This window comes from Pan paniscus, chromosome 19 (assembly GCF_029289425.2).
Source record: "Pan paniscus chromosome 19, NHGRI_mPanPan1-v2.0_pri, whole genome shotgun sequence".
Lineage (NCBI taxonomy): Eukaryota > Metazoa > Chordata > Mammalia > Primates > Hominidae > Pan > Pan paniscus.
The window spans coordinates 91,211,818-91,347,874 of NC_073268.2; the positions used below are offsets into that span (position 1 = coordinate 91,211,818).

Here is a 136,057-nt window from a genome sequence, read left to right on the forward strand (position 1 = left end):
CAAAATGAAGTAAAATGAATTGCAAATTCAACCTGAAGATTTTAAAATGCCTCAAGGTCACGGATCCAAACAAATAACTCCTTGTTTAATATTTGTAACTACTATAGCAGATAATCCCGTTTTAGTGGTGGGTAAGGAGGGCTTAAAGACAGGAAATACATTCTAATAACTGAGAGTATAGCACAATAGATACTTTTTACTATTTATTTTAAAACCAAACAAGCCTGTCATCTATCTACTAAAACAAAATTATCCAAATGTGAAGTTTTACAGTGAAACTGCAAATGCCTTTAAAAAATGAGGTTCCTGTACCAGCCTCATTTATCAATAGAATTTAGCTCCTCCTTGTGGCTACATACCATAATTGCGCCTTTTTTTTTTTTTTGACAGGGTTTCACTCTTTCACCCAAGCTAGAGTGAAGTGGCATGACCTCCGCGCTCACTGCAACCTCGACTGTCTGACACCTTTCCCCCGCCCAGATTCTCCTGGCTCAATCTCCCGAGTAGCTGGGATGGGATTACAGGTGAGCACCACCATGCCCGGCTAATTTTTGTATTTTTAGTAGAGACGGGGTAGTTTCGCCATGTTGGCCAGGCTGGTCTTGAACTGCTGACCTCAGGTGATCAACTTGCCTTGGCCTCCCAAAGTGCTAGGATTACAGTCGTGAGCTACTGTACCCAGACTTTTTTTTTTGAGACAGGGGCTGTTACCCAGGCTGGAGTGCAGTGGCACTATCTCTGCTGACTTTAATCTCCGCCTCTCGGGTTCAGGTGATTCTCCTGCCTCAGCCTCCTGAGTAGCTGGGACTACAGGCGTGCACCATCATGCCTGGCTAAATTTTTTTTTTTTTTTTTTGAGTTTCGCTCGTTACCCATGCTCGAGTGCAATGGTGTGATCTCCAGCTCACTGCAACCTCTGCCTCCCGGGTTCAAGCGATTCTCCTGCCTCAGCCTCCCGAGCAGCTGGGATTACAGGCCACCACACCCAGCTAATTTTGTATTTTTAGTAGAGACGGGGTTTCTCCATGTTGGTCGGAGTGGTCTCAAACTCCCAACCTCAGGTGATCCGCCCACCTCGGCCTCCCAAAGTGCTGGGATCACAGGCATGAGCCACTGCGCCTGGTGATGCCTGGCTAATTTTTGTATTTTTTGGCAGACACGGGGTTTCACCATATTGTCCAGGCTGGTCTCAAACTCCTGACCTCAAGCAATCTGCCTGCCTCAGCCTCCTGAAGTGCTAGGATGACAGGTGTGAGCAAGTGCACCTGGCCCGTAATTCCTTTTGAGAGACTGTCACCAGTTGAAATGTCTTCAAAATATTCTTCTTTTCAGTACAACTCAGGGGCTTTTCCAATTTTCAAAGATTATCAACAAAACTACAATCTGGATGTGCTGCTTCATGCCACATTTATCACTTTCTAGTTTTTACTGGGTGATAAAGTTGAAATTCAAAAGTACATGGGATCCAATTTAAATTTCTACTATCACAACATTGTAAAATATGTTTCAGACATTATAAGTCTTCTATTTTTGAGACAGAGTTTTGCTCTATCACCCAGGCTGGAGTGCAGTAGTATGATCATAACTCACTGCGGCCTGAAACTCCTGGACTCAAGCACCCCTCCCACTAAACCTCCCAAGAAGCTGGGACTACAGACACATGCTACCATGCTCAGCTCTTTTTCTTTCCTGTAGAGACCAGGTCTTGCTATATTGCCCAGACTGGTCTTAAACTCCTGGCCTCAAGCAACCCTCCTGCCAGTGTCAGTTTCCTAAAGTGATAGGACTACAGGTGTGAGCCACCAAGTCAGGACAAGACTGGAAGTCGTTTTTTTTTTGTTTTTTTTTTTTTTGAGAGAGGGCCTCACTTTGTCACCCAGGCTGGTGTGCAGTGGTACCATCTTGGTTGACGGCAGCCTCCACTTCCTGGGCTCAAGCAATCCTTCCACCTCACCCTAAGAAGTAGCTGGTACTACAGGCACATACCACTGCTCCCTGGCTAATTTTTGTATTTTTTTGTAAAGAGAGGGTTTTGCCATGTTGCCCAGGCTGGTCTTGAAATCCTGGACTCAAGTGCTCCGCCCACCTTGGTGTCACAGTGCTGGCATTACAAGCACTTTGTAATGCTGAAAATGGCTCTCATGAGCCACCCTGCTAGGCCAAAACTGGAAGTATTTAATGGAACTTTGAAAGGGTAAAAAGAAACAAAGAGCTTCTGCCACAGAAGACAATCCAGCTGATCCTACAGAAAGTGACAGAACAAAATGAAGTGGTACATAAAGAGTTAAAGGATCAGAGAGCATCACGTTTTGTACTAAGGGTTTGGAAAATCTCCTATTATCAGGGGCTCTCCCTGTCAAACAAAGCTATGGGACGTGGCAATTAGAGCTATTAGTTCCTTTTTGTTCATGAAGACACGTAAAAGAGAATTTCAATTCAGCATGTAGAACTAAAATGGTGAGGATTTGGCTGGGTGCGGTGGCTCACACCTGTCAATCCCAACACTTTGGGAGGCCAAGGCGGGCAGATTACTTGTGGTCAGCAGTTCAAGACCAGCCTGGCCAACATGGTGAAACCCCATCCCTACCAAAAATACAAAAATTAGCCAGGCATGGTGGTGCATGCCTGTAATCCCAGCTACTCTGGGAGGCTGAGGCAGGAGAATTGCTTAAGCATGGCAGGCGAGGGCTGCAGTGACCCAAGATCGTGCCACTGTACTCAAGCCTGGGCGATGGAGTGAGATTCCGTCACAAAAAACAAACACAAACCACTGGTGGGGTTGGGCACATTGATTCGTGCCTATAATCCCATCACTTTGGGAGGCCAAGGCTGCAGTGAGCTATAATGAGGCCACTACACTTCAACCCGGGCAACAGAGAGGCCCTGTCCCTAAAAAAATAATTAAAATGAAAATTAAAAATAAATGAATAAAAACCATTGGCATTTCCTGAGCCTATTCCTATTTTCCTTTCTGTTCCCCTCTGGTCATACTTCCCCAAAGCTCTGAACTCTACAAGAACTTATACTCCAGTGTCTAAACGTTCAAATTCATAAACACAGCTGTTCAAAAAAATTACAAATGGTAATTTTTCTAATTAGGAGAGATTTTTTTACCTGTGCAGGTGTGTCTGTTTCATTGATTGGTTGCCCGTCGAATCGGAATCTGATCTGCCTCATTGACAATCCCTGAACGAGAATTTAAAAGCAATAAACAGCATTAAGAGAAACAGAATTCTATTTACATAAAAGTACATGCATATTTAACCATGAATATATTAAAGAAATACCTAAATAAACAATTGCCAACATGTTAACATACCCTATAGGTAAAAAGATTTGGGGTGATTTTCATTTTTTTTTTGAGACAGTTTTGATCTGTTGTCAAGGCTGAAGTGCAGTGGCGTGATCTCAGCTCAAGGCAACCTACACCTCCTGGTTCAAGCGATTCTTCTGCCTTAGCCTCCCAAGAGTAGCTGGGACTACGGTCCCCCGCCACAACAACCAGCTAATTTTTGTAGTTTTAGTAGAGACTGGGTTTCATCATGTTGGCCAGGCTGGTCTCAAACTCCTAACCTCAGGTGCTCCGTCTGCCTCAGCCTCCCAAAGTGCTGGGATTACAGGAGTGAGCCATGGTGCCCAGCCTCTCATTTTCAGTGAACAGTAAGATGTAGTATTTTTTTTCCTTTTTTTTTTTTTTTTGAGACAGAGTCTTGCTCCGTCACTCAGGCTGGAGGGCAGTGTCGCGATCTCGGCTCACTGCAACCTCCACCTTTTGGGTTCAAGCAATTTTCCTGCCTCAGCCTCCTGGTTAGCTGGGACTAGGCAGGCGCCACCACGCCTAGCTAATTTTTGTATTTTTTAGTAGAAACAGGGTTTCGCCATGTTGGCCAGGCTGGTCTCGAACTCCTGACCTCAGATGATCTGACCACCTCAGCCTCCCAAAGTGCTGGGATTACAGGCATAAGACACTGTGCCCGGCCTGTTTGTTGTTGTTGTTTTTGTTTGTTTGTTAAGACAGAGTTTTGCTATGTCGCCCAGGCTGGAGTGCAGTGGTGCGATCTTGGCTCACTGCAACCTCCGCCTCCTGGGTTCGAGTGATTCTCCTGCCTCAGCCTCCCGAGTAGCTGGGATTACAGGCACTTGCCATCATGCCCAGCTAATTTTTGTGTTTTTAGTAGAGACAGGGTTTCACCATGTTGGCCAGACTGATCTCGAACTCCTGACCTCAAGTGATCCACTCACCTCAGCCTCCCAAAACGCTGGGATTACAGGTGTGAGCCACTGCGCCCAGCCAGTAAGTCATTCTTTTAGAAAGCTTTACTGCTTTTCAGACACAGCTACTATAATGTTAAATAGAACATACCTTGAGACAAATATGCATTTAAATGAGTTAGACAAGGAAATGAAATTTTTTTTTTTTTAATGGAGTCTCACTCTGTCGCCCAGGCTGGAGTGAGTGGCACAATCTCAGTTCAACGCAACCTCCGCCACCGGAGTTCAAGTGACTTTCCTGCCTCAGCCTCCTGAGTAGCTGGGACTACAGGCTCATGCCACCATGCTGGGCTAATTTTTTGTATTTTAGTAGAGATGGGGTTTCACTGTGTTAGCCAGGATGGTCTCAATTTCCTGACCTCGTGATCCGCCTGGCTGGCCACTAACAGGAAATTTAAAGGAAAAAAAATGCCCATTGAAAGACTCCAGTCTGAGCTCGGGGGCTCACGCTGTAATTCCAACACTTTAGGAGACCAAGGCAGATCATCTGAGGTCTGGAGTTCAAGACCAGCCTGGCCAATATGGTGAAACCCCGCCTCTACTGAAAATACAAAAATTAGCCGGGTGTGGTGGCATCTGCCTGTAATCCCAGCTATTCGGGAGGCTGAGGCAGGAGGATCGCTTGAACCTGGGAGGCGGAGTTTGCAGTGAGCCAAGATCATGCCCTAGCACTCCAGCCTGGGTGACAGACCAGATTCAATCTCAAAAACAACAACAACAAAACCGACCTAAAATGCCCCAACCTACACCCTTGAACTTCCTGGAATAGCTTTAAAAAAGCACCGCTTTTTAATTTCCTTTAATACTTACCCAAATCTGTAATTACTTACTGTCTTACTAAAAAACACACTTCAGGAGATATAGGAACCTAGACTGTTTTAGTTACACAGTCTATCCCTTGCACATAGTAGGTGCTGCTCAGTAAGTTATCAGTGGCATAAAAGGGATGAAAAACAGTATATAACCATCATCTACTTAAAAACGAAGGCCAAGTATTGTGGCTCACGCCTGTAATCCTAGCACCTTGGGAGACTGAGGTGGAAGATCACCTGAGGTCAGGAGTTCGAGACCAGCCTGTCCAACATGATGAAACCCCGTCTCTACTAAAAATACAAAAATTGGCTGAGCACAATGGCACACGCCTGTAGTCCCAGCTACTCCAGCCGGAGGTTGAGGGGGGAAAATTGCATGAACCCGGGAGGTGGAGGTTGCAATGAGCCGAGATCGTGCCATTGCAAGAGCGAGACTCTTGTCTCGGAAAAAAAAAAAAATAATTAAATAAATAAAAATACAAAAAATTAGCCAGGCTAGGTGGCAGGCGCTATAATCCCAGTTATTCAAGAGGCTGAGGCAGGAGAATTGCTTGAACCCGGGAGGTGGAGGTTGCAGTGAGCCGAGATTATGTCACTACACTCCAGTCTGACCGACAAAGCGAGACTCCGTCTCAAAAAAAAAAAAAAAAGAATCGCCCAGTGGCACAAGCCTATAGTCCCAACTACCTGGGAGCCTGAGGTGGGAGGATTGCTTGAGCCTGGGAGGCAGAGGATGCAGTGAGCCATGATCATAATCCTCCCACTGCACTTCAGCATGGGCAACAGGGCAAAAGCCTGTCTCAAAAAAAAAAAAAAAGGCAAAATTTTGCAATTGCAGAAAAGTTAAATAAGATATGCATAAGAATAGTGTTCAAGGCCAGGCACCGGTGGCTCACACCTGTAATCCCAGCACTTTGGGAGGCCGAAGCAGGCGGATCACGAGGTCAAGAGATCGAGATCATCCTGGCCAATATTGTGAAACCCCGTCTCTACAAAAAATACAAAAATTAGCTGGGCACAGTGGCACGCACCTGTAGTCCCAGCTACTTGGGAGGCTGAGACAGGAGAATCGCTTGAACCCAAGAGGCAGAGGTTGCAGTGAGCCGAGATGGTGCCACTGCACTCCAGCCTGGGCAACAGTGCGAGACTCTCCAAAAAAAAAAAAAAGAAAGAAAAGAATACTGTTCAAAACCACCAAACTGAAGCATGATTCTGTTTGTTTGTGGTTTTGAGACAGGGTCTCATTCTGTCACCCATACTGGAGTGCAGCGATGAGATCATGGCTCACTGCAGCCTAGACCTGCCAAGCTCAAGCAATCCTCCCACCTCTGTCACTGAAATAGCCTGGACTACAGGTATGTGCCACCACAACCACCTAATTTTTTTTTAAGAGATGAGGTCTGGGCCAGGCGCAGTGGCTCATGCCTGTAAACCCAGCACTTTGGGAGGCTGAGGCGGGTGGTTCACGAGGTCCTGTAATCCCAGTGACTTGGGAGGCTGAGGCAGGAGAATCGCTTAAAACTGGAAGGCGGAGGATGCAGTGAGCCGAGATTGCGCCACTGCACTCTAGCCTGGGCAATAAGAGCGAAACTCCACCTCAAAACAAAACAAAAAAACCAGATGAGGTCTTACTATGTTGTCCAGACTGGTCTTCCAGCCTTGGCCTCCCAAAGTGCTGGATTACCACGCCCAGCCTATGATTTTCTATTTTGTATGCAGTTTTGCTAAAGAAGTTCTCCAAAAGGATTACCTTTTAAAATTCCCCTGTATCCTGAAGGGGCACTAGTGTTCAAATATAGAAGATGCCAGTTTATAAATTATTTAACACAATTCATAAGTTCATGTAGGGTGATTTCAGCAAAATTCTTCAAATAAGAGTATATGGTATCTTGCTGGGCACAGTGGCTCACGCCTGCAATCCCAGCACTTTGGGAGGATGAGGCAGGTGGATCACCTGAGGTCAGGAGTTCAAGACCAGTCTGACCAATATGGTGAAACCCGATCTCGCTGACAATACAAAAATTAGCCGGGCGTGGTGGCGTGCGCCCGTAGTCCCATCTACTCGGGAGACTGAGACAGGAGAATCGCTTGGTCTCGGGAGGCAGAAGTTGCAGTGAGTCGAGATTGCACTACTGCACTCCATCCTGGACAACAGAGCGAGACTCTGTCTCAAAAAAAAAAAAAAGGTTATCTTTATAAGGAACTACATACAAGAAGGTTTACATATCAATTATGAGCACAGTATTTTCTTATTACATTGTAAATACACTAGGCATAAAAATACTTCAAACATTCTAAAGTTTTTTTTTTTTCCTTTGAAATGCTCTCGCTCTGTCACCCAGGCTAGAGTGCAGTGGTGTGATCTTGGCTCACTGCAGCCTCCACCTCCCAGGTTCAAGGGATTCTCAGCCTCAGCCTCCGGAGTAGGTGGGATTATGCGCGTGTAACACCACGCCCAGCTAATTTTTTTGGATTTTTAGTAGAAATGGGATTTTGCCATGGTGGCCAGGCTGATGTCAACTGCCACCTGCCTCAGTCTCCCAAAGTGCTGGGATTACAGATATGAGCCACTGCATCAGGCCTAAAGGAAGTTTTTATCTTCACTGATCTTTCAAGTATAAACTCAAACTCAATTTCCCAACTTACATAGGTTTAAGCCTTATTCTATTTTGAGCCTATTTAGAACAATCTGAAGGGGCCAGGCACAGTGGCCCATGCCTGTAATCCCAGCACTCTGAGAGGCCAAGGTGGGTGGATCACTTGAGGTCAGGAGTTGAGGTCAGGTCTACTAAATATACAAAATTAGCCGGGCGTGGTGGCGCACGCCTGAAATCCCAGGTACTCAGGAGGCTGAGGCATAAGAATAGCCTCAACTCAGGAGACAGAGGTTGCAGTGAGCCAAGATTGCACCACTGCACTCCAGCCTGGGCAAAAGAGCAAGACTCCATCAAAAACAAAAACAAAAACAAAAACAAAACACAATTTACAAGGTAGATAAGTTCTAGCTTAAAAGAAATAGAGTGAGACTCCCAGCTAAAAAAAAAAAAAAAAAAAATTCTTGGTTTGGCGCGGTGGCTCATGCTTGTAATCCCAGCACTTTGGAAGGCCGAGGCGGGCGGATCACCTGAGGTCAGGAGTTTGGAACCAGCCTAGCCAATATGGTGAAACCCCATCTCTACTAAAAATACAAAAAAAAATTGGCCAGGCCTGGTAGTGGGCACCTGTAATACCAGATACTCAGGAGACTGAGGCAGGAAAATCGCTTGAAGTGGAGGTTGCAGTGAGCTGAGCTCAGGCCACTGTACTTCAGCTTGGGCAACAAGAATGAAACTCCATCTCAAAAAAATAAAATAAAATAATAAAAGACTGATAAGTAATTTTACCAAGTTCACTCTTATTTTCTTATAAACATAAAATTACATTTCCTTGGTAAAAAAAAAAAAATTATTGTAAATATAATTTGATGGATTTCTGGCACAGGACTGGAACCACATATAATACTAACCAAATCATCCTAAGGGTTTTCACGAGCTATCAATATACCAAGTGCACGACAAAACTGACGTGCCAAGTGCATATTCATCCCATCAAAAAGTCACTGTAATATGCTAGTCTAGTTTTTGTTCCCATGAAAATAAGATTTTTAAAAATAGTTTTATTCAGTGGAAGTACACATATGAATTCCTCACCTGTCGTTCACAATAGGCTTTCATTAGTTTACTAAGTGGTGTATGCCTCTTAATCTTAAACTGCACCACAGAACCATCCTGCCCCGCCACCTTCAAATTAATATGATCGTTGTTCTCAGTCTTGACTCCTTCCTGTTAAAAGAAAAATAAAAGTATAATTTGGGAAATGTGATCAACGAACACGTTTTATAAAGCAGCAGCAGCCCTAGTTGCTTCAAAAATCAACAGGTTTCTCATACTGTATGCTAAAACGGCATACGGCTGTTTTCAGCTGCTGAAATCAATGTGAAAGAGGAGAAATCCTGCAGTAACAGTATTAGATAGCTGTCAGATACGGAAAAGCCTACATGCAATACTATCAGTAGCAACAATATGTTTAAAGTTGGGTCCTATTCAGTGTATTGCAACGTTCTCTTGAAGTTAAACTTTATAAAATGACATATATCACTCCCAAAATACTTTACCCCCAAAAAAAGTTAAAAATAGAGTCCCTTCTCTTTTCTAAGCACTTTAAGTACAACTGCAAGAAACAAAACAATAAATCTACAGCCTGCCATTCAAAACTCATTACCGTTGTCATTAAAAAGTTACCAAACTCAGTTTAATAACCTAAATCCAATCTCCATTAAAGGAAACACACAAACAAAAAAAAACAATCGAAGAATATCCCGATTCCCTCCGGAACAGCGGTAATACTCAGGACCACAGTTAACGTTCTCCTCTATTAGCAGCTTCATTTTTATTTTCGGTTAAGAGCACTTATTCTCCCCTCCCCCCCTTTGTTGTCATGGGTCAAATACACAGTTTTATCCTGATTTGTTTCTTGTAGATTTCGACCCAACCTAAAGTTGTCCAAAATCGAGTGCAGAAACAATTCTGTAGCCCTAAAACGCTCCTGAAAGTAAAGGCGCGGGAGGCGGGGGGTGCCACCAAACTAAAAGCAGCAAGTCCCGTGTGCCCCGATGATGGGTGTCCCCAAGTCCTCCCGGGAAGTCTCCGGGTGCCTCAAAAGCCGCGTTCAAAAGTTAAGCCGCACAAAGTCTCTCTGCTCGTACCTGTGCCTCCAACTTCATGAAACCACATGGTGTTCGCGGATTAGGGGTTCGTTGGCACCCAGGGAAAAGCCGCTGCCCCTCCCCCTTCGGGCCCCTGAGGCCATTAAAGTGGGAAATACTCCACGGGAATCCCCCTACCCCCAGGCCCAGGACGGCGGCCCGCGGGCATCCAGGTTCCTGCCCGTCAGCAGCCCATTGATTCGCCCCGAACCCTCGCCCCGCCGCCGCGGCCCCAGGCAGGGGTCCCCAGATGCCCGCGGTTCCTACCCAAGAGGTGAAGCCCGAGCCCAGAGGACTCCCCGCCGCCTCGGAGACTGCAACACCCGACGCGGGGTCGACAGAGGGTGGAGACCCCGCGCGCCCTAACGCCCCTCCTCACGCGCGCCGGCCGGCTGGGCCAAGAATCCCCGTTCGGGGCTGGTGGGTCCGCGGGCGTCCGCTTTCTGCCCGCCCAACTCGCGCCCGGCGCGCACTCGGAGGCCGCCGGGGGCGGGAGAGAGCGGCGGGGCCTCCTTCGGCGCGGGAGGGAGGAAGAGAGGGAGGGAGGAAAATGGCGCGGAGCGCCCGGGCCTGAGCCGCGGCCGGCCCCGTGGGGGGCCCGGGAAAGCGCTGGGAGCCAGCGGCGGGCTCTGGCCGGACCCCGGCCCGCGCCATGACCCCCACCGCGCGGCGAGGCGAAGGAGCCGGCGGCGAGCTCACCTTGGGCTTTTCGTCGGCCATGGCGAGCGCCGGAGTCTCCTCAGCTGCCGCTTCACAAAAGAGGTACCAGGTCCGCACCAAACGAGCACACAAGCAGCACCAGGAGCGGCAGAAGAAGGAGGCGGCAGCGGTGGACGAGGGGAGAGGGTGCGCGCACGTCGTGCGCTCCCTCCCCCCACCCTGCGTGCGCGAGCACGAGTAGCCGAAGTCTCCCATTGGCTGGCGCCTCGCGGGAGCGCGCAACGCTTACATAACCACCCCCACCCCCCGCCCCGCGCCACCGCGTCCTGGGCCAGGCGCCCGCCCGGCCGGCGGGAAGAGGCGCGGACACGCGCACCCGGCCCGCCGCGGGGGCGCGCCTGGCTCTGGGCGGGGCTGTATTGTCCTCCTTCGTGGTGGAGCATAATCAAAATGGCTTCCAGCTGGTCCTCGGTGGGAACGATGGGGCTCGAGGCTTTAGACGTAAGCCATAGGCCAGGGAAGGCAGACTGACTATAGGAGGAAGGGGATTCCTAAATCAAAGCCCCAGCATGAGGTTCTGGAAAAATCTCTCTCATTCAGTGGACCAGCAGCCCTCCCATGGTTACTTCCTCTCAGTCTCAACCTGCTTCCCACCGGACTCTTGCCTAAAATGCAGTGTCTTCTTCTTCTTCTTTTTTTTTTTGAGACGGAGTCTCGCTCAGTCGCCCAGGCTGGAGTGCAGTGGCACGATCTCGGCTCACAGCAACCTCTGCCTCCCGGGTTCAAGTGATTCTCCTGCCTCAGCCTCCCGAGTAGCTGGGACTACAGGTACCCGCCACAACGCCCGGCTAATTTTTCGTAGAGACGGGGTTTCACCGTGTTAGCCAGGATGGTCTCGATCTCCTGACCTCGTGATCCGCCCGCCTCGGCCTCCCAAAGTGCTGGGATTACAGGCGTGAGCCACCGCGCCCGGCCTACAGTGTCTTCTTCTGTCCTGCTGGTAACCCTAGACTTTGACTAGCTACGGGAAAATATTCATGTATTCATTCAACGAGATCCTTACTCATCGCCTGTCTTCCAAGAGGAAACAGTATCCATAAGCGAGAACTACCCAACAATCAAGCTTCCAGCCAATTTAATCCTTTCCTCGTTGCATCCAGTTAAAACATACACATGCGTCCCTCCTGTCTGAAGAACAATCCGATGTGTGTGCACTGGATTCCATCTCGCTTCTCCCCCTGGGCTTTATTATTTCCTTTTGTCCCTGAATTTTCTTCCTCTCCTCCGTTAGTATAGAATAAAAAAAAAAAAGCTCCCAATTCTACGAAGTTACCATCCTATCTCTCTCCATTCTTGGCCAAACAGCTTGAAAAAATGTCCCCGCCAGCTGTCTCCAACCCCTCCCCTCCCACTCACTCCTCAACCCACTGCAATCTGGTGCTGTCCCCAAAGTTCCACTAAAACTGCTCTCCACAAGGTCACCGCAGACTTCTTTGCTGAATCCAGTATGCTTCTCAGTTTGTCACTCCTCTTGAACTTTGCAGGAGGTAGGTTTTCCTCTCATCTCTAGCCTGTCCTTTGTTCTCTCTGCAATTTTTTTTCTTACTCACTCCTTCCCTTAACTGTTCCTTAGGGTTTTCTTCAAGATCCTTTTATCACTCCATTCCCTCTCCGAGGATGATTTCACCGATTTTCATTATCATCTCTTTGCTAATGATCCCCAAATCCATTATTTCTAGTCCACGTCTTTCTTCTGAGTTTCCAGTTGATTTCTGAACATCTCCACTTGGATATCCCAGAGGCACCTCAGACCCAGCAACTCTCAACTAAAACTCCTCACTTTACCTTCCACATGGGTCCTTCTTCCTGACCTGTCACTCTTAAACTGAGTGACACACCACTACAACAGCTGCCCCAAGCTGGAAAGGCCAACAACATTCCTGACTTCTTCTCCTTCACACACTCCTCATCCAATCAATCTTGGCCAGATCTTGTCTATTCCACCTTCTTACCAAATCTAATTTCTTTGGCCTCTGGATGGAGCTGCATTTGCTGGCCTTCTGTAGGTTCTCTTTGGGGAGGAAGAGGCTTAAGACCTTAGATGTGTGATAGGCCAAAGCAGGAAGACCATCTAGTTCAGATCAACACTCTCAAAAGAGGCCGGGCATGGTGGCTCATGCCTGTAATCCCAGCACTTTGGGAGGCCGAGGTGGGAGGATCACCTGAGGTCAGGAGTTCGAGATCAGCCTGACCAACATGGAGAAACCCTGTCTCTACTGAAAATACAAAATTAGCTGGGTGTGGTGGCGCATGCCTGTAATCCCAGCTACTCGGGAGGCTGAGGCGGAAGAATCGCTTGAACCCGGGAGGAGGAGGTTGTGGTGAGCTGAGATCTCACCATTACACTCCAGCCTGGGCAACAAGAGCGAAACTCCATTTAAAAAAGAAAAAAAAAAAAACACTCTCAAGAGATACTGCAATATCAGCCAGGCACGGTGGCTCATGCCTGTAATCCCAACACTTTGGGAGGCCGAGGCGGGCAAATCACCTGAGGTCAGGAGTTTGAGACCAGACTAGCCAACATGGTGAAACCCTCTGGTGGCTCACGCCTGTAATCCCAGCACTTTGGGAGGCCGAGGCGGATGGATTGCCTGAGGTCAGGAGTTTGAGACCAGCCTGGCTAACATGGTGAAACCCGGTGTCTCTACTAAAAATACAAAAATTAGCCAGGCATGGTGGCAGGCGCCTGTATTCCCAGCTACTCAGGGGGCTGACGCAGGAGAATCGCTTGAACCCAGTAAGTAGAAGTTGCAGTGAGCCAAGATCACACCACTCACTGCACTCTAGCCTGGGCAACAGAGCAAGACTTCGTCTCAAAAACAAAAAAACAAAAAAACAAAAAAACACAAAGATACTGCAATATGGAAATACCCTCCTAACTCATCTGTTTTTTTTTGTTGTTGTTGTTGTTTGTTTGTTTTGTTTTAGACGGAGTCTCGCTCTGTCGCCCAGGCTGGAGTGGCACGATCTCGGCTCACTGCAACTTCTGCCCCCCGGGTTCAAGCGATTCTTCTGCCTCAGCCTCCTGAGTAGCTGGAACTACGGGCACGTGCCACCACGCCCGGCTAATTTTTTGTATTTCTAGTAGAGATGGGGTTTCACCGTGTTAGCCAGGATGGTCTTGATCTCCTGACCTCGTGATGTGCCCGTCTTGGCCCCCCCAAAGTGCTGGGATTACAGGCGTGAGCCACCACGCCCGGCCGTTTATTTGTTTGTTTGTTTTTTTGAGACAGAATTTTGCTCTTGTGGCCCAGGCTGGAGTGCAATGGCAAGATCTCAGCTCACTGCAAACTCCGCCTGCCGGGTTCAAGCGATTCTCCTGCCTCAGCCTCCTGAGTAGCTGAGATTACAGGCATGCCGTGCACCACCATGCCTGGCTAATTTTGTATTTTTAATAGAGACGGGGTTTCTCCATGTTGGTCACACTGGTCTCGAACTCCCGACCTCAGGTGATCTGCCCACTTTGGCCTCCCAAAGTGCTGGGATTACAGATGTGAGCCACCGCGCCCAGCCTAACCCATCTGTTTTAAAGTACCTCCAGGCCAGGTGTGGTGGCTCACGCCTGTAATCCCAGCACTTTGGGAGGCCGAGGCGGGCAGATCACGAGGTCAGGAGATCGAGACCACCCTGGCTAACACAGTGAAACCCCATCTCTACTAAAAATACAAAAAATTAGCCGGACGTGGTGGCGGGTGCCTGTAGTCCCAGCTACTCAGGAGGTTGAGGCAGGAGAATGGCATGAACCTGGGAGGCGGAGCTTGCAGTGAGCCGAGATCACGCCACTGCACTCCAGTCTGGGCGACAGAGCGAGACTCCGTCTCAAAAAAAAATAAATAGTACCTCCATTATTCATGGATTTTTAAATGAGTCAGAATCATCTAAAGGGCTGGTTTAAATACAAATTTTTGGGCCCCTTGGAAGGTTGGCTCTGGAATTCACCTAATTTTTTTTTTCTTTTTTAAGAAAGGTCTGCTTTCCACCCAGGATAGAGTGCAGTACCGCAAATCATAGCTCACTGCAGCCTCGAACTCCTGGGCTTAAACCATCCTCTTGCCTCAGCCTCTTGAGTAGCTAGGACTACAGACAGGCACCACCACACCCACCTAATTTATTTTTATTTTTTATAGAAATAGCATCTCCTGGCCGGGCGTGGTGGCTTTTTATTTTTTATAGAAATAGCATCTCCTGGCCGGGCGTGGTGGCTCATGCCTGTAATCCCAGCAAGAATCACTTGAACCCGGGAGACAGAGGTTGCAGTGAGCCAAGATCGCGCCACTGCACTCCAGCCTGGGCAACAAGAATGAAACTCCATCTCAAAAAAAAAAAAAAGAAAGAAAGAAAGAAATGGCATCCTGGGCTCAAGTGATCCTACAGCCTTAGCCTCAGCCTCTCAAAACGCTGGGATTACAGGCATGAGCCACTGTGCCCTGCCAAATCTGCCTGTTTTGTTTTTTTTTTTGTGGAAGGTCTCACTCTGTTGCCCAGGCTAGAGTGCATTGGTGTGATCTCAACTCACTGCAACCTCTGCCTCTTGGGCTCAAGGGATCCTCCTGCCTCAGACTCCCAAGTAGCTTCAACTACAGGTGCATGCCACCACACCAGGCTAATTTTTTAAAAATTTTTTGTACAGATGGGGCTCTCACTATGTTCCTCAGACTGGTCTCAAACTCCTGAGCTCAAGAGATCCTCTCACCTCAGCTTCCCAAAGTGATAGGATTATAGGTGGGAGCCACTATGCCCAGCCCTGGTGATTCTTAAACACACTAAAGTTTGAGGCCGGGCACGGTAGCTCATGCCTGTAGTCCCAGCACTTTGGGAGGCCGAGGTGAGGGGATCACCTGAGCTCAGGAATTCAAGACCAGCCTGGGCAACATGGTGAAATCCCGTCTCTACTAAAAATACAAAAATTAGCCGGGCATGGTGGCGTACCCAGCTACTCCAGAGGCTGAGACAGGAGAATGGCTAGAAACCAGGAGGCAGAGGTTGCCATGAGCTGAGACTGCAGCATTGCATTCCAGCCTGGGTGACAGAGTGTGACCCTGCCTCAAAAAAAAAAAAAAAAAAAGTAATAAATAATAAAGTTTGAGAAACACAAGCCATTATAAAATAAATATAAATCAAAAGGGTCAGGCACTGTGGCTCACGCCTGGAATCCCAGCCTCTTTTGGGAGACCAAGGCAGGCAGATCACCTGAGGTCAGGAGTTCAAGACCAGCCTGGCCAACCTGGTGAAATCCCGTCTCTATTAAAAAGATAAAAATTAGCTGGGCATGGTAGCAGGCGCCTGTAATCCCAGCTACTCGGGAGGCTGAGGCAGGGGAATCACTTGAACCCGGGAGGCAGAGGTTGCAGTGAGCCGAAATGGTGCCACTGAACTCCAGCCTGGGTGACAACACAGCGAGACTCTGTCTCAGAATAAGTAAGTAAACAAATAAATAAAAATACAAAAATTAGCTGGGCATCGTGGCGGCTACCTGTAGTCCCAGCTACTCAGGAGGCTGAGGCAGGAAAATCGCTTGAACCCGGGAGGCAGAGGTTGCAGTGAGCCAAGATTGTGCCATTGCACTCCAGCCTGGGCGACAGTGCAACACTCTGTCTCAAAAAATATAAAATAAAATAAAAAATAAACCAAAAGAAGTTTCTGATACTCCCTGGTTCCTCACTAATCATCTGCTTCACAGGATATGACCTATGCGCCCTTTGAGAACTAATCCAAATTAACCACTCTATAGCCTTGTTTCTCATCCTGAAGCCTCTGCTTTGGTCATATTCAATCACTTGGGGTTCCTAAATGTTCTCTCTCAACTCCAAGCTTTTGTACGTTGTAGGCGTTCGAGGATTCACTGAATGAATGAATGAATGAATTGAAACTATCAGCTGGTTGCAGTGGCTCATGTCTGTAATTCCAGCACTTTGGGAGGACAAGGTGAGAGGATTACTTGAGCCCAGGAGATTATGGCTGCAATAAGCTATGATTGTGCCCCTGCACTCCAGCCTGGGTGACAGAGTGAGACCCTACCTCAAAAAACAACAAAAATAACCTATTACTGGGCCAGGTGCGATGGCTCACGCCTGTAATCCCAGCACTTTGGGATGGCGAGGAGGGTGGATCACCTGAGGCCAGGAGTTCCAAGATCAGCCTGGCCAACAGGCAAAACCCTGTCTCTACTAAAAATACAAAAATTAGCTGGGCATGGCGGTGCATGCCTGTAATTCCAGCTACTTGGGAGGCTGAGACAGGAGAATCGCTTGAACTCGGGAGGTGGAGGTTGCAGTGAGCCGAGATTGTGCCACTGCACTCCAGCCTAGGTGACAGAGCAAGACCCTGTCTCAAAAACAAAACAAAACAAAAAAACCCCATTACTATGTGTAAGATACTATGACACTGGAGATACCAAGAAGGGGAGACAAAATCTCTGACTCATATAACTTATGATTGGGGGAGGAGGAAATACACAAGAAGTGAAAGAGAAAGAGAACCAACAATTGTTGAATACCTGCCACCCATCAAGCACTAAGTGGGACATTACTAATGTTAGCTCATTTTCCTCTTACACAAATGATTGCAAGCAGGTGTAGTAGTTATTTGCTACTCTCAAAGGGGTTAAGTAAACGTGCTATCACATAGCTAGAAAGTAGTGTTAACTGAGCTCCTGCTGTGTGCTAGGGAAAAGACAAAGAGATACTGGCCGGGCACAGTGGCTCATACCTGTAATCCCAGCACTTTGGGAGGCTGAGACAGGCAGATCACCTGAGGTCAGGAGTTCAAGACCAGCCTGGCCAACATGGTGAAACCCGGTCTCTACTAAAAATACAAAAAACAGCTGGGCGTGGCAGCGGGCGCCTGTAATCCCAGCTACTCGGGAGGCTGAGGCAGGACAATCACTTGAACCTGGGAGGCAGAGGTTGCTGTGAGCCGAGATTGCACCACTGCACTCCAGCCTGGGCGAGAGGAGCAAGACTCTGTCTCAAAAGAAAAAAAAAAACACAAAAAAAACTACCTGACAACGTATTACACTAAATTACAAAATCACCTTCAGGCAAAGGAGGAATTTGTATAAGATGCTTGTTCGGCCGGGGGCGGTGGCTCACGCCTGTAATCCCAGCACTTTGGGAGGCCAAGGTGGGAGAATCACGAGGTCAGGAGTTCGAGACCAGTCTGGCCAACATGGTGAAACCCCATCTCTACCAAAAATACAAAAAATTAGGTGGGCGCGGTGGCAGGCGCCTGTAATCCCAGCTACTTGGGAGGCTGAGGCAGGAAAATCACTTGAACCCAGGAGGCGGAGGTTGTGGTGAGCTGTGATCCCGTACTGCACTCCAGCCTGGGCGACAGAGTGAGACTCCATCTCAAAATAATAATAATAATAATAATAATAATAATAATAATAATAATAATGCTGCATGTTCAAGGCCGGGCTCAGTGACTCACTTCTGTAATCCCAGCACTTTGGGAGGCTGAGGCAGGTGGATCACCTGAAGTCAGGAGTTCGAGACCAGCCTGGACAATATAGTGAAACCCCATCTCTACTAAAAATACAAAAATTATCCGGGCGTGGTGGCGCATGCCTATAATCCCAGCTGCTCAGGAGGCTGAGGCAGGAGAATTGCTTGAACCTGGGAGATGAAGGATGCAGTGAGCTGCGATCACACCACTGCACTCCTGCCTGGGCAACAAGAGCGAAACTTCATCTAAAAAAATAAGAAAAACAATAGCTGGGCACAGTGGCTCACGCCTGTAATCCCAGAACTTTGGGAGGCCGAGGCAGGTGGATCACCTGAGGTAAGGACTTCAAGACCAACCTTGTCAACATGGTGAAACCTCGTCTCTATTAAATACACAAAAACTAGCTGGGTGTGGTGGTGGGCGCCTGTGATCCCAGCTACTTGGGAGGCTGAGGCAGCAGAATCATTTGAACTTGGGAGGCAGAGGTTGCAGTGAGCTGAGATCACTCCACTGCCCTCCAGCCTGGGCAACAAGAGAAAAACTTCGTCTCAAAAAAAAAAAAAAATACATGTTCAAATGTCTGAGCAATATGTATTCCAAGGGCACATTGAAATTCTGGGAGCTGGGTCTAGGCAATGTACTGAAATTATATTCTGAAAATCCTTTTGCAATTTCCAGGAAAAAATTGTGAAGAGATAGAAATTTCCTATTAATATTCTCCCTCCATCTTTTTTTTTTTTTTTTTTTTTTTTGAGATGGAGTCTTGCTCTGTAGCCAGGCTGGAGTGCAGTGGCGTGATCTCGCCTCACTGCAACCTCCACCTCCCAGGTTCAAGCGATTCTCCTGCCTCAGCCTCCCGAGTAGCTGGGACCACAGGAGTGAGCCACCACGCTCAGCTAATTTTTTATTTTTAGTAGAGATGGGGTTTCACCATGTTGGCCAGTATGGTCTCGATCTCTTGACCCTGTGATCCACCCATCTCGGCCACCCAAAGTGCTGGGATTACAGGCGTGAGCCACTGCACCTCTCCTTCCATCATTTTTATAGGGGTGGGAGGTAACGGATAGCTGTGCACTGAAAAAGGGTGCTTTGGGAAAAGAAAGTGGGTCTGGGCACAGTGGCTCACCCTTGAATTCCCAGCACTTTGGCAGGCCTGGCAGGCTGAATTGGGTGGTTCGAGACCAGCCTAGGCAACAGGGGGAAACCTCGTCTCTATCAAAAATACCAAAAATCAGCCAGGCATAGTGGTGCTTGCCTGTGGTCGGAGCTACTCAAGAAGCTGAGATGGGAGGATCACTTGAGCCCAGGAAGCAAAGGCTGCAGTGAGCTGTGAGCTGTGATCACACTACTGCTCTCCAGCCTGGATGATGTAATGAGGCCCCATCTCAAAAAAAAAAAAAAAGGAAAAGAAAAAGAAAGTGGACTAGGAGACGGTGGCTCATATGCTCATATCAGTAATCCCAGCAACTTGGGAGGCCAAGGCACAAGGATCACTTGAGGCCAAGAGTTCAAGACCAGCCTGGGCAACATAGCAAGACCTTTGTCTCTAATAAATAAAAAATAAAATCAATAAAAATAAGAATAAAAAAGTTTTTTTTGACACGGAGTCTCGCTCTGTCACCCAGGCTGGAGTGCAATGGTGGGCTCTTGGCTCACTGCAACCTCCACTTCCTGGGTTCAGGTGATTCTCTCACCTCAGCCTCCTGAGTAGCTGGGATTACAGGCTATGCCACCATGACTGGTTAATTTTTGTATTATTATTATTTTTAGAGACAGCGTCTTGCACTGTTGCCCAGGCTGGACAATCTCAGCTCACTGCAATCTCTCAGGTTCAAGCAGTTCTCCTGCCTCAGCCTCCTGAGTAGCTGGGATTACAGGCGTGTGTCACCACATGCGAATAATTTTATTTATTTAATTATTTTTGAGACGGAGTCTCGCTCTGTCTCCCAGGCTGGAGTGCAGTGGTACAATCTTGGCTCACTGCAAGCTCCACCTCCCGGGTTCACAGCATTCTCCTGCCTCAGCCTCCCCAAGTAGCTGGGACTACAGGCATGCACCACCATGCCCAGCTAATTTTTTTTTTTTTTTTTGTATTTTTAGTAGAGATGGGGTTTCACCGTGTTAGCCAGGATGGTCTCCATCTCCTGACCTTGTGATCCACCCACCTCGGCCTCCCAAAGTGCTGGGGTTACAGATGTGAGCCACTGCGCCCGGCCCATGCCCGGATAATTTTTGTATTTTTAGTACAGATGGGGTTTTACCATGTTGGCCAGGCTGGTCTCGAACTCCTGACCTCGCAATCTCCCTGCCTCGGCCTCCCAAAGTGTTGGGATTACAGGCGTGAGTCACCTTGCCTGGCCTTTTTTTTTTTTCTTTTTAGATGGAGTCTCACTCTGTCGCCCAGGCTGGAGTGCAGTGGCGTGATCTCGGCTCAGTGCAAGCTCCGCCTCCCAGGTTCACGCCATTCTCCTGCCTCAGCCTCCCGAGTAGCTGGGGCTGCAGGTGCCCACCACCACGCCTGGCTAATTTTGTTTTTGTATTTTTAGTAGAGACGGGGTTTCACCACGTTAGCCAGGATGGTCTTAATCTCCTGACCTCATGATCCGCCCGCCTCGGCCTCCCAAAGTGCTGGGATTACAGGCGTGAGCCACCACGCCTGAACTTTTTTTTACAGAGTTTCACTCTTGTTGCCCAGGCTGGAGTGCAATGGTGCGATCTCAACTCACTGCAACGTCCACTTCCTGAGTTCAAGCAATTCCCCAGCCTCAGCCTCCGAGTAGCTGGGATTACAGGTGCACGCCACCACACCTGGCTAATTTTTTGTATTTTTAGTAGAGATGGGGTTTCACCATGTTGGCTGGGCTGGTCTCAAACTCCCAACCTCAGGTGATCCACCCACCTTGGCCTCCAAAAGTGCTGAGATTACAGATGTGTGCCACCGTGCCCAACTAATTTTCGTATTTTTAGTAGAGACGGGGCTTCACCATGTCAGCCAGGCTGGTCTTGAACTCCTCACCTTAAATGATCCGCCCACCTTGGCCTCCCAAAGTGCTGTGATTACAGGCGTGAGCAACTGTGCATGGCCAAAAAAAAAAAAAAAATTTTTTTTTTTAAGGAAAATAAAGTACAAGAAAGATAGCTTACACCTGTAATCCCAAAACTTTGAGAGGCTGAGGCAGGAGGATTACTTGAGGCCAGGAGTTCAACACCAGGTTGGGCAAGGAGAGGTATACATGGAAAAAAATAACAATGGCAGATATTACTTGAGTAATTTTATTTTTATTTTTTGAGACGGAGTTTCGCTCTTGTTGCCCAGGCTGGAGTGCAACAGTGTGATCTCGGCTCACCACAACCTCTGCCTCACCACAACTGTGCATGGCCAAAACTTTTTTTGTAAGAAAAAGAACAAGGAAGATAGCTTACACCTGTAATCCCAAAAGTTTGAGAGGCTGAGGCAGGAGGATTACTTGAGGCCAGGAGTTCAAGACCAGGTTGGGAAAGGAGAGGCATACATGGGGAAAAAAAAAAAAGCAGATATTAATTGAGTAATTTTATCTTATTTATTTATTTTTTTTTTTTTGAGACAGAGTTTCGCTCTTGTTGCCCAGGCTGGAGTGCAATAGCGCGATGTCGGCTCACCACAACCTCTGCCTCCCTGGTTCGAGCGATTCTCCTGCCTCAGCCTCCTGAGTAGCTAGGACTACAGACATGTGCCACCACACCTGGCTAATTTTGTGTTTTTAGTAGAGATGGGGTTTCTCCATGTTGGTCAGGCTGGGGTCTCGAACTCTCAACCTCAGATGATCCACCTGCCTTAGCCTCCCAAAGTGCTGGGATTACAGGCGTGAGCCACTGTGCGCAGCCCGAGTAATTTTATCTAATTTTTTGAGACAGAGTCTCCCTCTGTTGCCCAGGCTGGAGTGCAGTGGCGTGATCTCTGCTCACTGCAACCTTGCCTCCTGGGTTCAAGCGATTCTCCTGCCTCAGCCTCCTGAGTTGCTGGGATTACAGGCGAGCGCCACCATGTCTGGCTAATTTTTTTTTTTGTATTTTTAGTAGAGACGGGGTTTCACCGTGTTGGTCAGGCTGGAAATCCTGACCTTGTGCTTTGCCTGCCTCGGCTTCCCAAAGTGCTAGGATTACAGGCATGAGACACCGGGCCAGGCCAATTTTATTGTTGTTTTTTTTTTTTTTGAGATGGAGTCTCGGGGCCGGGCGTGTTGGCTCACTCCTGTAATCCCAGCACTTTGGGAGGCCGAGGTGGGCGGATCACGAGGTCAGGAGATCGAGACCATCCTGGCTAACAAGGTGAAACCCCGTCTCTACAAAAATACAAAAAAATTAGCCGGGCGTGGTGGCGGGCGCCTGTAGTCCCAGCTACTCAGGAGGCTGAGGCAGGAGAATGGCGTGAACCCGGGAGGTGGAGCTTGCAGTGAGCCGAGATCGCGCGTATGCACTCCAGCCTGGGCGACAGAGCGAGACTGCGTCTCAAAAAAAAAAAAAAAAAAAAAAAGAGATGGAGTCTCGCTCTGTCGCCCCGGCTGGAGTGCTGGAGTGCTGGAGTGCAGTGGCGCCGTCTCGGCTCACTGCAAACTCTGCCTCCCGGGTGCACGCCATTCTCCTGCCTCAGCCTCCCGAGTAGCTGGACTACAGGCGCCCACCACCATGCCCGGCTAATTTTTTTGTATTTTTAGTAGAGACGGGGTTTCACCGTGTTAGCCAGGATGGTCTCGATCTCCTGACCTCGTGATCTGCCCGCCTCAGCCTCCCAAAGTGCTGGGATTACAGGCGTGAGCCATCGCGCCCGGCCCAAAGCCTCTGTTATAATTATCCCCATTTTACAGATGAAAAAAGTGAGATAGAGAGAGGATGGTTAAATTAGTCACCTTGCTTGAAGTGGCAGAGCCAGTATGGAATTTAGATCTTCTGACTCAGAGCCCAGTGCTTAATTATTGTAGAACCGCTGCTGTGGAAAGCCACGGAGAGAAAACATACCGAAGGAAGGAAAAAAAATTCCTAGAATAGTACCAGGAGCACCAGTCAAGTTGTTGTGACCTAAATTTGTGTGTGTGTGTGTGTGTGTGTGTGTGTGTGTGTGTGTATTGTGTCTCCTCCAGTAGAACAGAAGTTGCACAGAAGCAGAGGTCTGTCTGTGTTACCACACTTTTATTTCCAGCAGCAAGCAGTTTCTGGGTCCTACTAGGTAAATAAATGAATTAATGGGGAGAGAGTTGTGCAGTGAGCAGTTTGTACCATTAACGGTTAACTAGAAACTCTGGTAAGAGGCCCAGTGCGGTGGCTCACGCGTGTAATCCCAGCACTTTGGGAGGCCAAGGTGGTCAGATCATCTGAGGTTGGGGGTTCGAGACCAGCCTGACCAACATGGAGAAACCCCCATCTCTACTAAATATACAAAATTAGCCAGGCATGGTGGCGCATGCCTGTAATCCCAGCTACTCGGGAGGCTGAGGCAGGAGAATCGCTTGAACCCAGGAGGTGGAGGTTGTGGTGAGCCGAGATCGTGCCATTGTACTCCAGCCTGGGCAACAAGAGCAAAACTCCGTCTCAGAAAACAAAAACAAAAACAAAAACAAAAACTACAGAGTAAGGGCCGGGCATGGAGGCTCACGCTTGTAATCCCAGCACTCTGCAAGGCTGAGGCAGGCAGATCACTTGAGGTCAGGAGTTCAAGACCAGCCTGGGCAACATGATGAAACCCTATCTCTACTAAAAATATAAAAATTAGCCTGGCATGTTGGCATATGCCTGTAATCCCAGTTACTTGGGAGGCTGAGGCAGGAAAATCACTTGAACCTGGGAGGCAGAGGATACAGTGAGCCGAGATGGCACCACTGCACTCCAGCCTGGGCAACAGAGTGACACTTTGTCTCAGAAAAAAAAAAAAGGAAAAAGAAATACAGAGTAAGAATAGAATGAACTGTCAGGGTGCAGTGGCTCATGCCCGTAATCCCAGGATTTTGAGAGACCAAGGCAGGAGAATCTCTTGAGCTAAGGAGTTCAAAACGAGCCTGGGCAACATAGCAAAACCCCATGTATGTTACAAAAAAAAAAAAAAAGAGCAGTGAGCCAAGATTGCACCACTTCACTCCAGCCTGGGTGACAGAGTGAAACCCCATCAAACACACACACACACACACACACACACACACACACACACAAAGGGGGGGTGAACGAGCCAGAATTCCGCAGGATCAGCTGCCAAAGAAAAATACATCATTCTTGGGGGGAGGGGGGAGGGATAGCATTAGGAGATATACCTAATGCTAAATGACAAGTTAATGGGTGCAGCACACCAACATGGCACATGTATACATATGTAACAAACCTGCACGTTGTGCACATGTACCCTAAAACTTAAAGTATAATAATAATAAAATTTTTAAAAAATACATCATTCCTAAAAGGGGTAAGAGGGCCGGGCATGGTGACACATGCCTGTAATCCCAGCACTTTGGGAGGCCAAAGCAGGAGAATCACAAGGTCAGGAGTTTGAGATCAGTCTCACCAACACGGTGAAATCCCGTCTCTGTTAAAAATACAAAAATTAGCCGAGTGTGGTGGCCCATGCCTGTAATCCCAGCCACTCAGGAGGCTGAGGCAGGAGACTCACTTGAACCTGGGAGGCGGAGGTTGCAGTGAGCCAAGATCGTGCCATTGCACTCCGGCCTGGGCGACAGAGCGAGACTCCATCTAAAAAAAAAAAAAAAAAAAAACCATTAGCCAGGCATGGTGGCACACACCTGTAGTCCCAGCTACTGGAAAGGCTGAGCCAAGAGAACTGCTTGAAGCCAGGAGGTGGAGGTTGCATTGAGCCGAGATCATGCCACTGTACTCCAGCCCGGGTGAGAGAGTGAGACTCTGTCTCAAAGAAAATAAAATAAAAATAAACAAAATAAAATCTAAAAGGGGTAGGAGAACAAGAATCACAGAGTTCGTTTAGAGCTTTAAGTCCCTGCCAGAACCCCTAAACACATACCAAATTTATAATACAGGTGACTAAACTTGTGTACTTTATACCGTCAAATTTCCTTCATTCTATAACATAGTTTAGTTGAGTACTTCAGCTGTTTGTGAACACTGTATGAATGTAAATACTGAATTCTGGCTGGGTGCGGTGGCTCACACCTGTAATCCCAGCACTTTGGGAGGCTGAGACAGGCAGATCACTTGAGGTCAAGAGTTCGAAACCATCCTAGCCAACATGACCAAATGCCATCTCTACTAAAAATACGAAAATTAGCTAGGTGATAGTGACATGTGCCTGTAATCTCAGTTACTCAGGAGGCTGAGGCAGGAGAATCATTTGAGCCTGGGAGGCAGCGGTTGTGGTGAGCTGAGATCCTGCCACTGCACTCCAGTTTGGGTGACAGAGAGAGACCCTGTCTCAAAAACAAAAAAAAATCATGAATTTCTCAATACTGCAGGAAGCCTGGAGGCAGAATGGTGATGATATTGTAGAAACCCTATCGGTTGGGCTTCAGGGCTCACGCCTGTAATCCCAGCACTTTGGGAGGCCGAGGTGGGCAGATCACTTGAAGTCAGGAGTTCGAGATTGGCCTGGCCAACATGGTGAAATCTCGTCTCTACTAAAAACACAAACATTAGCTGGACATGGTGATGTGTGCCTGTAGTCCCAGCTACTCAGGAGGCTGAGGCAGGAGAATCGCTTGAAAATGGGAAGAAGAGGCTGCAGTGAGCTGAGATCCTGCCATTGCACTCCAGCCTGGGCAACAATGAAAGATTCCATCTCAAAAAATAAATAAAGTAATTAAAAAAAAAAAAAGGAAAGAAACCCTTTCTACCCGTGTCATGGCAAAAATGATGGGACCCAAGGTTGTACTCATAGTGAATGCCAAGAACCTAGTACAGGCTGAGTATCTCTAATATGAAAATCTGAAATGGGAAATATTCCAAATTCCAAAACTTCTTGAGTACTAACATGATGCCACAAGTGGAAAATTCCACACTTGATACCTTGGCTTTCTTTCTTTCTTTCTTTTTTGAGACAGAGTTTTGCTCTTGTTGCCTAGGCTAGAGTACAATGCCGCAATCTCACCTCACTGCAACCTCTGCCTCCTGGGTTCAAGAGATTCTCCTGCCTCAGCCTCCTGAGTAGCTGGGATTATAGGCGCCTGCCACCACTCCCGGCTAATTTTTTGTATTTTTAGTAGAGACAGGGTTTCACCATGTTGGTCAGGCTGGTCTTGAACTCCTGACCTCAGATGATCCACCTGCCTTGGCCTCCCAAAGTGCTGGGATTACAGGTGTGAGCCACCGCGCCTGGCCTCTTTGTTTCTTTCTTTCTTTGAGATGGAGTCTCGCTCTGTCGCCTAGGCTGGGGTGCAGTGGCATGATCTCGGCTCACTGCAACCTCCGCCTCCTGGATTCAAATGATCCTCCTGCCTCAGCCTCCCGAGTAGCTGGGACTACAGGCACGTGCCACCACGCCCAGCTAATTTTCGTATTTTTAGTAGAGACGGTGTTTCACCATATTGGCCAGGTTGGACTTGAACTCTTGGCCTCCCAAGGTACTAGGATTATAGGTGTGAGCCACCATGTCTGGCCTTTTTTTTTTTTAATTAAATTTTATTTTATTTTGTATTGAGACAGAGTCTCGCTCTTTGGCCCAGGCTGGAATGTAGTGACACCAGCATGGCTCACTGCAGCCTCAACCTCCTGGGCTCAAGCGATTCTCCCACCTCAGCCTCCCAAGTAGCTGGGACCACAAGCATGTGCCACCATGCTCGGCTAATTTTTTAATTTTAAAAAATTTTTTTTACTTTAAAAAAAATTTTTTTTGAGACAGTCTCGCTCTATTGCCCAGGCTGGAGTGCAGTGGCGAGATCTCAGCTCACTGCACGCTCCGCCTCCCAGGTGCATGCCATTCTCCTGCCTCAGCCTCCTGAGTAGCTGGGACTACAGGCGCCTGCTACCACGCCCAGCTAATTATTATTATTATTTTTTGTATTTTTAGTAGAGACAGAGTTTCACTGTGTTAGCCAGGATGGTCTCGATCTCCTGACCTCGTGATCCACCCGCCTCGGCCTCCCAGAGTGCTGGGATTACAGGCGTGAGCCACCGTGCCCAGCTTTTTTTTTTTTTTTCTTAATTTTGTTATTTTTGGTAGAGACAGTCTCACTACGTTGCCTAGACTGGTCTCACGCTCCTGGGCTCAAGCGATCCTCCCACCTCAGTCTCCCAAAGTGCTGGGATTACAGGTATGAGCCACAGCACCCAGTCCACCTTTGCTTTCTTTCTCTTTCCTTCCCTCCCTCCCTCCTTCCTTTCTTGCTTTCTTTTCTGTCTCTCTCTCTTTTCTTTTTTTGTTCTTTGAAACAGGGTCTCACTTTGTCATCGGAGTGCCAGGATCTCGGCTGACTGCAACTTCTGCCTCTTGAGCTCAAGCGATCACCCCAACCTCAGCCTCCTGGGTAGCTGGAACTATAGCATGTGCTACCACACCTGGATAATTTTGCTGTTTTCTATAGTGATGAGGTCTCATTATATATATACAGTCCTTCTAATACGTCAGTTGGGATATTGAATGCAGGGAAATAGTGTCACATTTCACAATATTATACATTCACTGAATACTGACATACACAATACTTTATATTCACTGCCTATTGATATACATATTGTACAAACATAACTTAAGAGAACAGTCCTGTAAGCTTTTTGTGTGCAGGTATCATTGCCTTTCACCTTTGTAGTCTCAGCAAATAGCAAAGTCCTGAGAGCCAGTAATCAATAAGTGTTCATTGACTTATTGATGCAGCAATAACTTTGTGTAGTACTTTTCTTTTTTTTGAGACAAGAGTCTGGTGACTCTGTCACCCAGGCTAGAGTGCAGTGGCACCATCTTGTCTCACTGCAACCTCCGCCTCCCAGGTTCAAGTGATTCTCCTGCCTCAGCCTCTCTAGTAGCTGAGATTACAGGCACCTGCCACCACATCAAGCTAATTTTTTGTATTTTTAGTAGAGACAGGGTTTTACCATGTAGGCCAGCTGGTCTCAAACTCCTGACCTCGAGTGATCTGCCCGCCTTGGCCTCCCAAAGTTCTGGCATTACAGGTGTGAGCCACCGCACCCAGCCAGTACTTTTTATGAGAAGGCCAAAAATGCTTAAACAGGGTCTCCCAAATGCCTGTCAGTTACACAGCTTCAACACTGATATGACAATTTCAAATTCTAGGCCGATTAATGCTCAAATCCTACCTCTCTGTACATTAGTGGATTCACATAGGGCACTGAAATGAGGCCCAATGACTTGAAGCTGTTTGTTTCATAAAATGAACAGAAACAATATGAATAAAGCTATATTTTGCAGATTTGTGTGAATATAGATATTATCTGTACTCTTCTATCTTCTCTCAATAATTGATTACACACACTCTATCCAGGAGTATGAGGCTGCAGTGAACTATGATTGAGCCACTGAATTCCATCCTGGGCAGCAGAGCAAGTCTCTGTCTCTAAATAGGCCAGGCGAGGTGGTTCTTGACTGTAACCCTAGCACTTTGGGAGGCCAAGGTTGGAGGATCGATTGAGGGCAGGAGTTAGAGATCACCCTGGGCAACATAATGAGATCTTGTCTCTACAGCATTTTTTGTTGTTGTTGTTGTTTGTTTGTTTGTTTTTTGAGACAGAGTCTCCCTCTGTCGCCTAGGCTGGAGTGCAGTGGCATGACCTCGGCTTATTGCAACCTCCACCTCTCAGGTTCAAGTGATTCTCTTGCCTCAGCCTCCTGAGTAGCTGGGACTATAGGTGTGCGCCACCACGCCTGGCTAATTTTTGTAGTTTTCGTAGAGACTGGGTTTCTCCACGTTGGTCAGGCTGGTCTTGAACTCCCGATCTCAGGTGATCTGTCCGCCTCAGCCTCCCAAAGTGCTGGGATTACAGGTGTGAGCCACCGTGCCTGGCATTTTTTTTTTTTTTTTGAAACGGAGTCGTGCTCTGCCGCCCAGGCTGGAGTGCAGTGGCATGATCTCAGCTCACTGCAACCTTTGCCTCCCGGGTTCAAGCGATTCTCCTGCCTCAGCCTCCTGAGTAGCTGGGACTACAGGCATGGGTCATCATGCCTGGCTATTTTTTGTATTTTTAGTAGAGACAGGGTTTCACCATATTGGTCACGCTGGTCTTGAACTCCTTACCTCAGGTGATCTGCCAGCCTTGGCTTCCTAAAGTGCTGGGATTACAAGCATGAGCCACCGTGCCCAGCCCCAAATAACCTTTTAATAAGAATTCTGCATAAAAATTATTTGTGAGGCACTTCTTTTATTCATTTAAATCTCCTTTTTGGTGCTTATATAAAACACATCTCTCTTGATTATTTCTTGGAAGTGTAATTATGAGGACAAAAAGATGAACATTTTCAAACTTTTTGAAATAATTTTTCATGTCCTGTCAGTCTTCATAGTTATTTTAAACAGGTGAGTAAAGTAACATCTCACTGATATAATTTATTTAGCTACCTTCTACGGTTGAACATATATACCAGCAGCTCTTAACAGAGGTGATTTTGCCCCCTAGAGGACACTGGGAATATATGGAGATATTTTCAGTTTTCACAATTGTGGGATGTTATTGGCATCTAGTAGGTAAAGGTCAGAAGTTGGAGTTCTTGTTCTTGGTGGGGTGTTTTTTTGTTTTGTTTTGTTTTGTTTCGTTTTGTTTTGTTTGAGACGGAGTTTTGCTCTTGTTGCCCAGGCTGGAGTGCAATGACGTGATCTCATCTCACCACAACCTCTGCCTCCTGGGTTCAAGCGTTCAAGCGATTCTCTTGCCTCAGTCTCCCTAGTAGCTGGGATTACAGGCGGATGCCACGAAGCCCAGCTGATTTTTGTATTTTTAGTAGAGACTGTGTTTCACCATGTTGGTCCAGGCTGGTTTCGAACTCCTGACCTCAGGTGATCTGCCCACCTCAGCCTCCCAAACTGCTGGGATTACAGGTGTGAGCCACCGCACCCAGCCTGTTTTTTTGTTTTTGTTTTTGTTTTCTTTCTGAGACGGAGTCTCCCTCTGTCACCCAGGCTGGAATGCAATGGCATGGTTTTGGCTCACTGCAACCTCCGCCTCCCGGGTTCAAGTGATTCTCCTGCCCCAGCCTCCGGAGTAGCTGGGATTACAGGTGCCTGCCACCATGCCTAATTTTTGTAGTTTTAGTAGAGACGGGGTTTCACCATGTTGGCCAGGCTGGTCTCGAACTGCTGACCTCGTGATCCGCCCACCTCGGCCTCCCAAAGTGCTGGGATTTTTACAGGCGTGAGCCACTGCGCCTGGCCATATTGTTGCTTTTGAAACAGGGTCTTGCTGGAGTATAGTGCTATAACAATCGTAGTTCACTGCGGCCTTGACTTGAACTCCTGGGCTCAAGAAATCCCTGGCCTCAGTCTCCTTCCTCTTGCTGTAGCTAGGGCTACAGGTATGTGCCACTAGTTCCAGCTAGAGTTTTTTTTTTTTTTTTTTTTTTTTTTTTTTGAGAGGGAGTCTTACACTGTCGTCCGGGCTGGAGTGCAGTGGTATGATCTTGGCTCACTGCAACCTCCGCCTCCAGGGTTCAAACGATTCTGCTGCCTCAGCCTCAGTAGCTGGGACTACAGGCGCACAACCGCCATGCCCAGCTAATTTTTTGTATTTTAGTGGAGACGGGGTTTCATCTTGTTGCCCAGGCTGGTCTTGAACTCCTGAGTTCAGGTAATCCGCCCGCCTCGGCCTCCCGAAGTGTTGGGATTATAGGCGTGAGCCACCGCGCCCGGCCTTTTTTTATTTTTTATTTTTTGAGACAGCATCTTGCTCTTGCCCTGTTGCCCAGGCTGAGGCCAGAGATTTTGTTAAATAATGTACACTGCGCCCGGTTCAGGAGCATTAGTTTTATTACGCTGCATGAAATGTATCCACTTAAGACTTTACCAGGCTGGGTGCGGTGGCTCATGCCTGTAACCCTAGCACTTTGGGAGGCTGAGGCGGGTGGATCACCTGAGGTCAGGAGTTCGAGTCCAGCCTGACCAATATGGCGAAACCCCGTCTCTACTAAAAAATAAAAAATTAGCCCGGCGTAGTGGCGTGTGCCTGTAGTCCCAGCTGCTCGGGAGGCTTAGGCAGCAGAATCGCTTGAACCCGGGAGACGGAGGTTGCAGTAAGCCAAGATCGTGCCACCCACCCCAACTCCAGCCTGGCGACAGAGCAAGACTCTGTCTCAAAAAGACAAAAAAAAAAAAAAAAAAAAAAGAGAGCTTGTTAGATCTTAGTGCTATATTTCCTTGATTATTTTTATTTTAAGGCTGACAAAATGCCATTTAAGATAATAAAAGTAGTTAAATTGCCCGACCAAGAGCTAGATAACATTGAGGAAAAAGTATTGGCAATATTCTTTGGTCTAATACTGCTATATACCAACCATTTTACCCAATCATTCAAATAGGCTTAGTAATACAAGGGCGAAAAAGGAAAACTACAGCTAATAGAGCTATCCTTGTTCTTTTTTTTTCGAGACGGAGTCTCGCTCTGTCGCCCAGGCTGGAGTGCAGCGGTGCCATCTCGGCTCACTGCAAGCTCCGCCTCCCCGGTTCACGCCATTCTCCTGTCTCAGCCTCCCGAGGAGCTGGGACTACAGGCACCCGCCACCACGCCCGGCTAATTTTTTTTTTTTTTTTTGTATTTTTAGTAGAGATGGGGTTTCACCGTGTTAGCCAGGATGGTCTCTATCTCCTGACCTCGTGATCCACCCGCCTCGGCCTCCCAAAGCGCTGAGATTACAGGCGTGAGCCACCGCGCCCGGCCTATCCTTGTTCTATATACTGATTATGCATACTATATATGGACTTTTTCCTTCCCCAACCTTTCTATAGATTTCTAAGAATAAGGTTTTGATGAAGTAGTTTATGTATCCTTCTTTTTCAGTTAATCCTAATGGAAAACGGTTGGAAAAATGAAACAATTATCTTACAACTTATTTTTCTCTTTCCTCTCCTCTCTCTAAAAGAGTGTGGCTCCTTCCCCTCTCTTTTCCCCTTCCTCTCTCTAGAGTGGTTAACTCTCAAACTGTATTTAACTCTGGAAAAGTTTTCAATTACACAGGCGATAACTCCAACTTGAGGTATAACGGAAACTTATTAAGAGAAAAAGAGCAAAATAATTTTTTTTTTGAGACTCAGCAAAATAATTCTTTTTTTTTTTTTGAGACGGAGTCTCAGTCTGTCGCCCAGGATGGAGTGCAGTGGCGCGATCTTGGCTCACTGCAACCTCCGCCTCCCGGGTTGGAACAATTCTCCTGCCTCAGCCTTACGAGTAGCTGGGATTACAGGTGTCCGCCACCACTCCCGGCTAATTTTTGTATTTTCAGTAGAGACGGGGTTTCGCCAGGTTTCGCCATGTTGTCCAGGCTGGTCTTGAACTCCTGACCTCAGGTGATCCAACCACCTCGGCGTCCCGGAGTGCTGGGATTACAGGCGCGCGCTACCAAGCACAGCTAATTTTTTTTTTTTTTTTTTTTTTTTTTTTTTTGAGACGGAGTCTCGCTCTGTCTCCCAGGCTGGAGTGCAGTGGTGCGATCTTGGCTCAATGCAACCTCCACCTCCCGGGTTGGAACAATTCTCTTGCCTCAGCCTTCCGAGTAGCTGGAATTACAGGTGTCCGCCACCACGCCCGTCTAATTTTTTATATTTTTAGTAGAGACGAGGTTTCATCATATTGGCCAGACTGGTCTTGAACTCCTGAACTCCAGTGATCCACCCACCTTGGGCTACCAAAGTGTTGGGATTAGAGGCTTGAGCCACAGCGCCGGGCCTTCGGGGTATCGATTTTGTTCCCGTGCCTCTTGTGTGTGTTCTAGTGTGGAAGTGGAGGCGATTGCTTTCCAGCACAAGCCCGTTTGACTGTCGGGGTTTGGACAAGTGGCTGCGACGACACTAAGGTGGAGACCGGGATGGAGCAAGGACTCCCAGAGTTGGGAGACGTTGTACACTTACTGGGAACTAAATCCCGCACGAGTTCCCACCCAAGTGCCGCCGCCCCAGCCCACGCACGCGCATTCGCACCGTCTCCAGCCCCGGGGTCCTCCTGCCCCTCCCGCCGTCTCCGGGGGCCTTTTCTCCGCTCGGCACCAGGGTGTCCGCCGCGCCGCCTGATCCTGTTAGCGCGGTACTCTGAGTGCAGTCAGTCCTCGGCGCTGTTTTCTCTGATTTGCTGTCGACGCCAGGAAGGAAAGACGCGTGCAGAGGACCGCAGAGGGGTGGCCGTGGCTGAGAGGAGACAGCGCCGCAGCACTGAGGGTTTGGGCTTGCAGGCGCTGCAGGAGACCCCCAGGCGGAGTCTTGTCTCGCAGCCAGCGCTGAGCGGGAGGCCTGAGCGGGAAGCATTGGCGTCCGAGCGACTTCTAGGAGCCTGGGGTTCGGCGCTATGGAGGAGCTCGATGGCGAGCCAACAGTCACTGTAAGGGTACCCCGAACAGGCTTGCTCGTCCTTGCGGGTTGAGAACTGCGTCTGCTTCCCTAGTGGTCGCGAGGCGCTCGTCCCCTTCCCTCGACTCAGTTGCCACTTTCCGGAGGTCGCAGTGTTAACGAGGTGCCCGCCCTAGGGTCGCAGTGGTCGCGGGGTTTCTGCCACCAGTCACAAACCCCGGCCTCGAAGGTCCCACTCCGTCCCTTTCCTTCCTTTGTGTTCCTGGCCTTTTTACTTCCCTTGCTTTTCCTCTTGGGCATTAGAGTGGGTTCAGCCTAAGCAGAGGAATTTATATTTTTATTCCAGCCGTATTAAGCTCTGCATCGCGGCACATTGAGCTTCTGCCTGTGTGGCCTAAGGTTTATTCAACGTATTCTCTCAGGAGACTATTCCTGTTTTATCGCTGTGCATTCAATTCCATTTGAACTTTGAAGACAGTATGTCAACTGTGGATGATCTGTGATGTGTATTAAAAAAATTCACGCGCTTTATGTACGAGATACCTACCGTTTCTGCTAGTTGGATTGCTCTTGTTTTCCCTCTTGTTAACCAGAAGTGACTGAGGCAGGTCTCAACCGATAAAGGTTTAATTAGCTAAGGTTGAGGATCCAACCGGGAAAAAGCACAGGTCACAGGAGGATCTGAGACCTGTGCTTTTTCCAAAGATGGTTTTGGGAACATCACTAGTTAAAGAGGAAGGAGCTAGCAGGAGGGGCAAAAAAGGGAGGTTAGGCAGTGAGGAGGCAAATGATTACATTCTTGTGAGTCGGTGATTAGCCTCAGTAAATCTGCATTTTACCTGTGAAAAGAGGGAGCAGAGGAAAATTTTATGTATGCATTCATCTCAGGGTAGGTAGAGGGATTATGGTTATTATTACTGTTATTTTTTAGACGGAGTCTCGCTCTGTCGCCCAGGCTGGAGTGCAGTGGCGCGGTCTCGGCTCACTGTAACCTCCGCCTCCCGGGTTCACGCCATTCTCCTGCCTCAGCCTCCTGAGTAGCTGGGACTACAGGTGCCCGCCATCACGCCCGGCTAATTTTTTGTACTTTTTTGTATTTTTAGTAGAGACGGGGTTTCACCGTGTTGGCCAGGATGGTCTCAATCTCCTGACCTCGTGATCCGCCCGCCTAGGCCTCCCAAAGTGCTGGGATTACAGGCGTGAGCCACCGCACCCGGCCGATTTCTGGTCTTCTACTTGTGAAGATAAGCTGGTAGTTGACATTGTCAGAATCAACAGATCTTGATTTTAGGACTAGTTTATAGGGGCGATGTGTATCCTGAAAATTTTAGAGGCTCACAAGGAATTTCCTTGTGAGCAATTTGTGAGGGAAGCTCTCTGGGGAGATATGTGGCCTTCTTTTTTTTTTCTCTTGAGGCGGAGTTTCCCTCTTGTCGCCCAGGCTAGAGTGCAGTGGTGCGATCTCGGCTCTCTGCAACCTCCGCCTCCCAGGTTCAAGCAATTCTCCTGCCTCAGCCTCCTGAGTAGCTGGGATTACAGGCATGTGCCACCATGCCCGGCTAATTTTGTATTTTTTTAGTAGAGACGAGGTTTCTCCATGTTGGTCAGGCTGGTCTGGAACTCCTGACCTCAGGTGATCTGCCGGCCTCAGTCTCCCAAAGTGCTGGGATTACAAGTGTGAGCCACTGCGCCTGGCCTCATTCTTTTTTTGAGACGGATTCTCACTCTGTCACCCAGAGTGGAGTGCAGTGGCGTGATCTCAGCTCACTGCAACCTCTGGCTCCCGGGTTCAAGCGATTCTTCTGCCTCAGTCTCCTGAGTAGCTGAGATTACAGGTGCGTGCCATCACACCCAGCTAATTTTTGTATTTTTGGTAGAGATGGGGTTTCACCATCTTGGTCAGGCTGGTCTCCAAAGCCTGACCTCGTGATCAGCCTGCCTCGGCCTCCCAAAGTGCTGGGATTACAGGCATGAGCCACCGCGCTTGGCTAGGAGTTCGAGATCAACCTGGCCAACATGGTGAAACCCCATCTCTACTAAAAAAATACAAAAATTAACCTGGTTTGGTGGCGCGTGCCTGTAATCCCACCTACTCAAGAAGCTGAGGCAGGAGAATCACTTGAACCCAGCAGGCAGAGGTTGCAGTGAGCCGAGATTGCGTCACTGCAGTCCAGCCTGGGCAACAAGAGTTCGAACTCCTGACCTCAGATGATCTGCCCGCCTTAGCCTCCCAAAGTGCTGGCAGGAGCCACCCCGCTGCCGGCCCAAAATGAATTTTTCTTACCAGTGTTATAAGGAAATGTTATCGAAGGATACAGTGTTATTAGAGGACCAGCTGTGCTCTTCACTTAAAGTGTTTTTCAGCAGGGCGGGCACGGTGGCTCGCGCCTGTAGTCCTAGCACTTTGGGAGGCTGAGGCGGACGGATCACCTGAACTCAGGAGTTTGTGACCAGCCTGGGCAATATGGTGAAACTCCGTCTCTACTAAAAATGAAAAAAAAAAAAAAAATAGCCGGGTGTGGTTGCACACACCTGTAGTCCCAGCTACTCAGGAGGTTGAGGCAGGAGAAGCCTTTGAACCCAGGAGGCGGCGATTGGAGCGAGCTGAGATTACACCACTGTACACCAGCCTGTTAGAGTGAGTCTTTGTCTCAAAAAAAAAAAAAGAATGGAACAACTTCAGTAAGAAGAACATTTTTCATTTTAGATTTCTATGCCTTATTTTACTAGTTGATTCCAGGCGTGAATTCCAAGAAGAACCAAATGTGTTTTGACTGGGGTCCAGGGGAGATGCTGGTATGTGAAACCTCCTTCAACAAAAAAGGTAGGGTTTTTTTCTTCCAAATTATCCATCTTGGCACATTTGGTTGTTTTTCTGTTTATTACCTCAGAGTTTACTAGTTGTGGACTGAAACAGTTGAATTTATTTTGTACTATTTTAATTTTCTCTATTTTGTTTTCAAGATACAACAGGGTTTTGTTGTGTCACCTGGGCTGGAGTACAGTGTGATCATGGCTCACTGCAGCCTCTACCTCCTGGGCTCAAGTGATCCTCTGCCTCAATCTTCCTAGTAGCTGAGACTACAGGTCACCATGCCACCACGCCCAGCTAATTTTTTTTTCTTTGTAGAGATGGGAGTCTCATTTTGTTGCCTAGGCTGGTCTCACACTCCTGGCCTCAAGCGATCCTGTTGCATTTCGGCATTTTTATTTTTGAAATGTTAGCTATTTTAGATTTTCATTGATTTTTGAGATCTTGAAGATGTTGAATCCCGGAAAAAAATTAATAGTTTTCATGAAAAATTTTCTTCATATTTAAAATGTCAAGCTTTTTATCCCTTTTTCTTTGTCCAAAGTGACCAAATTCCTATCAGTAGCTCCCTTATTGTGAACCTTGCAGATGCTTGGCCGTCACTTTTGTGTCCACAGCATGGATTCAGCTGAATAATAGTTCTGTAGGCTGAGCTGAGCCGTAGCATCCAAGGCACAGATGGAGCTGGAGAGTGACATAGCTTGTCCTTGGCTTGATTTTCCTAAGTTCCATCAGCTATTGGATAGGATGTGAATCTTTTTCTTTTCCTGATACAGTGATACAGTCTCCTTCCAGTAGAAGGATAAAACTGGAATCTTGACATTTGATTTGCTTTCTTTTTTTTTTTTTTTTGAGACGGAGTCTCGCTCTGTCCAGGCTGGAATGCAGTGGTGCGATCTCGGCTCACTGCCACCTCCACCTCCCGGTTTGAAGCAATTCTCCTGCCTCAGTCTCCTGAGTAGCTGGGAATGAAGGCATGCGCCACCACGCCTAGCTAATTTTTGTATTTTTAGTAGAGACAGGGTTTTGCTATGTTGGCCAGCCTGGTCTCGAATTCCTGACCTCGTGATCTGCCTGCCTTGGCCTCCCAAAGTGCTGGGATTATAGGCAAGAGCCACCACGCCCGGCCACAGAAAATTTTTTTAGAGTAGATTCACTTTTGGAGATGATCATAATAGATGTTAAATTTTTTTTTTCTGTTTGGTTTCAGAAAAATCAGAGATGGTGCCAAGTTGCCCCTTTATCTATATCATCCGTAAGGATGTAGATGTTTACTCTCAAATCTTGAGAAAACTCTTCAATGAATCCCATGGAATCTTTCTGGGCCTCCAGAGAATTGACGAAGAGTTGACTGGAAAATCCAGAAAATCTCAGTAAGTTGGTTGCTGTTTGGTGTTGAACCCCACACTACACTGTGGAAAGCCAAATGAAGTACATTGTTGTCTTTTTGTGTGTTTTATGGGTTGCGTAAAGAAATAAGAGACTCCTGGTTCTAGTTGAGGCATGAGTACTGGACAGTGTACATTAGCAGTGATGGGAAGACTTAGCGGGAATATGCAAATGCTATTGATGGGCTGGCTTGACAAGCTTTATTTATATTCATATTTTACTTACCCTCTAAAGAAAATTTAGGCCACACAAGCATGTGAGAGTCATTGAATGAGGTCACATTGTTGGGAGATTTGAAAATTAATATAAACCTAACAGTTTTGTCTCTAAAAAATTACGGTTCAGACGTTATTTGACAACAGACCAGAAAACTCTCGTACTATTTATAGATTAGGATTTTCTTGAATTGTAGTTCATAACTTCATCATTATCAGAGTGGTACTTGTTAATTGTAGACTTTTGGGACCCACCTCAGATCCTCAAAATCAAAATCTCTGTGGTTGGATCTTAAAATCTCCAGCACACTGAAGTTTAAGAACTGTGTTAGGTTTTTGTCAGCGTCCCTTCACATGGATGGCTAGGGAATGGGCAGTGTTGGTATGTTACTTCTTTGATAAGCTTTTCACAAATGAATCATTCTGGACAAGACCCAGGTCAGCTTCTGTGTGAGTGTGTGCAAGAGTGATTATTGGTTGTTTTTCTGTTTTTTTTCGAGGCAGAGTTTCGCTCTGTCACCCAGGCTGGAGTGCAGTGGCGCGATCTCCGCTCACTGCAAGCTCCGCCTCCTGGATTCACGCCATTCTCCTGCCTCAGCCTCCCGAGTAGCTGGGACTACAGGCGCCCGCCACCACATCCGGCTAATTTTTTGTATTTTTAGTAGAGATGGGGTTTCACCGTGTTAGCCAGGATGATCTCGATCTCGTGACCTCGTGATCCACCTGCTTCGGCCTCCCAAAGTGCTGGGATTACAGACGTGAGCCACCGTGCCTGGCCCTGTTTTTTTTTTTTTTTTTTTTTTTGAGACAGAGTTTCACTCTGTCACCCAGGCTGGAGTGCAGTGGCGCAATCTTGGCCCACTGCAACCTCTGCCTCCTGGGTTGAAGCCATTCTCCTGCCTCAGCCTCCTGAGTAGCTGGGATTACAGGTGTGTGCCACCACGCCTGGCTAATTTTTGCATTTTTAGTAGAGATGGGGTTTCGTCATTTTGGCCGGGCTGGTCTCGAACTCCTGACCTCAAGTGATCTGCCCACCTCAGCGTCCCAAAGTGCTGGGATTATAGGAGTGAGCCACTGCACCTGGCCTGATTATTGGATTTAAGGGACTCTAGTGGAGAATACTGGTGAGTTTGAGAAATCTATTGTCACTTCTAGGAAAAAAACATGTCAAAAGTCCTGTAATTCCTTGCTGGCAGGGGACCCTGTCTTATTCTTTTTTTTTTTTTTTCAGATGGAGTCTCACTCTGTCGCCCAGGCTGGAGTGCAATGGCATGATCTTGGCTCACTGCAACCTCCGCCTGCCGGGTTCAAGAGATTCTCCTGCCTCAGCCTCCTGAGTAGCTGGGATTTTTGTATTTTTAGTAGAGACAGGGTTTCACCAGGTTGGCCAGGCTGGTCTCAAACACTTGACCTCAGGTGATCTGCCCACTTTCACCTCCCAAAGTGCTGGGATTACATGCCTGAGCCATCGGGCCCGGCCAGTAAATATATTTATGCATCTTTTTTATTTTTTTGAGACAAGGTCTGACCAGTAGATTTCATCTGCAACAATTAATGTCAGTATGGGTTTGTGGATATTAACTTTAGCCCATGGGTTGTTTTGTGGTGTTTTATTTTGTGGTCCAAGTTGTTCCAGCTTCAGAAGGTTAGGAGCTCCTTCACAACGGCTCTCCTCTTTCTTTCAGCAAATTTCTGCATTTATTTGAGTGTTTCCTTCCTTTGTAGCACTACAAGATGTTTCAGGCTCATCTTGTGTGTTATTTCATTTTTTTGTAGATTGGTTCGAGTGAGTAAAAACTACCGATCAGTCATCAGAGCATGTATGGAGGAAATGCACCAGGTTGCAAGTAAGGACTGTGTGCGCGTGTGCGTGTGTGTGTGTGTGTGTGTGTGTGTGTGTTGGTATTTTGAGTATTTATCTATGCATAAATACTGTGAGGTAAAGTTTGATTGATATTCCAGTCCAAAACTTATTTTTCCATCTTTCATAATCCTTACTTTTTTGGTAATCATTTAGAGTTTTTTTTTTTTTTTTTTTTGAGACCGAGTGTTGCTCTGTCGCCCAGGCTGAGGTGCTGTGGCGTGAACTCAGGTCACTGCAACCTCCACCTCCCAGGTTCAAACGATTCTCTAGCCTCAGCCTCCTGAGTAGCTGGGACTACAGTTGTACACCACCAAGCCCAGAGTTCTGGGATTACAGGAGTCAGCCACTGTGCCTGGACGTTTTTTTTTTTTTTTTTTTTGAGACAAGGTTGCCCAGGCTGGAGTGCAAAGAAACATTATGGCTCACTGCAGTCATGAGCTCACCGCCTGGGCTCAAGTGATCTTCCTACCTCATCCTTCCAAGTAGTTGGGACTGCAGGTGTGTACTACCATGCCCAGCTAATTTAAACAGTTTTTGTCCCCTCTTTTCCTCAGAGAACTTTGTTCTGATAATTTTTAAATTATTTGTAGAAACGGGGTCTCCCTAATTTTTCCAGGCTGTTCTTGAACTCCTGGGCTCAAGCAGTCCTTTGACATCAGCCTCCCAAGGTGTCGGGATTACAGGTGTGAGCCACTGTGCTTGGCATGTCAGAGACCTCTATGGTAGCTGTGTTGCAGTTGAGAGTGCCATTTTGTAACTTGAGGGCTTTTGGTTTGAGAATTGAAAGGATATGAAGCATTAACAGCAACAAAAAAATCCATAATTAAAAGAGATTATAATGTCTTTTAATTTTTGTCATTAAAATAAACAGAGGCTCAAGCCATAGACCCTGGAATATTCAGCTATGACAATAAGCCTAAGAGTTCCATTGCTCACTTAAAATGTTTTGTGTTTTGTTAGTTGCTGCTAAAGATCCAGCCAATGGCCGCCAGTTCAGCAGCCAGGTAAGGGGAGTCACCTTTATTGTTTTAGCACCACTGTGTCCTGTGTCCTGGGCACCCACCTGGGGTGGCTTTGCAGTTCCTGTTATGGCAGAAGTCTCTTCTTTTCAGGTAGATAGGCAGCTCCTTTGGGTGACAGTGATTGTCTCGCCCCCTTCAAGGTGTAGCTCACAAGGAAGTGCTTGTTAAATACTTGAGTGAATGTTCGGTTCCTTTTTTTTTTTTTTGAGATGGAGTCTTGCTCTGTCACCCAGGCTGGAGTGCCCTGGATTCAAGCATTTCTCCTGTCTCAGCCTCCCGAGTAGCTGGGATTATAGGTGCATGCCACACCAAGCCCAGCTACTTTTTGCATTTTTAGTAGAGATGGGGTTTCACCATGTTGGCCAGGCTGGTCTTGAACTTTTGACCTCAAGTGATCCACCCGCCTCGACCTCCCAAAGTGGTGGGATTACAGGTGTAAGCCACCGTGCTGGCCCTGAATGTTCCGTTCTTATGGAACATATATGTCCTGACCAAATTGTGTTGAGGGGCTGTCACCTGAAATGGAGAAGTAATCTTGTGAGATCACTGCTCGGTCTCATAAACACTACTCACTTCTTGAACTCAACATTTTTTTTTTTTTTTGAAAGACAGGGTCTCTCTGTGTTGTCAAAGCTGGTCTCGAACTCTTGGGCTCAAGTGATCCTCCTGCCTTGGCCTCCCAAAGTGCTGGGATTATAGGTGTGAGCTGCCACACCTGGTGAAACTCAAGTTTTTTTTTGTTTTTTTTTTTTTTTTTTTGAGACGGAGTCTCGCTCTGTCGCCCAGGCTGGAATGCAGTGGCACAATCTCGGCTGACTGCAAGCTCCACCTCCCAGGTTCATGCCATTCTCCTGCCTCAGCCTCCCGAGTAGCTGGGACTACAGGCACCCGCCACCACATCTGGCTAATTTTTTGTATTTTTAGTAGAGAGGGGGTTTCACCGTGTTAGCCAGGATGCTCTCGATCTCCTGACCTCATGATCTGCCTGCCTCAGCCTCCCAAAGTGCTGGGATTACAATTGTGAGCCACTGCGCCCGGCTAAACTCAACATTTTTACTGAGTTGCAAGTGGCTCTACTTTACTTGGAGCTGGAAGATGACTTACAGTATCTTTTTCCTCAGTAGATGCTTCATATTAGATACTTTTCAAAGTCAGTAGTGACTAGGTAGTAATTCACTGTCTCTGAAGTACCCTTATGAACAAGTCATCATGGTGTCTGTGGACTGAAGGATGGTGAGGAAGGGAAGCCTGCGTATTCCTAAGGGCAAGGTCCAGGTCTGATTTATTTCGGGGTCTTATATTGGGCTTTCCTGTTAATAGACTGTTCCCTAAACTTCAGTCCTTTGAATACCAGCTTCACAATTCTTGCTCTGTCTACGTGTTTCGTGTCATCTACTGAATATTCTTCTAAATATTGTCTCTTCTTTTTACTCAAATGAAGCACCTTGCTAAAGCATCAGTTCATCGAGATAGGCTGGGCGCAGTGGCTCACGCCTGTAATCCCAGCACTTTGAGAGGCCGAGGTGGGTGGATCTCTTGAGGTTAGGAGTTCGAAACTAGCCTGGCCAACACGGAAACTCCATCTCTACTAAAAATACAATATTTAGCTAGGCATGGTGGTGTGCGCCTGTAATCCCAGCCACTTGGGAGGCTGAGGCAGGAGAATTGCTTGAACCCTGGAGGCAGAGGTTGCAGTGAGCCGAGATCATGCCACTGCACTCCAGCCTGACTGACAGAGTGAGACTCTGTCTCAAAAAAAAACAAAAAAAACAAAAAAAAAACTGGGTGTTGGCAGGGCACGGTGGCTCAAGCCTGTAATCCCAGCACTTTGGGAGGCCGAGGCAGGTGGATCACGAGGTCAGGAGATCGAGACCATCCTGGCTAACAAGGTGAAACCTCGTCTCTACTAAAAATACAAAAAATTAGCTGGGCGTGGTGGCAGGCGCCTGTAATCCCAGCTACTGGGGAGGCTGAGGCAGGAGAATCACTTGAACCCGGGAGGCGGAAGTTGCAGTGAGCCAAGATTATGCCACTGCACTCTAGCTTGGGCAGCAAGAGCCAAACTCCATCTCAAAAGATAAATAAATAATAACTGGTGACATGCAAGTTATATTTTTTTCTTTTTTTAAATTTTGAGACAAGGTCTCGCTCTTGCCCAGGCTGGAATAGTGGCACGATTATGGCTCACTCAGACTCAACTTCCTGGGCTCAAGTGATGCTCCCACCTCAGCCTCCTGAGTAGCTGAGACTGCGGGGATATGTCACTACACTTGGCCAATTTTTGTATTTTTTGTTGAGACAGGATCTTGCCATGTTGCTCAAGCTGGTCTCAAACTCCTAGACTCAAGCATTCCACCTGCCTTGGCCTCCCAAAGTGCTGGGATTACAGGCGTGAGCCACTGCACCTGGCCAAGTTATTTTTGTAATGCACAGTAAAATAAAATCACAACCACTAAAACAAAATAGTGTTGGTCTCCATCCCACCACCTAACATCCTCACGCTGGCTCCCCTGTGGGAAATCCTCCAGTAGGATTGTGGTAACCTTTGGGTTAAGGAATGACTGTCATATGAGTCAAAGTCTGCTTTATCCCTTGGCTCTGAGGGCAAAGCTCAGGAATCATTTCAGGTGAAACCTGTCCCCATTTCTTCCTTAGGTCTCCATTTTGTCAGCAATGGAGCTCATCTGGAACCTGTGTGAGATTCTTTTTATTGAAGTGGCCCCAGGTAGGCATGGAATATCTCACCATAATCTCATAGGTGTCCCCTTCCATCTTCTGCTCTTTCCTCATCTTTCCTGTGCATGGTGATGAGTGTTTTATTCCTGAGAATGTTCTTTCCATCATTATAACCATGGGAAGTCGTTAGAAAACACCCAAAGAAACCTGACCATTTTGTCAGGTGCTGCAAAAAGAATCATGCAGAGTGCCTCCAAGAAACCTAAACCCTGACAAGTACTGAGAAATATTAAACTAGTGTGTGAAAGGGGGTGTCAGTGTTAACATCATGGACTGGCCAAGCTTAAGAAAGTTTTATGAATGTGGGGTAGGATTAGGTGGTGAGAGGCAAAGTCACATTGGGAATTCTGTCATGAATCATTGGGACAGGGCAACTCTGTGTGTTAACTCTGCCAATGGGTATGAACTCTGCCAATGGGAATTTTTCTGTTGATCTTTTTTTTTTTTTTGAGACAGAGTTTCGCTCTTGTTGCCCAGGCTGGAGTGCAATGGTGTGATCTCAGCTCACCGCAACCTCCACCTCCTGGGTTCAAGCGATTCTCCTGCCTCAGCCTTCTGAGTAGCTGGGATTACAGACATGCGCTGCCACGCCTGGCTAATTTTGTATTTTTAGTGGAGACGAGGTTTCTCCATGTTGGTCAGGCTGGTCTCGAACTCCCAACCTCAGGTGATCTGCCTGCCTCGGTCTCCCAAAGTGCAGGGATTCCAGGTGTGAGCCACCGTGCCCAGCCTTCTGTTGATCTTGAATTAAACTGTGGTCAGTATAGTGTCATGGCCTGTGTGAGCTCTCTGTGGATCTGCTGCAGCTTTTTTGCATTTCTTTTAAGGATTTATGTTTGTTATTTTCCATAAATGAGTAGTAACCTCTGTGTAGCCCTAGCATTTTATTCATACTTTCGCTAAAGAAGTGAGGAACTTGAAATTAGAGTTGGTTGTTCAGAGGCCTCCCTTCTCCCGTGGATTTTTGGGGAGGTTACAGTTGGCTCTTTGTATCTGCAGGTTCTACATCATGGATACAGAGTGCTGGCTGTACTCTGCCATTTTATTTCATTTTATTTTTATTGATTGATTGAGACAAGTTCTCACTCTGTCACTTAGGCTGGAGTGTGGTGGTACAATCACGGCTATTGCAGTCTGGACCTCCCAGGCTCAAGCGATCCTCCTGTCTCAGCCTCCTGAGTAGCTGGGACTACAGGCACGTGCCACCATGCTAGGCTAATTTTTTGTGTGTATATGCTGGGGGAGGGGAGACAGGGTCTTGCTCTGTCACCCATGCTGGAGTACAGTGGCGTGATCACAGCTCAGCAGCCTCGACTTCCTGGGCTCAAGCAATCCTCCTGCCCAGCCTCCCAAGTAGCTGGGACCACAGGCCTGCACCACCACGCCCGGCTAATTTTTGTATTTTTTGTGGAGAGGAAATTTCGCTATGTTGCCCAGGCTGTTCTTGAACTCTTGGGCTCAAGCAGTCTGCCCATCTTGGCCTCGCAAAATGCTGGGATTATAGGCGTGAGCCACCATTCCTGGCTCGGCTAATTTTTTATTTTTTTTTGTAGAGATGGGGTCTCCCTATGTTGCCCAGCCTAGTCTCAAACTCCTGGGCTCAAGCGATCTGCCTGCCTCAGCCTCCCAAAGTGCTGGGATTACAGACATGAACTACCATGGCCGGCCATATGTTTTGTTTTGTTTTGTTTTTTGAGACAGAGTCTCACTCCGTCACCCAGGCTGGAGTGCAGTTGTGCGATCTTGGCTCACTGCAACCTCTGCCTCCTGGGTTCAAGCAATTCTGCCTTAGCCACCTGAGTAGCTGGAATTACAGGCATGCGCCACCACGCCCGGCTAATTTTTGTATTTTTAGTAGAGACAGGGTTTCACCATGTTGTCCAGGCTGGTCTTGAACTCCTGAGCTTAGATGATCCGCCTGCCTTAGCCTCCAAAAGTGCTGGGATTCCAGGTGTGCACCACCAGCCACCTGGCCCTATGTTTTTATCATTGCATACCTGGCTGCTTGCTAGCTAGTCATTGTTGGTTCCTAAACGGCCATTACACTTATGTAGCTATTAAGTATTTGTGAAGAATCTGGAGTGTGGGGTAGTGAGGTCTGCATTCCATGTTCACCCCTTTCTGGGGTCAGTTAAAGATGGAGCTGCCTGGCACAGAAGTAATATTTGGTGAAAGTGCATTTGCTTTTTCCTAGCACAGTCCTTCATTCAGGACCATGTGTGTGACTGCTTAAAAGGGATAAACCTATGTAGTCAGCTTGTCTGCCTTAAAGTTCTCTGTTCCTTGGATAAAGGAACTTGCTGCAGATGAAGCTGAGGCTTTTGTGTGTGATGAGAGTCTCTCCTCCCAGCTGGCCCTCTCCTCCTCCATCTCCTTGACTGGGTCCGGCTCCATGTGTGCGAGGTGGACAGTTTGTCGGCAGATGTTCTGGGCAGTGAGAATCCAAGCAAACATGACAGCTTCTGGAACTTGGTAAGACAGGCCGGGCCCCCACCTCCCACCATGTGTCCTACTGTCCCTGGTGCTGCCGGGTGGGTCTGAGGACACCCACTGAGCCTCCAGCAGTAGGCTGGCTTTTGGAGTCTGTTACTATGGAGACTCTTTTGGATCTTTTCTTCCCTGCTCTATGGGAGAGTCTAAAACCGAGGTACCATGTAAGAAAAATAATGCTTTGAAGACTTTTCCAGGGTAAAAGGAAATTTGATTTCTTTGTGGATCTAAGGAAGAGAAGACACAAAAAGGAATACAAAACCGTTTGTTTGTTTTTTTTTTTTTTGAGACAGGGTCTCGGCTGGGTGCGGTGGCTCATGCCTGTAATTCCATCCAGCACTTTGGGAGGCCAAGTCAGGAATCTCTTGAGCCCAGGAGTTTGAGATTAGCCTGGGCAACAAAGTGAGACCCTCCATCTCAAAACAAATTAATAAATAAAAATATAAAAGAGAAAAGATAGTCCGACTCAGTTCCCCAGGCTGTTGTGCAGTGGCCTGATCTTGCTCACTGCAACCTCCGCCTCCTGTGCGGTCCTACCACCTCAGCCTCTCAAGTAGCTGGGACCACAAGTGCCAACCACCATGCCTGGCTAATGATATAAAACCAATTGACAGGGGCTGGGGTGCATACAGGGTTGGATGTAAATGAGCTTGCACGTTACTTTGGATCATCAGTTTCGAAGTCAGCATGTCGTATGTGTGTATATGGATGTATTTTCTATGTGTTAGGTATTTCCATTCACCTCTGCTGACTGACCCAATTGGGAGGTGGCAGGGAGGAGATGGCTAGTTGACTGGGCTAATGGAAAGTCAACTAAACTTATAAAGCCTGAAATTGGGAACAGATTGTGAGGACAAAAAAAAAGAAAAGAAAAGAAAACCTGGAATTCGGCCCGGCACGGTGGCTCACAGGAAGTAGTGGGCCAAATGTTTGAGTCTCTGATTGATTCGCTAAGGTTTGTTGTTGTCGTTTAGAGACAGGGTTTCGCTTTGCGGCCTGGGCTGGAGTGCAGTGACGCGATCATGGCACAATGCACCTTTGATTTCCTGGGCTCAAGCAATCCTCCCACCTCAGCCTCCTGAGTGGCTGGGACTACAGGCGCACACCACTACGCCTGGCTAGTTTTATTTTTTGTAGAGGTGAGGTTTCACTGTATTACCCAGGCTGGTCTTGAACTCCTGGGCTCAAGCAATCCTTCCACCTTGGCCTCCCAAAGTGTTGGAACTGCAAGTGTGAGCCACCATTCCTGGTCATTCACTGAGTATTTATTGAGTCCCTACTATTTGCAAGGCACCAAGGAGACACCATGACTAAAACAGGCAAAGATTCCTGCCTTTATGGAGTTTATATCCTGTGTGTGGAGAAAGAACAGCAACACATAGGCTAGTACCATGTATCCTGGCACATAGTGAAATGCTCTGCCAAGGTGCCAAGAAGGGAGGGAGGCTGCAAGTGCTGGAGGGGCATCAAAGAAGGCCTCCCTCATGAGAGATTGGAGGTGAGACCTGAAGGAGGTGAGGAGAGCTAGGCTGAAGAAAGCATTCCAGATAGCAGGGCCTGTAGATGCTGTGTTCTAGAGCCAGGGTGGGGCAGGAGGGGCTGTGCTGTGTAGGGGTAGGTGGGAGGGATGAGCTGGGGAGATAAAGACAGAGCGATACCAGGCCAGGTCTGAGACAGCCCCCTGGGCTGTCACTGAGACTTTAGCTTTTTGCAGCCTACATAGCAGGGTGACTAACAACATGGTCTGTGGTGCCACACTGCCTGGGTTAGCATTCCAGCTCTGCCTTTTACTAGCTGTGAGGTGGGTTTTTTTTCCTTTTTTGAGACAGAGTCTCTCTCTGTCACCTAGGCTGGAGTGCAGTGGCGCCATCTCAGCTCACTGCGACCTCTGCCTCCGGGGTTCAAGTGATTCTTCTGCCTCAGCCTCCTGAGTAGCTGGGACTACAGGCGCGCATCACCATGCCCAGCTAATTTTTGTATTTTTAGTAGGGATGGGGTTTTACCATGTTGGCCAGGCTGGTCTCAAACTCCTGACCTCGTGATTCACCCACCTTGGCCTCCCAAAGTGCTGGGATTACCAGCATGAGCCACCATGCCTGGCCTTTTTTTTTTTTTTTTTAAATACAGTTTCACTGTGTTCCCCAGGCTGCAGTGCACAATCACCACTCACTGTAGCCTTGGCCTCCAGGTCTCCAGTGGTCCTCCTACTTTAGCCTCCCAAGTAGCTGGGACCACAGACATGTGTTACCACCACCAGCTAAAGTTTTTATTTATTTATTTATTTATTTTTTGAGATGGCGTCTTTCTCTGTTGCCCAGGCTGGAGTGCAGTGGCGCTATCTCAGCTCACTGCAACCTCTGCCTCCCTGGTTCAAGCAGTTCTGTCTCAGTCTACCGAGTAGCTGGGATTATAGGTATATGCCATGATGCCCAGCTGGTTTTTATTTTGTTTTGTTTTTTGTATTTTTAGTAGAGATGGGGTTTCATCATGTTGGTCAGGCTGGTCTTGAATTCCTGACCTCAAGTGATTTGCCTGCCTCCCTCCATCCCACCATCCCAATTTTTTTTTTTTTTTTTTTTTTTTTTAGCTGGAGTCTCGCTCTATTGCCCAGGCTGGAGTGCAGTGGCACGATCTCGGCTCGCTGCAAGTTCCGCCTCCCGGGTTCATGCCATTCTCCTGCCTCAGCCTCCCGAGTAGCTGGGACCACGGGCGCCTGCCACCACGCCTGGCTAATTTTTTAATTTTGTTTAGTAGAGACGGGGTTTCACCATGTTAGCCAGGATGGTCTCGATCTGACCTCGTGATCTGCCTGCCTTGGCCTCCCAAAGTGGTGGGTTTACAGGCGTGAGCCGCCACGCCCGGCTAACCCAATTATTTTTTATTTGTATTTATTTATTTTTTGAGGCAGAGTCTCACTCTGTTGCCCAGGCCGGAGTGCAGTGGGGCGATCTCAGCTGGGATTATAGGCTCTCGCCATCTTGCCTGGCTCATTTTTTTATTTTTAGTAGAGATGGGGTTTTGCTGTTTTGGCCAGGCTGGTCTCGAACTCCTGACCTCAAGTGATCCACCTGCCTCAGCCTCCGAAAGTGCTGGGATTACAGGCTTGAGCCACCATGCCCAGCCAAATTTTTTTATTTTTTGAACTCCTGGCCTCAAGCAGTCCTGTTGCCTTGGCCTCCCAAAGTATTGGGATTACAGGTGTGAGCCACTGTGCCCGGTCACTAGGTGTGAGAGCTTGAGTGAGCTACTTAACGGCCTTAAGGGTCCTCATCTGTCCAGTGGAGATAATAATACCTGTCCCATGGAGCTGTTGTGATCATTAAATTAGTTAAAGGACATAAATGTGGGTGAAGTAGTTGACATGGTTGATGCACAGTAAAAGCTAGTCTTTTACTTCTAAGCCATATGGGGTGAGGGGGCATTGGAGAGCTGAGCAGAGGAAGCCCGAGATCTTACTTAGGTTCCCAAAGGCTGTCCTGGCTGCCATGTTGAGACTACAGCAAGGATGGAAACAGGCCAGTCTGGATTCTGCTGTACTAAGCCAGGTAAAAGATGGTGGTGGTGTAGGCTAGATATGTTTGAAGAGAGTTGATGGGGTTTGCTGATGGATTGATTTGATGTGGGCATGCAAGAAATAGAAGAATGTGGGAGGATAAGGTTGGTGAATTGGAGGCAAACTGGTATTTAATTTTAGACATGTTTCTCTCGTGTGTGTGTGTTTTGTTTTTTGTTTGTTTTGAGACAAAGTCTCTGTTGCCCATGTTGGAGTGCAGTGGTCAGATTACAGCTCACTGCAGCCTTGACCGCCTAAGCTCAGGTGATCCTCCCCTCCTCAGCCTCCCAAGTAGCCAGGACTACAAAGGCGTGCCACCATGTCCAGCTAATTTTTGTATTTGTAGTGGAGACGGGGTTTTGCCATGTTGTCCAGGCTGGTCTCAAACTCCTGGGCCCAAGCAATCCACCCTCCTTGGCTTCCCAAAGTGTTGGGATTACAGGCGTGAGGCACCATGCTTGTCCGACATGTTACGTTTTAAGATGCCTGTTCAAGATCTAAGTGGAGATGTTGACTAGGCACTTGGATATACAAAGCTGGAATTCAGACAAGGAAGTTTGGGCTAGAGAGGAAAAGTTGGGAGTTATCAGTATGTATATGTATATATATTTGTGATTTTTTTTTTTTTTTTTTTTTTTGAGATAGAGTTTTGCTCTTGTTGCCCAGGCTGGAGTGCAGTGCCTTGAGTACTGAATTAGTGAATATCAAACCATTGCTCCTAGGGGAAATACAGGGTTAGGTTCCTGCAAGCCTCTGGTCATATTTTGTTCAACCAATCATTATATAACCAATCACTTGTTTTATGTGTGTATCTGTTTAGAGACAACTTACTTGACATAATATTGTTGAATCATTAACAGTGAAGTCAGCCAGGCGCAGTGGCTCACGCCTGTAATCCCAGCACTTTGGGAGGCCGAGGCGGGCGGATCATGAAGTCAGGAGATCAAGACCATCCTGGCTAACACAGTGAAACCCCGTCTCTACTAAAAATACAAAAAATTAGCCAGGCATGGTGGCAGGCGCCTGTAGTCCCAGCTACTCGGGAGGCTGAGGCAGGAGAATGGCGTGAACCCAGGAGGCGGAGCTTGCAGTGAGCCGAGATTGCGCCACTGCACTCCAACCTGGGCGACAGCAATACTCTGTCTCAAAAAAAAAAAAAAAAAAGAACTCAGGGCCAACAGCACTATAATTCGTGTCTGAATGAAGCTTATCTAACACCTCCCATAGTTCTTGCACTTAGCAACACTAGAAAGCACTTCAGTACTACACGTGGGGACCCAAGAAAATGTACAAAAATGAAAAAAATGTGGCACTGACTGCATCACGATAAAGCCTTGTTTAGTGTGTGTCAAGCAACTCAATATTCTTGCCACTCTTAATTTTGATTTGAAAGTACCACAAATACTGATTTGGGGGTTACAGATAAATTTTAGTGAGTAGGCAGATTCACAGATAAAGACTGAACAGTGAAGACTATTTGCATTGAGTGTATATTTTATGTTATGTTATGTTATGTTATTTTTGAGATGGAGTCTCACTCTGTCACCCAGGCTGGGGTGCAGTGGCGTGATCTTGGCTCACTGCAACCTCTGCCTCCCGGGTTCAAATGATTCTTGTTCCTCAGTCTCCCGAGTAGCTGGGACTACAGGCATGCACCATCACGCCCGGCTAATTTTTGTATTTTTAGTAGAAACAGGGTTTCACCATGTTGACCAGGCTGGTCTCGAACTCCTGACCTCAGGTGATCCACCCGTCTCGGCCTCCCAAAGTGCTGGAATTACAGACGTGAGCCACCACGCCTGGCCTGAGTGTATTTATTTTACATATTTATATTTGAACTGAAACTTTTATGAACCATTTTATTTAATGCATTCTGATATTTTCTATTATTTCATTTTAATTTTTTTCCAAACAAAACTTCTCACATATTTATTATTGAACCAACCTACTATTGTAGAGCTTATAATCAGAGAAAAACCATTTTCTCAACAAAGTATGTCCATCTTTCCAGATAGTGGTGACAGTTTCAGCTTGATGTGATAAGATGATAGTCTTACGTGTAGACTCATCTCATGTGTAATTCCTGGCAGACCCAGCTTGGTTCTTCTCCAGTCCTTCCTCTTGGGGTTGTAGCTAACTGTATTAGCAGTTTTGTTTTATTTTGTTTTGTTTTGTTTTGTTTTTTTGAGATGGAGTCTCACTCTGTCACCCAGGCTGGAGTGCAGTGGCACAATCTCAGCTCACTGCAACCTCCGCCGCCCAGATTCAAGCGATTCTCCTGCCTTAGCCTCCTGAGTAGCTGGGACTACAGGCGCCTGCCACCACGCCTGGCTAATTTTTTGTATTTTTAGTAGAGATGGGGTTTCACCATGTTAACCAGGATGGTCTCGATCTTCTGACTTTGTGATCTGCCCGTCTTGGCCTCCCAAAGTGCTGGGATTACAGCTGTGAGCCACCATGCCCAGCCCTGTATTACCAGTTCTAATCTGAATCCACTGGTGAATGGGACGATTTTGCTTTTGTTTCTTGGCCAGGAATTGCATGATCCTGGACGTTTTGTGAGAAGATGGTGGGAGAAATAATCAACAGCACACACCATGATGGTGGAGAAGGGGTGGGGGGAAGCAGGTAGAGGAACATGTTTTTCTGTTTCTTTCATTTTTGAAAAGCTGGGGCTGAGCGTGGTGGCTCACGCCTGTAATCCCAACACTTTGGGAGGCCGAGGCGGGGAATCACTTGAGGTCAGGAGTTCGAGACCAGCCTGGCCAATATGGTGAAACCCCATCTTTACTAAAAACACAAAAATTAGCTGGGCGTGGTGGCATGCACCTGTAATCTCAGCTACTCAGGAGGTTGAGACAGGAGAATCGCTTGAACCCGGGAAGTGGAGGTTGCAGTGAGCCGAGATTATGCCATTGCACTCCAGCCTGGGCAACAAGAGGGGAACTCTGAAAAAAAAAAAAAAAAAAAGGTGGTCACAGGCTATAATGGACTACAGCTGGCTGTTTGAAAAACATAGTGGAGGTGACAAAGCCATGAGATTGGATGTGATAGATTACTTCTGGAGGGAAAGAGCCATCATTCTTCCCAGGGCAGACTCAGGGGCAGAAAGAAGCCTGTGTGTGAAGAGTTAAAAAGCCAAAGTGTGGGGTGAGGGGACTGGCCTCCTCACGCCTCGGCAGGGCCAGGCCTCCTGCCAATGCTTATGGGCCCGGATCTCCTCCCAGGTGACCATCTTGGTGCTGCAGGGCCGGCTGGATGAGGCCCGACAGATGCTCTCCAAGGAAGCCGATGCCAGCCCCGCCTCTGCAGGCATATGCCGAATCATGGGGGACCTGATGAGGACAATGCCCATTCTCAGTGTACGTGGGGGTAGCTTTGCTCTGCTGGGTCACAGGAGATGCGTGATTCACTAAATATAAAGGGTGTGGATGGGATGACGTCTCATGGCTGGTCTCTCCCTTAGCCCGGGAACACCCAGACACTGACAGAGCTGGAGCTGAAGTGGCAGCACTGGCATGAGGAATGTGAGCGGTACCTCCAGGACAGCACATTCGCCACCAGCCCTCACCTGGAGTCTCTCTTGAAGGTCTGGGAAGCAGTTCAGATTGCATCCATGTTGGCTTCCTATGGGGGCTGTGGCATCCAGTGCAGCAGTGGCAGGAGCTTGGTCCTCCTTGGATAGGGCTGTCTGTCGCTCTGCCGTGATGGCGAGAGCTTTCAGACTAGTTGAAATCCAGTGCCCTTAGCTGAGAGCAGGAGCATTATGGAGAAGGTACCCCTGAGAGGAGGACAGAGTTCAGCACAAATGTCTCTCCTCAGATTATGCTGGGAGACGAAGCTGCCTTGTTAGAGCAGAAGGAACTTCTGAGTAATTGGTATCATTTCCTAGTGACTCGGCTCTTGTACTCCAATCCCACAGTAAAACCCATTGATCTGCACTACTATGCCCAGGTGAGTGAGCTCGGGGTGGGCAAGGGTGGGGGTAGGAGTCCTGGGGGCGCCCTGATGGGTCATTCTCTTTGAATTCCTCCCTGAGGAACAGGAAGACCCTTTCCTTTGGCCCTTAGTGAAAGAACAAGGCACCTTCTCTGGGGTTCCTTATACAGCAGCCCTGCCTGCCCCCTGAGTCTCTGCTTCCGTCCTCGGGATTGAGTGTCTCATCACCTTTCCACAGTCCAGCCTGGACCTGTTTCTGGGAGGTGAGAGCAGCCCAGAACCCCTGGACAACATCTTGTTGGCAGCCTTTGAGTTTGACATCCATCAAGTAATCAAAGAGTGCAGGTAGGATCTCTCCCACCCCGCACTGTAACCATTTTTAGGTGTACAAATATCACCACCTTGCGTTTCTAGAGTGGCCTGTTCCTTCCTTACCCTTCTTCCCTCAGACCTGCTATCTTAGTCCATCTCACGCTGATATTACAGAATACCTGAGACCAGGTAATTTATAAAGAAAAAGATTATTTTCTCACCGTTCTGGAGGCTAGGAAGTCCAGGATCAGGGCACTGGCAATGTTGCTGGTGAGGGCTGCTCTCTGCTTCCAACATGGCACCTTGAACACTGTGTTCTCATGTGGTGGAAGGGCAAGAAGGACAAACTCCCTTCGTCAAGTCGCTTTATAAGGGCACCCAATCACATTCATGAGGGAGGATGTGGCCTAATCACCTCTTAGAGGCCCTACCTCTTAATACTATCACATTGGCAAAACTGGGGTTTTAGAGGGGATCCCTTCAAACCATAGCATCTGCTCCCCTGCTTGACTTGCCACAGGTAGATAATGGCTTTTCTCTGGGTGAGCTTAGGGACTTCCTGGAGACTTGAGCTACCATATACATAACCGTTTCCATTTCAGGGCTGTTTATTTAAAATAACATTGCGGGAAATTACTTTGACATTTAAAATCTAGAAAAAGCCAGCAAGCCTGTTTCTTGGCACCTAATGGACACGTAGTCACCTTATGGGATGGTGTGTTCCAAGAGTCTCACTCCAGTGACGTGAGCTACCGAACCACTGGGCTTCAGGCTGGGTATTATTCAGAATTTCCAGCCCTCTATCCAAAAGAGGGTGTTCTATGATTGCACTGAATCTTTAGCAAGGCAGGAAAGGGAGTGCCAAACATAATGAATCAAAGGTAAACCTTTCCAGAACTCTCCATATATGGTAAGTCAGAAAGAAGGTCCCCTTCCTTCTTCTGCACCCTGGATGGTGGGCATTGCACTGAAGACGTGCTGGGAAGGGAGGAAGTGGGTAATGGCAGAAGATGGCCTTGATCAGGTGTCAGATTCACTGACCTCAACTGGCTGTTTGTAGATCTGCGCATGGGAAGAGTTTCCTTCGCCCTACCTGCTTTTCTTGTTTTGGCCAAAAGAATGCCAGGGCTTCAAGAAAATGATACTAGATTTGGGGAATGAAAAACAAGTTTTTTGTGTGTTTGTTTCTGGGTTTTTTGTTTTTTCTTTGAGACAGAGTTTTGCTCTTGTCACCCAGACTGGAGTGCAGTGGCGTGATCTTGGCTCACTGCAACCTCCGCCTACTGGGTTCCAGCAATTCTACTGCCTCAGTCTCCCAAGTAGCTGGGATTACAGGTGTCCGTCACCACGCCCAGCAAATTTTTGTGTTTTTCAATAGAGACAGGGTTTCACCATGTTGCCTAGGCAGGCTGGTCTGGAACTCCTGACCTCAGGTGATCTGCCCATCTCGGCCTCCCAAAGTGCTGGGATTACAGGTGTGAGCCACTGCTCCCTGCCAAGTTTTTTTTTTTTTGAAACAGGGTCTCACTTTGTCACCCGGGCTGGAGTGCAGTGGAGTGATCTCAGCTCACTGCAGCCTTGACCTCCTAGGTTCAAGTGATCCTCTTGCCTCAGCCTTCCAGGTAGCTGGGACTACAGGTGTGCGCCACCATGCCTGGCTAATTATTATTTTTTTTTTGGAGAGATGAGGTTTCACTATGTTGCCCAAGCTGTTCTTGAACTTGTGAGCTCAAGCGATCTGCCTGTCTTGGCCTCCCACAGTGCTAGGATTACAGGCGTAAGCCACCATGCCCGGCCTGAAAGTCAAGTTTTGTGTCAATATTTTCACAGGCCTGTAAACATTGTGAGAAGTCCCTGCATGGAAGAATTAGTGAGAATAACTTAAAAACACACAAACACACCATCGTTTGGCTTTGTTGGTGTCTCTGCCCATAGTTGAGTATTCTAAATTTCCTGTGTTATAACAGTGAGTGAGTTTCACCAGGGCTTCCTAATTTATAAGCCCTGTATCTGGATTTTTAGGAATAAAACAGATTTGAGCAGAAGAAGTCTGTTGGATGCAGGGAGTATAAAAGGGGAAAGCATCCTGCTGTTTCCAGTGGCAGAAGAGAAAGAGAAGTACCAGTGAAGAGGGGTGAACAACATCACTCTCGTGCCGGACACAGACAAGGAAGGATTAGGCTTGCAGTCCCCCAGTCTCAGCCTCTCTCCACTCTCACAAGCAGGAAGGGATCTGAGCTCTGTTAGTGGGAAATCTTGGAGTTTGCATTTCTCTGATCACGAGGCTACCTCCTATCCTGTTTTGAAAGAGGAACAGAAAAGCAGAGCTTGTCCCAGGAATTGTGAAATGGGCTGCAATGTCTTCAGAGGCAGTAGCAGTTTTAGGAAGTGTGCCCTCCTGGCTCTGGGGAAAGGTTGAATTGGGGTCTTGTGGGCACTTGTTTTCTCATGGGATGTATCAGTCAGACCCATGCACAGTTCTGGGCGGCAGGGAAGTGTGTCTCTTTCTGGACTTGAGCCAGTGAGCTGTTGGCATGCCTTTTTAAAGGCATTAGAAAAAAGGTTTCTTTTTTTTCCTTTCCTGTTCACACCACCTTCATATGAACATGGAGAAGGGAGGTTTCTAAGTGGGCCCCTGATTTACTCCTATGTCACTAATCGTGCCAGACCCTAAGGGGCAGAAAAGGCAGCCAGGGGATCCTGACTCAGAGGCTGTAGTTCGTCAGCCCTGCTAAAGGGCCAGGGGTTTGTCTCTCAGTGCCTGGGTGGGCATGCTTGACTGCTAACCCCTTAGCTGAAAGGAGATGGCAGGAGTCCTCCACAGGGTCCCTTCTTCCCTCCTGGCTTACAGCTTCCTCTGAAGACGGGCCAGTTCCTTGCTGTCTGGCAAGAGGAAACAGCTGGGGTGCACTTCACTGGGAGTTGGGCAAGATGTCGGCAGTTTCCTGGTGCCCTTCAAGTCCTCCAAAAGTATCGAGCTAAAAGGTGACAAGTCTTCCTTCAATAACCAAGAAGAGTTCCAGCTTAATGTCTGCTGAATCTAGAATCTTCTGACTTGTATTTTGGCCCAGCCCACAATCTTGGATGCAGGGTGCAGCAGTGTTTACAAACCTCACACCCCATTTCCAGAATAGCAGGTAGAGGCACTGGAGCTTTGATTACTCCAGAGCCCCCAACAAGCAAGATGGGGCCTGGGTAAGGAGTTGACAGTGACCTTAGTACAGGACAAACAGCTCATTTGGGGCTACAGTTGCTTAGAGGGGTCACCTTCACCGTAGCTGGTCTTCCCAACTCCGCAGCGTTCTCTGGTTTTCAGCAGAGGGCTACTTTGGAGCTGATAATTAGGCCTTTCCCGCCTTGAATGTTAAGGATGCCCACCTGCTCTGTGTCTCGGCTGCTCACTCAGAATCCTTCAGAGTGAGAGAGAGACAGAGAGAGTGAGAGTGGGAGTGTGTGCGTGTGTGATCTAAGACCAAACTGTGTGGTTCAGGCCTGCTGGGCCCTGTAGGGAGACCGTGGTGGCTTTGTGCAGCACTATGTCTGGTCTCCATCACTTGAGTTGTGTTGTTAGTTCTCTGCTCTCAGTGCTTGCTGCCTTCCAGCCTTGGAGGCTGCTGGATCCTTTGGGAAGACACCGGGCACTGTCTCAGCCCTTCCTTCCAGTTGTTGGTGGCTTTCGTGCAGGCTAAGGCTTTGGCTCCCTTAGCCTGGGTCCCCTATAGCCTTTTCACTGGCTTATCCAATGGTTTCGACATAACCATCAGCTAGAAATCTGGGTAGCAACAGCTGTTTTGGGAAGCTGAGGTGTCCTTTCCCCTGGCCCAGCCCACTCCCTCCCATTTTTTCCCCCAGCTTTATTGAGGTGTGATTAACCAAGTAGTACGTATTTAAGGTGTACAAAATTTTTTTTTTTTTTTGGAGACAGAGTCTTGCCCTGTCACTCAGGCTGGAGTGCAGTGGCACGATCTCAGCTCACTGCAACCTCTGCCTCCTGGGCTCAAGCGATCTTCTGCCTCAGCCTTCCGAGTAGCTGGGACCACAGGCACACGCCACCACGCCCAGCTAACTTTTGTATTTTGGGTGGAGATGGGGTTTTGCCATTTTGGCCAGGCTGGTCTTGAACTCCTGAGCTCAAGTGATCCACCCGCCTCGGCCTTTCAGTGTTGGGATTACAGGAATGAGCCACTGCACCCGGCCAAGGTGTGCAACATGTTTTGTTTGTTTTTTTTTTTGAGACGGAGTCTCACTTTGTCGCCCAGGCCGGAGTACAATGGCGTGATCTCGTCTCACTGCAAGCCCCGCCTCCTAGGTTCACGCCATTCTCCTGCCTCAGCCTCCAGAGTAGCTGGGACTACAGGTGTCCGCCACAACATCCGGCTAATTTTTTGTACTTTTTGTAGAGATGGGGTTTCACCGTGTTAGCGAAGATGGTCTTGATTTCCTGACCTCATGATCCTCCCACCTCTGCCTCCCAAAGTGCTGGGATTACAGGTGTGAGCTACTGCGCCCGGCCAACAACATGTTTTGATAGATGTATACATTGTGAAATTAAGCTAGTGACATCTGTCACCTCACATAGTGACCCTTTTGGTGTGCGTGTGGTGAGAACATTCAAAAGCTACTTTGTAGCTGGGTGTGGTAGCGCATGCCTGTAATCTCAGCTACTGAAGAGGCTGAGGCATGAGAATTGCTTGAACCTGGGAGGCAGAGGTTGCAGTGAGTCAAGATCTCACCAGTGCACTCCCGTCTGGGTGACAGAGCAAGACTCCATCTCAACTACTTTCTGAGCGATTTTTTTTTTTTTTTTTGAGATATGGTTGTGCTCTCTCACCCAAGTTGGAGTGCAGTGGCGTGATCTCGGCCGATTGCAGCCTCTGCTTCCCAGGCTCAAGCAATACTCCCACCCCAGCTTCTCGAGTAGCTGGGATTACAGGTGTGTGCCACCATGCCTGGCTAATTTTTGTATTTGTAGAGATGGGGTTTTGCCATGTTGCCCAGGCTGGTCTTAAATTCCTGGACTCAGGTGATCTGCCTGCCTTGGCCTCCCAAAGTACTGGGATCACGGGCATGAGCTGTCATCACGCCCGGCCCCATCTCTTTGAGGGACAGGACATGTGGGGTTCTTGCTCACCCCCACTCTTGTGGGACGCGGCCTGTGCCCTGATTTTCCTTCTTGCCTTGGTGTCTGAATCTGCAGCATCGCCCTGAGCAACTGGTGGTTTGTGGCCCACCTGACAGACCTGCTGGACCACTGCAAGCTCCTCCAGTCACACAACCTCTAGTAAGTGGCCTGGAGGCGCCGATCCTCCTCTTCTTACCACCAGGCCCCCGAGGGTGGTGTGAACTGAATGCCTGAAAGGGAGGTTGGGCTAAGGGGGCCCTGAACAGGGCAGGCCAGGAGTCTTGGTCTTTTGTTATGTTTTATTCCAGTTTCGGTTCCAACATGAGAGAGTTCCTCCTGCTGGAGTACGCCTCGGGACTGTTTGCTCATCCCAGGTAGGAAGGACCCCATGGGTGTGGGCTATGCGGGTGCTCTTCAGCATGCGGGTGCCATTGGAGCTTGGACTGTTCTCTCCCAGTTGGCTCCCTGAAGGCTTCGGAAGGGTCAGTGAAAGGGAGCTGCAGGTGCCAGGCCTCGGAGCCATGAGGCAGCACCTCATGTCTGTCCTCCTCGAACCTTTGCAGCCTGTGGCAGCTGGGGGTCGATTACTTTGATTACTGCCCCGAGCTGGGCCGAGTCTCCCTGGAGCTGCACATTGAGCGGATACCTCTGAACACCGAGCAGAAAGCCCTGAAGGTGCTGCGGGTCTGTGAGCAGCGGCAGATGACTGAACAAGGTGAGCTGGCCCTGCTCCCAGCCTACCGTCTGTGGGACGCAGGAGTCGGGGATCCTGAGGTCACACTTTATGCCTACCCCGGCCATCCTCCTCCTCACGAGCCACACTGGAGACTTGGGGCTGTGGACGCCAAGAGGTAAACTAAGAGATGGGATATTTGGGAGGGACAGGAAAGCTAGGGATCCACTGGAACCCAGACAAAATCTACACGTCATCTGGAAAGGCCTGAGCCGCCCCTTTTCTCACACACTTGATTCCACGAGGTCAGGGCTGGGGTTGGCGCTGTTTCCCTGTCCAGGTGGGTTGCTATTGCTAGCTCAGCCTGGCTCAATGGGGAAGCAGTGCTGGAGGTGGCTCCAGAAAAGCAGAGAGAGTGGAATGAGGATGACCAAGTCTGCCCCTTCATTTCTCCCCTCACTGTTGAGTAATGTAAACATGAGTTATTACCCTGCAGAGAGGCAGTTGCATGTTCACGACCATTTCTGAAAGCATATGGTATTCACGATCCACAGGAAGATGTGATTTGAGGCATCTGGAGAGGTAACAGAAGAGCTGACACGTAGGGAGAAAAAAAATAGAAGAGCTGACATGTAGGGAGCAACGTTTTGCTACCCTTGAAGCCACACACACTCATAGAGCCAGTCTTGCCGTGATGGGCACTTACACTCTTAGCAGATCCCAGACACTGTTAATCAGCCGAGTTTCTAGCTCTGCCGATCCAGCTGCATTTAGAGCCCAAAGAGTGGCTCTGCGGTGGAGTGAGGCTGTGAGGCCACTCCGGTCCCCACAGGGCTCAGGAATGGAGTGATTTGTGGAGTGAAAGCCGTTTACCTTTTCTTTTCCCCTGCAAAGTTCGCAGCATTTGTAAGATCTTAGCCATGAAAGCCGTCCGCAACAATCGCCTGGGTTCTGCCCTCTCTTGGAGCATCCGTGCTAAGGATGCCGCCTTTGCCACGCTCGTGTCAGACAGGTGGGTGCCGCTAGTGTTGGCTTCCCAGGGACTGGGTGGTTGAGGTGGGCCTGAGACTGCTGCTCTGATCTCTGGGCCGGGCCCTGCAGGTTCCTCAGGGATTACTGTGAGCGAGGCTGCTTTTCTGATTTGGATCTCATTGACAACCTGGGGCCAGCCATGATGCTCAGTGACCGACTGACATTCCTGGGTGAGTCTCTGGGTTTTGTGCCCTGTGCTTTGGGCACAAGTGGGTAGTTGGGGAGGTTGGAGGGATCACGTCAGACTTCTCCCAGCGCTTCCTTCATGTATTCCCATTGCATCAGTGGTCCCAGAAACATCCTCCGTCATGTCCAGGGTCATGAGTTTGGCTGTCACATCTCCTTAGTGCCTCCATGTTTGTTTGTTTGTTTGTTTTTCTTTCTTTCTCTCTCTCTTTCTCTTTCTCTCTTTCTTTCTTTCTTCTTTTTCTTCTTTTTTTTTTTTTTTTTGAGACAGAGTCTTACTCGCTCTGTGGCCCAGGCTGCCAGGCTCACTGCAACCTCCACCTCCTGACTTCAAGCAATTCTCGTGCCTCAGCCTCCCAAGTAGCTGGGATTACAGGCACGCGGAACCACACCTGGCTAATTTTTGTATTTTATTTATTTATTTTTTGGGGACAGAGTCTCACTCTGTCACCCCGGCTGGAGTGCAGTGGCGTGATCTCGGCTCACTGCAACCCCCGCCTCCAGGGTCCAAGCAATTCTCCTGCCTCAGCCTCCCAAGTAGCTGGGACTACAGGTGCACGCCACCACACCCGGCTAATTTTTTGTATTTTTAGTAGAGATGGGGTTTCACCGTGTTAGCCAGGATGGTCTTGATCTCCTGACCTTGTGATCCGCCTGCCTCGGCCTCCCAAAGTGCTGGGATTACAGGCGTGAGCCACTGCGCCCCGCCTAATTTTTGTATTTTTAGTAGAGATGGGGTTTCACCATGTTGGTCAGGCTGGTCTGGAACTCCTGACCTCAAGTGATCCGCCCGCCTCGGCCTCCCAAAGTGCTGGGATTACAGGTGTGAGCTACTGCGCCTGGCCAGTGCCTCCATGTTTCTTCTTTTTTTTTTTTTTTTGAGACGGAGTCTCACTGTGTCGCCCAGGCTGGAGTGCAGTGGTACGATCTTGGCTCACTGCAACCTCCACCTCCCGGGTTCAAGCCATTCTTCCTCCTCAGCCTCCTGAGTAGCTGGGACTACAGGTGCATGCCACCATACCCGGCTAATTTTTGTATTTTTAGTAGAAATGGGGTTTCGCCATGTTGGCCAGGTTGGTCTCAAACTCCTGACCTCAGGTGATCCACTTGACTCGGCCTCCCAAAGTGCTGGGGTTACAGGCATAGGCATGAGCCACCACGCTTGGCCTAGTCAATCTCTTTTAATCCATGACTCTTGTTATGTATTTTGACTCTGATGTTTCCCCAGATTTGGCTCTTCGGAGTTCTTCCAAGTCTGTTTTGAATGCTCTTGGTCTGCATCTCACTGGGACCTATGAGTTTGGAGACAGAAAAAAATCTCCTGCTTTGTGGAGTGGCTGGTCTGAGGTTTTTCTTCTCTTGTTTAGGGCCAGGGTGACTTTTGTAGGTGTCACTTGGGCAATTTGGGGGAATATGCAGGTTACTCAGTGCTCTTGTTTCGCCATAGGAAAGTATCGCGAGTTCCACCGTATGTACGGGGAGAAGCGTTTTGCTGACGCAGCTTCTCTCCTTCTGTCCTTGATGACGTCTCGGATTGCCCCTCGGTCTTTCTGGATGACTCTGCTGACAGATGCCTTGCCCCTTTTGGAACAGAAACAGGTGAAGGTTGCAGCAGCGGTGGTTTTCTTTGCTTGTCAGTCCCTGCTGAAGCTTAGTTGTATAGCTGTTGCCGATGTGCGTGTTTCCTCCTTTGTCGTTCTGCCTGTGCGCGTGTATTCCCCTTAGCGCCCTCTCTGGAATTCCAGACTCACACAGGAAACAAACACTGCTTGATTTGAAATGAGGTATTCGTATACAAAGCACACTATTGCGAAGGGCATGAAAGGAAGAACGTCCGAACATGGGCCCCTGCCCCAACCAGTGCAGGCCAGGGCTGGGGGCAGCCAAGCAAGGCAGGCTCTCTTCCCTAGGTGATTTTCTCAGCAGAACAGACTTATGAGTTGATGCGGTGTCTGGAGGACTTGACGTCAAGAAGACCTGTGCATGGAGAATCTGATACCGAGCAGCTCCAGGTCATTTTCACTTTTGGGTTGATGGTTCCACATGGAGGTGGGAAAAGGTTCCCTCTATCTCAGGCTTCCCCTTCCCTCCAGAAACACTGGCTCCTATGGACACATGTGCCTCTGTTCCCCTTAACCTGTGTAATTCACACACCACCTTCTTTTAGGAGAAAATCAGGGATTCTAGTGTTCTGATCTCTACATTTTGTTCTTTGCTGTTCATCATTTCCAGTATGGCCCTTTGGTATTGCTTTCTTTTACATCGATAAGTTGCTGGAAGCTACTATGAATGTTAAGTGCCCTCTACCTTTGGATTAGCTAGACCCTTCGGGAGTGTGAAAGGGCTCCTTCCTGCTCTTAGCTCATGCTGGCGCTCTCTGCTTTGCAGGATGATGACATAGAGACCACCAAGGTGGAAATGCTGAGACTTTCTCTGGCACGAAATCTTGCTCGGGCAATTATAAGAGAAGGCTCACTGGAAGGTTCCTGAGAACTGCTTCAATGTGGTATCTTTGTATGGCAATGTATATAGATTTTTTAAAAGAATAAATGTTGTTTTGCAAATGTAGGTTCTTAGAGTCCACCCAGGGAATTTTTTATCTGTCTAGTCTGAACCTGAGGTGGTAAGAGATTAAAAAATGCTTGTTTTATGTTTTTTTTTTTTTTTGAGACGGAGTCTTGCACTGTTGCCTGGCCTGGAGTGCAATGGCACGATCTCAGCTCACTGCAACCTCCGCCTCCAGGGTTCACGTGATTCTCCTGCCTCAGCCTCCCAAGTAGCTGGGATTATAAGTGCACACCATACCCAGCTAATTTTTTTGTATTTTTAGTAGAGATGGGGTTTCACTGTGTTGGCCAGACTGATCTCAAACTCCTGACCTTGTGATCTGCCCACCTTGGCCTCTCACAGTGCTGGGATTACAGGCGTGAACCACCACACCCGGCCTTGTTTTATGTTCTGATACGCAACTGTCTTCCTGTGCCTCCTTAGATAAGAAATCACCCCCCAGGTCGGGTGCAGTGGCTCACGTCCTGTAATCCCAGCACTTTGGGAGGATCCCTCAACCCCAGGAGTTTGAGACCAACCTGGGCAACATAGGGAGACTCCATATCTGTTAAAAAAAAAAAAAGAAACCCCCAAAGTTGTGGTGACTGCAGTGTCTTGGAAGTCTGAACAAGAATGCTTGGTGGTATACTTGTGCTTCTGAAATCTTGCCTCACCTCTTCTGGAACACTTAACATTTTGGTTATTTAGTTCCCTTAAAATATAAGCATACAGGAACCCGCACTTTTAACAAAAACCTTGGGCAGTTCTATCATAGGCTGTCCTCATGTATATCTAGAATTCATAGGTGGTACCTTTTCCTCCATCAGGGTGAATGGCGTCTATACTAGGAAGATTCCAAGTACAGTGAAAATGGTTTTATTTAACATGCAGCAAAACAAGGGCAGCAGAGTTGGTATATCCAGTACAGCCATTTGCCACGAAGCATTGACCTCAATAGTAACGAGTAACACTCAAATAACTGTAATGTCTAGAGCATAACACAAAGTTCCATTTCCACATAGTAATTCCATAGACATTCCCAGGGCTGCAGCAGCCAGTCTCTGGAAAGCTCTTGGATTTATTCCTTAAGTAGTGAAAAATGATTCACTTTTGACTTGTCCTCTTCTAATGAAGCAGTGAAACCTGCTTGCTAAAGACAGCGAGGGGCAGGGAAGGGATATGACCTCTTCCATAGTAAGGAATAAGGAAGCCTGGCAAGGGGCAGGGAGGAACCAGGGAATGTGGTCTGTGCCACCTTCCTTTCCCCAGAGATGTCCGATTGCTGAGCTTGTTCACCTGGGCTCCGCAAGCTTCCCCCGTGTCTATGGCAGCTGGTGGTTTTTTTTTTTTTTGTGTGTGTGTGTGGTTTTTTTTTTTTTTTTTTTTTTGTGACGGAGGCTTGGAGTACATGTCCCAGGATCACATCCAGCAGCTAGAGTGGCTGGGACAAGCTGGCGGGGGCCAAGCACTGTTGAAGCAATAGGGTCTGGTGACTCAGCTCAAGTGTGGCCCGATCTCATCACCTCCAGACCCAACATCTCGCTGACAGTGCCCCTCAGTAGCTGGGGAACAGTTGAGGTTTCTGGGCAGCACATTAGGACATATGTCTAGTGTAACATTTGTGATCCTGAGGCCTCCTGTGTCCAGCCACAGGTGCCACACCACATGCCATCTGGTGAGAGGAGAGGGAGGCCAAAGCAGTAGGATGTAGAGTGGCGGTAGATTCCAAGGGGAGGATAGCAGTTTATCTCATGCCAAGCAAGAGGTAGTCAGTAGGATGGCCTGTCCCCACGGCTGGAGGCACACTTTTCCCAGAAAGCTGAGTACCTGCTTCTGGAGAAGGGGAAATACTGGCTCTCTTCATTTTCCTTCCTATCCCTAGTTGGGCCTGTCATGAGGCCAAATTCCATGTCCTGCCAAGATGTCCATAGGACACAGCCTGCCACTGCCAGGGACAAGCACACAACTCATCACTCCGTGGCCATTCCAGGATGATGCTGTCCACCAGAGGCAGGGCTGGGGACTTTGCAGTATGCCAGTTCCTTATTCTGGGCCAGGCACCTTCCTGGGCCACCTCCCTGGGGATGGCAGCAGGAGCTGGTTGGCGGGGGAAGCATGGAATTGCAACAGGGCTGCAGCCCCTTGGGCCGTGCATCTGTCAGGTGTGAGGATGTGGCTCTTGTGGGGAATGACCCATGACAGTCTCTCTTTAGAGACTCCCACCCCCCACCCCAGTGGCTTCAGTGAATGCCAGTAGAAGGAAGCAAACACCTACGCCAAGCCTGGGGGTCCATGTTCCTGGGACAGCAGTGAAGTCAGGGGCCACTCCCCACCCCTGACAGCATATGGCCACTTCAAGTCACATAGGTAGATAAAAACAGGTCCTTTTAGGGGCCAAAGGAGAGGTTATCACAGCAGCAGTTTGGTTCTCAGCAGAAATGCCCAGGGCCCCTGTTCCACATCAAAGCTACAAGCACTGTTGTCAGGGCATGGAGAGTGACGGGACCAGAGCCCTCCTCGTCTCAGGGCAGCCTGCCTGGCTTCAAGGTGGAGATCACAGCGTCCTCTGGGGTCATAGGTTCCCCCACTGTTCCACAGGAGGGAACTGGTCCACCTCGCCCACCTCTGTGCTCAGCTGCTCCCCCAGGGCGAAGGTCAGCTTATACCGAAGCCGCACCTTCTCCTGTGACAGAGGGCAGCAAGTGAGATCCAGCCCGGGTGGCCCCTCGGCAGGACGCCCTCTATTCTGCTACCCTCTCTGTGCTAGAGGAATGGTCCCTTTTCCCCGCAACCCCCAACCATGCTCAGATACTTAACCTAAGGCAGCAAAGGGATGTGTCAATCCTACAGTCAAAACACTTCCAGCTGGGAGGTGGTGGGCCTGACGTCCTAATCTGGGGCAGCTGGGGCCTCAGGCTGGGACCCCTGGGTTCTTTGCTGCTCACCTTCAGTGGATTGGCCAGCAACATGACCTGGGTGATGGCTGCAGGTGGCTGGATGGGGCTAAATGGAGAGAGTTCTGTCCCAGAAGGTGGCTGCAACTTCACTTTCATTGACTAAAGAGAGAGAAACTCCTTTGAAGAGAACTGGTAGGTGCCCCAGATGGAACCTGCAGTGCACACACACACTGCCACCTGCTGGCTGCAAAGGCCTCTACACGACAGGGTCAAGATAAGGCCGTTTTGGCCCCAGGGAGACACTGGTACCTTGGGCACTGCAGCCTGCAGCACGATGCTCTTGACAGGTAAGGGAGCCGTGTTCAGCATGGACACCACCACCACCAGCACGTCAGGTCGTCCTGGGGGACACTCCTTGGCAAAGTGGAAGAGGATGCGGAAGCCGTTTTTATCGTAGGCTGTCACAGGAAGGGCACTGCCTGTAAGAACGTGACATGTGAGTGTGGGAGGAGCAGCACCAGAGACACCCAACAGAGCCCCGGCGGTGAGGAGAAAAGGGCTACTCCGTGGTCATGATGAGTCCAGTGTTTCCTAACGGAATCTGGGAGAGGCGCTCAGTGAGGAGCTTAAGACTGAGAATGCAGGCAGGTAGGCCTGCCTGGCTTTAAGGGACCCCCTGCAAAGAGTGCCTGGATCCATCCCTGTCGCATGTCCTACAGCTCCGTGGCTGTAGGCCCCACCGCCCCACCCACCTCAATCCTCCAACACCTACTAGGCTTGATCGATTCCAGGGGCACGTGGATGCTGGCCAGGGAGAGCTCAGGCCCTTTCGGGGGGCTGCCCTGGGACTGGAAACTCAGTGGCTGGAAGAGCGGGCTGCCGGGCCCCGTGGAGAAGGGCAGGAGGGGCCTGGCTGGGGTGGTGGTGGGGATGAGAGGGGAGGTAGTGGGTTTCACCAAGCCCGAGGTCCTGGGAGGTGGGAAGGATGGAAAGCACGTCAGAGAGCCAGCCAGGGCTGTAGGACTCTCACCCAAGGCCCCTGACCATGCTCTTACCCAGGCCCACCCCTTGCCTTCCAGCCTGACTGATGGAACTACAAGGCACCCCCACCCCTTCAAAGTTAGCTCTGGTTCTGACACATTCAGGCCCAACCCTCAGCAATCCCACATCTCCCACTCATTACACTTTGGCCTCTTCTAGAAGCTGATCAAGGGCATCCAGGTGGTGCAGCACGCTGTCGCCCAACGCCAAGCCATGGTGCCCAGGGACTGCGGGCTCAACTTTTGGGGCCAAGGCTGGGGCCATTCCAGTAGAAAACAAGAAGGAGCCCGCACTGGGGGCAGGAACACTGGCTGGGACCACAGGAGCTGGGAAGGGAGGCGGCAGTGGAGCTTGGGAGCTGCTTGAGGAGGGGGCTGAGGGCTGGAGCAGAGGAGCGTCGGAGGCGCCACAGGCAGCGGTCCCCGGCCTGGGGCTGAAGAAGTCCAGGTCGGACTGTTCCCTCTATGAGCAACAGAAAGGGTGGTGAGCCGGGGGCGGGTGGGGAGGGCCTGCCGCTGGAACGGGGCGCAGCCCTCCAAGGATTGCATGGAAGACAGCCCCGGAGGCACTCATTGTTCCCCGCTGCAGCTGGCACGCTCTGGAGGGGAAGGACAGCTAACTGCAGCCCAGGAGACATGACGCTGGAAAGTGGAGGTCCTTGGCACAGTAGTGCTGTCACCGATCCTGTGCCCCTACCTGGAGCAGGTGCCACTGGCTGTTCCCAGCTGACTCTTTGGGAGGAACATTAGGGGCTGGGTCGGCGAGGCCTGACAATAGAGAAGAAAACAGGATGAGAAAAGGCTGTAAGCTAGGCAGCCCTAGCCCCGCCTTGCCTGAGGAGGGGTCAGGTGACAAGTGACATCAATGGGTGAAGGCGCAGGGAGAAGCTGTTCTGCAGGCAGCCTCCAGAGGGGAATGGAGCCCTCCAGTCCACGATGCAGAAGCGGGGGGCCTGCGGGGCGGGGTGCAGGGCAGGAGGCAGAGTCCACCGGGAGGATGGCCCTGGGGCCCTCAGGGTCGCTGAACTTCACTGAGTACCTTCAACTCAGGGTTCTTTGCCCACCCCAACAGTCACACTGGGGCCCCGCTCAGGGCTCCTAATTCCACACACCCTTCCTCCCAGAGCCCTGTCAGGGGATGCCCCTGACGCCCCCGTGGGCCGCACCCAAGCAGAGCAGCTCCTCGTCCAGCCAGGAGAGGGCGTTGCTTGTGCTGCTGGGCCCCAAGGTGGCCTCGGCCTGGCTAGAGGAGCGGCTCCGTGGAGGTCCTGAGGCCTGGGGTGGTGGAGGGAGGATTGGGATGCCTGAGGAGGGTGGAGTGGGTGCTGGGGCCAACACGGAGGACAAACTGTTTGTCGTGTCCAGCTCCGCAAGGTCGATGAGCGTGCCTTGGTTACTGCACTGACTGTTTCCTGGATGGGTCAACAGAGCAGAACAGGAATAATTAGGGGTCTTCTAGTGGCTGTGTGGCAGGAGGCAGCACCCTAGGCACAGAGGTCACTGCTACAGCCTCTGGCCTAATCCAATGGCATCTCTGCCAGGGGATGCTGCAAAGCAAGCCCGAGAAAGCAGGTGGGGAAATTCCTACCCATATCTCCAGGCCTCCGGGAAGCCGGAGGATTGCTTGGAATGGCAAAGAACTCCCTTGGGCCTTGTGCAACACCACCACGCTGGCCAGCCTACACCCGCAGCTTCATGGTAGGGGCCTGAGGCTGGTCTGGAGGAGCCTAGAGTTGGGGACCAGAGCATCTCACCTTCCGAGTCAGGCAGGGTTAAGGTAGCCACCTCGCCATTGATGACCTGCCCTTCAATAATTGTTTTGTAAGAGTTGATGACCCGGGAGAGGTTGTCACTGGCCTGCAGGATGTCCCCTGGAGCAGGAAAGAGAGACTACTCACTCCTGTTGTGACAGTTCCCACCCACATATCCAAACGCCTGGCTTATCCCTGACCGTCGCTCTTTCACTCACCCAAACTGTTATCATTGTCCTCAGTCTCACTGGCGAGTTTAAATAAAGTCCGCCTCTTGTTCTCACACTGATCAAACAGCTCCTGAAAGAGACTCGGACATAAAAATCAAACCACAAAGGCCCTTAGAGATCATCTGATTCATTCAGGGTTCATGCCCAGAAAATGACCGGGATATGCCAATTGCCACGGTCAATTACCAGCAAAGCTGGGATCACAGCGCACATCTTCTTGCCACCAGCCACCACCACCACACCACATCACCCAGGATGTTTGTCTAGGTAGCAGTCACCAGGATGGGTCAGGGGAAGTCAGTCCCCTCCTGCCTTCCAGGCTGGCATGTTCCTCAGAACTCAAAATATCCACCCAACCATGGCCTGCACCACATGGGCATCAGGGTTACAAGGAAGCCTCTCTGTCTTGATGTCCCCAAGGTAGTAAGGAAAGGAAGAGAGCAGGGGTGAGCACCGAGGGTGTGGTCTCTGGAGTCAGACTCAGGTTTCCATCTGGCCCTTACACCCTGGACAAGTCAGCTGATCCTAGGAGGCAAATGGGGACGCCACCCTCTACTGACATGGCTGCTGTGCAGATGAGTAAGGTCATGAATACACTGCCAAGTGCACAGCCCGTGTCTCTGACAAGGCACGTGCTCAGCAAATGCTGGCTGAGCTCCTGGAGGACAGCGCAGCCCTGGGAGGCAGCCTTTGCCGTCGGCGGTCCCACCTTCATCAGCTCTCTGTCCCCGTCCGAAGAGTCCTCCTGGCTGTAATGAAGCAGCATCTCACTGAGCAGTCTCACGTTGTTGTTAACTTCCTCTAACGTGTGCAGACGCGTGGTCACCTTCTGGATCCGTGCCTCGTCCTGCCCCAGTGAAGAAGTTCAAGAGAAAGAGAGCGTCACTTGACTGTCTTTCCACTTCCGCCAGGTCACACCTTACCCTACAACACAAGTACAGAGGCTCGGAAGCTCCTTTCAGTGTGGGGTGCCTGGGGCCCAGTCTATACTTCTGCTTTCACAACACTGCTCCCAACCCACTCCTCTCTTCCGTGTTCCCGCGGAAGCTATTGTGCTCCTCCTCCCACTCTCAGCCACCGGGGCACAGGTAGGGCAGCTGGCAGCAGGGGAGAACAAAACAGGCCCGTGTCCAGGGCAAAGCGGCTTCTGCTGTGTGGCCATGGGCTCCTCCACCCCGTGCCTGAAGGACCGGGGCCCACTCACTTCCTTCACCATGGACTTGATGAGCTTGTTGGCCTCCTGCAGGTCATCTGGGTTTTTGCTTTTCAGCAGCTTGGCTAAAAGCTGAGAGAGGAGGAAATCAGAGGTGAAGGGAAGAGGCAGCACCCGTACCCCAGGGAAACCCCAGAGGCTCCCCGCAGCACAGTGCAAACCACATTCCCCTGCTGCCACCCACTCTCATATGAGAAAATCCCAGGCCCAGGGTGTCCTTTACCTTGGACTTCTCCTCATCATCAAAAACAGGGTTTTTGGGACGAGGTGGTGGAGAGGGGATCAGCGTCCTATCCACAGGAATTGGTGGGTCAGACTGCACTATGCCTGAAAGGGGACATGGCAGCACGTGCACTCAGGCTGTGGTTGCCTTGTCACCCCTCCTCATACACCAAGGGCCACGTCCCTGTGATCAAGACCTGCAAAGGGTAGCAGGGTGGAAGGCAGGCTGCTACACCTTATCCCATCCAACTCCGACTCAGCCTTGCCTGGGGACAAATGCTGTTCTCTTCAGGAGGGACTCTGGGGATCCCAAACCTTCCCTTCTCTCCTTGCCTGGGCCAGCCTTCGAGGGCTGCCTGGAGGCTGCGGGCAGGCAGACACGTACCCTGTCTCTTCAGCATGTGGTAGGCGTCTTTGATCTTTGCTTCTTCTGGCAGGGCCATGGTCCAGCTGTACAGCAGCTCAATAACCTTGGTCTTCACTTTCTCAGACACCCTGTCCCCCAGGTACTACATGGCAAAAGAAAATGAGGACCTAGTAAGTGCAGTTCGGAGGCAGAGAAAGTGTAAGGCTCCCTCCACAGCAATGGCGTGGCTGCTCGGCAGCTATGGTCCTACTCAAAATCTGCAGGTGTCCAAGTGTGTGTGAGACAGCGTGGGGAGGGGAAGGACTCCCTGTGGTGTGGCTGTGTCCATCTGGATACAGTCTGTGGATAGGCAGGGGGCCAGGAGGTCATCACCTCCTGTCCAGGAAGTGTCCTGTAAGTGTATTCATGACCTTACTCATCTGCACAGCAGCCACGTCAGTAGGGGTGGCATCCCCATTTGCCGCCTGGGATCATCTAACTTGCCCAGGGTGTAAGGGCCGGATGGAAACCTGAGTCTGACACCAGAGACCACGCCCTCGGTGCTCACCCCTGCTCTCTCCCTTTCCTTACTACCTTGGGGACATCAAGACAGACAGGCTTCCTTGTGACCCTGATGCCCATGTGGTGCAGGCCATGGTTGGGTGGATATTTTGAGTTCTGAGGAAAGTGCATTTTCACGCACAAGTTGCCAGAAACACAACTGCATTTTATCTTGGGGGTGTTCATGAGAATGTCTTTAGCATGGAAAAGTATTCCCTCTGCTTTAAGTGGGGGCCCAGAGCTGCGCCACACCAGCGTGCAACAGAACACGGCCAGCTGAGCATCGGAGCAATGACGGAGGCCAGCTCCCCGTATCCACGTGATACAGGCCAAGAAAACCCACAAAACCCACAACTGCCATGTGCCAGGCGCCTAGAGTCCCACACTACATGGGCCCTCACCCTGGACAAACACACAGCCACTACCACATCACCTGTCAGATTTGGGCTGAGGGCGCTGCAGAAAAAGCTGCCGGTCCCTGTGGCCTGTTTGGTCATCCCGTTACCTCCGGGGCCTAGCTCTCTAAGGACAAGACACAAATAATCTCAGCTCCCTGGAGATGTTGGATGGGCAGTGAAAGCCAGTATGATGGGAGATGGGAATGAACACAAAAGAAGTCCCTAAAAGCGAGGAATCTGTCGCTGACTGACCTTTGGAGAGACGACTTTGATTAACTCATTCAAAAAGCGGAACTTCCCCACTTCGTTATGAAATCTCCTCCCACAGTTCTTCATGCATGCCTCCAGCACCTGTAGCCGCACAGAGGAGAGGCGCTCAGTGAGGGTGCGCTCGGGGCTGGAACCTGGCACTGGCAAGATCCCTGGCACCCAGAGAGTACTGAATAAACACGCCCACAGGAAGGAGCTCATCACGAAAAGCGGTGTGCACTGCCTGGGGACAGTGTAATCAAGCAACGAGATCACTCACAGACCATGTCCCTCCAACTGCAAACCTCTGCTGGGGAAGCTGGGCAGGGACTAAAGCAAGAAACCCCGAGACCCCGACCCCAAGAAGGCCTGGATGCCAGTCCTGGAAGGTGCCTTCCTTAAAGATTCTGGCCTCGTGTTTTACAATGAGGGAGGTGAGGTCCAGGGACAAAGTTTCTCTGACTCGGTGTCCCGGGTTTTTTCCACAAGCTCACCAACAATTGTGCAGGGAATGGGAGGGATGTTTAAATCCTATTATCTGTGAGAAAGATGACAGGATATTTCTCCTCCCTCCGCTTATCTCCCTAACTCACGCTTTGGCTTTCCTGTGCTGCCTGCGGTCCCTGGCACTGCGGTTTCTAAGGGGGAGTGCACTGTCCAGGCTCTCTTTCTTGGCTTCTGCATTTTAAAGCAAGGTTTCTCAGGTGACGCCTGGCTGACATTTTGGGCTGGTCATTCTTCGTTGTGGGGGGCCACTCTGCACTTTATAGGGTGTCGAGCAGCATCCCTGGCCTCTGCCTACTTGATGCCAGGAGGACCCCCACCCCGATGTGTGACAACTAAAAATGTTTCCAGACACTGCCAAATGTTCCCTGGAGGGCCCTGTTGAGAATCCCTGGGTTTTGTTACTTTTTTTTGTGTTTTTTTTTTTGACACAGAATCTCGCTATGTTGGTCAGGCTAGAGTGCAATGGTGTGATCACCACTCACTTTCGCCTCAACTTCCCAGGCTCAAGCCATCCTTCAACCTCAGCCTCCCGAGGAGCTGGGACCACAGGTGTGTGCCACCGTGCCTGGCTAATTTTTTTGTTTTTTGTAGAGACAATGTCTCACTACGCTGCCCAGGCTGGTCTTCAATCCCCTCAAGCGATCCTCCCGGCCTAGGCCCCACAGAGTGCTGGGACTATAGGTACAAGCCACCGTGCCCCGCTGAGAATCACTGTTTTAAGGAATTCGTTCTACAGCAAATATGACTGAGGGGTGCATGTGAACCAGATGATATTTCCTCTTTTCTCTTTCCAGGACCTGAATGCAGTCAGGCTAGAGCCCTGGATTCCTCAGATCTCGGCTGCTCTTTGTTTTCGGAGCATGTGGAGGCACTGAGGGCCAGGCACCATTCCACACCTTAAATTCCCTCAGTCTGAACAGACACCAGGATCTGCCCTAGGGGCCTCAGCCATCAGTGCGACACCTTCGCTAGTGACTGGCATTGTTTAACTACAGAATGAACTGGACCGACCCCTCTTTTCTTCAGCTGGCCAGCTCTGAACTATCAACACAGCCCTGTCAGCATCTCTTCACCAAGCCTTCTCTTGCGCCACATGGGGCTCAGGGCCCTGACTCTGGGCTGCTTTCCTTAGCCCCTCTGCCTCACACACTAACCATGTGGCCGTGCTGGCACGGATGGCACTGCAGTCACCTCTGAGGCCTCAGGGCCTGGCACAATGCACACACATTTGTGGAACAGCTGGCTGAACAGATTCGAGATCTATCTAGTCTGTATCAAGGACTTTCTGTTGGCTTTTGGCATGAGCCCTGAGAACCGCTATGGGGACATGAGGAATGGCGTGGGCAGGTGAAGGGCTGCGGTTTCCACCTCCGGAGAGTGAAGGACCTACCGTCAGGGCCTGGAGTGCCTCCCATTCCTGTGGGGACTGGATCTTGTGGGCCAGCAGTCGGACGGCGATCTGTGGCCTGGGGGACAAGCAGAACACACTCCAGTGCACTAAGCCTGGGGCTACCTGGCTGGCCCTCCTTGGCCATGGTTGTTCCCCTTCCCAGTCTGCTCCCTCTCAGCTGCCCCCACAGTGCTGAGACTCACCCTTCCAGCTCCTTGTTGATCTGATCACAGAAGCCAATTATGTATTCCCAGTCCTCCTGGCGGTTGGAAGGATTGGTGGCTTTATCTTGCAACACAACAAAGAAGAGGACAAGTGTTAGGAAGAGCAATGAGGATGCAATGGAAGGTTTTCTTCGCAAGTTTTAGGCACTAAGAGTTTGCTTTCAACTTTACTCTCTAATAGGGAAGCCTCAGTAGAACAGTCAGTAGCAAGGAGACAGAAAAAAAAAAAAGTTCAGTCGGAGAGCAAATACAAATACTGCTTTCTGTCCAGTATTTTGAAAGTCACAAATAAAAGAGAAAACAAATTCTGTCTCGTGAAGCTTAGAGTGGAATCAAGGTCAAAAGGACAAACACAAATAATTAAAATATTCCCAAAAAAATGCCTACATGAAACATGTAAAGATAATAAAGGGAACTCCAGCTATTAAAAATGAGCTCAGTGTTGAGCAAGTGGAGATGGCCAAGAAGGGTTTTTGGGGAAACTGAAATCAGATTGAACTAGATAAAAAAATACATATTTATAACCACAATTTTTTTTTTTTTTTGACATGGAGTCTCGCTCTTGTTGCCCAGGCTGTAGTACAGTGGCACGATCTCGGCTCACTGCAGCCTCTGCCTCCTGGGTTCAAGTGATTCTCCTGCCTCAGCCTCCCAAGTAGCTGGGACTACAGGTGCATACCACCATGCCCAACTAATTTTGTATTTTTGGCAGAGACGGGGTTTCTCCATGTTGGTCAGGCTGGTCTCAAACTCCCGACCTCAGGTGATCGGCCCGCCTTGGCCTCCCAAAGTGCTGGGATTACAGGCGTGAGTCACCGCGCCCAGCGAATATTTTCCACATACCTGTCAAAAGGTTTTTCCAGACCTAGCCTTCCATAATGCTTTAAGTGTTTTTGAAATTGCACATAATGCTCATCATTGTCAAGCCAACAACATTTACTTAGCCCCTACTAAGCCCTGGTCACCGTGCAACTTGCCTGGGATTGCAGCTTGAGTATCTAGCACCCCCAGGCTCTAATGGCCTTCCATGTTCAAGCACAAACACAAGTACTAGAGTTCTCAGAGGGCCCTTGGGATTTAAAATCCAGGCACCAAATGCAAAGTTCTGATATTTGGCATGGGCTCTCCTCAGTTACCTTCCCAAACCTGTGATTACACTGAAGAGCCCAGCTGAGGGTGGTTACATGGGTTCCCATCTCTGATTCAGATCCAGAGCCTCCCTCTTCAGAAAGCACTCTCCAGCTGTTTGCTAAATTTAGGGCTTTGGGTTCCGAAGACAAATGGAAGGCTGAAGACGCACACCCCTTAAAACACTCCTGCTCCCTCCCCAGATCTCTATGAGGGCCCAAAGCAGGGTGTCAGAGCCCCTCCCGACAAGGCCCTCTCTGTCATTACTTTCTGAATTCTGATTTCTCATAATTGTATTTTGTTAACTTTAAAAATCACCAGCTACGGGGCCGGGCGTGGTGGCTCACGCCTGTAATCTCAGCACTTTGGGAGGCTGAGGCGGGCGGATCACAAGGTCAGGAGATCAAGACCATCCTGGTTAATACGGTGAAACCCCCTCTCTACTAAAAATACAAAAAGTTAGCTGGGCAAGGTGGCGGGCGCCTGTAGTCCCAGCTACTCGGTAGGCTGAGGCAGGAGAATGGCGCGAACCCGGGGGGCAGAGTCTGCAGTGAGCTGAGATCGCACCACTGCATTCCAGCCTGGGCGACAGCGAGACTCCGTCTCAAAAAAAAAAAAAAAAAAAAAAAAAAAATCACCAGCTGGGCCGGGTGCAGTGGCTCACGCCTGTAATCCCAACACTTTGGGAGGCCGAGGCAGGCGGATTACCTGAGGTCAGGAGTTCAAGACCAGCCTGACCAACATGGAGAAACCCCATCACTACTAAAAATACACAATTAGCTGGGCGTGGTGGCACATGCCTGTAGTCCCAGCTACTCAGGAGGCTGAGGCAGGAGAATCGCTTGAACCCGGGAGGCAGAGGTTGCCTTGAGCCGAGATCGTGCCATTGCACTCCAGCCTGGGCAACAAGTGAAAACTCTGTCTAAAAAAACAAAAAACAAAAAAAAAAAAACCTCACCAGCTGGATGAACACATCATAACAGAGACTCCAGCTCCTTCACTGGCAACAGGGCTGCAGGGATCTGAGTAGCGACAGCTGCCAGGCAGAGGGAAGGCCCGTGGCACCCAGTGTATCACCCTGCTTCCCAGGTCGGGGCTCGGCCTCCCCGGCAGTGTTTCTGTTGTGGCTGCAAGGGGAAGATTCTGATGGTTTAGGTTCATATTTATTTATTTATTTATTTTGATATTGAGTCTCGCTGTGTCACCCAGGCTGGAGTGCAGTGGCGCGATCTAGGCTCACTGCAACCTCCACCTCCCAGGTTCGAGCTATTCTCCTGCCTCAGCCTCCCGAGTAGCTGGGATTATAGGCATGCGCCACTATGCCTGGCTACTTTTTGTATTTTTAGTAGAGATGGGGTTTCGCCATGGTGGCCAGGCCTCCTGACCTCAGGTAAGGAGGTCAAGACCAGCCTGGGCCTCCCAAAGTGCTGGGATTACAGGTGGGAGCCACCGCACCCCGCCTAGGTTCCTCTTTAGAAGAAAAGAAGGTGTCTGTCTTCAATCTTGAAAGAGAATTAACAGGTCCTTCAAAATCTGGAGCTTGAAAGGAGGGGAGTTAAATGTAATCAAGGGTAGCCATTTGGAAAGAAATGTCTGGCAATCCTGCATTACTGTATGGTAGCCTACCAGCTATCACATTCCAAATGCCAAGTCTCTCCCACCAATTGTCTGAAACTTCCTCAGGCATTAGCGTAGCTCTGTTACTAATTCCTATCAGGTGCTTAAAGTTCTCACATAACACCAAAAGTCTGCAGGGTACAAAAATTGAATGGTCTGAGAAGCAATCCCCATCCCCCAGGGCTATTATTTTGGGAACAGTCATACACCTTGTGACAGAAGAAAAACTGGCCCACTCACTTTCACTTTTTGCACGGGGAAAAGCATCTTCTGAGTACAGAGTACTCAGAAGTACTTGGGGATCCCCCCAACCCCCGAAGCAACTGGTATTCACCATACGTTATCTTCTTCCCAAGTCTATTAGACTTCCAACAGCATTTCTACTTCCAAGAACACTCCTGCCCACTTTTCACTTGTATTAATTTCTCTAGAATCTCACTTTCTTCCACCTTGATAGACCTTTTTATGGCAAATCCACAGGGAGCTCTTTGCCTACTCACGGGCACAAAAAGCCCTAGTTTCTGCAATGGTCAGTTCCATGTCTATCTCCTCCAGCTCTCTGGGCAGCTCATAAAGCAGAGCTCACCCGCCCACAGGAACGGGAAGGAACCTCTGGGGATAATACTGGGTGACTTGATCTTTCCATCTGCCTACTGCCTCCCCAGCAGATGCACACAGCCTCCCACCCACTCAACATTTCCTTCACCTGGCATAGAGGTGACACCCGAGCTTCCCCTATAGACCTTGCCTTCCCGAACCGCCCCTCCGGGCTCTGCTCTGACTCATGGTTTCTGTCTATTTTCGAGTCTCTGTTGAAAGCCTCATCTGTTTCTGTGTCTCTGGATTTCCTGCTTTCATTTTTCAGCTTCACTCCATCGCTAGCCTACTCTCATGGGACTTAAAACGTCATGTGGGGATGGAAACAGCAGCATTGGGTACCCCATTCCAGCACGGCTCAAACATTCCAGAGAAAACAAGATCTACATAGCAGGCTGGATGCGGTGGCTCACGCCCGTAATCTCAGCACTTTGGGAGGCCAAGGCAGGTGGATCATTTGAGGTCAGGAGTTCAAGACCAGCCTGTTCAACATGGTGAAATCCTGTCTCTACTAAAAATACTAAAATTAGCTAGGCACGGTAGCACACACCTGTAATCTCAGCTACTTGAAAGCTGAGGCTGGAGAACTGCTTGAACCCAGGAGGCAGAGGTTGCAGTGAGCCATGATTGTACCACTGCACTCCAGCCTGGGCAACAGAGTGAGACTCCATCTCCAAAAAAAAAAAAAAAAAAAAAAAATTATATACATATGGTCTGGGCACAGTGGCTCACGCCTGTAATCCCAGCACTTTGGGAGGCCGAGGCAGGCAGATCACCTGAGTGCGGTTAGGAGTTCGAGACCAGCCTGACCAACATGGTGAAACCCCATCTCTACTAAAAATACAAAATTAGCTGGGCATGGTTCCGCGCACCTGTGATCCCAGCTACTCAGGAGGCTAAGGCAGGAGAACCACTTGAACCCAGGAGGCAGAAGCTGCAGTGAGCTGAGATCAGGCCATTGCACTCCAGCCTGGGCCACAGAGTGAGGCTCCATCTCCAAAAAGAAAAATCTACGTAACAAATGACTTACAAACAAGCAGAAGCAAGAACTTGGGCTGGAAAGGGAATAAAGGTCAACCTTCACTAGGGTCCTGAATGGAAACACAAACTTAGTCAATCACCAAGTCTTTGTTAAGCACCCGCAGACAATGAAGTAAACAGCATGTCAGCATGCCAGACCCTGGAGGGACTACAGAAAAAGTTCCAGACACAGATTTTACCCTCAAGGAGGCTGTGCTCTCCTGGTTCAATACATGAAAAAAAAAAAAAATCAGTTCAAAAAACAAGACAGTAGATAATTGGGCTAATTTGGTACAGAAATGAGTGTAAAAACAAATGTATGGCCCAGGCACGGTGGCTCACACCCGCAATCCCAGTATTTTGAGAGGCTGAGGTGGGTGGATCGCGAGGTCAGGAGTTCAAGACCAGCCTGGCTAAGATAGTGAAACCCTGTCTCTACTAAAACTACAAAAATTAGCCAGGCGAAGTGGCAGGCGCCTGTAATCCCAGCTACTTGGGAGGCTGAGGCAGGAGAATCGCTTTAACCCAGGTGGCAGAGGTTGCAATGAGCTGAGATTGTGCCACTGCACTCTAGCCTGGGCGACTAGAGTGAGACTCCTCAAAAAAAAAAAAAAAAAAAAAGGATCACTTCTTTTTCCTGACTTCCCCATTTCTTTTTCTTCTTCCTTTTTTTTTTTTTTCTTTTTTGAGACAGGGTCTCACTCTGTCACTCAGGCAAGAGTGCAGTGGTGCGATCATGGCTTCACTGTAGCCTCAACTTCCCAGGCTCAGATGATTCTTCTACCTCAGCCTAGCTGAGACCACAGACACTCAAATCACACCTAGCTAATTTTTTGTACTTTTGGTAGAGACAGAATTTTGCCATGTTGCTCAGGCTGGTCTTGAACTCCTAGGCTCAAGCAATCTGCCTGCCTTTAACTCCCAAGGTGCTAGGATTACAGGTGTGAGTCCCAGTGCCTGGCATCTTTCTTTTTTTTTTTTTTTTCCTTTTTTGTTGTTTGAGACGGGGTCTCACTCTGTCACCCAGGTTGGAGTGCAGTGGCTCTTACAGCTCATTGCAGTCTCTGCCTCCCAGGCTCAAGTGATCCTCCCACCTCAACCTCCTGAGTAGCTGGGACCACCCACGGGCGTGTGCGTGTTCTTTTTTTAGAGATGGAGGTCTCACTCTATTGCCCCGGGCTGCAGTAGGCGATCATGGCTCACTGTAGCCTCCAACTCCTGGGCTCAGGCGATGCTCCCACCTCAGCCTCCTGAGTAGCTGGGACCACAGGAATGAGCCACTGCATATGGTCTATTAAGTCCCTATTCCTATAAATGGTGCACCTTCCAAAAGTCCCCTATTCCCCCACCTCTTTTTTGACTCCTTCTTCCCTCTCTCCTCATCCATTCCTCTCAGTCTTGTGGTCCTTTCCTTCTCAATGTCTTCTTAAATCCCTTCCTTCCTTATCCCTACCCTCCACTCCTTCTCACCTGCTTCTAGAACTTCTGTTCTAATCCATCCTAATCCTATGTGAAGTCCCTATTGTCAGGCCTCTGAGCCCAAGCCAAGCCATGGCATCCCCTATGACTTGCATGTATACATCCAGATGGCCTGAAGTAACTGAAGATCCACAAAAGATGTAAAAATAGCCTTAACTGATGACATTCCAGCATTGTGATTTGTTTCTGCCCCACCCTAACTGATCAATGTACTTTGTAATCTCCCCCACCCTTAAGAAGGTTCTTCGTAATTCTCCCCACCCTTGAGAATGTACTTTGTGAGATCCATCCCTGCCCGCAAAACATTGCTCTTAACTTCACCGCCTATCCCAAAACCTATAAGAACTAATGATAATCCACCACCCTTTGCTGACCCTCTTTTCGGACTCAGCCTGCCTGCACCCAGGTGAAATAAACAGCCATGTTGCTCACACAAAGCCTGTTTGGTGGTCTCTTCACACGGACGCGCATGAAATTTGGTGCCATGACTCGGATCTCGGGACCTCCCTTGGGAGATCAATCCCCTGTCCTCCTGTTCTTTGCTCCGTGAAAAAGATCCACCTACGACCTCAGGTCCTCAGACCCACCAACCCAAGGAACATCTCACCAATTTTAAATCAGGTAGGCGGCCTCTTCTTACTCTCTTCTCCAACCTCTCTCACTATCCCTCCTTTCCACTCTTCAATCTCTCCCTTCTCTTAATTTCAATTCCTTTCATTTTCTGGTAGAGACAAATGAGACACGTTTTATCCGTGGACCCAAAACTCCGGCGCTGGTCACAGACTGGGAAGGCAGCCTTTCCTTGGTGTTTAATCATTGCAGGGACGCCTCTCTGATTATTCACTCACGTTTCAAAGGTGTCAGACCACTCAGGGACACCTGCCTTGGTCCTTCACCCTTAGCGGCAAGTCCTGCTTTTCTGGGGGAGGGGCAAGTATCCCAACCCCTTCTCTCCATGTCTCTACCCCTTCTCTGCTTTTCTGAGGGAGGGGCAAGTACCACAACCCCTTCTCTCTGTGTCTCTACCCCTTCTCTGCATTTCTGGGGGAGGGGTAAGTACCCCTCAGCCCCTTCTCCTTCACCCTTAGCAGCAAGTCCTGCTTTCCTAGGGGGCAAGAATCCCCAATCCCTTATTTCTGCACCCGACCTCTTATCTCTGTGCCCCAATCCCTTATTTCCACACCCTGACCCCTTTCCCGCTTTTCTGGAGGGTAAGAACCCCCGAACCTCTTCCCTCCGTGTCTCTACTCTCTCTTTTCTCTGGGCTTGCCTCCTTTACTATGGGCAACCTTCCAGCCTCCATTCCTCCTTCTCCCTTAGCCTGTGTTCTCAAGAACTTAAAACCTCGTCAACTCACACCTGACCTAAAACCTAAATGCCTTATTTTCTTCTGCAACACCGCTTGGCCCCAATACAAACTTGACAATGGCTCTAAATGGCCAGAAAACGGCACTTTCGATTTCTCCATCCTATAAGACCTAAATAATTTTTGTCAAAAAATGGGCAAATGGTCTGAGGTGCCTCACATCCAGGCATTTTTCACACTTCGTTCCTCTCAAGTCTCTGTTCCCAATGCGATTCCTCCCAAATCCTCCTTCTTTCCCTCCCGCCTGTCCCCTCAGTCCCAACCCCAAGCGTCACTGGGTCTTTCCAGTCTTTTCTACAGACCCATCTGACCTTTCCCCTCCTCCTCAGGCTGCTCATCGCCAGGCCAAGCTAGGTCCCAATTCTTCCTCAGCCTCCGCTCCTCCACTCTATAATCCTTTTATCACCTCCCCTCCTCACACCTGGTCCAGCTTACAGTTTCGTTCAGTGACTAGCCCTCCCCCACCTGCCCAGCAATTTACTCTTAAAAAGGTGGCTGGAGCTAAAGGCATAGTCAAGGTTAATGCTCCTTTTCCTTTATCCCAAATCAGATAGCGTTTAGGCTCTTTTTCATCAAATATAAAAATCCAGCCCAGTGCATGACTCATTTGGCAGCAACCCTGAGACACTTTACAGCCCTAGACCCTAAAAGGTCAAAGGGCTGTCTTATTCTCAATATACATTTTATTACCCAATCCGCTCCTGACATTAAATAAAACTCCAAAAATTAAATTCCGGCCCTCAAACCCCACAACAGGACTTAATTAACCTCGCCTTCAAGGTGTACAATAATAGAGTAGAGGCAGCCAAGTAACAACATATTTCTGAGTTGCAATTCCTTACCTCCACTGTGAGACAAACCCCAGCTACATCTCCAGCACACAAGAACTTCCAAACGCCTAAACCGCAGTGGCCAGGCATTCCTCCATAACTGCCTCCCCCAGGAGCTTGCTACAAGTGCCAGAAATCTGGCCACCGAGCCAAGGAATGCCCGCAGCCCGGGATTCCTCCTAAGCGAGTCCCATCTGTGTGGGACCCCACTGAAAATTGGACTGTTCAACTCACCTGACAGCCACTCCCAGAGCCCCTGGAACTCTGGCCCAAGGCTCTCTGACTCCTTCCCAGATCTTCTCGGCTTAACGGCTGAAGACTGCCCGATTGCCTCGGAAGCCCCATAGACCATCACAGATGCCGAGCTTTAGGTAACTCTCACAGTGGAGAGTAAGTCCATCCTCTTCTTAATCAATACGGAGGCTACCCACTCCACATTACCTTCTTTTCAAGGGCCTGTTTCCCTTGCCTCCATAACTGTTGTGGGTATTGACGGCCAGGCTTCTAAACCTCTTAAAACTCCCCAACTCTGGTGCCAACTTAGACAATACTCTTTTAAGCACTCCTTTTTAGTTATCCCCACCTGCCCAGTTCCCTTATTAGGCCGAGACACTTTAACTAAATTATCTGCTTCCCTGACTATTCCTGGACCACAGCCGCATCTCATTGCTGCCCTCCTTCCCAATCCAAAGCCTCCTTTGCGTCCTCCTCTTGTATCCCCCCACCTTAACCCACAAGTATAAGATACCTCTACTCCCTCCTTGGCGACCGATCATGCACCCCTTACCATCTCATTAAAACCTAATCACCCTTACCCCGCTCAATGCCAATATCCCATCCCACAGCATGCTTTGAAAGGAGTAAAGCCTGTTATCACATGCCTGCTACAGCATGGCCTTTTAAAGCCTATAAACTCTCCTTACAATTCCCCCATTTTACCTGTCCTAAAACCAGACAAGCCTTACAAGTTAGTTCAGGATCTATGCCTTATCAACCAAATTGTTTTGCCTATCCACCCCATGGTGCCAAACCATATACTCTCCTATCCTCAATACCTCCCTCCACAACCCATTATTCTGTTCTGGATCTCAAACATGCTTTCTTTACTATTCCTTTGCACCCGTCATCCCAGCCTCTCTTTGCTTTCACTTGGACTGACCCTGACATCCATTAGGCTCAGCAAATTACCTGGGCTGTACTGCTGCAAGGCTTCACAGACAGCCCCCATTACTTCAGTCAAGCCCAAATTTCATCCTCATCTGTTACCTATCTCGGCATAATTCTCATAAAAACACACGTGCTCTCCCTGCTGATTGTGTCCGATTAATCTCCCAAACCTCAATCCCTTACAAAACAACAACTCCTTTCCTTCCTAGGCATGGTTAGTGTGTCAGAATTCTTACACAAGAGCCAGGACTGCACCCTGTAGTCTTTCTGTCCAAACAACTTGACCTTACTGTTTTAGCCTAGCCCTCATGTCTGCTTGCAGTGGCTGCCGCTGCTTTAATACTTTTAGAGGCCCTAAAAATAACAAACTATGCTCAACTCACTCTCTACATTTCTCATAACTTCCAATATTATTTTCTTCCTCATACCTGACGCATATACTTTTTGCTCCCCGGCTCCTTCAGCTGTACTCACTCTTTGTTAAGTCCCACAATTACCATTGTTCCTGGCCCGGACCTCAATCTGGCCTCCCACATTATTCCTGATACCACACCTGACCCCCATGACTGTATCTCTCTGATCCACCTGACATTCACCCCATTTCCCCATATTTCCTTCTTTCCTGTTCCTCACCCTGATCACACTTGATTTATTGATGGCAGTTCCACCAGGCCTAATCGCCACACAGCAGCAAAGGCAGGCTATGCTATAGTACAAGCCACTAGCCCGCCTCTTAGAACCTCATTTCCTTTCCATTGTGGAAATCTATCCTCAAGGAAATAACTTCTCAGTGTTCCATCTGCTATTCTACTACTCCTCAGGGATTATTCAGGCCCCCTCCCTTCCCTACACATCAAGCTTGAAGATTTGCCCCCACCCAGGACTGGCAAATTAGCTTTACTCAACATGCCCCGAGTCAGATAACTAAAATACCTCTTAGTCTAAGTAGACACTTTCACTAGGTAAGTAGAGGCCTTTCCTACAGGGTCTGAGAAGGCCACCACAGTCATTTCTTCCCTTCAGTCAGACACAATTCCTCAGTTTAGCCTTCCCACCTCTATACAGTCTGATAACAGACCAGCCCTTATTAGTCAAATCAGCCAAGCAGTTTCTCAGGCTCTTAGTATTCAGTGAAACCTTTATATCCCTTACGGTCCTCCGTCTTCAAGAAAAGTAGAACGGACTAAAGATCTTTTAAAAACACTTCACCAAGCTCAGCCACCAACTTAAAAAGGACTGGACAATACTTTCACCACTTTCCCTTCTCAGAAGTCAGACCTGTCCTCAGAATGCTACAAGGTACAGCCCATTTAAGCTCCTGTATAGATGCTCCTTTTTATTAGGCCCCAGTCTCATTCCAGACACCAGACCAACTTAGACTGTGCCCCCCCCAAAAAAAACCTGTCATCATCCCTACTATCTTCTGTCTAGTCATACTCCTATTCAACGTTCCCAACTACTCATACATGCCCTGCTCTTGTTTACACTGCCGGTTTACACTGTTTCTCCAAGCCATCACAGGTGATATCTCCTCGTGCTATCCCCAAACTGCCACTCTTAACTCTTGAAGTAAATAAATAATCTTTGCTGGCAGGACTATGCTGAATCTCCTTAGGCACTCTCTAATCAGATGTCCTAGGTCCTCCCAATTCTTAGACCTTTTATACCTGTTTTTCTCCTTCTCTTATTCCATTTAGTTTTTCAATTCATACAAAACCATATCCAGGCCATCACCAATCATTCTATATGACAAATGTTTCTTCTAACATCCCCACAATATCAACCCTTACCACAAGATCTCCCTTCAGCTTAATCTCTCCCACTCTAGGTTCCCATGCCGCCCCTAATCCCACTTGAAGCAGCCCTGAGAAACATCGCCCATTCTCTCTCCATACCACCCCACAAAATTTTCGCCGCCCCAACACTTCAACACTATTTTGTTTTATTTTTCTTATTAATATAAGAAGGCAGGAATGTCAGGCCTGAGCCCAAGCCAAGCCATCGCATCCCCTATGACTTGCACGTACACATCCAGATGGCCTGAAGTAACAAGATCCACAAAAGCAGTAAAAATAGCCTTAACTGATGACATTCCACCATTGTGATTTGTTTCTGCCCCACCCTAACTGATCAATGTACTTTGTAATCTCCCCCACCCTTAAGAAGGTTCTTTGTAATTCTCCCCACCCTTGAGAATGTACTTTGTGAGAGCCATTCCTGCCCGCAAAACATTGCTCTTAACTTCACCGCCTATCCCAAAACCTGTAAGAACTAATGATAATCCACCACCCTTTGCTGACTCTCTTTTCGGACTCAGCCCGCCTGCATCCAGGTGAAATAAACAGCCATGTTGCTCACACAAAGCCTGTTTGGTAGTCTCTTCACACGGACGCGCATGAAACCTATAGCAAATCAAGCCTCTTAAGACACCAAAACACCGATTTCACCTAGTACAGAAGGAATGAGGGCCTGATAACTGCAGAAATTTAAACTTCTTCGGCTGGGCTGGGCGTGGTAGCTCAAGCCTGTAATCCCAACACTTTGGAGGGAGCTGAGGCAGGTGGCTCACTTGAGGTCAAGAGTTTGACACCAGCCTGGCCAACATGGTGAAACCCCATCTCTACTAAAAATACAAAAATTAGCCACGTGTAGTGGCACATACCAGTAGTCCCAGCTACTTGGGAGGCTGAGGATGGAGAATTGCTTGCACCCAAGCAACGGAAGTTGCAGTGAGCCGAGATTGTGCCACTGCATTCCAGCCTGGGTGACAGAGCAAGACTCTGTCTCAAATAAATAAATAAATAAAATAAACTTCTTGGGCTGGAAATTGGAGACTTGGTAGAATCTGGTCTTAACTTCCCAGCCTTATCTTCCCTCATTCCCAAACACCTCTGTTACTGTGTGCCCCAAACAGGTTTGCTCTCTCCACATCACCATCTAGTGTTTTTTTTTTTTTCCCAACTTTTCCCATTATTTAATGGCTAGCTCAACTGGAGTATCCTCAATGAATCATCTCTTCCCCCATCCCCAGTTCCCTAAAGAGAATGCCAGCGTTTTAGCACTGCCTTGTATCTTTTTTTTTTTTTTTTGGAGACGGAGTCTCGCTCTGTCACCCAGGCTGGAGTGCAGTGGCACAATCCCAGCTCACTGCAAGCTCCACCTCTCGGGTTCACGCCATTCTCCTGCCTCAGCCTCCCGTGTAGCTGGGACTACAGGCGCCCGCCACTACGCCTGGCTATTTTTTTGTATTTTTTAGTAGAGACGGGGTTTCACTGTGTTAGCCAGCATGGTCTCGATCTCCTGACCTCGTGATCCGCCCGCCTCGGCCTCCCAACGTGCTGGGATTACAGGTGTGAGCCACCGCGCCCGGCCAGCACTGCCTTGTATCTTTATCTTTTAAGAGTTCTTCATCCACTCCAGCATCACCTCCATCCAACTAAAGGCAAAATCTTCTTAAACTTCCTAACTCCTATAACACCCCACGTAGCAGGTACTCATTAAACATTGATTGATTGATCATGGTGGGACCTGAAAGAAGACTGAAGTCATCAAGAGATGGTTTGTGAGAAAAGAGAATCTGAGATGGGTTTTCAAGCATTTAGTTGAGGAAACGGGAGCAGGGCTTCCAGGTAAGGAGAGCAACGTGTATTGGTAAACCAAGAACATCAGACTGAGTAGAGCAGGAAAACGTAGAAGCCACAGAGAAAAAGGCCTGGAACAACCAAGGCCAGATTACAGGCAACAATGGAATGATTTGATTCAACACAAGTGCGCTTCTGGGAGCAGAATGGACTGAGGAGAGGTGAGGACGGGAGAGACCTGGGTCTCTGGGCCAAGCAGAGGCTTCTGCAACAATTCAGGCAAACGTGGGGTGACAAGGACCCTGACTGAGACGATGCTGAACCCCAACTGCTGGTTTGTTCAACTGGTACAGTTCACATTATTAAGTCATAACAACTGTGAAGCTTATGTCTCTACAGATACCATGTGACTCCCCCCCAACCAAGTGGGTCCCTCTCATTTCATAATGTGACTCTAGGCTGGGTGCGGTAGCTCACGTGTGTAATCCCAGCGCTTTGTAAGGGAAAGGTGGGAGGATCACTTGAACTCGAGTTTGAGACCATCCTGGGCAACACAGCAAGACCTCATCTCTACTAAACATCAAAAGAATTAGCCAAGCGTGGTGGCGTGTGCCTATAGTCCCAGCTACTCAGGAGGCTGAGGTAGAAGACTTATTTGAGCACAGGGGTTCAAGGCTGCAGTGAGCTATGATCACACCCCTGCACTCCAGCCTAGACAACAGCGCGCGAGACTCTGTCTCAAAAACAAGTAACAAAAACAAAATGTAACTCTAAATGTAGCCTATTAAACTCAGCTTAGGTCATTTAAATTATTCAATACCCATATTAATACCTTCAAAGCAAACTAATTCCACTGTGGTTATAGCAAGTTAGGCATTTCTGGGCAAGTGGTTTGACTGGAGTCAGGATGTCCTCTTTTTGTGAAATTATGGCAGTAGTGCCTGCTTTGCTAGGATACTTGGTAAACTAATTTAATGAATATCTGTAAAGTACTTTGAGCTCCTTGGAGAACAGTTCCATATATAAAGAAGCCTTATGACCTGGCTGCAACTGCAGATTTTGCAAACGTGATCTTACTTTTTCTCTCTTTTGGGATATGCTCCCCTTTAAACTGAAGCTCAACCTCCTGAAGGGGGTTTCTTACTAGGAAAAATCAGACAATTTGAGGAAATAGCTATCACCTCCAAGATCCCGGAAGCAGTACTAAATAAGAGACCTCAGAACAAGGCAATACTAGGTATCTCACCTATCCCATTACCAGTCCAATTTCTCTCTCCACTTAAAGGAGGCTTCCAGGTCTAGCCTACAGGAAAGTTCACTTATTAACCCTCAGGCAGAGTACTACCTGCTAACCAGGTTAACACACATTTCCTTCGTAGCACTGTAATTCACAGTGCAATGACAGCAATACGCTTCTATAACTACAGCTTCAGACTGCTCCTCAGCCTTACTCAGAATAGGCTATCAACACTGACTCGTTAGGATGTTCAAGGGGGTATATGTATGTGTGTGTGTGGGGAGTTCCCGACACCGATTTCACCATGCTTCTGTGGTCACTGCAGGAAAAAGGTAGAGCTCTCTGTTCTCTATCATCGCTCTCTTTGGAATATTATTCTCACTTCAAGCATTCTGCCTGAGCGAAGCCGTCACTTCTCCAACACATGGTCACAATTCTGAAGCTGCCAGGCGACTGAACGCAGTCGGCAGCACCCACCACTACCGGAGACTCAGCCCCAATCCGAAGCTTCTCCCTTACTCAGTGATTGGGGCGCTGGGTTCCTGGAGTCACCGCCGGGCGGCGACCCCACCACAATCTCCCCAAAGCGCCGAAGCATGTCAGCCCGAAGATCTTGGCTGTCGCCTTTCCCCGAGCCTGCGGTGCCCGACGGGACCCCGAGTTCACGCCGCCGCGCGCCAGAGCAAGAGGACGCGCCGCAGCGAGGGAAGCGGGGGCCGGACTGGGGCCCCGGCGCCCTGATAGGGAAGGGGCGTGATCGCAGGCTGCTCGCGGCGAGGGCGAGACCGGGCGTGGGCTGCCAAGAGGCAACGCCGTGGAGCCCGGGGAGGGGACGTGGGGGTGAAGACAGGGGCAGCCCAGCGGCTCGAGGGCAGGCAGAAACGGCCGCGGCTACTCACTGAGCCAGGACTCCAGGCTTTCCCCTTCCGCCTCCGCCATATTGCAGCCGCCCGGCCCCGCGGCTTCAAAACTCGCGAGAGTCTGCACGAGCTGAGACGGGGCGGGGCCTGCATGGGGTCCTGAGAGGAGTGAGTGCCGTCACCGAGGGCCGCGCCAGACTGCGACGGATACTGGGAGGGCAAGTGTTTCCTTTTGGCGCTTCCCTTTGGACCCCGGAGTGAAAAACTCTAACGTCCAGATCAGTGCAGAGAAACGCAGATTTAGGACCCTGAGGAGTCTTTTTCACCCGTTTCCCTTCACTCGCTCAGGCGCGCCGAGGGCAGTCCTTGTGGGGTCCTCGTGGCCAGCCAAGATGGCTGCCCCCGCAGTGAAGGTTTCCCGAGGATGGTCGGGCCTGGCGTTGGGCGTGCGGCGGGCTGTCTTGCAGCTTCCAGGGTGAGAGGGTGGCGAGCAGCGGGGGGGCGCTGCGAGGAAGGAAGGGGGCCACAGGCAGGCCGCGTGGGCCCCTAGAGAGAGCACTGCCCTGGGGGCCGGAGTATCTGGATTCAAGCTTCTAAGTTAGCTGCGTGACCCTGGGCCAATCCGAAGGTTTAGTGACTACCTCTCGCCTAAGGAGTCTGGCTGATCTAGGGTTCTCACGCGGAGCTGAAAGTGCGGTTCAGCTAAAGAGCTCAGAGCTGGGATCGCCTGTGAATTGGGATGGGTGTGTAGGCGCCAAGCCCATCCTTACCGTTAGCACTTGACCAGGAGGAGACTTTACCCGCCTGCTTGGGGAATGTCCTCCTACTTGGGACAAGGGCCTGAATTGTTGTGGCTCAGGTTTAGCTCGCGGTCTCCGCGCCGCTCTCCCTCGTCGGCGCGTTGGCAGTCATGCCTGTTGTTAAGTCAAACCTACTCGCTTGTGGAGTCAGCTTTTGCCTGCCTCCTCCTTTTCCCCCCTCCCAGGCTAACTCAGGTGAGATGGAGCCGCTATAGTCCTGAATTCAAGGATCCCTTGATTGACAAGGAGTATTATCGCAAGCCTGTGGAGGAGCTAACTGAGGAGGAGAAGTATGATCGGGAGCTCAAGAAGACTCAGCTCATCAAAGCTGCTCCAGCAGGGAAAACAAGTTCTGTGTTTGAAGACCCAGTCATCAGGTTAGATGGAAACAAACACTTGTTACATGGACTGGGACTATCCCAGGGAGGGTTTCTGGTGAGGATTCTGTGATACAGCCTTGGAGAGCTAAACGTGTTGCTTTTCTCTTTGAAGTAAATTCACCAACATGATGATGATAGGAGGAAACAAAGTACTGGCCAGATCCCTCATGATTCAGGTAAACAGCACTTCCCTCCTCAGTCATCTTTCTTGCCCCCCTACCCCGTAGCCTTGTACTTGGTACTTTCAGTGTAGCTTAAGAGCAAATGGATTCATGTATCTATTATTCAGATTAACTTCCCTGCATGTGTACGGGCTTTAATGAAGCCCTGTAGGAGTCAACAACTGCCATTCCTTGGTGTTTCGGAAATAAACACACAATTAAAAAAAAAGGAACAAATGAAAAATAAAACAACTGCCATTCCCCACCTCACCCCCCACCCCCTCCACGCCACAAATCTCAATCCACTCTTTCTGTCCTAGTCTAGCAAAGGGGGAGGCACTTAAAAACTTTGTTTTGGATGTGCTGTGAGAGGAGCTGCATTGCCAGCGCAGAACCAGAGGATGGGAGTAAAGGGCAAGGTACTAGCTTGGCTGGGTAAACCCTTTAGGGAGACTGGGGCAGCCTCTTCCACCATATTCTTTTGCAGACTCTGGAAGCTGTGAAACGGAAGCAGTTTGAGAAGTACCATGCCGCTTCTGCAGAGGAACAGGCAACCATCGAACGCAACCCCTACACCATCTTCCATCAAGCACTGAAAAACTGTGAGCCTATGATTGGGCTGGTACCCATCCTCAAGGGAGGCCGTTTCTACCAGGTGAATGAATGGCCAGGGCAAGAAAGCAGGGCCCTCCACATGTGAAACAAGATAGGTGGTGCTTGGGAGTTGGGTCAAGATTGATAGCTTTCTAGCTGGTGCAGTGGGATTGCACCTGTAATCTCAGCACTTTGGGAGCCTAATGCAGGATAGCTTGAGCTCAGGAGTTAAGAGACAGCAGGGCAACATAGGGAGATCCCGTCTCTACAAAAAAAGCAAAAAAATTAGCCAGGTGTGGTGGTGTGCACCTGTGCTCCCAACTACTCAGGAGGCTGAGGTAGGAGGATCACTTGAGTCCAGGAGGTCAAGGCTGCAGTGAGTTATGATTGCGCCCCTGCATTCCAGCCTGGGCAAGAGAGAGAAACCTTGTCTCAGAAAAAAAAAAAAACGGCTGGGCACGGTGGCTCACACCTGTAATCCCAGCACTTTGGGAGGCCGAGGCGGGTGGATTACCTGAGGTGGGGAGTTCGAGATCAACATGGAGAAACCCTGTTTCTACTAAAAATACAAAAGTAGCCAGGTGTGGTGGCGCATGCTTGTAATCCCAGCTACTCGGGAGGCTGAAGCAGGAGAATCGCTTGAACCCAGGAGGCGGAGGTTGCAGTGAGCCGAGATCACGCCACCGCACTCCAGCCTGGCAATAGAGCAAGACGCCATCTCAAAAAAAAAAAAAAAAAGAATTGAGACTGTCACGGTCCACTCGTCTGAGTCCTGTAGCATAAAAATTATAGGCAGAAGGTGGAAGAGAGTGAAGAAGTATCTAAGTGACATCTGGGAGCCCACCTCCCTTCGCCGTCTTCTGTCAAGCATCCTGTGTGTCCTAACCTGTAAAATTCTCATGGCGAGGGACTATTCATATCCTGTCTTTGTATGCCAGTGTTTGGCATAGTGCTTGACCGATAACTGATGCTTCATCAGTGTTTGCTGAACAGTACTAGGTATCTCTTTCATAGCATTTAATTATATTTTATTGTCCTGAGTTTTCTTGTGTTCTCCTTTTTCAATATCAACTCCATGGGGTAGGGACTTCTTCATTATTGTCTGCACTCTCGTGTCTGGCATGGTACTGACGCATAGTGAGGGCCTGACAAATGATTTTTGGACATGGGGTCTTGTTTTTTGGTTTTCTTTAACTGTTTGTATAGGGTCTTTTTGTTTTTAACTTTTTTTTTTTTTTTTTTTTTGAGATGGAGTTTCGCTTTTGTTGCCCAGACTGGAGTGCAGTGCCGTAATCTCAGCTCTCGGCTCACTGCAGCCTCCGCCTCCCGGGTTCAAGAGATTCTCCTGTCTCAGTCCCTGCCCACCCCAAGTAGCTGGGATTACAGGTGGCCGCCACCATGCCCAGCTAATTTTTTTGTATTTTTAGTAGAGACAGGGTTTTGCTGTGTCTGAAGACTGAAGGGGTCTTGTTTTTAGGTACCTATGGTCTGAGGTGGATTAGTCACCCCAGCTAATGGGGCTTTTCCTATTTGGTTCTTATAACAACTTGGTAGGACTACCATGTAGGAGGGAAAATGGCCAGTGCTTTTCTTCTTTTTCTTTTTCTTTTTTTTTTTTTTGAGACGAAGTCTCGCTCTGTTGCCCAGGCTGGAGTGCAGTGGTGCATTCTTGGCTCACTGCAACCTCCGTCTCCTGGGTTCAAGCATTTCTACCTCAGCCTCCCAAGTAGCTGGGATTACAGGCGCCTGCCACCACGCCCAGCTAATTTTTGCATTTTTAGTAGAGACGAGGTTTCACCACATTGGCCAGGCTGGTGTCGAAATCCTGACCTCAGGTAATCCACCTGCCTCAGCCTCCCAAAGTGCTGGAATTACAGGCGTGAACCATCGTGCCTGGCCTTCTTTTTTTTTTAATATATGGAGACAGGGTCTTGTTGTATTGACCAGGCTGGTCTTGAACTCCTGGGCTTAAGCGATCCTCCTGCCTCAGCCTCCCAAAGTGCTGGGATTACAGGTGTGAACCACAGTGCCGGGAGAGGCCAGTGCTTAATTAGTATTTGCTGAATGAACGCCTCTTATGTCTGCTACACTGGGGTCACCTGAAGGTGAGGGAAGCTCAAAGAAGAAAAGACAGGCCCTTCTCCCCAGGCCTGACCAGGGCTGGTCCAGAGGGAACATGTGGCTACTCCTTAGAATTCAGGGAGGCAGGAGGCCCCAAACCCTGGCAGACTCTTGGACCAACTTGCCTATGTCCTGTCTCACCCAGGTCCCTGTACCCCTACCCGACCGGCGTCGCCGCTTCCTAGCCATGAAGTGGATGATCACTGAGTGCCGGGATAAAAAGCACCAGCGGACACTGATGCCGGAGAAGCTGTCACACAAGCTGCTGGAGGCTTTCCATAACCAGGGCCCCGTGATCAAGAGGAAGCATGACTTGCACAAGATGGCAGAGGCCAACCGTGCCCTGGCCCACTACCGCTGGTGGTAGAGTCTCCAGGAGGAGCCCAGGGCCCTCTGCCGCAAGAAACAGTGTGAGCTGCTGCCACGCTGAAAACTACCTGTGGGTTAAGGATGTAGTTCCTTTGTAAGGGTGGGCAGGCCTCGTAAGAAAGATGTAGCAGCATATTCACTATCCGTTAATCCTTCTTGCTTTGAGGCTGGAACTTGCTCTCTCTGCCCCCATTTCCTTGTAAAGAGGGAGCACATTGACTTGGGAATTTCCTCCAGGAAACTCAGGGCTGTTTTCTCTTCCCGTAGGTTGGGGCAGACCTTTGGATATATAAAGGAAGCAGTTTTAGTATCAGAAAAGATTTATTAGAAAATTCTCACGCTGAACTGGTGTAGCATGTGGTGCAGCATTCAGTGAAACTGGCTGGAGGAAATAGGCTTGTTTCCAGAGTTGTCCTTATACAAAATGTATAAAAAGCAGTTTCTGGTGTGACTTGTGCTCTGCCTCCACCCCTTGACATCCCAAAGTATCCCACCAGTGGCTATGCTTACCCATTTTACAGATGGGTAAACTGAGGCACCAAGGTAGTAGTTGCACTAATGGTTACACAGTGCAGTGGCTCTTGGGAGTTGCCCTTCTCTGCCTGGCCCTGGTGGGTTGTGGTGGGGAAAGGGGCTCAGGGCAGGACCACGGCATAAGTGGGAAACATCTCACCAGGAGATGGGAAAGTCTAGAAGGGAAGACACTCAAAGTCTGGAAGGGAAAAGTCTTTGGGTGAGGCAGAGACTCCACTGCCAGCTTTAGAGGTGGGTAGAAGAAAGGCCAGTGCTGGCGAGGAAGCCCTGATTTGGAGGCCTAGTCGGAGACTTCGCTGTAGTAATACTTGTGGGCAGCTGGCGTCGTCTTCCAGCCGGCCGCCCGGAACTCAATGATCTCCAGCAGCAGCAGCTGGGCCAGGGAGCTGAGGCCAGTTGGGAGCAGGAAGCCATCCCGGATCAGCACAAAGAGCTCATCCATGCGCTGCCCATTCATTTTCTCCAGCTGCTCCCCAACCCGGTGCAGCTGCAGCACCAAACAGTCCACCTGCAGGGGACAGTGTGGGTAACACAAGTGAACTGGGGCAGTGCCAGCCTCTCACACAGCATTTGCCAAGTGCCAGGTGCTGTGCTTTGCCTTTACACTCGTTCCCTTGCTCCCTCCTTACCATCCAGTGGGTACTTCCACATCTTACACAGAAAGAAATGAGTTCCGGGACTTGCCTGAGGTCCCTCATCTGGCCAGGCTCCACTCAAGCCTGTCTCCAAACCACTTCTTCATCCCACTCTCCTGCCTCCCACACACTGCCTGACCCTGGTTTGGCTTTGGGGCCGTCTGTACCCACAGCTAGCCATGGCTTGCACAGCTGCCATCATAGGTTGGCTTTCTGACTGAGAAGGAAGCTACTGAGCCAGTAGGTTTTGGCTGCTCTCTATTGGATAAACTCCAGACCTGGCAGCTTGTCCTATAACTGACAGGCCTTAAACACCCCCACAGTCCTGCCCCAGAAGTGACACAGTCCTCAGAGACCTCCGTGAGCAGTGGGCTGACACACGGCTGAGCTGGACTGTCCATCCTGCAGCCTTCTGTGCTTGTGCCAGGGCTGGGGCCACCCACCTCCTCCTCCTTGCTCAAACTGTCTGGCTGGGCCAGCCGGAAGAGGCAGTCATAGACAGGGTTCACCAGGGCCATCATGGGCATGTTGTTCACCTGTGAGGAAGAGGAGGGGTCAGAGCACCAGGCTTAGTGGCCAAGGGGAGCAGTCCAACCTGGGCCTCGGGAAACAGGCCATGTCTGCCTCCCAGGGTGGCTGCCGGGGCCTCACCCTCAGGTAGTCAAAGATGTTGCAGATAAAGGTGACATAGCAGACCCAGCCCTGCAGGGAGCGTGCTCGCAGCTGCTCCCGAGCCTGGTACTCCTGCTGCAGCCGGTTGAGGAGTCCACGTCGGAAGACACTCTGGCCTGCTTGTTTACTCTCTGCCTGTGAGCCAGGGAGAGGAAGGTGAAGGGTGGGGGGCGGTGCCCCTGCAACCCCACCCATCCTATGCCTCTCTCTGTCTTTGAGCTAGACCCTGTGCATCTCTGTCCTGCAGGCCAGGCCTTCTGCCCACTCCTGAAGCACCTTCCTCAAAGCAGCTTCCTTTCCTCTCCCAACCCCCAACCTGAATGATGGCGTAGCACATGCGTCCTGCTTCCTTGCTGAACACACAGTCCTGCAGAGAATGGTCCACAATCACATTGGCCACTTTCTCCAAGTCCACAGCACCCGGATCTAGGGGTAGAGATAGGAGGGGAGTCTAGAGCTGCTGCTTTATCACATTTGCGTCCACCCGCTTCTAAGAATTTGAGATATTTACAGTAGAGCACTCATATGCTTGAAGTGAAAGAGATCAGAAATCATACAGAGGACAGTGGCTCCAGTGGTGCAATTGGTTAGCGCATGGTACTTATAAGAAATCATGGCCGGGCGCGGTGGCTCATGCCTGTAATCCCAACACTTTGGGAGACCAAGGTGGTTGGATCACCTGGGGTCAGGAGTTTGAGACCAGCCTGGCTAACATGGTGAAACCCCATCTCTACCAAAAATACAAAAATTAGCCAGGTGTGGTGGCTCGTGCGTCATCTCATGTCATCCAAGCTACTTGGGAGGCTAGGGCAGGAGAATCGCTTGGACCCGGGAGGCGGAGGTTGCAGTGAGCCGAGATCATGCTATTGCACTCCAGCCTGGGCGACAAAGCAAGACTCCGTCTCAAAAAAAAAAAAAAAAAAAAAAAAAAGAGAAAAAGAAAAGAAAAATAAAAGAAATCATACAGAGGGCCTGGTGTGGTGGCTCATGCTAATCCCAGCACTTTGAGAGGCTGAGGCGGGTGGATCACCTGAGGTCAGGATCAGGAGGTCAAGACCAGCCTGGCCAACATGATGAAACCCCGTCTCTACAAAAATACAAAAAATAAGCTGGGCATGGTGGCGGGCCCCTGTAACCCCAGCTACTTGGGAGGCTGAGGCAGGAAAATTGCTTGAACCTGGGAGGTGGAGGTTGCAGTGAGCCAAGATCGTGCCATTGCACTCCAGCTTGGGCAAGAAGAGCGAAACTGTCTCAAAAAAAAAAAAAAAAAAAAAAAAAAGGGAAAAGAAACCATACAGAGGACAGTAACCATACAAACAAACAGCTTTAGCTGTCTTGTCTTCTGGTTGCCCAGTCAGAGAAAGTGGGGAGGGTTATGTGGCTAGTAGGGACCAATAAAATAAGAATGTAGTTTCTCAGGAAACACATCTTTTCCTGGCACTAGGTTGAGGAAGGAATACTGACCAGGACATGCCTCCAACAGCAATTTCACAAGAAAAAGTGTTCTTATACTACACACATGCAAACCCCCGACAAGAGAGGGCCACATAGGGCCTCCCAACAGGCTCGGCTTGACACATGATGGGTGTTGCTAATTATTAGTTGAAGACAAACCTCTGTACTGCGTGTTACAGCGGGAAGGCATCAGGCGAGAGCAATTACTATAGCTCCTCTGGCAAACGGAATATTCTCCATCTTCTGTCTCAAAGCAGGCAACTGTGCATTCAAGAGACGGGGCTATGGCAGCACAGAAACCAGCAATTCAAATGTAAGCGCTTCAAGGGCAGGAGCCGTGTTCTTTTTTTTATGGTTAAACTTTTTTTTTTTTTTTTTTGAGACAGGGTCTCGCTCTGTAGCCAGGCTGGAGTGCAGTGGCAGGATCATGGCTCATGGCACCCTCACCCTCCCAGGCTCAATCAATCCTCCCATCTCAGCATCTTAAGTAGCTGGGACCACAGGTGCCTGCCACTATGCCCGGCTAATTTTTCAAAAAAAATTTTTTTTTTTTGTAGAGATGGGGTTTACACCATGTTTCCGGGACTGGTCTTGAACTCCTGGACTCAAGCAATCTGCCCACCTTGGCTTTCCAAAGTGCTGGAACTACAGGCATGAGCCACTGCGCCTAGCCCTATGGTTAAACTTTTAAAACAGTCTTTACAGTCTGAGAGGTGACTGTGATTCATACTCCAAAATAATGGCCTCAATGTAGCTTGTCTTCCAGTTCAAGAATTACGTTGCCGACTCCTATCGTCAGAGAATGAGGGGAGGGGTGGAGGCATTCACCAGGCTCAGCCTCTGGTGCTGCCCACAGGGGCCCTTCTCTGTGGCTCCTGACCCCAGCTCAGGAGGGGTCCCGTGCTCACCTTTGAGTGCTGTCTTCAGCAGCTGCTGGGTCTCTGCATCAAAGGACTGGATTTTATACTCCTCTCTACTGGGCTCCCCCATGACTAGCCAGCCCCGGTAGCTCTTGACTGGGCTGGGAATAAGGACAGCACCTGGGGAGAAGAGGCGAAGGGAGCGGCCTCAGGTGTGGAGCGCAGGGCGGGTTCAGTCCTGCAGGCCCTGGACGGGGCTGACGGCGCTCGGGACAGGGGCTCCTGGGCGGTCCGTGGCGTGCGGTGGTTGGCTGAAGGCCCACCAGGCTTGGCTTCTGGTGGGGACTGGGCATCAGCCAGGCACCTGCTGCTCAGTTTAGAAATCCCTCGCTTGTGGGATTACACAAGAGCGAGAAGCTGAAGCAGGAAAGCGCCCACCCTCCAGTCCCAGCAGGAGGCAGGAGTAGACTGGGGTAGGGTGTGTGCGGGAGGACGTTACAGTTGCTTAAATAAAGCGGCCTGACGTTGCTGGCCCAGGAAGATGCCGGGTGAGGGCCAGGCTGGGAACTCCAAGCGGTGCGACTCCGTCCCCAGCAGGTCTCCGAGCCCCTCTCCCCAACCCTCTCTTTCTGGCTTTCGCCGAGTCCTTCGGTCTCAACACCAGCCGCTGCATCCCCCAGATGGGGCCGGCCTGCGTGGGTGGGGACGCAGGCGCCCTGTCCGCCGCCCCTGCCGGGAGCAGCCTGAACTCCCCAGACCCGTGCCAGCTTCTCCCCGGGACAGGCTTGTCGGATCGGCTCCCGAGTGGCAGTAACCCGGCCCTACGCACTCGAGACTCCTAATTCCTGAGTTCCATTCTGGAGCCTTCCTCTTACTGGGGGGCAGGATGATGCGCCCCGGAGAGGTGGCTCCCGCCGGAGGCTCCCCTCTGGCCGTAGGAGGCGCCTTTAGGGTCTCCAGCCCTCGGCCGTTCCCCCCGCGCCCGGAACGCCCCTCCCGGAAGCACAGGGCGGGCTGCGGAGCCCACGGCCCAGGGTCCCGCGGGCGGGAGAGGCGGCGTGGGCGCCGGGACCCACCTGCCGGGCCGGTGGCGCGCGCGCGTGCCCGGGGCCGCTCGGCGCCTGGGAGCGCGCAACCAGCGTCCGGCGCTGCGGGGCCCGCCGTGAGCTCATCTCCTCGCGCGGCGCCGGGCAAGGGTCGGCTCGCCCGCGCCACCTGCCGGGCCCCCGGGGCACTGCCCTGGCCTCCAGGCCGCCCCGGAAGCCGCGCCGCCTGCGTGGGACCCTGCGACGCTGCCACCCGGCCGCAGGCGGAACTCGCTTGGCTCGTCACCCCTTCACCCGGTGCGCCTGGGCCGTGTCCGGGCCCACGCCGGACCCGCCGGGCCCTCGATCTTGCGCGTGGCCCCGCACCCAGCCCTCCCCGGAGCTCAGGTGCACTGGGCCGGGAGACACCGCTGGGCTGCGCGGCGTGGGAAGAGCCTGCAGAGCGCGTGGTGGGGACCTGGTGGCAGGAGGAACAGCATCAGCCCTGGTCGCACCACTTTCCCCGCTCCCCCAACCCAGGTAGAGAAGGCAGGGGCTGCAGGGCCGGGGCCAGCCACAACCCTCTCCCGCTCCAAGGAGGACATGGGCGAAGCGAGTTTCAGGTCATAGGGGCAGCCCCGAGAAAGGGGCCCCATTGGCAACTCGCGGCCGTCGGTTGTTGCGAATGCCCCTGAAGTGGCGCGGACCCCACCGCCCGGCTTCTGCCCTGGGTGACAGGAGGGCACCTAGAAGTGGGGGAAGAACTGCCGCCGCTCCTGCCGCGCGACCGGGAGGAGCGCTGCCGGCGCTGCCCGCGTTCTCGCCTCCTTTTAAAAGAACCGCCAAAGTGGTCACCGAAAACGGAGGAGGAAGAGAACGCTCAGCTGCAGCAAAAGAAACCAATGGGCAGGAAAGATGAAGAGAAGAAACTTTAACGGAATTTCATAAAAAATGCATTCAGGCAGCTGCATCCTCGCGGCCCCCGCCGCAGCCTGGACCTTGGGAACCAGCAGCCCAGAGCCAGGAAGCCCCAGCATTCAGGGCCCAGACAGACCCCAAAATCCCAGACCAGAGGCAGGGAAGGATGGTGCGAGGAGGACCCCAGGACCCACACGCCAGGGCCAGGGCCAGCGCCGGCTCCCAGTGGGTGCCTCTTTCCAAGGCTGGAGAGGGAGGCAGAATGGAGGGCTTCCCAGGTCGGAGCAACCCTACAGGCCGGGCAGATGGAGGGAAGGGTGCAGGTCATGTTCTGGAGACCTCCCCTCAGCCTGGAACTGGTTTCTCCTCTGCCTCTCCGCCTGTGGGTGTCCCTGTGCTCTGGTAACACCCCAGGCACCAGCTGTGCCCTCACCAGGCTACGTGCCCGCCCCTTCCTTCTGCTATCCCCATCAGTGGGCTGCTTCAGAGCCACGGCCCTTCTGGGGCTACAGGGGAGGATGCACCCACAGCATACTCTGCACTGAGGAGCAGGCAGTGGGCGCTGATGCCACCTGTCCTGCTGACAGCTCCTCACCCAGCAAGGCTGACCCAGCTCTGGGTGAAAGAGGAGCCAGTGAGGTAGACTGGGGAGAGGCTGCACCTTCACCCACGCCTGCCCACAGCATGGCCCATCCACTTCCTGCACGGGCGCTGGGATCTGCTTTCCACGGAGCCCCACGGCCATGACCAGCCCGGTCCTGGGAGAGGACAGCCTGGGTGGTGGTGTGTCTGCAGACACGAAGATCTGGGCACGGGGCCCAGAAAGTGACTGGCTCAGCCTGGAGTCTCCCCTAGCACTAGAAGCAGAGCTGCCAAGGGCTGCCGCTATGGAGAACATGGGATTTGAGGAAGGCAGGAGTCCTTTCCCTCATACTTTGTGAGTAGGCAGATGTGCCAGGGGAGATGGAGTAAGATAAGGAATGTGCGTTTAGCTTTAATGTCTATTAAATAGGTTGGGAAAAACAGGCCAAGTGTAGGGACCTGACTCCTGCAAAGGGCCTACTGCAGCCCTCTGCACTCAAGCAGCAGCCCCATCCAGACCAGGAGTGTGTTCTGTTCTCCTGGCAGGCAGGGCTGATAGGTGTAGGATGGCGTCTGTTGCCTTTGGAGTGTGGGCTGGTCAGAGGAGAAACAGCAACTTCCTGCTCCTTCTCACTGTGTTGGCTCACCATAGACCACGTCCTGCATTCCCTCTGATTCTCTCATGGGGAGAGCCCTGGACCTTCTGGTGGTGTCCCAGCTGGGTGGGTTCAAGGCTGCCACCCCGCTTGGGGCAGCTGGCCTGCAGGGAAGGGCCAGACGGCACCTCTCAGTGGAGACTGAATCTTCCTTCAGGAGGCTGCCTCCAGGGAAGACCTGGGGTCCTTCCTGCGCTCAGCGCTGGCTGGCTGTCCTGTTCATGCAGTGGAAGACATTACAGAAGAATTCATACGAGAAGAACATGAAGCCTGTGGAGAGGGCAGCCTTCAGCAAGCTGGGGGACAGGCCCTTGAAGAAGCCCAGGGCGCCTTCCTTTTGCAGCACCTGCTTGGCACAGTCCATGAGGCCCTTGTATTTCCGTACCTGGGGAGAGGAAAGGGATGAAAATATGGATGCCCGCTCTGCTCCCATCAGCACAGCCCCTGGCACATCACAGATCTTAAGAAGTACTTGCTGGACAAAGAAATGAATGCAAAATAGCAAATTATTTTATTTTTTCGTTGAGGCAGAGTCTCACTCTGTTGCCCAGGCTGGAATGCAGTGGCACAATCTTGGCTCACTGCAGCCTCTGCCTCCCAGGTTCAAGTGATTCTCCTGCCTCAGCCTCCTGAGTAGCTGGGATTACAGGCACACAACACCACGCCTGGCTAATTTTTTGTATTTTTAGTAGAGATGCAGTTTCGCCATGTTGGCCAGGCTGGTCTTGAACTCCTGACCTCAGGTGATCCACCTGCTTCAGCCTCCCAATGTGCTGGGATTACAGGCATGGACAACCATGCCCAGCTCAAAATAGCAAATAAATTAATTTCATTCTTTCTACTGTAATTGGGTTAAGACTGAACAGATGACAGGCCTAGAAATCAGCAGCTGGACAGCGCTCCTTCCTGCCCAGGAAGAACGGCTGCCTGTGGCTCCAAAGGATCCAGCAATGGCTCCAGAACCTCTTCCCAGAGGCATCTCTGACCCTTCATCCCATCCCACCTGATCCCCCTTGGGCAGCAGATCTGAACCTGGCCCTCAGTAGCTCTCAGCCGGGCCTCCCTGCCTCCAGCCTCACCCTCTCCAGCTGACCTCACACACTGCTGCCAGACATTCATCCCCAGGCACAACCCTCCTCAAGCCTGGCTTCCCTCCAAAAGCTGCAGTAACTCCTAGTGACGACATCATGAGAAATCAAGTCCAAACCCCAAGATCTGCCGTTCAAGGCACTGCACCATTTGGCCTTGATTTCCCTCCCTGATCTGACCTCCACTGGTCCTCCCACGTGCCCTTCCCACCTCCGGCCAAACTGGATTACACTAGTCTTTGTTAGCAGTAAGGCCTCCCTCTGCCATCCTGGGCTCTCACCATCGCTCCCTGTCCAAATTCAAACTGTCCCTTCATGCTGGGTGCAGTGGTGCATGCCTGCAGTCCCAGCTACTTGGGAGGCTGAGAGGGGAGGATCGCTTGAGCCCAGGAGTTCGAGACCAGCCCAGGCAACAGAGCAATATCCCATTTAAAAAAAGAAAGAAAGAAAAGAAAACAAACTCTCCCTTCAGGACAAGTTGGTAAGTGGAAAAGGGAGGTTACAAACCTTGTATACAGTGTATCCCTATTTTTGTTAAAATGTACATGTGTATTTATGAAAAGAAATAAAACTACACTGAAAGGTTCCATGTGGTTATCTGTGGTAGTGAAATTACAAGGGATTTTGGTCTTTTTTTTTTTTTTTTTTTTTTTTTTTGAGACAGAGTCTCACTCTGTCACCCAAGATGGTGTGCAGTGGTGTGATCATAGCTCACTGCAGCCTTGAACTCCTGGGCTCAAGCAATTCTCCTGCCTCAGCCTCTCTAGTAGCTGGAACTACAGGCACACACCACCATGCCCGGCTAATTTTTTAATTTTTATTTTGTAGAGACGGGGTCTTGCTATGTTGACCAGGCTGGTTTCAAGCTCCTGGCCTCAACTGATTTTCCCATTTTGGGCTCCCAAAGTGCTGGGATCACAGGCGTGATCCACTGCAGCTGGCTTGGTCTTTCTTTCGTCTATCTTAAATTTTCTAAAGTTTCCTACAAAGAAAATGCATTATAACTATAAACCCAGCTCTTTCTCTTCCCCCAAGGAAGGAATGCTCTCTCCCTACCTTTCCTCCCATTCCATGCCATCCCTCTCCTCTGACATTGTCAGGCATATTTTTTCACACCTCCGCATCTCAGGTTCCCAGGATACAGAGGGGAAAGGCCTGGAATTGCCCATCCTTAGCCTACCCCTAACCCTACCCACTGACCAAAAGAAAGGGAGTATGTAAAAATCTGAGCAACTGAGGAGTGACTACTAAGACTACAACATGACTTAGCACGGGGCTTCTCTTAATGGCCAACTCTCCTAGTGCACATAAAATACAACTTAGGCCCGGGTGTGGCGGCTCATGCCTGTAATCCCAACACTTTGAGAGGCTGAGGCGGACGGATCAACTGAGGTCAGGAGTTCAAGACCACCTTGGCCAATGTGGTGAAACCCTGTCTCATATGGTGAAACCCTGTCTCTTCTAAAAATACAAAAATTAGGACATGGTGGCGGGCGCCTGTAATCCCAGCTGCTTGGAGGCTAAGGCAGGAGAATTGCTTGAACCAGGGAGGCGCAGGCTGCAGTGAGCCGAGATCACGCCACTGCACTCCAGCCTGGGCAAAAGAGCGAGACTCCGTCTCAAAAAAAAAAAAAAAAAAAAAAAAAAAAAAATATATATATATATATATATATATATATATATATATATATATATATATGGCTGGGCACAGTGGCTCATGCCTGTAATCCCAGCACTTTGGGAGGCTGAGGCAGGTGGATCACCTGAGGTCAGGAGTTCGAGACCAGCCTGGCCAACATGGTGAAACCCCGTCTCTACTAAAAATACAAAAAATTAGCTGGGCGTGGTGGCACGCGCCTGTAATCCCAGCTACTTGGGAGGCTGAGGCAGGAGAATTGCTTGAACCCAGGAGGCAGAGGTTGCAGTGAGCCGAGATCGTGCCATTGCACTCCAGGCTGGGCAACAAGAGCAAAACTCCGTTTCAAAACAAAAACAAAAACAAAAAAATACATATATATATAACCTAGTTGCTCAAATACACCCAATTCCAGAACAGCTACAGCAAAACCCCTTTTCTGTGTGCTTTAATATTTGGGGACCTTCCTTGCTCTGTTGCCCAGGCTGGAGTGCAGTGGTGCAATCGTGGCTCCCTGTAACATCCACCTCTCACGTTCAAGCGATTCTCCTGTTTCAGCCTCCCGAGTAGCTGGGACTACAGGTGCCCACCACCATACCCAGCTAATTTTTATATTTTTAGTAGAAACGGGGTTTCACCATGTTGATCAGGCTGGTCTGGAACTCCTGACCTCAGGTGATCCACTCATCTCGGCCTCCCAAAATGTTGGGATTACAGGCATGAGCCACCACGTCCACGCCCAGCCTCTGGACATATTTTTTTTTGAGATGGAGTCTTGCTCTGTTGCCCAGGCTGGAGTGCAGTGGCGCAATCTCAGCTCACTGCAAACTCCACCTCCCGGGTTCACACCATTCTCCTGCCTCAGCCTCCCGAGTAGCTGGGACTACACGTGCCCACCACCACGCCCGGCTAATTTTTTTGTATTTTTTTTTTTTTTAGTAGGGATGGGCTTTCACCGTGTTATCCAGGATGGTCTCGATCTCCTGACCTCGTGATCCACCCGCCTTGGCCTCCCAAAGTGCTGGGATTACAGGTGTGAGCCACCACGCCCGGCCAGGATATGTTTTAAGAGCAGAAATTGTGCTAGGTGCAGTGGCTCACACCTGTAATCCCAGCACTTTGGGAGGTGGAGTCAGGAGGGTTCAAGACCAGCCTGGGAAACAGAGTGAGACCCTGCCCCTATTTTAAAGAAAAAAAAAAAGAGCAGACACTGTATGTCCTTGGCCCAGATCCTTCCACAGTGCTCAGGACCCAGGGCTTGCATGCAGCTTTCCCACATGCTTAGGGATCTCAAGGGATGGACGCAGGTGAAGGGGCCATGGCCAGGGGTGATGTTGCCCAATGGGTAGGAGGTGACTACTGGTTCCCTCATGTGCCCAGTGATGGCAAGGGTCAGAGCTGTCTGCCTGGGAGTGAACGGCTCACCTGGCCAAAGGCAGCTCTGGCGTGCTCAAACCCTCCAACCTGTAGCCGCTTCTTGAAGAGGTCCAGCGGATATGTCAGGGTCTTGCTGATGACACCAGCTCCACTGCCACAAAGCAGGTTTTGGAGGTTCTCTGAACCAGAGAAGTGGGATTGGGAGAATGGATGAGAGAAATGCAGTCTATGGGTGACAACTTAAAAGGCGTCAGGGCTAATCCTCCACCACAAACCAAACCGCACAAGCGCACTTCTATCTGACCTCCACTGGTCCTCCCATTCCAAAAAGGAATGTAATCTAGGGGGAGAAGAGCCAGACACGGCCACTTCTGGTGGAGTGATCCGGGCTGGAAAGGTTGGAGGCCGCAGTCCCCCAGCTGGAGGCAACATGGGCCTCAGGCTCTGCAGCATGACTCAGTTCAGGGCTGGAGAGGGACCAGGATGCCCCACCCCTCCCCAGCCTCCCCCTGCCCCCATCTCCCACTCCCCCTGCCTGGAAAAAGCAACTGAAGAACCTCAACCAAAAAACAAGCAATTTGCAATTTGGACTTCTGACAAAAATGAAAACCATGACCAATCACTGGAAGTAAATTTCAGTAATGCCAGTGATGGGTGTGGCAGAAGCTGGAAGAAATCAAGTCCTCTCCAAGCAGCTGCAGTTGTTTTGTTTGCCACATTACAGAGCCAGGTACAGAGACCCGCGGTCTTTGATTCGGACAGGAGAACTTTAGCTCCTTTGTGATTTGGAAGGGGGCGTTCTGGCGGCTGGGGTGGGAGGGTTCCCTCTTGTGTGAGGGCTGCCTCACCATTTTTCTTTCCTTCGGCTGGTATGGCCCACTTGTACAGGTGCTTCAAGGAGCTGTAGCAAGAGAACTGCAGCCCGGCGTAGGGGAAGATGGCGATCAAGGTGGGGGCCAAGCCTTTGTAGAAAACCTGGGGGCCTTCGCTCCTATACATGGTCCCCACGGCGTGGCGCAGCGTATTATAGACCTGGACACACACACGCACTTTGAATGAGCTCAGTGAAGTGGTTTTAGCCCTGGAACAGCCCATCATAGCTCTGTCCCCTCGCCTAAAATACCAGCAACCAGGAACGAAACTCCTCCTGCCAGGAAGACAGTCAAGGGAAATGCTGGACAGAGATTCGAAGGATGGCATTTTCCAGAAACTTCCCCTTCTACACATGTATACCACTGTTATATCCACAGGTGTGCACAAAAGTATGTGTCCAGGAGTCACTGCAGCGTCCTGGGGAAGAGCTAAAGACGCGATGTCCATCTGTGGGTGCTGGTTACGTGAATTATGGGACACCAGCTCACGAGAGCATAGTGCAGCTGTTAAAACAGGAAGGTGAGGCCGGGCGCGGTGGCTCACGCCTGTAATCCCAGCACTTTGGGGAGGCTGAGGCAGGCAGATCACTTGAGGCCAGGAGTTTGAGACCAGCCTGGCCAACATGGCAAAAGCCCATCTCTACTAAAAATACAAAAATTAGCTGGGGGTGGTGGCTCATGCCTGTAATCCCAGCTTCTTGGGAGGCTGAGGCACAAGAATTGCTTGAACCTGGGAGGCGGAGGTTGCAGTGAGCTGAGATTGTACCACGGCACTCCAACCTGGGTGACAGGCGGAGACTCTGTCTCAAAAACAAAAATAAATAAATAAATAAATAAATAAATAAATAAATAAATAAATAATAAAAATAAAGTAGAGAGGAGGTCTTGCTATGTTGCCCAAACTGGTCTCGAACTCCTGACCTCAAGTGATCCTTCCTCCTTGGCCTCCCAAAGTGCTGGGATTACAGGCATGAGCCACTGCACCCGGCCAAGCATGTTACTTAGAATTATGGAAGGAAATAATCAAAGAAACAACTGTAAGTAGTAAAAGTAGTTGCCTCTGGGGATCGGAATCAGGGAGCGGCTGGGTATTTTTTAAAATTATAATTCATGAAGAACTGTCTTTGTAACCTTGATACATCTTATATGTTGTAAAATTTTTTATCGTTCAAGATCAGGTTTATAATATGGTTGTGACTAGTCTTAAGGCAGGTGGAGAGTCTTGTAGGTTTTAACCAGGTCTCTTCCCCTCACTTTCATGACCAGATATTCTCTGATCATTCTAGAATCTAAAATCCAACATGTCAATAGTTGAAGCTAGAGGTAATATGCTATTATCTTTTTTTTTTTTTTTTTGAGACGAAGTCTTGCTATGTTGCCTAGGCTGGAGTTGCCTAGGCACAATCTTGGCTTACTGCAGCCCCCACCTCCCAGGTTCAAGCGATTGTCCTGCCTCAGCCCCCCGAGTAGCTGTGATTATAGGCACCTGACACCACGCCCAACTAATTTTTGTATTTTTAGTAGAGACGGGGTTTCATCATGTTGGCCAGGATGATCTCGATCTCCTGACCTTGTGATCCGCCCGCCTTGGCCTCCCAAAGTGCTGGGATTACAGGCGAGAGCCATCACGCCCAGCCCAATTCTTTGTTTTTTTTGAGACAGGATATCTCACTTTGTTGCCTGGGCTGGAGTGCAATGGTGCAATCATGGCTCACTCCCCAGGCTCAAGCAATCCTCTCAACTCAATCTTCCAAGCAGCTGGGACTACAGGTGCACACCACCATGCCTGGCTAATTTTTTTGTATTTTGTAGAGAGCCACGTTGCCCACATCAAACTCTTAAACAAAGTATCCTTCCTTTCCCACTAACAGTATCCTAAAGCAGAGTTGAGACAGTGGAAAAATTATTGTTTCTAAGCCAGGTCTGGTGGCTCAGCCTTGTAATCGCAGTACTTTGGGAAGCCAAGGCAGGAGGATCTCTTGAGCCTAGGAGTTCGAGAACAGCCTGGGCAACATGGTGAAACTCCATCTCTACAAAAAACACAAAAATTAGCCAGGTGTGGTACCAAGTGCCTATGGTCCCAGCTACTTGGGAGGCTGAGGTGGGAGGATTGCTTGACCCCAGGAGGTGGAGGCTGCAGTGAGCTGTAATCATACCCCTATACTTCAGCCTGGATGACAGAGTGAGACTCTGCCTTAAAAATAAAGAAAAAAAGCCCAGGCATGGTGACTCATGCCTGTAATCCCAGCACTTTGGGAGGCTCAGGTGGGTGGATCACTTGAGGCCAGCAGTTCCAGACCAGCCTGGCCAACATGTCAAAAACCCATCTCTACTAAAAATATAAAAATTAGCCGGGCATGGCCAGGCACGGTGGCTCACGCCTGTAATCTCAGCACTTTGGGAGGCAGAGATGGGTGGATCACAAGGTCAGGAGTTCAAGACCAGCCTGGCCAACATGGCAAAACCCCGTCTCTACTAAAAATACAAAAATTAGCCAGGCGCGGTGGTGGGCGCCTGTAATCCCAACTACTTGGGAGGCTGAGGCGGGAGAATCACTTAAAACCGGGGGTGGAGCTTGCAGCCTCAGCGACAGAGTGAGACTTCATCTGAAAAAAAAAATTAGCTGGGCATGGTAGCGGACCTGTAGTCCCAGCTGCTTGGGAGGCTGAGGCATGAGAATCACTTGAATCTGGGAGGCGGTCACAGTGAGCTGAGATTGTGCCTCCAGACTGGGCGACAGAGCCATACTCCGTCTCAAAAACAAACAAACAACAACCAAAAAAAAAAAACAAAAACAACCAGGAGTTCAAGACCAGCCTGAGCCTGAGCAACATAATGAGACCCTGCCCCTACAAAAAATAAAAAAATAAAAAATTAGTCAGGTGTGGTGGCACACACCCGTGGTCTTAGCTACTTGAGAGGGTGAGGCAGGAAGATTGCTTGAGCCCAGGAGTTCGAAGCTGCAGCAAGCTATTGCAGCCATTGTACTCCAACCTGGGTGACAGATCAAGACCCTGTCTCAAAAAATATATATAAATAATAACAATAAAATTATTCTTTCTTGGTTGAGAACACACAGACACACACACATATGATGCTACTCTTAAATATGTCCAGGAAACAGAGCTCATGGTGGGGAGGTCTATTTCAGGATTTAATCCCTTGTTTTCACTCAGTAAATTCTTCCTCGAGTCTATCCCATTTCCACCAGCCCATTCTTTGTGGAAACCAAAGACACTCGCAATTGGCCGGGCGTGGTGGCTCATGCCTGGAATCCCAGCACTTTGGGAGACCGAGGCCAGGGGATCACCTGAAGTCAAGAGTTTGAGACCAGCCTGGCCGACATGGTGAAACCCTGTCTCTACGAAAAATATAAAAATTAGCCGGACATGGCATCACGTGCCTGTAATCCCAGCTACTCAGGAGGCTGAGACAGGAGAATCGCTTGAACCCAGGAGGCAGAGGTTACAGTGAGCTGAGATTGCGCCACTGCACTCCAGCCTGAGCAACAAAGTGAGACTGTCTCAAAAAACCAACCGACCAAACAAACAAAAAAACAAAGACGCTCTCATAATAATCCAGCAATAAATCCTCGAGTGGGCAGTCCTTGATCCAGCCCACTGCTGGGTAATTATTTGTTCTGTTTCATAGCAGTAGGTTCTGTCTTCCAGGGAGGCTGTGAGCTCCTTTGAGGCAGGGACATAGAGCACCCCGCACAGTGCTGCCCACAGTCATGGGTTTTACAAACTGACTGCCAGACAAACTGAAAACCCGAACCTCTCCCAGCTTTGCTTTCTGCAAGGACAAGAACTCAACCTCTGCCGAGTGCGGTGGCTCATGCCTGTAATCCCAGCATTTTGGGAGGCCGAGGCGGGCAGACGGCTTGAGCTCAAGAGTTCGAGACCAGACTGGGCAACATGATGAAACCCCGTCTCTAAAAAAATACAAAACTCAGCCAGGTGTAGTCTCAGCTACCGGGGAGGCTGAGGCAGAAGGATCACTTGATCCCAGGAGGTTGAGGCTTCAGTGAGCAGTGATCATGCCACTGCACTGCAGCCTAGGCAACAAAACAAGACACTGTCTCAAAAAATATATATATAGGCCAGGTGCGGTGGCTCACGCCTGTAATCCTAGCACTTTGGGAGGCCGAGGCGGGTGGATCACCTGAGGTCAGGAGTTCAAGACCAGCCTGCTAACATGGCGAAACTCTGTCTCTACTAAAAGTACAAAAAATAGCTGGGCATGATGGCAGGCGCCTGTAATCCCAGCTACTGGGAGGCAGAGGCAGGAGAACTGCTTGAAATCAGGAGGCAGAGGTTGCAGTGAGAGGAGATCTGGCCATTGCATTCCAGCCTGGGCAATAAGAGCGAGACTCCGTCTCTTGAAAAAACTAAAAATAAAAATAGGTAGGGCACGGTGGCTCACGCCTGTAATCCCAGTACTTTGGGAGGCCGAGGCAGGTGGATCACGAGGTCAGGAGATCGAGACCATCCTGTGACTGGTGAAACCCCGTCTCTACTAAAAATACAAAAAATTAGCTGGGCGTGGTGGCGGGCACCTGTAGTCCCAGCTACTCGGGAGGCTGAGGAGGGAGAATGGCGTGAACCCAGGAGGCGGAGCTTGCAGTAGCCGAGACTGTGCCACTGCACTCCAGCCTGGGCGACAGAGTGAGACTCTGTCTAAAAAAAAATAAATAAATAAATAAAAATAAAAATAAAAATAAAAATCATATATTTAAAAAAAACATGCTTATCAAATAAAAGAAAAAAATAGATCGCACCACTGCACTCCAGCCTGGCAACAGAGCGAGACTCCGTCTCAAAATAAATAAATAAATAAATAAAAAATAGGCCGGGCGCAGTGGCTCATGCCTGTAATCCTAGCACTTTGGGAGGCCGAGGCAGGCGGTTCGTGAGGTCAGGAGATCGAGACCATCCTGGCTAACATGGTGAAACCCCGTCTCTACTAAAAATACAAAAAAAATTAGCCAGGCGTGGTGGCGGGTGCCTGTAATCCCAGCTACTCGGGAGGCTGAGGCAGGAGAATCGCTTGAACTCGGGAGGTGGAGCTTGCAGTAAGCCAAGATCGCACCACTGCACTCCAGCCTGCATGACAGAGCGAGATTCTGTCTCAAACAAAACAAAACAGAACAAAACAAAAATAAATAAATAAAAAATAAAGAATGCTACCCCTGTGACAACACCTTCCTTATTTGAGCTTCCCCGGTCTGGCCCCTGGCCACTCACCTTGGGCTCACCCTGAGCTGCAAAGCGGGTGCGCAGAACATCCACGGGGTGCACAGTGAGGGTGGCCATACAGGCAGCCAGGCCACCACATACAAAGTGCACTGAGAATTCCTGGGCGTCGTACACGCTGCCTCTGTGGACCAGCTCCGTCAGCATTTCAAATGACAAGAACTGCAATAGTAAGTGAAGAAGTCACTGACAGCCCAAAGGATGAGGGTGAGGACCAAATACTCCCCAAATACATCACCCGTGACCCGGCTGGGGCCCAGGTGGAGGGGCGAGGAAAAGGTCAGGAAATGTTCTTCTTGAGCAGTGACAGCATATGATAAATATAACATTCTATGCAAAACTCAGATGCCATTTGATACTTGAGTAGAGTCAGACACTCAAAGGGTTAAGAAGATATATGGGGGCCAGGTGCAGTGGCTCACGCCTGTAATCCCAGCACTCTGGGGGCCGAGGCGGGCAGATCACAAGGTCACAAGTTCGAGACCAGCCAGGTCAACATAGTGAAACCCTGTCTTTACTAAAAATACAAAAATTAGTCAGGCATGGTGGTGGGCACCTGTAGTCCCAGGTACTCGGGAGGCTGAGGCAGGAGAATCACTTGAACCCGGGAGGCAGAGCTGCACTGAGCCAAGATCATGCCACTGCGCTCTCCAGCCCGGGCGACAGAGCAAGACTCGGTCTCAAAAAAAAGACTGGGTGCAGTGGCCCACGCCTGTAATCCCAGCACTTTGGAAGGCCGAGGTGGGCAGATCATGAGGTCAGGAGTTGGAGACCAGCCTGGCCAATATGGTGGAACCCTGTCTCTACTAAAAATACAAAAATTAGCCAGGCATGATGGCATGAGCCTGTAACCCCAGCTACTTGGGAGGCTGAGACAGAAGAATCCCCTGAACCCAGGAGGCGGAGGTTGCAGTGAGCTGAGATTGCGCCACTGCACTCCAGCCTGGCCAACAGAGTGAGACTCTGTCTCAAGAAAAAATAAAAAAGATACATGAGAACAATGTATATCAGAAAATGTCACTGGCTAACTTAGTTTTCTGAGAACTGGGGAAGACGGCCATGCTCTGATTCCTGCAGGGACCCCTTCAGTGCAGCTGGCGGCGGCACCTGGTGGCGGCACTGTTGGAGAATCATTCTTTTCTGGGGCAGATTCTTTTGGGAGCATGTTCCACAGGGTGACCCCCTTACATTCAGATCTTTCTTTTTTTGTTTTTTTTTGTTTTGTTTTTAGAGACAAGAGTGTCTCTCTGTCACCCAGGCTGGAGTACAGTGGCACAAACACGGCTCACTGCAGCCTCAACCTCCTGGGCTCCAGTGATCCTCCCACCTCAGCCCCTCAAGTAGCTGGGATTACAGGCGTATGCCACCATGTCCAGCTAATTTTGGTATTTTTTGTAGAACCAGGGTTTCACTATGTTGCCAAGGCTGGTCTCAAACTCCTGAGCTCAAGCAATCTGCCCGCCTTGGGCTCCCAAAGGGCTGAGATTACACACATGAGCCACCGAGCTTGGCCCTGTTTTGCTTTTTGAGGCAAGGTCGCGCTCAGTTGCCCAGGCTGGAGTGCAGTGGCTCGATCACAGTTCACAGCAGCCTTGACTTCTCTAGCTCAAATTATTCTCCTGCCTCTGGAATAGCTGGGACGACAGGTGTGTACCACCATATCTGGCTAATTTATTTTTTATTTTTAGTAGAGAGGAGGTCTCCCTAATGTTGCCCAGGCTGGTCTCAAACTCCTGAGCTCAAGCCATCCTCCCACCTCAGCCTCCCAAAGTGATGGGATTACAGGTGTGAGCCACTATACCAGGGCTATGCTCAGATCTTCCTTCAGCCAACTGAAGATGGCCTGGCTTCTTTTCTTTTTTTGAGACAGGGTCTGGCTGTGTTGCCCAGGCTGAAGTGCAGTGGCATGATCGTGGCTCACTGCAGCCTCCGCCTCCCGGGCTCAGATGCTGGGATTACAGGTTTGAGCCACTGAGTCCGGCCCACGCCTGGCTTCTTGAGACTATCCTGTTGCTGTATTTATTCGTCATGCTGCAATATCTGTTTGCAGACAAGTGCAGAGACAGGATCGCAGGGCATGCCCAGCCAGTAAGCACCTGACTTGGGCGGTCACTGTGATGTCACAGGAAGAGTAGGAAGGGACATCTCTGGCACTAGCTGCCTAGGTGGGGGTCGTGGCTCTGCCATTTTCTAGCCAGTGACTTTGGTTGGGTTAATTATGTAAGCTCTGTCCACCTCAGTCTTCTCATGCATGACATGGGAGGGACAACAGCCCCTACCTTAAGGACTGCTGTGACAGAGTGTATGTGAAGTGCTTCCAACAGGGGCGTGGCCCATGGTTTGCACTGTACAGGGCTGGTTCTTAAACACATCTACTGCATAAAATCACATGCTGTGCACTATGACTATACTAGTGCTCCACTGAACGAAGCGTGAGTTCTAACCCTAGCCCCGCCATGTGCAGGCTGTGTGGCCTCGGACAGCTGACTTCTCCTCCCTGAGATCCACATGACACCTACCCTGCCCTCCTCGTGACGGTGCGGTGAAGTTCAGATGAACCACATATGTGAAGGTGGTATTTCAAAAACTGAAATGCATTAGTGCTGTCCTTCGCCAAGCCTCACAGAAGGCATGACATCAAATCGGCCTCCAAGATGCAACACCTAAGTCACACAGGATAGACGCGGGGACATGGCGGAGGGCAATGCCTACGGTACTGCTGGTCAGGAAGGCTCCCGGGTGAGGCAGGTGGGAAGCGTGGGGCCTGCCTCTTCCGTCCTGCCCTGCGCGGCATTCCTGCTTGCCTCACCCTCCCTCTGCTCCTCCATTGAGCAACGTGACCCCAGAGGTCTGGCCAGGTCCCCTGCCACCTACTTGGACAGCTCCATAGCCTATGGAGAGAATCTGAGCTGGGACATGTCCTTTCCAGAAAGCTGTCGGCCCCTCCTCCTGCAGAATCTGCCTAGAGGCCTGGAGGATGCCATGGTACTTTGCGTTGGGGTCACTGCGAGACAGGCGCTCATGCTGAAGCTAGGAATCAAAATAAAAAAGGTCAGGACAGTGGGGTGGGCTGGAATGTGAAGGGGAACTTTCAGAAAAGGCAAGCCCTTCATCTGGATAGAATTCCAAGTTTTAGGAACTGCTTTTGCAAGAAAGACTGAACTTGTCCTCCAGTCCATTGTATGGAAAAAGGGGAAGAGTACCTGGAAACGGATCTTGATGACGTCGAAGGGACTGATCAGCGCCCGAGTGACAAGTCCAGACACAGACCCAGCCACTGCCACCTGGAACTTGGTGTTATTCCTGCCATCTGGTTTGGGGTCATAGCCAACCATCCCTGCCTCTGGCCCACACAATGTCCATCAGTATCAAGCTAAATGCAAGAGATACGGAATAAACACCAGGCAAGTTTCTTATGGTCTCTGCTCAAATATCACCTCCTCAGAGCAGCCCTCCCTGACTAGACTGTCTAAAATAGCACTCACTTTTGGACTGGGCGCAGCGGTTCATGCCTCTATCCCAGCATTTTCGGAGGCCGAGGTGGGTGGATTGCTTGAGCTCAGAAGTTCAAGACCAGCCTGGGCAACACTGCAAAACCCCAACTCTACAAAAAATACAAAAATTTAAAAATAAAATAAAATAGCACTTGTTTTATTCCTCTTTACAGTACTTATTACTATGGCATATTTGTTTACTTTTTTAGAGACAGGGTCTCACTCTGTTGCCCAGGCTGGAATGCAGTGGTGCCATCATAACTCACCATAGCCTTGAACTCCTGGGCTCAAGTGATTCTCTTGCCTCAGCCTCCCAATTAGCTGGCACTTACAGGTGCAGGCCTGGCTAAGTTTTTTTTATTTTTGTAGAGATAAGGTCTCAATGTTGCCCTGGCTGGTCTCGAACTCCTGGCCTCAAGTGATTCTCCTGCCTCAGCCTCCTGAATTGTTGAGATTACATGCATGAGCCGCAGCGCCCGGCACGCCATGGGTTATTTATACAGTACATTTGTTTCTTGTCTCTCTCCCTGACTAGAATGTAAGCCCATGGAAACAAGACCTTGGTCTCATTTCTTCACTCGTAAATTTCCGGTTCCTGGAATAGAGCCCATCATGGTAAGTGCTTAATAATATTTGAGAATCGAATGAACAGGCTTGATAGGCAATTGTTGGTCCCAGAGATCAACTGGTTTTCCAAGACATCTGGCAACTTTATAGCAAACTCCTGCTCACTGAGTGAGCCCACTCAAGTGTAACGCTGAGGGACTGAAGGACATGCAGGGCTAGAGAACAGGGATTGGGATTCTTTAACAATCCCCCACTGTCCAAAGGAAGAGCTCTGAGGCCCTGAGCCCCTTCACCTTTCCCTTTCCCCTCCTGCACACACCTCAGACCACCCCGGCACAGTGGGGCCATGCTACACTAGCAAATGATGCTCCTGGCCAGGCGTGGTGGCTCACGCCTGTAATCCCAGCACTTTGGGAGGCCGAGGCGGGTGGATCGCCTGAGGTCAGGAGTTCAAGACCAGTCTGGCCAACATGGTGAAACCCCGTCTCTAATAAAAATACAAAAATTATCTGGGTGTCGTGGTGGGCGCCTGTAATCCCAGTTACTTGGGAGGCTGAGGAGGGAGAATCACGTGAGCCTGGGAGGCAGAGGTTGCAGTGAGCCGAAATCACGCCATTGCACTTCAGCCTGGGCTACAGAGTGAGACTCCGTCTCAAAAACAAAAAAACAAAACAAAACAAAAAAGAAAATGACGCTCCTGGGCTCCCCTGACTCAGACCTACTGACCTCTTCAGCCTCACTCTGGGCGACTCTTCCCCTTCCCTCATTTAACCAGAGTGGTCTGACTGCTTCTGCCCAGTTCCTGGAAAACTCGGGGAGCACTCCTATCAATTGCCTTGCCTCTACTCCTCCAGTTCCCTACGTCTGAAATGCAGCCCCACTCTCAGCCCCTACTCACTTTTTCAAGGCTAGTTCCTCTCATCCACGAGAGCTCAGCTAACAAGCATCCCTTCCAGGAGATGTACTTTTTTCCTTTTTTGTAAAAACAAAAAACAAAAACAGTAATACCTACATACGGTCTGTAGAGTTGTACAAAGCATAGAAAGAAGTCTGTAACCACACACATCAACAGGTAGTTGGTAATTGATCACAGGGAGAAGGGCTGGGAAGGGAAAAAGGAAGGTAGACCTGTCGATAATTCTATACTGTTTGAATTTGTTATGGCAAAAAAAAAAAAAAAAAAAATCCCTAAAACTAGACTTCAGAATTACCCCAGTTCTTGAATACTTGTAGTAGTGGGGGTGGGGGTGGGGGAGGAGGGGAGATACTACCTACAGGATGGCAGCCTCCACCCCAGACATCAATTCCTTTTCTCCTCTCACCCACCCTGGAACTCCTCCCCAGGCGCCCATGAGGAAGTTTAAACACGCGGCAAGCGACTGAGAGGCAAAACCTCTCCAGGGGTTACCCAGGGACCGCTCAGGTCACACTGAGCAGCGTCAGTTTCCCGCCCATCTGGGCAGGAAGGAGGAGCAAGCCCGAGTGGCAGGTGTCCTGGATCGCTGTCAGGAGACCGGAGCATACCAGTCTCTTCCTGGTGTTCGGGTGCCCATGTGCCCAAGGGCTCAGCTGAGCAAATCTGCAGAGGTCCCCGTGTGGGTACCTAGGTGTCCACGTGTGCCTCGGGGTGTGTTTTTTCTCCTTGAGTCCGAGGGGACGCCCTGGAGCTCAGGTGCTCAAGGGCGTGCGCGGGGCTCGGCCGCCGGTGTCCCTGGAGATGCTTCTCTGGTCTGGTGTGACACGTGTGTACACAGTCCCCGCCCTCTCGTGAGCGCCCGGGTGCGTGTGCTCCCTCCCGACCACCCTGAGGAGCGAGGGTGCTGGTCCCCGAGAGGGCGGCGAGAAGGACGGAGGTGGAGGTTACTCACACTGCTCGGCGGGTGCGGCCCGGCTCCGCGCGCTCCGCTCTCTCTACCTCCTCGCGCAGTCTTAACAGCAAAACTCTACTGAGCTCGGACGAAACTGGCGGGCTCCTGGGCCAATCACCGTGCAGCTCCCCGCCAGACGCTGGACCAATGGTTGTGCGCTTGAGGTCTGGCAACCGCCTCCCGCAAGGTATCACCGGGTAATGTAGTCCTTCGCGACCAAGGGCAGGACAGCTGGACGGCGCACAGCTTCCTGGGAGATGTAGTCCGGCTGCTCGCGGGCGCGCGAGTTCGACCGACGCGTTAGAAGGAGGCGGCTTGCGAAGCCGGGCTGCGACCTTAGGGGTCGCCGTGCTCTGGCGTGTGACTCGAAAGTCAGCCTGCAGGCGGGGTCCAAGGTTAGGGCGCGGTAGACTTGACCCGCTTTCCTCAAACTCTGTTAATGCCAGAACCCGGATAATCTCAACTTGGTAAAGATGGCAGGAAGCCTAGCAAAAAGCTGGAGGACGTCGGGGAGAGAATAGATGAGAACAGTCCCCTCGGGGACGGGGAAGGCAAAAACACGAGTGTCCCCCGCCTCACCCCCGAGTTTTAGTATTTCTCATTATAAAAGTAATATTAAAAGTATATAGACAGAAAATATAGAAACGAAGGAGGAAATGACTCATCCTACCGCCCGCACACAACTAGCGTCACGGTTTTGCGCGACAGTATTGCCTCCTGACGTTTTAATTGCATTTTTATATTCGTGTTATCATTTTGACGCACAATTTTAAGACAATTTTATTGTAGAAAATTTCAAGATACACAGAAGTGGAATAACCCGATGAAGCCGCGTAGAGTCGCTCTCCGACCTCAGCAGTTACGCGACTCATGGGGCAATCTTGTTTCCTCTATTTCTGCACCTACCTCGCACCCGCTGCCCAGCGTTATTCTGAAGTAAATACCATCATGTGTTTTCACCAGTAAATATTTCAGTATGTGTCTTTAAAGGACAAGCATTCCCTTTTTAATACGTATACATTATGCTTCATACACACACAAAACTGTCACTCCGACCCCCCCAAAAAACTTTTAATATCAAATATGAATTAGTGTTTACACTTTTCTGAATGAAAGAAATGTCCTTTTTTTTTTTTTTTTTTTTTTTTTTTTTTTTTTTGAGACAGTTTTGCTCTTGTCGCCCAGGCTGGAGTGCAATGGTGCTATTTCAGCTCACTGCAACCTTTGCCTCTGGGGTTCACAGGATTCTCCTGCCTCAGCCTCCGGAGTAGCTGGGATTACACGCGTGCACCACTATGCCCAGCTAATTTTTTGTATCTTTAGTAGAGATGGGGTTTTGCCATGTTGGTCAGTCTGGTCTCAAACTTTTTTTTTTTTGAGACAAGAGTCTCACTCTGTCACCCAGGCTGGAATGCAGTGGCACGATCTCAGCTCAGTGCAACCTCCACCTCCCGGGTTCAAGTGATTCTCCTGCTTCAGCCTCCTGAGTAGCTGGGACTACAGGCCTGCACCACCATACCCAGCTAATTTTTGTAGTTTTAGTAGAGACGGGGTTTCACCATGTTGGCCAGGCTAGTTTTGAACTCCTGACCTCAAGTGATCCACCCAGCTCGGCCTCCCAAGGTTCTGGGATTACAGGTGTGAGCCACCGTGCCTGGCTGAAATGTCCTTCTTAAAACAAGTTGTTTGCTTTTCTTTCTTTTTTTTTTTTTTTTTGAGACGGAGTCTCGCTCTGTCCCCCAGGCTGGAGTGCAGTGGCGCGATCTTGGCTCACTGCAAGCTCCGCCTCCTGGGTTCACGCCATTCTCCTGCCTCAGCCTCTCCAAGTAGCTGGGACCACAGGCGCCCGCCACCACGCCCGGCTAATTTTTTGTATTTTTAGTAGAGATGGGGTTTCACCGTGGTCTCGATCTCCTGACCTCGTGATCCGCCCGCCTCGGCCTCCCAAAGTGCTGGGATTACAAGCGTCAGCCACCATACCCAGCCACAAGTTTGCTTTTCTAAGTGACAGAGCTCAGAAAACAAACAAAAATGTTTGTCTGAATTGAGATCTTGGTTGGGTGCAGTGGCTCACACCTGTAATCTCAGCACTGGGAGGCTGAGGTGGGTGGATTGCTTGAGGTCAGGAGTTCAAGACCAGCCTGACCAACATGTGAAACCGCGTCTCTACTAAAAATACAAAAATTAGCCAGGCATGGTGGTAGGCGCTTGTAATTCCAGCTACTTGGGAGGCTGAGGCAGGAGGATCACTTGAACCTGGGAGGGAGAGGTTACAGTGAGCCGAGATCGTGCCACTGCACTCCAGCCTGGGCAACAGAGTGAGACTCCGTCTCAAAGAAAAGAAAAAGACTTGAGATCTGAACTGAACATTGCAACTGGAAGTCCTTTTAAAAATCTATTGTTTTTCTCCACTTTACTTTTTTTTTACTTGAAATTTGTTTTCTTTCATTTCCTTTCATTTTCCTTTCTATTTTATTATATTTGTTTTTTTTTAAGAAACTAGATAGAGCCAGGCTGGGGGTGCACACCTGTATTCCCAATATTAGGGAGACTGAGGGAGGAGGATCCCTTGAGCCCAGAAGTTCAAAGCTGTAGTGTGCAAAAATAGTGCCTGTGAATAGCCACTGTGCTCCAGCCTGGGAAACATAGCGACACTCCATCTCTACAAAAACTAAATAATACATTTTTAAAAAGAAACAAATTAAGTGGTTTATGCTGTGGCATTTTCCCTAGTCTGGATTTTGCTGATAGCATCCCCATGGAGTTGTTTCCACATCTTCCTGTGTCCCTTGTGTTTTTTGTTTGTTTGTTTGTTTGTTGTTGTTGCTGTTTTTGAGACAAAGTCTCACTCAGTTGTCCAGGCTGGAGTGCAATGGTGCAATCTCGGCTCACTGCAACCTGTGCCTCCTGGGTTCAAGGGATTCTCCAGCCTCAGCCTCCCAAGTAGCTGGGATTACAGGCACCCGCCATCATGTCCAGCTAATTTTTGTATTTTTAGTAGAGATGAGGTTTCACCATGTTGGCCAGGCTGGTCTCGAACTCCTGACCTCAGCTGATCTGCATGCTTTGGCCTCCTGAAGTGCTGGGATTACAGGCGTGAGCCACCACACCTGGCCCCTGTGTCCCTTGTGTTCTCTGCTAATTGGTAATTAGATCTAAAAGGTTTGATTAGACTGGGTTTGACTTTTTTTTTTTTTAGATAAGGTCTCACTTTGTCTCCCAGGCTAGAGTGCAGTGACACGATCTCAGCTCACTGCAGCCTCTACCTCTTGGGGTCAAGCTATCCTTCTGCCTCAGCCCTTAGTAGCTGGGACTACAGGCACGCACCACCACACCCAGCTAATTTTTTGTATTTTTTGTAGAGACGGGGTTTTGCCATGTTGCCCATGGCAGTCTTGAACTCCTGAGCTTAGGCAATCTGTCTGCTTCAGCCTCCCAAAGTGCTAGGATTACAGGTGTCAGCCACTGAACCTGGCCTGATTTTTTAAATTTATTTCTTTATTTTTTGAGACAGAGTCTCACTCTGTCCTCCAGGCTGGAGTGCAGTGGCGCAATCGCAGCTCGCTGCAACCTCCGCCTCCTGAGTTCAAGCGATTCTCCTGCTTCAGCCTCCTGAGTAGTCGTGATTACAGGCATGTGCCACCTCGCCCAGCTAATTTTTGTATTTTTAGTAGAGACGGGGTTGTTTCACCATGTTGGTTGGGCTGGTCTCAAATTCCTGACCTCATGATCTGCCCGCCTTGGCCTCCCGAAGTGCTGGGATTACAGACGTGAGCCACTGCGCCCAGCCTTTTTTTTTTTTTTTTTTTTTTTTTTAGACAGAATCTTGCTGTGTTGTCCAGGCTGGAGTACAGTCATACAGTAGTGTGATCTTGGCTCACTGCAACCTCCGCCTCCGGGGTTCAAGCGACTCTCCTGCCTCAGCCTCCTGAGTAGCTGGTACTACAGGCACATGCCACCAAACCTGGCTAATTTTTGTACTTTTAGTGGAGATGAGGTTTCACCACATTGGCCAGGCTTGTCTCAAACTCCTGACCTCAAGTGATCTGCCCACTTTGCCCTTCCAAAGTGCTGGGATTACAGGCATGAGCCACTGTGCCTGGCCTGATTTTTTTTTTTGTAAAGACAGTCTCGCTCTGTTGCCCAGGCTGGAGTGCAGTGGCACAATCTTGGTTCACTGCAACCTCTGCCTCCTGGGTTCAAGCAATTCTCTTGCCTCAGCCTCCTGAGTAGCTGGGATTACAGATGCCCTCCACCATGCTCGGCTAATTTTTGTATTTTTAGTAGAGATGGGATTTCACCATGTTGGTCAGGCTGGTCTCGAACTCCTGACCTCAGGTGATCCACCTGCCTCAGCCTCCCAAAGTGCTAGGATTACAGGCATGAGCCACGGCGCCCGGCCAACATTTTTTTTTTTTTTTTTTAATGAGACTACTTACATGGTGTTGTGTATTTCCATGAGGAACACCATAATGCCTGCTTGTCTGTCATTTTGTGATGTTTGCAGCCATTGTGTCTCAAAAAAGAATTGGTTCCTGGCCAGATGCGGTGGCCCACACCTGTACCAGCACTTTGGGAGGCCAAGCTGGGTTGGTCATCTTGAGGTCAGGAGTTTGAGACCAGCCTGGCCAACATTGTGAAACCCCTGACCTCAAGTGATTTGCCTGCTTCGGCCTCCCAAAGTGCTAGGATTACAGGCGTGAGCCACCGTGCCTGGCCTTAATTTTTGGTAGAGACAGCATAGGATCTCCCTATGCTGCTCAGGCTGGTCTTGAACTCCTGGGCCTCCCAAAGTCCTGGGATTACAGGTGTAAGCCACCATGCCTGGCCTTTACCAAAGAAATCTTTGCCTAGTCAAAGGTTATAAAGATTTTCTCCTATGTTTTCTAATAGAAATTTTATAGTTTTAGGTTTTACATCTAGGTCTCTGATCCATTTTTAGTTATTTTTTGTTTGGTATGAGATATTGAAGGTTTTTTTCTTGTATTTGGATATTTAATTGTTCTAGTACATGGAACTCTGTTTTTGTTGAAAAGTCTATTCTTTCTCCACTAAACTGCTCTGTTCATGTTTGTTGAAAATCAGTTCATGTGTACACAAAATGATGACCTTTTTTCTTTTTTCACTCAATGCAAGTAATGATAAGCATTGTCCACACAGGAAAAAGATAGTTAAAGGTGTTGCCAGGCACGATGGCTCATGCCTGTAATACCAGCACTTTGGGAGGCCGAGGTGAATGGGTCACCTAAGGTCAGAAGTTCAAGACCAACCTGGCCAACATGGTGAAACCCCGTCTCTACTAAAAGTACAAAAATTAGCTGGGCATGGTGGCAGGTGTCTGTTATCCCAGCTACTCAGGAGGCTGAAGCAGGAGAATCACTTGAACCAGGAGGCGGAGGTTGCAGTGAGCTGAGATCACACCACTGCACTCCAGCCTGGGTGGCAAGAGTGAGACTCCATCTCAAAAAAAAAAAAAGATGTTAAGGTGGGCTTGGTGCAGTGACTCATGCCTGTAATCCCAGCACTTTGGGAGGCTGAGACAGGTGGATCACTTGAAGTGAGGAGTTCGAGACCAGCCTGGCCAACATGGTGAAACCCCGTCTCTACTAAAAATACAAAAATTATCTGGGCTTGGTGGTGGGCACCTGTAATCCCAGCTACTCAGGAGGCTGAGGCAGGAGAATCACTTGAACCTGGGAGGAGGAGGTTGCAGTGAGCCGAGATCACTCCACTCCAGCCTGGACAACACAGCAAGACTCCATCTCAAAAATAAACAAAAATAAATAAATAAATTAAAATAAAGATGTTAAGTTGGCCCATAACGGGCAGAACCTAAAAAAGAAATTTGACTTCCTGTTCTAGTCGAAAGCATCCCTCACTGTGGTCTTCCGGGCTGCACTGTCCTCCCTCACTCCCTCTGTCTCCTTGCTTAGGGATTGCCTTATTTCCCCATGCAAGTGCAGCCCTCATGTTTTATCTCTGTTGTCCAGGTCAGTTTGTGAACTGATTGCTAACCTCTTTCCAGATCATCTCTTTGGCTAAGGAGATCTTTGGCCCTACTTTGTTTTCCTGAACTAGAGCAAACCCACATTTTAGAATGGGCCTCTTCAAAGGCCAATCAGCAGATAAGCCAGGAAGGACCTTTGACTACAGGCTAATTGTAGGGTGACTTAGACCCAGGGCACCACAGATGGTCAGAACTGGAAAGATTCATGGAGGTCATTTCATCTGGCCGGGGCCCAGAAGGACTAGGAGATGTGCCTGCAGTCCCTCAAGGTCAGGTGGCAAATTGGTGGCTGGGATGAGATGAGACTGGAGGTAGATGCTAGTTTTCCTGGGCTGACCCAGATTGTAGTTTTTATATATTTCAAATTTGGCCATTTCATTTTAAGTTAAATATGTTTAGTAAATATGAAAAGAGAAACCAGAAAGTAACGGTTCCCGTCAGCTTGGGGAAGTGAATCCTTCTGTGACTTCACCAACACTTACCCTGAAGAGGCCTATAAAAAGCTCCTTTGGACTTCCCCCGCCTCCTAAGAAGGAGTAAATATCTCCTTGGCCTTGACCAAATAGAGTTGGTATTTAGCAGCTGCTTGAGCTGATGCTTCTGAGGCAAATGAGTCTCTTAACATCTAACTGAGTTGGTCAGCTCTCTGTAAGAGGCCTGAAAGTCAGAAGGCAACTTGCTGTGTGTCTCTGGCAAGTAACTTTCCTTCTCTGGACTGCAGTTCCTTCATCTGTTCAGATGGAGTTGGACTACAGGGTAGGTCAAGCCTTGCTGCCTCTGCACCTCCACAGTTCTAAAATATAATCTGCATTTTTTTTTTTTTTTTTGAGACAGAGTCTCGCTCTGTTGCCCAGGCTGGAGTGCAGTGGCGCAATCTCGGCTCACTGCAAGCTCTGCCTCCCGGGCTCAAGCCATTCTCCTGCCATTCTCCTGCCTCAGCCTCCCGAGTAGCTGGGACTACAGGCGCCTGCCACCACGCCCAGCTAATTTTTTGTATTTTTAGTAGAGATGGGGTTTCACCGTGTTAGCCATGATGGTCTCGATCTCTTGACCTCGTGATCCACCTGCCTCAGCCTCCCAAAGTGCTGGGATTACAGGCGTGAGCCACTGTGCCCGGCCTTTTTTTTTTTTTAATGGAGATGGAGTCTCACTATGTTGTCCAGGCTGGTCTCGAGCTCCTGGCCTTAAGCAATCACCTCGCTTCAGCCTCCCAAAGTGCTGGGATCAAGGGTTTGAGCCACCATATGCCTGGACTTAAAAAAAAAAAAAAAAACTCATCAAATATTGAGGGCCTGTTTTGGCCAGACACTGTTTTAGATGTTGGAGATTCAGCAATGAACCAATCAGAATTCTTGCCCTCTTGGATCTGACTTTCTTTCACTCAGCAATATGCAGCTAAGGTTTTTCCACAATTTCTCCTGGCCTGATAGTGTGTTTCTTTTTGGTGCGGAATAACATTTCATTGTGCGGTTCCAGCACACAGTTTGCTTATCCATTCACCTATTAAAGGATATCTTAGCTGGGCGCAGTGGCTCATGCCTGTAATCCCAGCACTTTGGGAGGCCGAGGTGGGCAGATCACGAGGTTAGGAGTTTGAGACCAGCCTGGCCAACATAGTGAAACCCCCCGTCTCTACTAAAAATACAAAAAATTAGCTGGACGTGATGGTAGGCGCCTGTAATCCCAGCTACTTAGGAGGCTAAGGCAGGAGAATTGATTGAACCTGGGAGGCGGAGGTTGCAGTGAGCTGAGATCGTGCCATTGTACTCCAGCACAGGTGACAGTGCGAGACTCCGTCTCAAAAAACCCAAAAAAACAGGACATCTTAGTTGCTTCCAAGCTTTAGCATTTATGAATAAAGTTGCCATAAGCCTTCATGTGCAGGTTTTTGCATGGATATAAATCTCCATCATTTTATTTTATTTTATTTTATTTTTAAATAAGACGGGGTGTGCCCAGGCTGGTCTTGAACTCCTGACCTCAAGCAATCCACCCACCTTGGCCTTCCAAAGTGCTGAGATTACAGGCGTGAGCCACTATGGCCGGCCTCCATTTTATTTTTTAAAACTTAATAGAGCTAAAGGGCTGAGGAAATAATGAGAAGCCAACCACTGCTGGAGGATTCTGGAGGAAGTTCTGATAGGCTGCAAGCCCCAAAGATGGGGGCACCTTGGCAACAGTTCCTTTTTTTTTTTGTTCTTTCAGATTTACTCAGCAAATGACTCAAACACCAGTAAACTAAAATTAAAAAAAAAAAAAAAGAAAGAAAGAAAGAAAGAGAGGATTCACTGTCCAGTAACTTTCAATAGCTGATTTCTTATGCATTTTGACTTTCTTCTGTTGCTCTTCTCAGGGGAGTCAAACATCAAGAGGCTACAGGGCGCCGGGTGTGGTGGCTCACGTCTGTAATGCCAGCACTTCAGGAGGCCGAGGCGGGCGGATCATCTGACGTCAGGAGTTTGAGACCAGCCTGGCCAACGTGGTGAAACCCTGTCTCTACTAATAATAAAAAACTAGCTGGGTGAGGTGGCTCATGCCTGTAATCCCAGCACTTTGGGAGGCCGAGGCAGGCAGATCACTTGAGGTTAGGAGTTTGAAACCAGCCTTGCCAACATGGTGAAACCCCGTCTCTACTAAAACTATAAAAATTATCTGGGCGTGGTGGCACCTGCCTGTAATCCCAGCTACTCTGGAGGCTGAGGCAGGAGAATGGCTTGAATCCGGGAGGCGGAGGTTGCTGTGAGCTGAGATCGCGCCATTGCACTCCAGCCTGGGCAACAAGAGCGAAACTCCGTTGTTTCGCTACAGGAAATTCCAAAAAGAGGCTACAGGAAATGTCAATACCAGGCCAGAGAAGAAGGGTTCCCAAGTTTGCTGGAGGGTCTCAAGGCTTCCAGCTTTGTGGTTTTCGGCGTTTGGTTCTCTCTGACCAGATCATCAACTGTTGTGGGTGACCACGCCTCCTCACTCATCACCTGTTTCTGAGCTTCTGTGAGAAAGAATTTTCTGGCTGGACGCGGTGGCTCACACCTGTAATCATAACACTTTGGGAAGCCAAGGCGGGTGGATCACCTGAGGTCAGGAGTTCAAGACCAGCCTGGCCAACATGGTGAAACCCTGTCTCTACTAAAAATACAACAAAAATTAGCCAGGTGTGGTGGAGGGCGCCTGTAATCCCAGCACTTTGGGAGGCCGAGGTGGGTGGATCACCTGAGGTCAGGAGTTCAAGACCAGCCTGGCCAACATGGTGAAACCCCTTCTCTACTAAATATACAACAAAAATTAGCCAGGCATGGTGGAAGGTGCCTATAATCCCAGCTACTCGGGAGGCTGAGGCAGGAGAATCGCTTGAAGCTGGGAGGCAGAGGTTGCAGTGAGCCAAGATCACGCCACTGCACTCGAGCCTGGGCAACAAGAGCGAAACTCTGTCTCAAAAAATTAAAAAAAAGGAATTTTTGCTGTGTCTGTGGGAAGCCCATCTTCACCCTGCCTGCCATCAAATGCACACAGAGAACAGAGTGCAGCCCTGTCGTGAAGGTAGAGGTGTCTGTGTGTGGAAGGGTTGACATGTCCCACATCCACCGCAAACCATGTCTTCTTTTATTTTTTATTTTTTGAGACAGAGTCTCGCTCTGTAGCCCAGGCTGGAATGCAGTGGCAGCGATTTTGGCTCACTGCAACCTCTGTCTCCAAAGTTTCAGCAGTTCTCCTGCCTCAGCCTCCTGAGTAGCTGGGATTACAGGCAGGCGCCACCACACCCAGCTAATTTTTTATTATTAGTAGAGACAGAGTTTCACCATGTTGGCAAGGCTGGTCTCGAACTCCTAACCTCAGGTGATCTGCTTTCCTCGGCCTCCCAAAGTGCTGGGATTCCAGGCGTGAACCACCGCGCCTAGCCACAGACCACATCTTCTTCCCTGACAATTTACGGTTCCTGACTCAAGGATGACTACCTCTCCCAGCACTTTGGAAGGCCGAGGCAGGAGGATTACTTGAGCCCAGGAGTTCAAGACCAGCCTGGGCAACAATAGTGAGACTTTGTTTCTACCAAAAAAAAAAAAAAAAAAAAAAACCGCTGGATGTGTGGCACGCGCCTGTAGTCCTAGCTCCTTGGGAGGCTGAGGTGGAAGGTTCTCTTGAGCCTGGGAGGTCAAGGCTACAGTGAGCCAAAATCATGCCACTGCACTCCAGCCTGGGAGTGCAGGACCCCGTCTCAAAAACAAAAAATGGGCCGGGCACGCCTGTAATCCCGGCACTTTGGGAGGCCGAGGCAGGAGGATCACGAGGTCAGGAGATCAAGACCATCCTGGCTAACACGGTGAAACCCCGTCTCTACTAAAAATACAAAAAATTAGCTGGGCGTGGTGGAGGGCACCTGTAGTCCCAGCTACTTGGGAGGCTGAGGCAGGAGAATGGTGTGAACCCGGGAGGCGGAGCTTGCAGTGAGCTGAGATCGCACCGCTGCACTCCAGCCTGGATGACAGAGCGAGACTCCATCTGAAAAAAAAAAAAAAAAAAAAAGGTGACTACTTTTGGGAGCTCCAAATCTAAGAAGCAGGCTATGAGAAAATGGGCCTAAAGCCTCCTCAAATCCATAGCAAATCAGGCAGCGTGGTCATGTCATTACTCCCAAGACAGAAACAGATTTTCTCCTGTCCCAGTATTGATACATTTCTTTCCACTGGGCTTTTCCTGTATTTAAGTGATGTGTTTTTGTTTTTAACACAATTATAATCCTACTGTACATGTAAGATTATGCGCTTTTATTTAACATTGTACTATGATGATGTTTTCCATGTGTTTTAAGTTTTTCATAAAGTATAACTTTTGTTGGTTGTATCACAATCTTTTTTTTCTTTTTTGAGATGAGATCCTGCTCTGTTGCCCAGTGGCAGTGCAGTGGCATGATCACGATTTATTGCAGCCTTGACCGCCCAGACTCATGCAATTCTCCCACCTCAGCTTCCTGAGTAACTGGGACCACAGGTGTGTACCACCATGCCTGGCTAATTTTTATTTTATTATTTGTAGAGATGAGGTTTTCCTATGTTGTCCAGGTTGGTCTCCACCTCCTGGGATCAAGCAATCCTCCCGTCTCAGCCTTCCAAACTGCTTGGATTACAGGCATGAGCAACTGCACCTGGCTCATAATGATTTTTAAAGCTTATTTGTATTAAGATATAATTCACATAACATTACAAAACATTAAAAAACTGTATGTTTAAAAATATACAGCTCCGTGGGGTTTGTTTAGTATATTGTGCAATCATCACCGCTATCCAATTCCAGAGCTTTTTTTTTTTTTTTTTTTGAGACAGAGTTTTGCTCTTGTTGCCCAGGCTGGAGTGCAGTGGTACCATCTTGGCTCGCCGCAACCTCCGCCTCCCAGGTTCAAGCAATTCTCCTGCCCCAGCCTCCCGAGGGTGGAGAGGGATTACAGGCACCCGCCACCACATGAAGCTAATTTTCAGATTTTTGGTAGAGACAGGGTTTCACCCTGTTGGCCAGGCCAGTCTCGAACTCCTGACCTCAAGTGATCCACCCGCCTCGGCCTCCCCAAGTGCTGGGATTACAGGTGTGAACCACTGCACCTGGCCAGCACCATCTTATTAATACATTCCCACCAGCGAGGTCTGCGGTTCCAGTTTCTCGCCATCCCCGCTGACACTCGATGTTTTTTCTTTGGTGGATGCTCACATGCTTCTGCATGAGCCTTTTTCCCTCCTTTCCCCACGCCTCAGCTCTGGAGTCACCGTCTCTCTGAAGTCTCTCCTGACCCCATCCAAGTCGGCCTCCCCTCTGCTCTCCTTGCCCCGCTGCCTTCTGGGATGGATTACTGCTCAGTATCTGCCACGGTATCTCCGGCTCCCTGAGGGCTGGTGTTTGGTAACTTTCTTATGCATCTCTGTCTCCAGCACCTGGCCCTGTGTTCGACGGCTCAGTAGACACTAGAGTGCAGGGATGGAGATGACACACCACCCAGCATGGCTCAGAGTGAAGTGATTTCCCCCTTCCACATCCTCATCTGCCTCCACCCCATGAAAGTATTTATAGACAGGGAATCGTGGGAGTGGAGAACTACGTACGTAGCAGGGTTGGGTAGAGAAAGATGGGAAATGTCCACAGACGTCTTTTCTTTGCTCCCCTTTGCGGTGGGGATTCTGGAGATGTCAGGGACTGTGGGGATTGGCTGCTTGGTAGACAGACATGAATGATGGGGTATCAGGACTAGATTCAGCTGCCCTGAAAGTGACAGAGCCCCACAACAATAGTGGCTTGAATTCATCAAAGTCCACAGTAAGCTGACCAGGGCTGGTTCAGCCACTGTCTCCATCAACTTCCCAGGAGCAGAGCACTGGCCCCTTCCAGCCCACCATGCCACAACCCTTAGGGCAGAAGGACCCAACCCAGTACAGGTCTGTGGCCTGTAAGGAGCTGGGCCCCACAGCAGGAGATGATGGCGGGCGAGCAAGCATTACTGCCTCCTGTCAGATCAGCGGCGGCACTAGATTCTCATAGGAGCACAAACCCTACGTGAAGCGCGTATGTGAGGGATCTAGGTTCCACGCTCCTTATGAGAATCTAATACCTGATGATCTGAGGTGGAACAGTTTCATCCCAAAACCGTTCCCCCTCCACCGTGGGAAATTGTTTTCCATGAAACCGGTGACAAAAAGGTTGGGGACCGCTGCCCTAGGGTGTGGCCCTCAGTGTCAGCAGCCAGAGCTCCAGACATCACATGGGTAGTGAAGCAACAGGATGGAGACATGATTGCAAGAGAAAGGGGTTCCAGGAAGGTTATCTAGGGCCGTCATATGAAAATTTTACTTGAATCCTATTGGCCAGAGCTGAGTCACATGGCTGCACCTAAATGTCAGTAGCTGGGACAGGTGGTCTTTACTCTGGGTAGTCATATGCAAGCTAAAAATTGGGTATTCTCTGGCTGGGCATGGTGGCTCACACCTGTAATCCCAGCACTTTGGGAGGCCGAGGTGGGTGGATCACTTAAGGTCAGGAGTTCGAGACTACCTTGGCCAATACGGTGAAACCCTGTCTCTACTAAAAATACAAAAATTGGCCGGGCGTGGCGGTGGGTGCCTGTAATCCCAGCTACCTGGGAGGCTGAGGCAAGAGAATTGCTTGAACCCGGGAGGCGGAGGTTGCAGTGAGCCAAGATTGTGCCACTGCACTCCAGCCTGGATGAAAGAGTGAGACCTTGTCAATAATAATAATAATTGGGCATTTTCCTACTATGGAAGAAGAGGGGGGAAGGTGGCAGAAAACATGTCTGCCCAGATGGATAGATGAAGAGAAACATCTATTGAGGAAGTATATGATTCCTCTGGCATTAGGCTGGATATTTTATTTTATTTTATTTTTCCAGATGGAGTTTCGCTCTTGTCGCCCAGGCTGGAGTGCAATGATGCGATTCGGGTCACTGCAACCTCCGCCTCCTGGATTCAAGCGATTCTGCTGCCTCAGCCTCCTGAGTAGCTGGGATTACAAGCATGGGCCACCAGGCCTGGCTAATTTTTTGTACTTTTAGTAGAGATGGGGTTTCACCATGTTGGTCAGGCTGGTCTCAAACTCCTGACCTCAAGCGATCAACCTGCCTCAGCCTCCTAAAGTCCTGGGATTACAGGTGTGAGCCACCGTGCCTGTCCAGGCTGGATATTATATACATTAGCCATGTCTCCCAAAAACCCTAGGAGGCCAACATCACATTCCATCATACTGCTGAGGAAACAAGCTCAGAGGCATCAGCCACCTCGCCCAAGGTCACATAACTAGCAGGATCTGGAGCTAGGACCAAGAACCCAGGTCTGTGGGATTTTTTGTGCACCCCCCCCACTGCCAAATTCATACTTTGAGGCCCTAACCCCACAATGCAATGGTGTTATCAGTTTGTTCTCCCTGCTATAAAATACCTGAGACTTGCTAGTCTATAAAGGAAAGAGGTTTAATTGGCTCATGGTTCTGCAGGATGTACAGGAAACATGGCTGGGGAGGCCTCAGGAAACTTACAATCATGGTGGAAGGTGATGGGGAAGGGACATCTTACACGGCCAGAGCAGGAGAAAGAGAGCGAAGGGAGAGGTGCTATATGCTTGCTTTTTTTTTTTTTGACACGGTCTCTGTCGCCCAGGCTGGAGTGCAGTGGCATGATGTTGGCTCACTGCAACCTCTGCCTCCCAGGCTCAAGCGATACTCCCACCTCAGCCTCCCAAGTAGCTGGGATTACAGGCGCCTGCCACCACGCCTGGCTAATTTTTGTATTTTTAGTAGAGATGGGGTTTCACCATGTTGGCCAGGCTAGTCTCAAACTCATGACCTCAAGTCATCTCCCCGCCTTGGCCTCCCACGGTGCTGGCCTGGCTGCCCTGTGTTTTGAGATCATGCTCCTCACCCATCTGCACTTTGAGTTCTACAGCTGAGTGGGGGAGGTCATCTTCCCATGGATTACTTTTCTCAGGCTGCAAAAGTGTTTGGAAGAGCAGGCTTATGGTCAGAAGGCATTTGAAAAACAACTTATATTCCTTACACAGAACAAAATAGTTTTTATTTGTTTTTTTGAGACGGAGTCTCACGGTGTCACCCAGGCTGGAGTGCAGTGATGCGATCTCAGCTCACTGCAACCTCCACCTCCCGGGTTCAAGCAATTCTCCAGTCTCAGCCTCCTGAATAGCTGGGACTACAGGTGCCTGCCACCACACCCAGCTAATTTTTTGTATTTCTAGTAGGGATGAAGTTTCTACAGGTTGGCCAGGCTGGTCTTGAACTCCAGATCTTAAGTGATACACCCGCCTCAGCCTCCCAAAGTGCTGGGATTACTGGTGTGAGCCACTGCGCCTGGCCTATTTGCTCCTTTAATGAACTTTCGTCTTCACTAGTGGTCTCAGGACAAGCAGAGCAGGCAGTGGAAGAGCCTTGGAGCTCACCTGGCCATCGGTTTAAATGTGCCATTTAGACATGATTTCTTGAGGCCAGGTGTGGAGGCTTTCACCTGTAGTCCTAGCACTTTGGGAGGCTGAGGCAGGAGAATTGCTTGAGGCCAAGAGTTCAAGATGAACCTGGCCAACATAGCAAGACCCTGTCTCTAAAAAAAGAAAAAAAAAGACACAATTTTGTCTGTATGAGATCGAATGCCAAACCACTGCACACAGACAGGTAATTCAGTAGGGAAGTGAGATCAACATTTGTACAGAGAAATCAATACCTTCCCATAGACAAATGACAGCTAGCTAGAAAATGGGAGGCCGGGCATAGTGGCTCCCGCCTGTAATCCTAGCACTTTGGGAGGCTGAGGTGGGCAGATCACTTGAGCTCAGGAATTCAAGACCAGCCTGGGCAACATGGCGAAACCCCATCTCTACAAAAAGTACAAAAATTAGGTGGGCATGGTGGTACTTGCCTATAGTCCCAGCTACTCAGGAGGCTGAGGTAGGAGGATTGCTTGAACCCAGAGGGTCGAGGCTGGGATGAGCTGCGTTCACACCACTGTACTCTAGCCTGGGTAACAAAATGAGACCATGACTCAATAAATAAATAAATAGATAATATAAATTTAAAAACAAAAATAAATAAATTAGCTGGGTGCAGTGGCACATGTCTGTAGTCCTAGCTACATGGAAGGCTGAGGTGGGAGCATCACTTGAGCCCAGGAGGTGGAGGTTTCAGTGAGCCATGATCGCACCACTGCACTCCAGCCTGGGTGACAGAGCAAGACCTTATCTCAAAAAAAAAAAAAAAAAAGATGGAAGAAGATAAAGTCTGCTTTAAAATATCAACAAAGATGAGAAAATATCTGGGAACAAATGTCACAAGAAACATGCAAAATCTCCATAAAGAAAATGTTCCCAAAGGACATGAAACTGGAAAGACATGGCAAGTCCTTGGATAGGGAGACTCAACATCACAAAATGCCAGTTCTTCTTAGTTTACAAATTTAACATGATCCAAATAAAAACACCAAGAGCCTTTTTTCTGGAAGGAAACAAGCTGATGCTAAAGTTTACATTGAAAATATAAACAAGGCCCGGCGCGGTGGCTCATGCCTGTAATCCCAGCACTTTGGGAGGCTGAGGCAGGCGGATCATGACGTCGTCAGGAGTTCAAGACCAGCTTGGCCAACATGGTGAAACCTCATCTCCAATCTCTCTCTCTTTTTTTTTTTTTTTTTTGAGACGGCGTCTCGCTCTGTTGCTCAGGCTGGAGTGCAGTGGTGCGATCTCGGCTCACTGCAAGCTCCGCCTCCTGGGTTCACGCCATTCCCCTGCCTCAGTCTCCCAAGTAGCTGGGACAATAGGCACCCACTACCACGCCCAGCTAATTTTGTGTATTTTTAGTAGAGATGGGGTTTCACTGTGTTAGCCAGGATGGTCTCGATCTCCTGACTTGGTGATCCGCCCGCCTCAGCCTCCCAAAGTGCTGGGATTACAGGCATGAGCCACCGCGCCTGGCCGTTTTTTTTTTTTTTTTTTTGAGACAGAGGCATGCTTTGTTGCCCAGGCTGGAGTGCCATGGCGTAATCTCAGCTCACTGCAATCTCTGCTTCCTGGGTTCAAGCGATTCTCCTGCCTCAGCCTCCTGAGTAGCTGGGACTATAGGCGTGTGCCATCACACCTGGCTAATTTTTGGATTTTTAGTAGAGACAGAGTTTCACCATGTTGGCCAGGCTCGAACTCCTGACCTCAAGTGATCTGCCCGCCTTGGCCTCCCAAAATGCTGAGATTACAGGTGTGAGCCACCATGCCGGCTGGTGAACCCCGTCTCTACAAAAATACAAAAATTAGCCAGGTGTGGTAGTGGATGCCTGTAATCCCAGCTACTCGGGAGGCTGAGGCAGGAGAATTTCTTGAACTAGGAAGTCAGAGGTTGCAGTGAGCCGAGATCACGCCATTGCACCCTAGCCTGGGCAACAAAGCGAGATTCCATCTCCAAAAAAAAAAAGAAAGAAAGAAAAGAAAAGATAAACAAGAAGAGCCAGGACATACTGAGAAGAGCAATGGGAAAAGAATGGCCGATCTGACATCAGAACCTTAGTGTGCGACACTAGCCCACGGACAGACTGCAGAGTAACAGAGGCCCAGAAACAGGACCCCAGTATACAGAGGACATGGACACTCATTATACAGAATGCACCCGCTCGCAGGGGGCTGCCGATGGACCTGTGAGTAAATACTATCTGGACAAGCGTGTAGTCATCTGGAAAAAAGGAGAGCTGAATCCATCTCTCACACTGATATCAGGATACCTTTAAACGGATCAAAGATTTAAACAGGCCAGGCGCAGTGGCTCACACCTATAATCCCAGCACTTTGGGAGACCTAGGTGGGTGGATCACTGGAGGTCAGGAGTTCAAGACCAGCCTGGGCAACATGATGAAACCCTGTCTCTACTAAAAAATACAAAAATCAGCCAGGCGTGGTGGTGCATGTCTGTAGTCCCAGCTACTCGGGAGGCTGAGGCAGGAGAATCACTTGAACCCAGGAGGCGGAGGTTGCAGTGAGCTGAGATCATGCCATTGCCCCTCCAGCCTGAGCAACAGAGTGAGATCTGTCTTAAAAAAAAAGAAAGAAAAGAAAAGAAAATACAGATGGGTGTTGTTGTAATCCCAACACTTTGGGAGGCTGAGGTGAGAGATCACTTGGAGCCTAGGAGTTTGAGACCAGCCTGGGTAACATAGTGAGACTTCATCTCTACAAAAAATATAAAAATTAGCTGGGTGTGGTGGTGTGTTCCTGGAGTCAGCTACTTGGGAGGCTGAGGTGGGAGGATGGCTTGAGCCTGGGAAGTTGAGGTTACAAGAGCTGCAGTTGTGTCACTGCACTGCAGCCTGGGTGACAGAGTGAGAGCCTGTCTCAAAAAAAAAAAAAACTGTAAAACCAAAAAACAAAAATCTATGAATTATTTTGCACTCAGTAAGAACAGAATAAGAATCATGGATGGGCACAGGGCTGACCAGAAGCTGGCTGAACTCAAAATGATTTACCAGGTGTGGGCACTAGCATAGATTAACCCATCTTGTGCTAGTTACTTAATACACCTTATCCTGTGTAATCTTATAACCCACACTCAGCCTAAATTTTTTTTTTTTTTTTTTGAGATGGAGTCTTGCTCTGTCGCCCAGGCTGGAGTGCAGTGGCACAACCTCAGCTCACCGCAACCTCTGCCTTCTGGGTTCAAGTGATTCTTCTGCCTCAGCCTCCCAAATAGCTGGGATTATTACTGCACGTTCCACCACACCCGGCTAATTTTTGTGGTTTTTTTTGACAGGGAGTCTCTCTCTGTCACCCAGACTGGAGTGCAATGGCGCAATCTTGGCTCACTGCAACCTCCGCCTCCCAGCTTCAAGCAATTCTCCTGCCTCAGCCTCCCAAGTAGCTGGGATTACAGGCACCTGCCACCATGCCTGGCTAATTTTTGTATTTTTAGTAGAGACGGGGTTTCACCATGTTGGCCAGGCTGGTCTCGAACTCCTGACCTCAAGTGATCTGCCTGCCTCGGCCTCCCAAAGTGCTGGGATTACAGGTGTGAACCACTGTGCCCGGCCAATTTTTGTGTTTTTAGTAGAGACGGGGTTTTACCATGTTGAATAGGCTGGTCTTAAACTCCTGACCTCAAGTGATCCACCCACCTAGGCCTCCCAAAGTGCTGGGATTACAGAATTGAGCCACTGTGCCCGCAGGAGGATGGAGGAAGGGAGGATGGAGGAAGGGGCAGGCAGTTGGGATTTCGAGACTGCAGGGGAGCAAGAGCCCCCTGGGAGCTGATCAGGAAGGGGTTCTCAGGAGATGTGGTGTCTGTAGATCTAGTTCTTATGACAGGCTGGGGATAAGCAGAGAGCAGAGAGGAGGGGCTGAAGGTTAGTTAGAGAGGAGAGGACAGAGGCTGGGGCAGAGGTGGCCTGTGA

General features: G+C 49.6%; 7 protein-coding genes across 31 annotated transcripts in view; 3 read left to right on the forward strand and 4 right to left on the reverse strand.

The window, feature by feature from the left end:
• SUMO2 (small ubiquitin like modifier 2) overlaps nucleotides 1–10,851 on the reverse strand; it is a 14,775-nt gene extending 3,924 nt beyond the window's left edge. Inside the window, exons 1-3 of the mRNA XM_034942861.3 lie at nucleotides 10,528–10,851; nucleotides 8,774–8,905; nucleotides 3,115–3,186 (exon numbers count right to left, since the gene is read on the reverse strand). Of these exons, the coding sequence (XP_034798752.2) occupies nucleotides 3,115–3,186; nucleotides 8,774–8,905; nucleotides 10,528–10,743 (420 nt within the window). The 5' untranslated portion in view covers nucleotides 10,744–10,851. The remainder of the gene's footprint in view (nucleotides 1–3,114; nucleotides 3,187–8,773; nucleotides 8,906–10,527) is intronic.
• A 21,192-nt stretch (nucleotides 10,852–32,043) lies between these two features.
• NUP85 (nucleoporin 85) lies at nucleotides 32,044–63,329 on the forward strand. 4 transcript variants are annotated; one of them, XR_004667352.3, is made up of 19 exons: nucleotides 32,044–33,447; nucleotides 36,147–36,240; nucleotides 37,439–37,601; nucleotides 39,609–39,679; nucleotides 40,657–40,700; nucleotides 43,374–43,443; nucleotides 45,805–45,926; nucleotides 52,725–52,859; nucleotides 52,964–53,086; nucleotides 53,320–53,451; nucleotides 53,675–53,781; nucleotides 58,946–59,029; nucleotides 59,179–59,244; nucleotides 59,434–59,585; nucleotides 60,438–60,555; nucleotides 60,645–60,745; nucleotides 62,209–62,360; nucleotides 62,688–62,773; nucleotides 63,150–63,166. XR_004667352.3 is itself a non-coding variant. In XM_034942862.3 (19 exons), exons 1-19 carry the CDS (start codon nucleotides 33,415–33,417, stop codon nucleotides 63,249–63,251), a joined length of 1,971 nt encoding a protein of 656 aa, XP_034798753.1. In that variant the 5' UTR covers nucleotides 32,049–33,414; the 3' UTR covers nucleotides 63,252–63,329. The 4 variants fall into 4 exon arrangements, 3 of the variants coding, with proteins under 3 accessions (XP_034798753.1, XP_034798754.1, XP_063455457.1); XM_034942862.3 differs by having other exon boundaries at nucleotides 32,049–33,447; nucleotides 62,672–62,773; nucleotides 63,150–63,329; XM_063599387.1 differs by lacking the exon at nucleotides 32,044–33,447 and adding an exon at nucleotides 33,487–36,054 and having other exon boundaries at nucleotides 62,672–62,773; nucleotides 63,150–63,329.
• An 839-nt stretch (nucleotides 63,330–64,168) lies between these two features.
• Nucleotides 64,169–89,347, reverse strand: GGA3 (golgi associated, gamma adaptin ear containing, ARF binding protein 3). 4 transcript variants are annotated; one of them, XM_055101486.2, is made up of 17 exons: nucleotides 89,258–89,347; nucleotides 74,316–74,400; nucleotides 74,113–74,188; nucleotides 72,219–72,317; nucleotides 71,047–71,170; nucleotides 70,663–70,766; nucleotides 70,431–70,511; nucleotides 69,936–70,073; nucleotides 69,215–69,296; nucleotides 69,000–69,116; nucleotides 68,412–68,657; nucleotides 67,943–68,013; nucleotides 67,389–67,708; nucleotides 66,978–67,174; nucleotides 66,515–66,684; nucleotides 66,254–66,364; nucleotides 64,169–65,141 (listed from the first exon to the last, which is right to left on the reverse strand). In XM_055101486.2, exons 1-17 carry the CDS (start codon nucleotides 89,295–89,297, stop codon nucleotides 65,058–65,060), a joined length of 2,145 nt encoding a protein of 714 aa, XP_054957461.2. In that variant the 5' UTR covers nucleotides 89,298–89,347; the 3' UTR covers nucleotides 64,169–65,057. The 4 variants fall into 4 exon arrangements, with proteins under 4 accessions (XP_054957461.2, XP_003813341.3, XP_003813343.3 ...); XM_003813293.6 differs by having other exon boundaries at nucleotides 64,169–65,991; XM_003813295.6 differs by lacking the exon at nucleotides 72,219–72,317 and having other exon boundaries at nucleotides 64,169–65,991.
• A 213-nt stretch (nucleotides 89,348–89,560) lies between these two features.
• On the forward strand, nucleotides 89,561–94,094 carry MRPS7 (mitochondrial ribosomal protein S7). The gene is made up of 5 exons (XM_003813306.5): nucleotides 89,561–89,693; nucleotides 90,204–90,395; nucleotides 90,511–90,574; nucleotides 91,047–91,214; nucleotides 93,420–94,094. Exons 1-5 carry the CDS (start codon nucleotides 89,611–89,613, stop codon nucleotides 93,639–93,641), a joined length of 729 nt encoding a protein of 242 aa, XP_003813354.1. The 5' UTR covers nucleotides 89,561–89,610; the 3' UTR covers nucleotides 93,642–94,094.
• Nucleotides 93,946–98,972, reverse strand: MIF4GD (MIF4G domain containing). 11 transcript variants are annotated; one of them, XM_034942870.4, is made up of 7 exons: nucleotides 98,876–98,964; nucleotides 97,848–97,979; nucleotides 97,099–97,200; nucleotides 95,801–95,910; nucleotides 95,464–95,619; nucleotides 95,256–95,348; nucleotides 93,946–94,685 (listed from the first exon to the last, which is right to left on the reverse strand). In XM_034942870.4, the coding sequence occupies exons 2-7, from the start codon at nucleotides 97,927–97,929 to the stop codon at nucleotides 94,458–94,460; spliced, it is 771 nt and encodes a 256-aa protein (XP_034798761.1). In that variant the 5' UTR covers nucleotides 97,930–97,979; nucleotides 98,876–98,964; the 3' UTR covers nucleotides 93,946–94,457. The 11 variants fall into 11 exon arrangements, with proteins under 11 accessions (XP_034798761.1, XP_034798760.1, XP_034798759.1 ...); XM_034942869.4 differs by having other exon boundaries at nucleotides 97,099–97,221; XM_034942868.3 differs by having other exon boundaries at nucleotides 95,169–95,348; nucleotides 97,099–97,221; nucleotides 98,876–98,955.
• A 64-nt stretch (nucleotides 98,973–99,036) lies between these two features.
• Nucleotides 99,037–100,732, forward strand: LOC103785208 (uncharacterized). Its single transcript, XM_008965874.6, has one exon. It carries the CDS (start codon nucleotides 99,776–99,778, stop codon nucleotides 100,487–100,489), a length of 714 nt encoding a protein of 237 aa, XP_008964122.2. The 5' UTR covers nucleotides 99,037–99,775; the 3' UTR covers nucleotides 100,490–100,732.
• On the reverse strand, nucleotides 100,712–117,719 carry SLC25A19 (solute carrier family 25 member 19). 9 transcript variants are annotated; one of them, XM_055101490.2, is made up of 10 exons: nucleotides 117,138–117,718; nucleotides 116,168–116,241; nucleotides 114,969–115,142; nucleotides 114,694–114,812; nucleotides 114,412–114,581; nucleotides 114,083–114,238; nucleotides 111,200–111,370; nucleotides 105,930–106,113; nucleotides 105,130–105,260; nucleotides 100,712–101,365 (listed from the first exon to the last, which is right to left on the reverse strand). In XM_055101490.2, the coding sequence occupies exons 5-10, from the start codon at nucleotides 114,541–114,543 to the stop codon at nucleotides 101,177–101,179; spliced, it is 963 nt and encodes a 320-aa protein (XP_054957465.1). In that variant the 5' UTR covers nucleotides 114,544–114,581; nucleotides 114,694–114,812; nucleotides 114,969–115,142; nucleotides 116,168–116,241; nucleotides 117,138–117,718; the 3' UTR covers nucleotides 100,712–101,176. The 9 variants fall into 9 exon arrangements, with proteins under 9 accessions (XP_054957465.1, XP_014197703.1, XP_034798756.1 ...); XM_014342217.4 differs by lacking the exon at nucleotides 114,969–115,142; XM_034942865.3 differs by lacking the exons at nucleotides 114,969–115,142; nucleotides 116,168–116,241 and adding an exon at nucleotides 116,282–116,371.
• Nucleotides 117,720–136,057: the final 18,338 nt, after the last annotated feature.

Coding starts and splice junctions, on each gene's coding strand:
- NUP85 (XM_034942862.3), top strand. CDS start 33,415: ATGGAGGAGCTCGATGGCGAGCCAACAGTCACT. Junction 43,444..45,804: donor TTTTATTGAAGTGGCCCCAG/GTAGGCATGGAA, acceptor CTCTCCTCCCAG/CTGGCCCTCTCCTCCTCCAT. Junction 62,361..62,671: donor CCCTTTTGGAACAGAAACAG/GTGAAGGTTGCA, acceptor TCTCTTCCCTAG/GTGATTTTCTCAGCAGAACA.
- MIF4GD (XM_034942868.3), bottom strand. CDS start 97,929: ATGGGGGAGCCCAGTAGAGAGGAGTATAAAATCCAGTCCTTTGATGCA. Junction 95,911..97,098: donor CTGTAACACGCAGTACAGAG/GTTTGTCTTCAA, acceptor CTCTACCCCTAG/ATCCGGGTGCTGTGGACTTG. Junction 94,686..95,168: donor TCAGCCCACTGCTCACGGAG/GTCTCTGAGGAC, acceptor TGTCCCCTGCAG/GTGGACTGTTTGGTGCTGCA.
- LOC103785208 (XM_008965874.6), top strand. CDS start 99,776: ATGCATTCAGGCAGCTGCATCCTCGCGGCCCCCGCCGCAGCCTGGACC.
- GGA3 (XM_063599386.1), bottom strand. CDS start 89,297: ATGGCGGAGGCGGAAGGGGAAAGCCTGGAGTCCTGGCTCA. Junction 67,709..67,942: donor GCCAGTGGCACCTGCTCCAG/GTAGGGGCACAG, acceptor TGTTGCTCATAG/AGGGAACAGTCCGACCTGGA. Junction 66,685..66,977: donor CCTGGAATCGATCAAGCCTA/GTAGGTGTTGGA, acceptor ACGTTCTTACAG/GCAGTGCCCTTCCTGTGACA.
- MRPS7 (XM_003813306.5), top strand. CDS start 89,611: ATGGCTGCCCCCGCAGTGAAGGTTTCCCGAGGATGGTCGGGCCTGGCG. Junction 90,575..91,046: donor CCAGATCCCTCATGATTCAG/GTAAACAGCACT, acceptor ATTCTTTTGCAG/ACTCTGGAAGCTGTGAAACG. Junction 91,215..93,419: donor AGGGAGGCCGTTTCTACCAG/GTGAATGAATGG, acceptor TGTCTCACCCAG/GTCCCTGTACCCCTACCCGA.
- SLC25A19 (XM_063599388.1), bottom strand. CDS start 114,543: ATGGTTGGCTATGACCCCAAACCAGATGGCAGGAATAACACCAAGTTC. Junction 114,239..114,411: donor TCATCAAGATCCGTTTCCAG/GTACTCTTCCCC, acceptor TTTGATTCCTAG/CTTCAGCATGAGCGCCTGTC. Junction 101,366..105,129: donor CCAGAGCTGCCTTTGGCCAG/GTGAGCCGTTCA, acceptor TCCTCTCCCCAG/GTACGGAAATACAAGGGCCT.